At 37.7% G+C, this 144,179-nt stretch overlaps 3 protein-coding genes across 12 annotated transcripts in view; all 3 read right to left on the bottom strand.

Annotated features, from left to right (window-relative positions):
• HSD17B3 (hydroxysteroid 17-beta dehydrogenase 3) overlaps positions 1–54,755 on the bottom strand; it is a 62,921-nt gene extending 8,166 nt beyond the window's left edge. For 2 of the 3 annotated variants that reach the window (XM_027874995.1, XM_027874997.1), the window contains exons 1-9: positions 54,564–54,755; positions 49,930–49,976; positions 28,966–29,041; positions 22,929–23,036; positions 21,683–21,750; positions 18,227–18,262; positions 13,157–13,191; positions 3,464–3,545; positions 1,460–1,525 (exon numbers count right to left, since the gene is read on the bottom strand). In XM_027874995.1, coding sequence (XP_027730796.1) covers positions 1,460–1,525; positions 3,464–3,545; positions 13,157–13,191; positions 18,227–18,262; positions 21,683–21,750; positions 22,929–23,036; positions 28,966–29,041; positions 49,930–49,976; positions 54,564–54,717 — 672 coding nt within the window. In that variant the 5' untranslated portion in view covers positions 54,718–54,755. The remainder of the gene's footprint in view (positions 1–1,459; positions 1,526–3,463; positions 3,546–13,156; positions 13,192–18,226; positions 18,263–21,682; positions 21,751–22,928; positions 23,037–28,965; positions 29,042–49,929; positions 49,977–54,563) is intronic. The other variant, XM_027874996.1, reaches the window with a different exon arrangement.
• Positions 54,756–63,715: 8,960 nt separating this feature from the next.
• On the bottom strand, positions 63,716–113,630 carry SLC35D2 (solute carrier family 35 member D2). 8 transcript variants are annotated; one of them, XM_027874298.1, is made up of 12 exons: positions 113,140–113,630; positions 102,382–102,415; positions 99,196–99,282; positions 97,350–97,417; positions 86,796–86,867; positions 85,761–85,829; positions 82,704–82,806; positions 78,489–78,581; positions 72,412–72,479; positions 68,998–69,076; positions 65,697–65,779; positions 63,716–64,593 (listed from the first exon to the last, which is right to left on the bottom strand). In XM_027874298.1, the coding sequence occupies exons 1-12, from the start codon at positions 113,295–113,297 to the stop codon at positions 64,476–64,478; spliced, it is 1,032 nt and encodes a 343-aa protein (XP_027730099.1). In that variant the 5' UTR covers positions 113,298–113,630; the 3' UTR covers positions 63,716–64,475. The 8 variants fall into 8 exon arrangements, with proteins under 8 accessions (XP_027730099.1, XP_027730100.1, XP_027730107.1 ...); XM_027874299.1 differs by having other exon boundaries at positions 113,145–113,630; XM_027874306.1 differs by lacking the exon at positions 113,140–113,630 and adding an exon at positions 110,673–110,732.
• Positions 113,631–117,606: 3,976 nt separating this feature from the next.
• On the bottom strand, positions 117,607–143,057 carry ZNF367 (zinc finger protein 367). Its single transcript, XM_027874829.1, has 5 exons — positions 142,608–143,057; positions 129,909–130,059; positions 125,449–125,568; positions 124,663–124,801; positions 117,607–120,056 (listed from the first exon to the last, which is right to left on the bottom strand). Exons 1-5 carry the CDS (start codon positions 143,055–143,057, stop codon positions 119,834–119,836), a joined length of 1,083 nt encoding a protein of 360 aa, XP_027730630.1. The 3' UTR covers positions 117,607–119,833.
• Positions 143,058–144,179: the final 1,122 nt, after the last annotated feature.

The following is a 144,179-nucleotide window of genomic DNA, read 5'->3' as shown; positions in this document are numbered from 1 at the left end:
ATTGTTTGGGCTCTGATGGCTCAGAGTAAGTGTAAATAGCAATTGTTCCTGTTTTGGCCAGAAACCCTGAGGGTCTTCCCCTCCCATATCAATTTTTTTTTTTTGGCTAAGTAAAACAGGCCATTCTTTGCCTCATTTCTTACTTAGCCTTAACCGCTGAATGGGCATTGTCTCAGTCAAACTGAGACCTGGGAAAGACCTTAGCTTAAAAAGGCCAAGATCTCCCACTGCATCCTGGGCCATTTCCAGTCATCCTGATCTATATCTTTCCACTGGACCCAGATGACTCTGGAGGAGAAAGTGAGGCTGGTGACTTTGCACATCCCTCCCTCACTTAAATACAATTCACTTGCTTGTCATGACATTACCTTCCTGTCTTCATGGTCCTCTTTGAGAACAAAGGACAAACAACTATTTGACCTGACACTATGGCCTTCAGATCCTAGGCACTGTCATCTGATCTGCTAATGTCTCAGCCTCACCATCTGACTTTCAGCTTCACCCTTAGAATTTGTGGATCTTTCTATTTTCCTTGAAGTTGAATTCTCGTATATTTGTTATTTCTCCCAAATTGAACATAAGCTCTTTGAGAACAGGAACTATCTGACTTTTTCAGTTTGCATTCCCAGAATTAAGCACATTGTTCAGCACAAAGTAAGTATTTAAGTGCTTTTTCCTTCCTCCCTCCCTTTCTTCTTTCCTATGGGGACTACCCACAAGCCATCGTAACTCTGCCCTTTTCTCTCCCACCTCTTCACTACCACTCTCATTTGCCCCTATATCACCTATAAGAATATAATGAAGAATGTGATGCCTGAGAGTGATACAGAAAATGTTTTTCCAGTGGAACGGAGAATGTATAGGATGGTGTAATATGTTATTTTAATGGGCATCAATGTACCCCTCAACTATGATCAGCCCCATTATCCTCACTCCTACTTCCATTCTTTTGCCACTTTCTCCTAGGCCCTATGAGATGAGGAGAGCAACAGCAACAATAGTAGTGGCAGAAGTAAAGGCAGTGTCTAGCACAATCCTTTACACACAGTAGGTGCTTAATATTTGTTGAACTGAATTGAATTGGAGGCAATGTGATACTGCTGTACCACCTGGGAGCCAGAAGACCTGAGTCACTTAATACCCACATGATAAGGTCATACAGGCAAGTCACTTGAACCTGGAGACTCGGTTGCCTTATCTATAAAGTGAAAGTGTTGACTTAAGAGTCCATAGGGTCCCTTCTAGTTCCAAATCTGTGATTCTATGAAAAGTAGGGACTATCAAATTAACTGATAGAGGGACAATGTCTTTCCCCCTCAGTACCCTTCTCTGCACACTTATTCTTTAGTGAACCTGGAGCCAAATCACACGGAAATCTTGGATGTCACAAGATTAAAATGTTACACAAGGTTTAAAAACTCAAGCCCAAGATCCCTGAAGGTTGCACCGTTTACATTACCTGTATAACGATTCCTTTCTCCTTATACTCAACTTGTAGTGCTTTGGAAAATGTGCATACAAAGGCCTAGAAAGAAAAGGAATTAGTCATCAAAAAGTTTCTCTCCTACTAACCCCAGGATACACAATTACTGGAAGGGATACCAAAGGAGCTTCTCTTTTTCAGCCCTGAAAATTTCAATATCATCTTTCCTTTTTCTCTCTCCTTCATCCCCTACCTCCAATTCTGTCTATTTTACACCAACAAAAATCTCTCCTATCCCTCCCCTACTCTCTACTCAATACAAACTTTTTATCAGGCATTTAAGGTTCTCTAAAATCTAACAGCAACCTGCCTTTCCAATCTTATTTCATATCACTCTCCTTTATTACACTCTGTTCTCTATCCAAACAGTACTACTAATTACCCTCTGATCATATTCTGCCCTTTTCTGCTGTGTTCAGTCATTTCAGTTACGTCTGACTCTTTGTGACTCGATTTGGGGTTTTCTTGGCAAAGATCCTAGAGTGATTTGCCATCTTCTTCTCTAGCTCATTTTACAGGTGAGGAAATTGAGGCAAACAGGGTTAAGTGACTTGCCCAGGGTCATACAGCTAGTAAGTGTCTGAGGCCAGATTCAAGTCTTCCTGATTCCAAACCCAATGCTCTATTCACTGTGCCACCTAGTTACCCTCTGCCCTTTTCACTCCTATGTATGTGCATCTTATGCCTAGAGTACTCCCTCTTCATAGTAATGATAGCTAACATTTATATAGCACTTACTATTGCTAGGCACTGTGTTTTAACCCTTTACAATTTTTATCTCATTTGATCCTCACAATGACCTAGACAGGTAGGTGCTATTATTGTCACCTCCATTTCAGAGATGGGGCAGCTGGGGCAAATAGGGGTTAAGTGACTTGCACAGGGTCACACAGACACTAAGTATCTGAAGCCCAATTTGAACTCAGGTCTTCCTGACTCCAGGCTACCCACTGCACAACCTAGCTCATCCTTCAAAGCTCATGCCCTGTGTTATCTATATTATATAACATTTATTTGTACATATGTCATATATGCCCCCTGTTCCCTGACTCGTCCTAATAGGCTGTAAACTCCATGAAAGGAGGTTCTATGACATGTTTCATCTTTTTTATGTTAAGCGTATTACACATAGTAGGCACTCAATAAATTTTTGTTGAATGTCCAGTACATTGTATGTAGTAGGTATTTAATTTTTTAATTGAAATGAAAAGATAGCAATTTCCAATTATGAATGAGTGTTGATTTCCATAAAGATCTTTCTATTGCCTTGTACTGGAAAGAACTTTCCCATAATAATGAAATCATTCTTTTTAGTGGGGAAAAGTCAATGTATTTAATTTATATTCTTCTCTTGTATATCACTTATCTTCCTGAGTTCAAATTTTGTTTGCCTCTGTTTCCTCATCTGTAAAATGAGCTGGAGGAGATGGCCAACCACTCCAACCACAAAAAGTCAGACACAACTGAAATGACTAAACAACAATGACAAAAGTACTTTTTTCTCTGAATTTGTTTGATGTCTTTGTGGACATCCCTGCTAACCTCTTGCCCTTCATGGTTGGATGACCTCTTGGTGCCACATCACTGCTACTATATTGTAAGTTTCTTTATTAGTTTTTAAAGTTCTTGAGGTCAGCATCAATCTTTGTATTCCTCTCAGCATCTAGCATACAGCAGGCAATTAATAAATGTCCACTGATTTTAATTGGGGGGGGATCAGCTTCTTTCTTAGAAACCTCAGCATAAACTGCCTAGAACTCATCTCATCAACAAATCCCAACCCTAACCTTTAGCCTGAACCTTTTATGAACTCTTTCTACCCTGAATTACATTCTAAACTAGTTGAACCTATGAGAAATCATTTTAGAAAATCTCCTATAAATCAGATTGGAAAAAGGAAGGGGAGAACAAAATGGGGAAATATATGTGATACCATTCAACTTGATGGACACTGAGACATCAAATTGGGCTCTCACTCACTTTTGTAGATGAGTAAATGCTATATAATGGCCAAGGGAAACGACCTGCCCCTGAGGAGATATTCAGAACCAGTCCTTTCCGCCTGAAATCAAAATAAGCAAAGTTTCACACATACTTGTGACAAGATTCCATCATACACAGAAAAAAAAAAAGCAATAAATGAGTCTCGTGGGGATTGCCACACAACTCTCCATGTTCCCATTTGTATTAAGAGAATTGCTTCTAAATCTTATAAAATGGCTTTACCATCCCCCTTTATTAATTAGGATCCCCCAATAATGATTGTTGAACTTACAATAGCTACAATGTCATCTTTGGGGTTCTTGCTGTGGGATCAGGTCATAGAAGTAACCTTGATATAATAAAAGCCTTCACAATCCTTCTGGTAACTAATTCCGGATGGTTTCAGATGGATTCACAGTACTACCAGTGTTATACTAATATAGGTAATATTATAGAATGTCCCCAACTCTTCTCTTTGCCTCACTTTTAAAGTAGAAATTTCTTTTTAAAAATAAATCCTATGTGTTCTCTCAATTCAAGTCAATTAGGCAATTATTTATCAAGTGCCTAATATATACAAAGCACTATACTTGTGATACAAAGACAGAAATAAAAATAGTTCCTATCTTCATAGAGTACACATTCTAGAGAGGCAGCCTGGTAGAATGGAATTGAATGCTGGATTTGAAGTCAGGAGATCTAAGAATCCTCTCCCTCTTGAAATTATTTTGAGTTCATTTATTTGGATAAATGTATTCTCCTCCTCTGCCCCTAGCCCCAGGAGAATGTGAGCTCCTAAGGAGCTGGATATGGTTCACTGTTTTGTCTTTGTGTTTATCTTGCAGTGGAGGCTAAAAATGGTTTAACAAAAGCATAGCAAGATATCCACCTAAGCAAAGTTATCACAAGAGCCTTCAAGAATGAAAATGGTAGAAGGGCTACAAACCAGGGTAAAAATGGAGTTTTGCAAAAACCATACTAATAAACTGTTTTCTCCATCACAGTGAACCATCATGCTTGGACCACGGTTTCAGACATACTTCTCTGAAGCTTATAGAAACAGCAAAAGAGAACAAAAATGGGGAAAGTGGTCAGATTGGACCAAATATAGATAAAAAGTGATCCAGGTTAGAGGTAATAGAATTGTGATGATATTGAGGGACTAAGATACGGAACATACTAAAGGTGTAGGGTGGGAAATAGAAGAATTTATTAAATATTGGGAAAAGGTAACTAAAGTAACTAAGAGAACATCAGTTACTGCCAACCTACTCTACCATCTATTCAAAATTGTTGCAAGAGTCCTCTCTCCACAATCAAGGGCAAACAAGGTGAGAGTAGTGGCAGGGGAACAACAAATTTTTGCACTTGATATTCCATAATTGATCACATCTTTACCTTTTTGCAATTAACTGAGAGATGTAGAGAATTTAAGATTGGACTGACTGTTTGCTGATAAAAAAAAGCATTTGATTCAAGAGGCCAAAATATTGCCTTACAAACTCGTACAAGTAGGTGTCTCCCATACATTGCTGTAATACAAGATTTCTTAGAAGAAATAATAGAAAAAATCTTCTTCAATGTCTATGTCTCTCTAAACACAAATATCAGGTGACACATAAAAAAGAAAGATGTATGTTTCCCAAAGGTATTTTTTGTTATTGTTTTTATTGGAATATTTCACATGAAAAGCCCAAACTCAGGAGATGGTAGCTGGAATAGATCAAATGGTAGCATTTTAATACAATGGTATCACTATTTAGCCATACACAAGTTACATCCAACATCATCTGTTCATGGGAACACACAACAGCAATTGTACAACTGGTTAGGTTGTACAATTTGGAAGAAATCCAGCACGGAGCCCAGGTCAAAGAGGGAATCCGTGTGAATACCAAGATTCAACAAATTCTCCTGTTTGTGGATGACATTGTGCTAGTTGCATCAATCCCCAAAACATTGCAGAGTTTTCTGCAAGAGATCTGTAATTATTCAAAGGAGTCTGAGCTGTCAAATCACACAGGAAAAATCAAGTAGATGAAGAACATCTATTTTCCAGATTTTAACATATATTTAGGGATGAGCAATCCAGATAACTTATCCAACAGTTGTTTTTCTGGGACAGATAATGCTGATGGACAGTGAGCTGACCCAGAGTTGAATAGGAGGAGAACAGTAGGCTGGATTGCTTTCAGAAAATTTTGAAGCTTTTTTGAATCTCAGATTCCCATGAAAGCAAAGGCCAATCTTTTCAATACTAATATTTTGCAAGTGTATAATAATGGCAAAGAGATGTGATATATCACTGCCTCTGAAGAGTTAAAAATGACTATCCCACAGAACACAGTGGAAAGGTACATGCTATATATGTGGGCAGTCTACACATATAACCAACAAGGAACTCCATTGAAGAACAGGAGCAAAGAAACTATGCAAGAGAAAGATGGGCTGATTAAGGGATAGCAGGTAGACAGGAAGGGCGCTCTGCTGGTACCCTTTCAATATCAGAAGAAAACGAGCAAGGCATCTAGCATGTTGGGAGGATACCTTCTGGCAAACTTTTGGGAAAACACAGAAAAGAGTAGTATAGCATTGGTAGGCATGGATGGATTACAAACCACATCATTGAAGGACACTGCCAAATTGATGAGAAAATGGATCCATTGGAGCAATGAATATTGAATTTGTTTAAAGTCGTGACCAGCACATAGTAGATGCTTAATAAATGTTTATGGAATTGAATTTAATTAAATTCCAGGCTCTTCCATTTGCATGTTTATGTGACCTTGGGCAAATACATTCAGCTTTCTGAGCCTCAGTTGCTTCATCTATATAACGAAAGGTTTTATAAACAAAAGGACAGTTAAGGTCCTTTATGGCTCTTAATGATCATAAGCATGAAGTTATAAGTCCAAAATATTTTTTCCTGTGAAAAATAAGAAAATCTGCTATTTACTGACTGGAGACTGCCTGAGAGAAAATATATTAGTACAGACATTTTCAAATAGGTGCTAAATAATAATAGTTAACATTTATAAAATTTCTACTATGTGCTAGCCACTGTGCTAAATGCCTTACAATGATTATATTATTTGATGCTCACAACAACCCTAGGAGGTAGGTGCTATTATTATCCACATTTTACAGATAAAGAAACTGGTAGACAAAGGTAAGTGACTTACCCAGTTTCACACAGTTAGTATCTGAGGCAAGATTTTAATTTAGGTCTACATGGCTCTAAACCCAACACTCTAGAACTATCCACTATGGGGGGTGTGTGTGTGTGTGTGTGTGTGTGTGTGTGTGTGTGTGTGTATGCATACATGTCAATCTGTCTCTGTGTGTATATATGTATATATACATATGTTTTACATGTACTTTTCTGTTTATGTGTTGTCATCCCCATCCTACCCAGAACCTTATGGTCAGAGACTGTTTTAATTTTTGCCTCTGTATCTCCAGGGCTAGCCAGGCACATGCCTAATACATACTATTTTAAGTGATTTAAGTTGAAGCCAGGGACCCTTGAAAAATGTAATTCAGTTTGAATTAAAAGGGCCAGGCTGCCACTTTAGTATTTTGACTTATACAATACCCAAATCCATATGAAAAGTTGGCCAGAAGATTCTGGAAAGATGGTGGAGTAAGTCAGAAAATTCCAAGTTCTCCAGATTTCCCTCACAAACAAAATAAAATAGTACCTCCAGGTGAACATAGAGCAGTAAAAATAAATAAGAGTAGGGACGGAACAGTTGTCCTCCTGGGACAATCGGCAGAGATCTGAAGAGAAGTCCCAGGAGGAGGTTTGGTCCCTGTGTAGAACAAACACCTCAAGGTTAATTGCACTTAAACAACAAGCCACTAGTGCTGTGGTTATCTGGGTTGGGAGGCTGCCTCCCTGCCAGCCACAGGAACTTTTACCCCCCACCTCCCACCTAGGACAGTGAGGGGAGTGGGGCATCTGAGCCAGGGAAGATCTAGGGAGCCTCTGCTAATAAGGAATGCCAGACCCAGCTGTGCTGTGGAGACACAGCCTTGAGTGAGAAGGAACCAGTACATGCCCACGGAGTGCAGAAGCAGTGGGTCAGGGGTGCCACTGGTTATGGGCACTTACAGGAAGCTGAAGGTCTTGGTTTCAGTTCCAGGACAGAGGGGAGAACTGAAGGAGGATCAGAGGCCAGAGGCACCATCCCCCATACCCCAGGAATAGAGGTGACTACAAAAAATATGCTGCTACAAATAAAAAAAAAACGCACAGACAAAGGAGAAAGAATCCAACCGCAAAGAGTTACTATGAGAATAAAAAAGACCAGGGTTCATCTTCAGAGGGGGATATTGAAGCAAAGAAACCCTTTTCTACACCAAAGAGTAATGTCAAATGGCCACCTGCCTGAAAAGAATTCATCAAAGAACTTTAAAAAGACTTTAAAAATCAAATGAGAGAGATTGAGGGAAAACTAAAATAAATAGATTAAGAACAATCCAAGAAAATCAAGAAGATTATGAAAAGAAAGTCAACCAGCTGGAAAAGGACTTCCAAAATCTTAAGGAAGAAAATGACTCCTTGAAAATCAGGGCAAGGGGAAGACAGCAAAGTAATAAGAGACTAAGAAACAATAAAACAAAATATAAAGAATGAAAAAGTAGAAGAGAACGTGAAACATCTCATAAGAAAAACAACTGATCTGAAAAACACATCAGAAAGAGAAAACATAAGTTAGACTACCTGAAAGCTATGATAAAAAAAAGAATCTTGATATAATAATAAAAGAAATAAAGAAAATCATTCTGAAGCATTAGAACAAGAGGAGAAAGTAGAAATAGAAAAAATCCACTGATCACCACTAGAAAGAGATCGTATGAGGAAAACCCACAGGAATATCATAGTCAAATTCTGGAACCCCCCAACTCAAGGAGAAAATATTATGAGCAACAAGAAAAAATAATTTAAAAAGGTGGTGGCACAATCAGAACAACACAAGACCTAGCAGTGATGACACTAAAAGACTGCAGGTCTTAGAACATTATATACCAAAGAGTAAAAGAACTGGAGTTCCAGCCAAAAACATCACACAGAGCAAAGCTAAGCATAATCCTGAATGGGAAAAACCCCCAACATTTAATGAATTGTCAGACTTCCAGTATTCCAGTATTTTTATTAATTAATTAATTTTTAGTTTTCCACATTCACTTCCACAAGATTTTGAGTTCCAAATTTTCTCCCCATTTCTCCCCTTCCCCCTAAGATGGCATGGATTCTTAACACCCTTCTCTCAATCTGCCCTCCTTTCTATCACCCCTCTTCTCTTATCCTCTTCCCCTTCTATTTTCCTGTAGGGTAGGATAGATTTCTATACCCCATTGCCTACATATCTTATTTCCCAGTTACATGTAAAAACAATTTTTAACATTCATTTTTAAAACTTTGAGTTCCAAATTCTCTCTCTTCCTCCCTCCCCACCCACACTCATTGAGAAGGTAAGCAATTCAATATAGGTTATAGGTAGCCATGCAAAACACTTCCATGGTAGTCATATTGTGAAAGACTAACTATATTTCCCTCTATCCTATCCTGCCCCCCCATTTATTCTATTCTCTCTTTTGACCCTGTCCCTCCTCAGAAGTGTTTGCTTCTTATTACCCCCTCCCCCAACCTGTCTTCCCTTCTATCATCCCCCCTCTCTTATCCCCTTACCCCCTATTTTCCTGTAGGGCAAGATAGATTTCCATACCCAATTGAGTATGCATGTTATTCCTTCCTTAAACCAAATCCAATGAGAGTAAGATTCACTCATTCCTCCCTTTTCTTTTCCTCCACTGTAAAAGCTTTTTCTTGCCTCTTTTATGTGAGATAATTTACCCAATTATACCTCTCCCTTTCTCTTTCTCCCAATACAATTCTCTCTCTCACCCCTTAATTTTATTTTTTAGATATCATCCCTTCATATTCAACTCACCCTGGCCCTCTGTCCATATAAATATATATTCCCTCCAACTACCCTAATACAAAGAAAAGTCTCATGAATTACAAATATCATCTTTCCATATAGGAATGTAAACAGTTCAACTTTAATAAGTTCCTTATGATTTCTTTTTCTTGTTTACCTCTTCATGCTTCTCTGGAGTCTTGTATTTGAAAGTCAAATTTTCTATTCAGCTCTGGTCTTTTCATCAAGAATGCTTGAAAGTTCTCTATTTCACTGAATGTCCATTTTTCCCCTGAAGGATTAAACTCAGTTTTGCTGGGTAGGTGATTCTTGGTTTTAATCCTAGCTCTGGAACATCATATTCCAAGCCCTCTTATCTTTTAATGTAGAAACTGCTAAATCTTGTGTTATCCTGATTGTGATTCCACAATATTTGAATTGTTTCTTTCTGGCTGCTTGTGATATTTTCTCCTGGACCTGGGAACTCTGGAATTTGGCTATAATATTACTAGGAGTTTTCCTTTGGGGATCTCTTTCAGGAGGTGATTGATGGATGCTTCAATTTCTATTTTACCCTTTGGTTCTAGAATCTCAGGGTAGTTTTCCTTGATAATTTCTTGAAAGATGGTGTCTAGGTTCTTTTTTTGATCATGGCTTTCAGGTAGTCCAATAATTTTTAAATTATCTCTTTGGATCTATTTTCCATTTCAGTTGTCTTTCCAATGAGATATTTCCCATTGTCATCTATTTTTTTCATTCTTATGGTTTTGTTTTATAATTTCTTTATTTCTTATAGAGTCATTAGCTTCCATTTGCTCCATTCTAATTTTTAAGGAATTATTTTCTTCAGTGAGCTTTTGGACCTTTTGACCAGTTGGCCAATTCTGCTTTTTAAGGCATTCTTCTTCTCATTGGCTTTTTGGACCTCTTTTGCCATTTGGGTTAGTCTATTTTTTAAGGTGTTATTTTCTTCAGTATTTTTTTGGGTCTCCTTTAGCAAGCTGTTGACTTGTTTTTCATGATTTTCTTACATCACTCTCATTTCTCTTCTCAATTTTTCCTCTATTTCTCTTATTTGCTTTTCAAAATCCTTTTTGAGATCTTCCATGGCCTGAGACCAATTCATATTTTTCTTGAAGGCTTTGTATGTAGGAACTTTGATTTTGTTGTCTTCTTCTGGTTGTTATGTTTTGATCTTCTTTGTCCCAAAGAAAGATTCTGTAGTCTGAGTTTTTTCCACTGTTTGCTCATTTTCCCAGCCAATTACTTGACTTTTAACTCTTTGGTACGTTAGGGCTCTGCTTACAGTGTGGAGGATGTACTGCCCCAAGTTTCAGGGGTTTTGTGCAGCTGTTTTCAGAGATACTTTTAGGGACCTGTAAATTTTCATTTCTTCCAGGTGGTATGATCAAAGGAGAAGTTTTTACTCCTTTCCTGGCCTGTGCTCTGGTCTATAAGTGACCACAAACAGTCTTTTCTGCCTTGGCAGTGTGAAGAGGATTCCCTCTCCACTGCCACCACAAGCTTCCCCATATTAGCACTCCTCCTTGCCCCAGGACTACCACTGAGGACTGCAACCCAGATCCAAGCATGGGCAAAGCAAGAGAATCCTTCCTCAGCATCAGCAAAGAGATCCCTGCAATCCCCCTCTTATCAGTCACTCAATCCCCCCACCATCTAGGGGCTGAGAGCTCTGGAAGCAGCCACCCCTACAGCTACCTGGAGCTGTACCAGGGCTGGGGCCCAACCATGCTCCTGTCTCACCCAGGTCCAACAGACTTTTCCAACTGACCTTCTAAGTTGTCTTTTGCATTTATGGGTTGAAATGTCTGGAAACCTCCACAGCTCCCCATGACTCAGTCCCCTGAGGCATGCTCCAGGTTCGCTGGGGCCCTGTCTTTGCCTGTATGACCCACATTGAACTGTGACCTTCTCCCAGCCTGGCATAACAGACCTTTCCCATCAACCATCCAGGTTGTCTTGGGCTGGAAATGTGTTTCACTCTGTCTTTTTGTGGGTTCTGCTGCTCTGGAATTTGTTTAGAGCCATTTTTACAGATATTTGAAAGGGTCTGGGGAAGAGCTCAAGCAAGTCATTGCTTTCACTCTGCCATCTTGGCTCCACTCCCCTCCCATTTTGTTTAAAAAAAATACCTAAACTTAATAGAAGATTTGACATACAAGAGCCAAGAGAAATATAAGATATATACCAAAGACTAATTACAAAGGACTCAATAAGGACAGACTGTTTACCTTTTATATGAGGAAATATAAAACATTTGTCTAAGATTGTTATTAGTAATTGGGTAGTTCATAAGAAAAATTGGGGTAAATCTGAGTATGATATGATTTTTAAAAGAAAAATTGTTTAGGAACAGCTGAAGACAGTAATTATCTTATACAAAACCAACACAGAGGAATTAGATGGGGGAGGACGGCTGGTAGTTCTGGAAACCTACTTTCATCCAGAATGGGTTCAAGAGGGAATAATACATATATATCTAAAAGAGTATTACAGTCCTCTAAACTCAGAAAAAAAATAAAACACTAAGGGGATTGGGAGGGAGGAGAGGATAAAGGAAGGATCTTTAGAGGAAGGGGAGGGGGGTATAGAAAAGTGTTTAGATCAATGGGAATGGGAGGATGAGGGAGGGATCCTTGGAGAGGGGTAGGGTAAGTAATAGGAAGGCAAGGTAGCAGATAGAAGTAAAGTAGAGGAGTTAGGAGGGACAGGAAATAAGAGATACACACAAACATAAAATAAAGATCAGGAGTAGAATTTGTTAGGGAAAAAGGAGCAAGGGTGGTAATCATGATCTCAGAGAAAATTAGGGTTAAAATAGATTTAATCAAAAGAGTAAAATAGGAAAACTACACTATATGTCAGCCATATTCATCAACATTGTTTTGGACTATTTAAAATAACTAGACAGCATAAGGTGGGATTATTGCTGTGGTGTAAGAAATGATGAGCTGGTGGACTTGGGAAAATATGGAAAGACCTCAACTTATGAAGGAAGAGGTTATGCACTCTCAGAGAAACAGGACTAATAAGTATAGAAAGGACTTAGATGGATGCAGATATCTAAGTATATGTATGTGTAAGTAAGTATATGTATGTAAGGGCATATGAGTGTACGTATGTATGTATGTATATATTTATTTATATTATATATTCTCTCTCTATATATATACATTTGTGTGCATATGTCTATATATGTATGTGTGTGTATTTATATATCCACTATTAATTGTAGCCTTCTGGGAGGAGGGGGAGGAAGAGAGAAAAAAGAACAAAGTAAAAAGTGCACAACAGAGAACAAAAGAAAACTTACAAGGAAGCAAAGAAAAGATGGACAGCTCTCAATACAATGCATAGTATTTATTATATAGGCTTCCTTGAAATGAAAATTTATTGCTCTGTGTTTTGAATCTTCTCATGTTCTGTTTTGCATATGGCAATATTGTTTTTCTTTTCTTATTTTATATTTAAGTTTTAATATTTAAGTTGATAATAAAAAAAGAAAAAAGAAAAAAAGGAAAAGTTGAAAAAGAAAAACAGGGAGTTATGTCTATTTTTAAAAAAATCATTATGTCTGTCATTTGTTAAAACAGTACCAGCAGCAGGAATCAAATGTCTCAGGTATCAGTACCCTGGGAGATTAACCTTTAAAATTTCTCCAGTTGAAACCATAAATAACTGGGCAATCTGCCAGAAAATGGAACTTGGAACTTAGAAAGGGACTGGCTGGCTCAGGACTTACCTTATTTCCATGTCTCTCAGAATCAACCGAGTCATCTAAGAGAGATAACAGGAGTTAAGTACTGCCAAAGATATTTGAGGGTAGGGAGCAGGGAGAATTGGGAGTTGAGGGGAGGTCTTAATCCTTTCAACAAGACTGCAACAAGACTGATAAAGATTACAATAAAGTGAGAAAATTGTGAAAACACCAGAGTCTAGAGCCAAGAAAAGAATTTGTTCCCCAGGATAGAGAGATTTGGAGGAAGGAGGATTGGAAAGTATTCTCTCTACTTAAGGAGTTCTTAATATGCGGTCCAGAGACCCATTCTATGTGTAAATTTCAGAGGATCCATATGTTGGGTGAGAAAAAATTGTATATTTATATTCACTCACCTCTGGTTGAAATTCAGGAATTCTTTTTGTAATGTGATTTTTGGGGGGGGTGAAACATTATTCTGAGAAAGATTCACCAGACTGCCTAAGGGAGTCCACTTTTTTCTTTTTAAGAAAGCTGACTATTAAACCAGCCTAATCCTGGGTCCACAACACAAAATAAAAGGAAGAACCTCTGTTCTAGTTATATTCTCTCAGCCTCAGTTTTCTCATCTGTAAAATGAGGATAAAAATAGCCCCTACCTCTCAAGTTGTTGTGAGAATTTAAAAAAAAGATATAATATGTGTAAAGCATTTTGCAAACTTCAAAGTGCTGTACAAGTCCTAAGTATTTTAGTTTTATTTTATTAAATATTTTATGTATTTTAAATATAAATTAAATATTATTATTATTGAAAACTTTAAGTTATATATTTGCATACATGCTAGATTTACTATTATTATCCAAAAACTAGAGACAAGGCTAAGACAACCGTAGGATGGCAAAAACACTTCTAGACAGACCCAGCAGACTTGGATTCAAATCCCAGCTGCGACACTTACTCACTATGAGACAATTCGCACCTTTATTTAATCTCTCTCAGCTTCATTATTCCTCATCTGTAAAACAGGGTGATCTCTCATGGGATTATTGTAAGGAGGGAGGACTTTATAAACTCTAAGGCACTACATAAGCTTAAGATATTATTAAGATATTCTAGACTGTGTTAACAACTTGGCTTAATAGCTAAATCCATGATGAAGTATAAATGATAAATTTCAAATCCTTCCCTAATGCCATTTTTTGATGGGGGAGTAGGAGCGCTGAGTGCCTTGAAGGAAAAGGAAGGGACGAGAGAGAGGTTTCATGGAAAAGGGAAACGTGTACAGAAAGGAAAAACTGAGGTCATAAGAGCCATAAACTTTGTTTACTTCATAATTGCCTCTGGCTGGCTCGGCTTCATAAAGTGGCTGAATTTTGAGGTTTGTCCAGTTACCCACTAATGTCATTGGGTTTAGGCCAGGTCTACTCAATAAAATATAGAGCTCCTCCAAGATTGTTCTTTCATAGATGACAGGGAAGACTTATAGGTAATCCAAGATCATCACTCTGAAACCCCAGGGAGGCTTAATCATTCCTAAACTCCCTCTTCTACTCCCTTCATTTCATTAAAGGTACTTCGCTTACAATGAGACAAAAATTTGAATGACCCCAAAGGTTACCACACTAAATCTACCTGACTTTTCTGGTGGATGAAGAGAGTACAATGGACCTGTACTGTATTGTAGCACAATGTATTGAGTTCTGGGCCTGAAGTCAAGAAGACTCATCTTCCTGAATTCAAATCTGCCCTCAGACACTTACTAGCTATGTGATTTAACCCTGTTTGCCTCAGTTTGCTCATCTGTAAAATAAGCTAGAGGAGGAAATGGCGGACCACTTCAGTATCTTTGCTAAAAACAAAAAAAAAACAAATGAGGTCCTAAAGAGTGGGAAACAGGGCAGCTAGGTGGCACAGTGGATAGAGCACCAGCCCTGGAGTCAGGAGGACCTGAGTTCAAATTCGGACTCAGACACTTGACACTTACTAACTGTGTGACCTTGGGCAAGTCACTTAACCCCATTGCCTAGTCAAAAAAAAAAAAAGAGTGGGATACAACTGAAATGACTGAACAACAACATGTTTCCAGTTGAACCACAAGGTGATATATACAGTGGAAAGAGCTTTAGATTTCCAGTCAGAGAACCTGGATTCAAATATCAGCTCTGCTATTTACTGTCTGTGTAACTATGGTCTAGTCACGTCTCTCTGGGCCTGTTTCCTTCCCATGTTGGGCCTTTAGATGACCTCAAAGTCCTTTTTCATTCTAAATCCTATGATACTATTACCTTATTTTGGGTATCATCTCAAGGTTCCCAGTTTCTAGTCAATAGGTTTTTTTTTAAACCAGACATTCACAGGCTCAAAGGCCATTCTATCTTCTTTTCTTAGCTACCCTTTCAAAAATAGTCTTTCTTTTTTTAATTATTTGAATACCAAGTACACAGTAATTATATTCCCAAGGGTTTTGAGAAAGGATAGACAGTATTCAACATCCTCATATTTGAAAGGGAAACTGGTTCAAGATGAATGAGCAGAAATGATTTTAAGGAGGAAGAAACAGGGAGACTACCAAAAAAAAACCCAACATGGACACCCAGGAAATTCACTGGCTGAAGCCATAGAGGTAGCTGCAGAAGATAGTAGCAAAGAAAAGTAAATGAGCTTGAATACAAAGGACTAGCACAGTATATAAGAATTGCATCAAGAAGCTTAGCAGCTCAAGAGGTAGATGGTACAGTGGAGAGAGTGGATTTGGAGTCAGAAAGAACTGAGTTCAAATTCTGCCTGAGGTACTTATTACCTACGTGATCCTGGTCAAGATGCAGGACCTCTTAGCCTCAGTTTCTCATATGTAAAGTGAGAGTAATAATAGTACTTACATCAAAAAGCTTTCGTAAGCATCAAATGAGATAGTATGTGTAAAGTGTTTTGCAAACCTTAAAGCAGTATGTAAGTACTAGCTATTACTGTTATTGGGGCAATGAGGGGGATACTGCCTGGCCTGAAGTCAGGAAGACATGAGTTCAAGTCTATCCTCAGATACTTACTAGCTGTGTGACCCTGAACAAGGCACTCAACCCCGTTTGCCTCACTTTCTTCATCTGTAAAATGAGCTGGAAAAGCAAAAAACAAACCACTCCAGCATTTTGCCAAGAAAATCAGCAAATGGGGTCACAAAGAGTCAGACATGACTAAAACAACTGAACAACAACATTACTGTTATTGTTATTATTAGAACAAGCCAAGGCTGGATATAAAAGTTAAAACAACTACAACAACTAAAAGATGTTTTTAAAAATATGTATGTACCTGTGTATCTGTCTATATCCAATCTATGTACAGAAATATGCCACATAAGATACAGATATTGAGAGAAATGATTATCAATAAGCAAAGATTTGGGGAGATCCAGAGTTCCCCCTTTTTTCCATAGTCCTCATTTCAAAATTCAGTCTCTTGAAAGACATTGAATTAACTCTCTTCAATCTTGATTAAACCCCACTCAACCTTATCGAAAAAATCTCTAATCTAAGGTGAAATTCCACTCAATCAAGCTTGGGTGAAGAGAGATCCTTTTGTCCAGATTGCCCAAGGCTGGAGGTGGTCTGGGTATAGGGATAGTCTCTCTGTCCAAGAGTGACCTGATGTCACTCTGAGCCCCTCATCGGAGTGAGCTCACTTCTCTTGGTAATGCCCACTTCTTATTAATTGATAACCAATCAGAGTTGATTACCACACTCAGGAACACCCCTCTTCCAAGGGCATATAAGCCATGAGCCTGCTGCCATGAGGGTCTTTGATATTTGAAAGTGCCACTGACTTTTTTATTAAAATGCTAGCATTATTAATAAAATGGCTAATTACCCCAGAAATCATGTCTCAAACTTTTTAAATGCCACAATATAGATGATATACATATATGTATACATGGCCTCCTGGGTATTCTATGAACAAGAGCCGGGGTGGGAAACCTGTGACCTCAAAGCCCCATGTAGTCTTTTAAGTCCTTGGGTGTGCCCTTTTGAACTAGCCCAAGTTTTAGAGAACAAATCATTTTATTAAGGGGATTTGTTCTGTGAAGTTTGGACTCAGTCAAAGGGCTTCACTTAACGACCTAAAGGGCCACATGTGACCTCGAGGCCACAGGTTCCCCACCCCTGATACAAGACACTCCATTTCTGGGCTCTGGGAATTTTCTCTGGCTGTCCCTCATACCTGGCACACTCTCTCCCTCCTCCCTTCCCACTACTGACCTCCCTGACTTTCTTTAAGGCCCAACTAAAGTTCTACCTTCTACAGGAAGCTTTCCCCAATCCATCTTAATTCCAGTGCCTTCCTTCTGTTAGTTATTTCCTATTTATCCTATCTATAGCTTGCTTTGTGTATATTTGTTTGCATGTTTTCTCCCCCATAAGAGTGTAAGCTCCTTGAGGGCAGAGACAATATTTTGTCTCTTTTTGTATCCTCAGCACTTAGCATAGTTCCTGGAACATAGTAGGTGCTTAATAAATGTTTATTAATTGACATAGATGGAGATGGAGATGGAGACATATACATAGACAGAGATGGAGATCAAGATGAAGACAGAGAGATATATGAAGCAAGAAGATCAAGGAAGCGGCAAAACAACATTTTGAGGTGGATGTGATAAAGGTTCTACACTGAAAGAGAAAGAGAAGGCCAACCATGCTAGATTCCATAGACAGAATAGCTATAGTATAGATAAAAATGCAGTCTATGCCCTCAGAAGTTCACAGAAGACAAAAATGTAACCCATGGCCTCATATATCTAGAATCTAGTGATGTCTGGACAGGAAGCTCTTCACTGGTGATAAATTTTCTCCCACTGTAACTCCCCATAACCATCTACAAAGATACAGAGACTTCAATATGAATAACTGTAGGGAGTACCCATACCAAGGAAATAGTGGCTTCTAGAAGTATGTCTATCTCTTATCTCTCTCTCTCTCTACTAGATAGTAAGCTCCCTGACTGAGTCTTAGCTCATTCTTCCCCACCCACCCCCGACTCCAGGACCCAGTTCAGTGCATTTCATACATTAGATGTATAATAAATACTTACTCTAATGATGAATGAATATATCTGGCACCTACCTTGACTACAGAAGAGATGTTACAGTGGATCAGGTTCTGTAATAAACAACGATTAATTCTCACACTCATTTAAGAAAATGACTTTGACAGCATGGCTTATACTGAGGAAGAGGATTGTGGACAAAAAAAAAAATCAGGTAGGATCTGAGCTGTTCCTGAGCCCCATTGCAAATAGGCATTTCCACCTTCTTTTTCTGTGCTTGCTTTCCCTCTATCAGTTTCCCATCCTTGTTTTAGCACTAAGCTATCTCATGTGGTAAACATTAACTGGAAAATCAGCTTGGACAGTGGAGATAGCATTAGACCTCGAGTCAGGAAGACCTGAGTTGAAATATAGCCTCAAACCTTTACTAATTGTGTGACTTTGTGCAAGTCACTTGAATTCTCTGTACCTCAGTTTCCTCATTTATGAAATGACGATTCTAATAATAGCACCTATCTCCCAAGATTATTGTGAGGATCAAATGAGATAATGCTAATAAAGAACTTCGTGAATCTTAAATTTTTGTATAAATGCAAGCTATTATTATTATCGTTGTTATTTTAAAAGGCTTCTATTACACTAGAAAGAAAAAGGTCAATTTAAAACAAAGATTCTTTAGCCTGCAAAAGAGAGAAGCAAGAAGGTAGCATGGTACAGTGGAAAGAATATTGAATTTTGAGATAAAATGTTTGGTTCCAAATCTCAATACTGCTCTTGTGTGGTACTAGGAAAATCACAACTTCTCTGAGCCTCCATTTTTTCGTCTGTAAAATGAGGCCCCTCCCCTAAAGTTATGATCCCTTTCTCAAATTCAATAAATCAGTCAAACTGGACTAATAGCCATTCCCAGAACTCAATATTCCTTCTTTCTTTCACCTCTGTGAGATCTTCACTGTATCTGGAATGTAATCCTTCTTCATCTTCACCTCTCAAAAATCTTTGATCTCCTTCAAGACTCAGTTTAGGTGCCATATCTTCCACTATGTCTTTCCTGATTGCCCCTCTCCCCACTTGTTAATACTCTCTCCAGGCTTGGCTTTCTTTGGCCTCTTCTTACTGGTGTACATCTTGTAAACCACCAGAAGAATGTGAGTTTCTAGATTGTTTGATTTCTGTCTTTGTATCTCCAGAAACCAGAACAGTGTTATACATAATAGATGTTGAATCCATCTTTGTTGAATTAAATTGGAGGACATTTGAGAAATGGTGATGTGTGTCTTAGACTCAGCCCTAGAGCTATATATCTGACCCTCAGCAATTGAGCTCAGTTCACACCCCTAAACAAATGGTATAGCATGGCATTGGAATATGGCACTTAGGCTCCAAGCTAAGCACTCTTTCCTTGATATCACTTTGCTCATCCAGTGAAGAAAAAGGAACTTTTAGCCTGGGTTAGGCAACAAGGGTTTTATCCTTCCTTAGACAATAAAAGCTAAGACAGGATCCTCAGAAGGTCACTGTTATCTGTACAGAATTCCATACCTACAATTTTGAATTACTTCTATAAGAATACAATAGTACATTAAATAATATTATCAGGCAGTGAGTTCCATATGGGGAAAAATATTATAAATAGGAAATGGATACTGTGGCAGGATATGATTGTATTGTATTAGTGACATGATTTGTGAAGTTTCATTGGCCAGGATGCCATTCTACATTATAAATCTATGTCTTATCTGGGAAAAGAGAGGAAGCCAAGCAGTTAGCCTGCTTTCTTTTATATATTAGTATCCATTGCTATGGATTCCTTCATCAGATTACCAGATTCTCACTTCAGATAGTTGATAGCTGAGCCTTGAAGTTTTTTATTTGTGGAAAGGAAAGGAAAGGAAAGGAAAAGGCTAATAATATAGGTTCCCATACTAGTGTAAAGTTGGGGGTTGATTCAATTAATCAATCAAACCAATGATTGGTTTTTTTCAATCTGATTTTCCTGAAGGTTAGGACTTTTAATGTCACAAAGTATATTCGATCAATCAAAATCTACACATATTTTATTATTAAGGACCAGAGAAAAGGAGGATTTTCTTCCCAAGTACAATTTAGAATTATATCACTAAGTAATAAAATAACTACAATATTTACATAACTAAGTTTTGCATAGCACCAATCCATCGAATCAAACCAGTTGTACCCTGTGGGTTTTATATAAACTAGCATACAAGTTAGGATTCTAGTGACAAGCCAAGAGAGAGCAATTTCAGCCAAGCCCTTGAAAGAGAATCACTTGGGAGGCAGAGGGACCAGAGAACAGCCCCTTGACCAAAAGTTATTGCCTTATGAACTTTGGTGGCTCAGAGGACTGTGATTTCTCATCCACATCCTAGCAGTGTCCCTGGGACAGCAATGACTGGCCACAGTGTCTGCATTGGGAGCTAAGGATAAGCTAGATATACTGAAGAAATGGCAGCTTGAAGACACTATAAGAATCCCAACATAAAGAAACACCATACCTATGCGGAACTTCACAAAAGGAGAAAAGGATTTCCAGCAACTAGGAGTTATGAGTTATCTCTTTTGCTAAGTATGTTCTATGCTTAAGCCCATATTCCATTGCATTCCATATGCACTATGTATCTGTGCCCCTGGGTTTGTGTGGGGGCTTTTTTGGGGGGGGAGGGGGAGGGTTATCAGCTGTTCTTACTGGTAAATCCTGGTTTTAAGTAGCAGCTAAAATCCTACCTTTCCCAATCCCTCTTAATTCTAGTACCTTCCCCCTGCTGATTATTTCCTATTTATCCTGTATAGAGCATGTTTGTATATAGTTGTTTGCTTGTTGTCTCTTCCATTAGATCTTGATCTCCTCAAGGGCTGGGACTGGTCTTTTGCCTTTCTTTGTATCCCCAGACATGTACCTGGCACATTGTAGGTGCTTCATAAATGTGTATTGACTTACTGACTAAAATCTAATTAAGTCTGACTGACTGATATCAGCTGATAATCAAAGTGGGGGAGGGACACAGTAGTCGGGGCTTGAGAGCTATAGTACTAGAAAATCACCCTCAACTGTTTTGAGTCACTAGACCTACAGGAAGACATGTAATAGCCTCACTCTGGAGACCCAACCTGCTAGCGGAGGTTAGCAGAGTGAGTCCAAAGACTGTGCTATATTGAGAAGGAAAGGCATTGTTAGACTACCACAGTATGGAATCCTGGACTCCAGGAGGAAATCCTGGACTCCTGGACTGTAGTGCCACAGTATGGAATCCTGGACTCCTGGATAACCTGGGGCATGGGGCGGGGGGAGGGGAGGTCGTGAAGAGGGAGCAGCAAAAATAGGGAGAGGTCATCAAAGACACACTTCACTTAGCTTACAGTTTGGACTATGGCCAACCCAGATGTGACCCAACTCCCCCACCCCTCAGGCCTTAGGTTGTTGACCCCTGTGATTATCTAGCAGGTAGACCCCAGGGTTCAGTTGTTGCTAGGTAAGATGAACAATATATAAATAAGAAAGCAAACCTACTAACCTGTACTTCCTCTGGTGCACTGAGGAAATGGAATGGAATATAGTTATGGAGCATTCCAACGTTGTTGACTGAGAAAACAGAAGAATTTAAAGCATGTCAAAAGGTACCTGTGATATAGAAAACAGATTCACAATAATCTGATTTTCCTCAAAGTTAGGACTTTTAGGCCCCAAAAAGTATAATTGATCAATCAAAATCTACATATACTTGACTATTAAGAACCAGAGAATAGAGGGATTTTCTTCCCAACTACAATTTAGATTTATATCACTGAGTAGTAAAATAACATTTTTTGTTATCTAAAATATCTAAAATTTTGTTATTTAAAAATGCAAGTTTAAGTTTTGCAAAACACTTTCCTTACAACCCTGTTGTGTGGTAGTATAGGTATTATTATGCCAATTTTATAGGTGAGGAAACTGAAACTCAGAGTTTAAGTGCCATGCCCATGGTCACAAAGAGTAAATGTAGGATTCCAAGTCCAAAGTATATGGATCAGGGTAAATGTTAACATCTTGTCCTGTCCCTCCCATACCTTTTAAAAAATAATAATATAGTATAACATTTTTTAAAAATAGTAAACCCTCAATTACCCATATGTAATTACCCACATGTAATAATCTACAGAAGATTCTCAGCAACTTTTTTATGCCCAAACTAGCTTCTGTTTGCCAACCCAAATTATTGAGCAACAACTTCCTCTGATAATTGAAATGTGATAACTGAATGAAAATTCATTTGAAGGTTACCTTAAACAGAATATAATTAGGATGGAAAATCTTATGAGGGCAGGTGGGGAAGGAGAAGCAGCATAGAGTGTATTCCCAAAATAATTATATTTGGCACAAGCTGTGGCGTAATGGAGAAAAATGCTGAATACCAGGGTTTGAGTTTCAATGCTGCCATTTCCTAGCCTCAGTGAACCACTAGGAATCTGTTTCCTTATCTGTAAAATGTACACTACCCTCTCACAGCGCTGTTGTAAAGATCAAACAAAATAATACATGTAAAATGCATTGTGAAACAAAGCACTTATACAAATATAAACTATTATTCAGATAGTTGAAATTACTGTTCCCTTCCATTTGCGAGAACAATTAAAAATTGAATATAATTTAAAATATAGCTATGCATTCATTTTGAACTGACCTCATTTAGTAAATGAAGCTGTAAACATCAGTCAGATAATTATTAAGTCAAACTTCCACTGTTATCAAGGCAAATTTTGCATTCCTAATGAACTTACCTAAAATTCCAATTTCTAATCCTTGAAGGTTCTCTTTGATGTTCTCATATATGTCATCTTTGGTAAAGTCTGCTTGTATGATCTTTACATGACTACCTGTTGTCTCCTCTGCAAAGATGAGAATAAAAAGTGTACAAAAGAAGACCCTCATTTTCTCCATTGGTAATATGGGGCCTCCATTTTTTTTTCAAATAATTCCCAAAGAAGACACTTAGAAGGAGAATTCCACTACTGGAATCTATAAATTTTCTCTTTATTAAGACATAAAACATAAATTCCATTAGTATATAAAATAAATTACTGCAAATAACAAGACTTGCTCAAGATCTGTCATGGAGAACATGACAAAGTTCCTTTGATCAGTTACTATGGTACCACTTTACACATTCTGCCTACCTTCAATCCACATTCTGTTGTCTTGGGGGCAGAGCCAAGGTCGCAGCTGCCTATGGTGCATAGTACATGGGGATGTGATTATGCATGTGTGTATGTGTGTATACATATATACATACCCATATATACATGTACACATATTGTTAATGTCAAAAATATTACAAATATTTTGTAATATGATAAACAATGTGATAGTCAATCAGTCAATGTTGTTGTTTGTCCTTTGTTTTCAATGGGGACCAATGACATCAGGGCTAATGTCTTGACTTGCAAGTGAACTGGATATAAGTGAGGCAGAATTGTGCAAAGTTGTCAGCCTCATTCTTCCAGAGTTATTGAAGTCACCAGTAAATAAGCATTTATTGTGCACCTACCATCTGCCAGATGAATATGCTAAGCACTCTATACTTCAGAATTCTGTCAGCAGGAAAAGAATATTATCGGGCATCAGGCTCAAACGTCACTGTTTCTTGTGGAGAAAGCCATAACTATTGATCTTCTTCAGCTAATACTTGACTTTTGGGCACTGCTATCTCACCTTTTGGATTTTGTAGCAGTTATTATTACACTGTATGAAGGGCACTTCAGTCTGAAGACAATTTAAACTTATTTAAACTGATCAGATGGACTTTATAATCAAAGTATATTCTCCATTGAACATCAGACTGCAAAGCACTTTAACTTGATGATCCAATGAATGACTGCAACCAATGTTGCAGGGTGATCAGTTGCTAGCAAGTTTGTAATTAAAACCATATATAAGTAGTTTCAGTTTTGGGGTGCTGTTATTGCTATGCCTCAATATAAGCATATTACCCTCCTTGGAGGGCAAAATTGAGTTCATATTTTCACTTGATTGGAAGAGAGAAGATTCAGGGAATAGATAGTTTCACAGAGTTTTATAATCTTTCCTGGGGTTTTTAATTCCCAGCTCTGTTGGGGAAGAATTTTGGAACCACTGTTTCTTGATTCTCAAATAGATTACCTAAAATCATGGGGGGTAACATGGGTTTGTACACAATTTTCATGATTGCACAGGAACACACGCAATATTCATGCATTAAAAAATGGGTATTAAAGGTCACTCAGTCTCTCTGTTCTGAGGTTGGTGCAGACAATTTCTCTCTTTTTTTGTGATTATATTTTTAATAGTATTTTATTTTCCCCCCAATTACATGTCAAGATAATTTTTAGCATTCCTTTTTATAAGATTTTGAGTTCCAAATTTTTCTCTTTTCCTCCCCCCTCCCTTCTTCCAAAAACAGTAGGCAGTTTGATATAGGCTACACATGTACTATCATTATAAAACATATTTTCATATTAGTCACAATTCTGAAAGAAGCAGATCAAAAGAAAAAAAAACATGAAAAAGAATAAAGTAAGTGAAAAAAGTATGCTTTGATTTGCATTCAGAGTCCATCAGTTCTTTATCTGGATATGGATAGAGTTTTCCTTCATGAGTCCTTTGTACTTGTGTTAGATTATTGTGCTGCTAAGAGCTGAATCATTCATAGTTGATTATCACACAATGTTGCTGATACTGTGTACAATGTTTTACTGGTTCTGCTCATTTTACTTTGCATCAGTTTGTACAAGACTTCCCAGGTTTTTTTCTGAAATCTGCCTGTTTATCACATCCTATCACATAATAGTATTCCATTACATTTACATACCATAGCTTGTTCAGTCATTACCCAATTGATGGGCATCCCCTCAATTTCCAATATTTTGCCACCATGAAAAGGGCTTCTATAAATGTATTTCCACATGTAGGTCATTTTCCCTTTTTATGATCTCTTTGGGATACAGACCTAGTAATGGTATTGCTGTATCAAAGGGTATGCACAGTTTGGTTTCCCTTTGGGCATAGTTCCAAATTGCTCTCCAGAATGGTTGGATCAGTTCACAACTCTACCAACAATGCATTAGTATCCCAATTTCCCATATGCTCTCCAATATTTATCATTTTCCTTTTTTGTCATATTAGCCAATTTGATAAGTGTGAGGTGGTACCTCAGAATTGTTTTAATGTGCTTTTCTCTAATCAAATGTGATTTAAAGCACTTCTTCATATGCCTATACATAGCTTTTATGTCTTCATCTGAAAGCTGCCTATTCATATCCTTTGACAATTTATCAATTGGGGAATAGCTTTGTTTTCTTATAAATTGGACTCTCTATATTTGAGAAATGAGGCCTTTGTCCATGACACTTGCTGTAAAGAATGTTTCCCAGCTTTCTGCTTTTCTTCTAATCTTGGTTGCATTGGTTTTGTTTGTGCAAAAGCTTTTTATTTTAATATAATCAAAATTATCTATTCGACAATTCATAATGCTCTCTATCTATTGTTTGCTCATGAACCTGGAACTCATTTAACTTCTTCTTTAAGAATTTGGATGCTATACGACTTGGTTCATGTATGTTTAGTAATGATATTACTTCATTGTCTATGGTACCTTTTAGCAACATGTAGTTTCCTTCCTTACCTCTTTTAATTTTGTCTATTTTGTGCTTTCTCTTTGTCTGAGATCAAGATTGCTATCCCTGCTTTCTTTTTTTTTTTTGCATCAGCTGAAGCATAATAGATTCTGCTCTAGCCCCTTATCTTTACTCTGTGTTTGTCTCTCTGCTTCAAGTGTGTTTCTTGTAAACAACATATTGTAGGATTCTGGTTTTTGATTCACTCTGCTATCTGCTTCTGTTTTATGGGAAAGTTCATCCCATTCACATTTACAGTTATGATTACTAACTATATATTTCCCTCCATCCCATTTTTCTTCCTGTTTGTCCTCTCTCTCCTTTGACACTTTCCCTCTTCACCAGTATTTTGCTTCTGTCTACTCTCTCCTCCAGTCTGCCCTCTCTTCTGTCCATCTCTCCCCCCTCCCCCCACTTTACTTAATCTCTTCCCCTCCTACTTTCCTATCAGGTAAGATAGATTTCAATATTCAACTTATTGTTTATATTATACCCTCTTTGAGCCAATACTGATGACAATAAGGTTCAAGTGATGCATATCTCCCACCCTCCTATTTATCTCTCTACTCTAATAGGTTTTTCAAGCCTCTTCATGTGAAATAATTTATCCCATTCTATGTCTCCCTTCTGCACCCATTTTACTCCTCTTTCTCATCCCTTAATTATTTTTTATATTATTCCTTCAAATTCACCTTATACCTGTATTCTCTGTCTATGTATATGCCTTCTAGCTGTGCTATTACTGGTACAATTTTTAAGAATTCCAGGTATCATCTTACCAGGTAGGAATGTAGGTTGAACCCCTTCTGTTTTATTTTCCCTTTTTATCTATTTATGCTTCTCTAGGGTCTTGATACTGGAGGTCAAATTTTTTATTCAATTCTTGTCTCCTTATGAAAGCTTGAAATTCTTCTATTTCATTGAATGACCATTTTTTCCCTTGATGTATTATGCTTAATTTAGCTGGGTAAGTGATTCTTGGTTGTAGTCCTAGCTCCTTTGCCTTCTGAAATATCATGTTCTGTGATCTCTGATCCTGCTAAGTCCTGTGTAATCTTGATGGTGACTCCCCGATATTTGAATTGTTTCCTTCTGGCCATTTATAATATTTTTTTTCTTGACCTGATGGTTCTGAAATTTGGGCTATAATGTTCCTTGGGATTTTTATTTTGGGATCTCTTTTCTGAGGTCATGGGTGACTTCTTTTGATGCCTATTTTGCCTTCTGGTTTCAGGACATCAGGGCAGTTTTCCTTGATAATTTCTTGAAAGATGCTGTCCAGGTCCTCCTTTTGATTATGGCTTTCAAGCAGTTCAATGATTCTGACATTGTCTCTCCTGGATCTGTTTTCCAGGTCAATTGTTTTTTCCAATGAGATATTTTACATTTTCTTCTATTTTTTCATTCTTTTGAATTTTTTGATTGATTCTTGATGTCTCATGGAGTCATTTAAATTTATATTTTAAATTCTAACTTTTAAGAAGTTGTTTTCCTCAGTTAGCTTTTGTACTTCCATTTCCATTTGGCCAATCCTACTTTATAAGTAGCTATTTTCTTTTTCCAAGCTCTTGACTCTTTTTTCATAATTCTCTTGCATCACTCATTTCTTTTCTCGATTTTTCTTCCACCTTTCTCAAATGATTTTTAAGCTCCTTTTTGAGCTCTTCCATGACTTCTTTCTGGGCTTGAGACCACTTCCTGTTTTTCTTTGGGTTTTTGCCCATAGGTGTTTTGACATTGCTGTCCTCTTCTGAGTTTATGTCTTGGTCTTCCCTGTCACCACAATAACTTTCTGTGGTCAGATTCTTTTTTTGTTGCTTTTTGCTCATCTCTTTTGGCCTTTTTCCTTTCTTTTAAATTTGAGCTCTGCTTCCCGCGCGGAAGGGACACTGTCTCAGGCTTCTTATGCCAGGGGCTGCATGCCCTGGCTACTTACCTAGTGTTGCCCTGAGGCCCACAGGAGACCCTTGTGCCTGGTGCTGCCCTGAGGTGGTAGGATGGGGGGTGGCTGGTGCTGCTGGAGGCTGTAGGGGTCTGGCAACTTACCTGGTGCTAAGCTGGGATCCTAGTGCTGGTATCTGGTGTGTACTGAGGCTGGTGGGGTGTTTCTGTGTTTCCCAGGGCTATATCGGAGCATACAGTGGTCTGACTGCTGGTGGCTACCTGTTTGCCCAGGGCTTTGCTGAAGCAAGTGGAGGTCTGGTTGCTAACAGTTGCTTATTTGCCTAGGGCTATGCTGAAGCACATTTGCAGTGGGGGTGGGGGCTGGGGCTGGGACTGCCTGTTTGCTTAGGCATCTGTAGGGTTGGCTCTACCTATTTGCCCAGGGGTATTTTGAAACAGGTGGCAGTTCCAGCTGCTGGAGGCTGTCTGCTTGTCACAGGGCTATGCTGAAGCACTTGGGGGCTTTCAGAGCTGGAGTCTACCTATTCACCTGACTATACTGAGTCATATGGAGGGTCCTGGTATTGTTTGACTGCTCAGGATCTCCTGCTAGTTTGCTGAGGTGGGGCTTCATGCTGACTTGCTAGGATGCCTCCTATCCTGAACTACGTTCCCATTTTACCTGAGGGAGACAGACCTGTCTTACTGATCTTCCAAGTTTCTTGAGCTAAAAGATTGTTTCACCCCACCTTTTGGCTGGTTCTATTGTTTTGTTTGTTTTGGGATGCTATTTTATGGTTTTTTGGAAGTGAGTATGGGAGGGCTATGGGCATTTCTTGCTTACTCCACCATCTTAGCTACTGGAAGTTATCTACGGTGCAGACAATTTTAATGGAGAGTTTTAGTGCTTTAATTGTAAAGGTATTCCTTGTTCATTTATCTTTTAGTGATGTAGGGGAGACATAAGGATTGCTCAAATCCTGACATCATCGATACTTGTTACTCACTCCTTATGTCTAGCCAGAGAATAAAGGCAGGTTTACCAGCCAAGACTATGGGTAGGTAGCTGGGAGGACAGAAAGGAAAGGCACGGAGAAAGAGTAAAATAAGATTTACCTTCCCACAGACATGCCACACCTCAGAGGCATCACTTTAGAGACCCTTTTTCTACCAAAAATGTATCAAGGCTACCATAGCAGGTAACAGGCTGAAGGCAGAAAGGATGAGCAGCCTTGTTCTACAATTCTCAAAACAGTTCTTTTCATTACTAGGAATCACTTACCAATCCCTTTTGCAACTGCCTGGAGTTTTTCAAGTGTCCTGCTGATCATCACAATATTTAGTCCACGTTTTGCTAGCTAGAGAGGTTTAAAAAACTTGAGATTATCAATAGGAACAGCTTCTTGTTTTAACAGATAAGTGCAGAGCTTTGCTGCAGCACAATTATAGCAATCGCTATCGAGTCCTGGCTTAAGCCTGCTATTAGACTGTGGAGATTCCCAGAGTCAGACAAGTCAGATAGCTGGACATGGAAGAAGAAAGGGGCAAAGCAGCCACAAATACATGAAAGGCTCTAAGTGAATGATAGGACATTTTCCTGGCAGTAAATGAGTTAACATGTCTACAACACTTTGCAAAACTAAAGTTCTATATAAATGTTAGCTATTATCTCCATCATCATCATCATCATCATGTGGAATCTAGCTCCTATCTGTTTATGAGAGAATGTAGCATGAGTGAATGTGTGGAAGCAGAGGGCATAATGATTTAACTCAAGTAAATGCAACTAATGTGTCTATCATCCACTATAAGAGTCAATGAGATGCATAAATGTGAGTGAGATATGTTAGTGTATATTGGTGAGTGAGCAGGCATGTTATTCAGGTTGGGATCCCTGAGCAATTTAAGGGTATGTTTCAGGAACTTAGTAGGGATCCTGGAGTGAAATATGCCCCCTGAGCAAAGCTCCATTTAGGGGGCAAGGGGTAATTGCGTAGGAAGGCAGTCAGAGAGTTCAGAGTGGGGTCCTAACGATCCACACAAAACAACTCAAAATCTTTTAAACTGTTGTAATGGAACCCTGAAAGAGATAATTAAATTATTAATCTAGTTTTGAACTCCAGTAGTCTCTTCCTAGAAAAGAAGGCACTCAGAGTGGTATAAGAGAGCTCAAGGCCAAAGATTGAGAACAAGAGAGGCAGAGAGAGACAGACAGAGACAGAGAAGGAAAGAGGCAGAGAGAGAGAGACAAAGAAAGAAATAGAGACAGAGACAAAGGAGAGAAATAGAGAGAGAAAGAGAAAGCCAGAGAAGAAGAAAAAAGAGGTCTGTGTCATCTGTATCTCATAACCAGACTGTTACATTTGTTCCTCCCATGTGACTTTGAGACTAGACATGAGTTAACTCACTACATAAAATAAAATGGCAAAATCAAAGTCCTGAAATGCTGATACTCATAGGGTCATAGGTTTAGAGATGGAAGGTATCTTAAAGATTACCTAGTCCAATTTCTTCATTTTACAGATAAAAAAAAAACTGAGCCCCGTGGATGGTAAAGGAATTGTCCAATGTCACAAATGTAGTGAGTGGCCAAACCAAGATTCAGTCTGAAGTTCTCTGACTCCACATCTTTCTACTGCACAAACCTAGCTACCAACCAAAACATGTTACTGTTATGTACAATTTCACTTGAGTGGACAAATGCAAAAATTCTATAACTGGATTCTTCTGAAGATTTTCTTCGTTTACTTAAGTGGGAGTAACCATAGAGAGGTACTGCCATCTCCTAAATAATGTTGTTTTTGATATCTCCAGATTTAGCTCTTTCTCCTCCTCAAATTATCATGTATATGCATGTTACATCCTCTCAGAAGACTATAAGCTCCTTGAGGGCAAGAACTATTTCCCGCTTTGTTAGTCCCAACGCCATTCACAGTGCCTTGCACATGCTGTTGTTGTCATTTAGCCATTTTTCAGTCGTGTCTAACGCTTCATAACCCCTTTTAGGGATTTTCTTGGCAAAGATACTGGAGTGGTTTGCCATTTCCTTTTCCAGCTCATTTTACAGATGAGGAACTGAGACAAGCAGGGTTATGACTTGCCCACAGCCCACAGATACCACAGTACGTATCTGAGGCTCCATTATAACTCATGAAGATGAGTCTTCCTGATTCCAAACCCAGTGCTCTTTCCATTGCACCACGTAGAAAGTAATAAATAAGTATTTGCAGGATTGGATTGAAAATATAAGTCTAAGAAGCAACTTGCAAATAAAAGCTAACTGCAAATAATTGTACTTTAAGTCAGAAACAAATCTTAGAGTATATTTTATTTTTAAAAAATTAATATTGCTCATATATCTCTTTCCCACTTTACCCATTCACATAAACAACAATCATTTTTTTTAATAGCCTCATTTTTGATTGGCAAGGAACTGTATCTACAACAAGGGTGAAATATTTCCATAAATTGGGTGGTCTTTTTTCCATTTCTATTACTAAAGTTTAGTTTTTGGAATGAAGAAATTCATGAACACTATTTTGAAACTTTTCTGTAGTTTTAAAACATATTTTAAATGTTCAGAGCAGGGCAAAAACATCAGAGGTGGGAGGGGGCACTTGCTCTTAAGAAATAGGCTGACCTGACCAGGCTGGTGTTAAAACTACAAAGCTTATCAAAGAGTGGTTCAGTACTAATTGAGTATTGTTTTTTCCTCTCAAAAGATGAGAAGATAACTGATTGAGTAAAGGAATTTGATTACTACCTTATGATTAGAAGGAAATTATTCATGGCGTTGAACAATACACAGAAGAGGAAAGAAAGTGACATCATCTTTCTCTTCTATTTGAGAACTGAAAGAAAGACAGTCAAGTAATAGGAAGTATAGGGGAAAGTGGTTTGGAACCTCTCATGTGATTATCAAGGCATTTCTCTTTTATGGGAGGGAGCCTAACCAATTAGTGAGAGTTAAACTTTTGAGAGAGGAAGTCATCCTAGCAACAATTCTCAATTAATGTAGCCAGTTGAATAAAAGGCCATGACGACTTTTAATGCCTAAATTGCATTAAAAGTTCCTAGGCTTTGCAAGGGCCAATATTTAAAAGCATAGTAATTTAGAGAAAGCAAAAGTTTCCAAGGGAGGAAAAAAATAAAACAAAGATTTTCTTAAATAACAATTCATAGTATTGGAGTTAATGGCAAAGATTTCAGCATATAAACCATAGATGTTTGAATTCCTTTAAATCTTGCTCTGTATTATATCTTGCATTAACTATATTTATAATGATAATTAATATTTCATTAAGTAATTTTTTTTATGTTTATGAATGTGTTTTTTTTTAACAAGCATAAGGCTAAATCATGTTTCTATACTACTGGTTATGTATCCCAACTGTGTATACTTTACTGCTAGACCTATGCAAATAATCCCAAAGGACTTCCTGTTGGCAGCTGCCTTGATTATAGGAATGTGGACGATAGATTCAGACCTGGATGAGATCTCAGGGGCCATAAAGCCAAACCCCTCCATTTTACAGATGAGGAAATTAAGGCACAGAATGATATCATCTAGAAGAAACTAAATGACTTTATAGGGCTGGTTTTAAAATCCAAGTGTATTTGTGGAACAAGACTGCCACAATTGATTTAACAAGTTGCTGTGCTAAAAGTGTAGCTACAGAACTTCAGGCAGGGAGGAGGTGGCCATGTATCTCTATATAAATAGTCTAATTACCTGCTTTGGCATCTGTGATTTCTTGTTCCCACACTGCTCCCAATCTTCTCAATACAATTAGCTTTTCTGGAACCTTTTTCTGCATAAAACTTGAAGCTTGTGAAGATGAGAAGGGAATACAGATTCATGGGTTTGCCTTCTGCATGTGATTTCTTCTCCATGTTTTACCCTTGTGTGGACAGTTGCAAGGGAGACCTCTTAAGTTTGTTTCCACAAGTGTATTTGGTAGCAACAAGAAGTAGAAAGAAGATTGGTATATGTGTCTTTGAAGTGATCACAAGTCAACCAATGTGCTAGTTGAATATGACAAGGGTAGAAGCAGAGGCAGTGGTTAGAGCAAGGGTAGCCTTTGGGTATGACCTGATAGGCAGGATTATGTGACTTGTCCAGGGTCACACAGCTATTAAGTGTGTGAGGCCAGATTTGAAGTCAGGAATATTAGTCTTCCTGACTCCAGGTCCAGCACTCTATTCCCTTCACCACTTAGCTGCCCTAGAACTTAAACATGCAACACTATATTGTTTCCTCAACAGTTCATCCTCTTAGAGTTGCCAAATTGGTATTCCTAAAGCACAGGCCTGGCTCAGTCAATGACTGAAGGAGATGGCTCCCTACTGCTTCTAAGATAATAAAGATATAAATGTGTAAAGATAATGAGATATAAATTCCTCTGTCTGGTATTTCAAGTCATTCATAGTCTGGCTGTGACCTCTTTTCCCAGATTAAATTGACATTAGTCTCCTCACATGCTTTATGTTAACAAGCATTCACCTTGCCCCACATACTGTGCTAAGTGCTGGGTATACAAAGAAAAGCAAGTGCAGTCCCTGAACTCAAGGAGCTTATCTTCTCATGGGGACACAACACGCAAACAACTGTGAATGTATAGTATGACATAAATACAGAGTAAATTGGAGCTAATCTCAGAGGGAAGGCCCTGGCATTGAGGGGGACTAGGACAGGCCTCTAGCAGAAGGTGGGGTTTGAGCTGAGACTTGAAGGAGTCACGTAAGACCAGATTCTTCAGCCAAATTGATCTACCTGGAGTCCAAAACATGACACCCCATCTTCCCCATATCTTCTCTATCTTCTCACATTTGGAATTCATTTTCTGTTCACCACCATCTCTTGGGTGCTAAGTCTCTTCCCAGCCCAGTTCAGGTGCCACTTTCCACTTAAGACCTCTGTGGGTCCACCTAGTTGTTAATGCTCCCCCGCCTCTCAATTGCTTCATAAATAGTTTGTATTGACCTATCTGTCTACTCTAGCAGAATAGAAACTGCTTGTGGGAAGGAACTGTTGTACTTTTGGCTGTGTATTCCCAATTCCTGATACAGTACTTGGCACATAGTATCTACTTTATAAAAGCTCATTGAATGAGTGAACAAAAGAATCTCAACACATACAAATATATCTCAATATGAGGTCATCTGGATACAAAGAGGCAACAAGTGAGGCAGTGGAAAGAATGCTGGGCATGGACAAGAAGACACCGGTTCAAATCCAGCCTCAGACACTTAACTAGTTGTATAACCTTGGGCAAGTCACTTAACCTGTTTGCTTGTTTCTTTAATTGTAAAATGGGAATAATAATAGTACCTACTTCCTAGGGTTGTTGTGGGATTAGAGAAAACACTTATAAAGTGATCAGGGTGTAGCTAGCAAACCATAGGTGCCATATAAAGCATAGAGCTAACTATTTCAGTCCATCACTTGAGAAGATTCAATGGCTCTCTACTGCTTCTAAGATAATAAATATATAAAGATAATAAGATATAAATTCCTCTGCTTGGCATTCCAAGTCTTTCATATTCTGCCTCTGACCTACGTCCCAGATTAAATTGATATTAGTCTCCTCATACACTTTATATCAACAAGCACTGCAGTCCCTGAACTCAAGGAACTGATATTCTAATGGAGGACACAACATACAAACAACTAGAAATATAAAGTACAATATACATTCAAGATAAATTGGAAGAGTCAAGGAGATACCCTGTTTTCCAGAGCCAAGACCCACAAGCAAGCTGTGCCCTGAGTCTGGCATGACAGCAATCCTTTGTGTTCACCCTCTGGATGATCTCACCCTCTGATAAAATCACATAATTATTGTATTGCTTTAACCAGCACCAAGTGTTCTCTGAGCTTGGACAAGCACTGTACATACTCGGATAAGTTCTGTTCATGAAGCCCTGCCATGAATCAAAATTGTCAAATTCTTGCGGTTACCCTCTTATTGTCAGGGCTACAGCTTACTGTGCAATCATTGATGTAAGTATTGAGATCTCCCCACACTGCCTAGGGATCCACGCCATTTCTCTCACCTTGAAATTAAACTTCTGTTTGATTCCTGACTCTCTTGTCTCTAGCCTGCTCTGTTCAGCTCTGGCCATCCACAGGTTAGAGGCCGGCCCAGTCAGGTTGACAGAGATAACCACAGAAGTAAGGCACTGACATTGAAGGGGACTAAGAAAGGCCTCTAGCCGAAGGTGGGATTTGAGCAGAGACTTGAAGGAAGCCTCAACTGTAAAATGGGGACAATAATAGCATCTACCTCCCAGGATTGTTGTGAAGATTAAATGAGACAATACTTGTAAAGTGCTTAGCCTGTGTGGAGCACATAGCAGGTACTATGTAAAAGTGAGCTAACATTGTTATTGAAAGACAACTTGGGGCAGCTAGGTGGTGAAGTGGATAGAGCTCCCGCCTTGGAGTCAGGAGGACCTGAGTTCAAATTCGGCCTCAGGCACTTGCCAGTTGCCACTTATTAGCTGTGAGACCCCGGGCAAATCACTTAACCTGATTGCCTCGACAAAAAGTTAAAAAAAAAAAAAAAAAGGCAACTAGAGTGCTGGGCCTGGAGTCAGGAAGATCTGAGTTCAAATATGGCCTAAGACACTTATTCACTGTGGGATCCTGGACAAGTCACTTAATTTCTGTTTGTCTTCATCTGCTGAAGAAGGAAATGATAAACCACTCCAGTATCTTTGCCAAGAAGAACCCATAATAGGTTCACGAAGAGTCTAGGTAAGAGGGGATGAGGGCCTAAACTACAATACTGGTCATTCAAGTAGAGAGGAGGTGGGTTGAAAAAATAATCTGACACTGTGCTATACATGACATGAACTATCTCCTTTGATCCTCACATCAACTCATTGAAAAAGGTGCTGTTATTCCCATTTTACAAATGAAGAAACTGAGGCTCCAAGAGGTACAGTGTCTTCTTACCAAGGGTTCCACAGATAATAAGTGTCAATGGTGAGATCTGAATTCAGGTCTTCCTACTCCAGGTCCCATGCTTTTATCAGCTCTGAGGAGGCAGAACCTACATATCTTAGCAATTGATTAGATATGGAGTAGAGGGAAGGAGAGGGAAAGACCTAGGATGACTGTGAGGTTGTAAATGGTACTCTGGTTAACTGAGTCTGCTCTGAAAAGGACACCAGTAGGGCTGCTTTGTGACTTAGTGACTCCCCCCACATCAATACAAGGGATGAGCCAGTTATCCAAGGACAGGGCCAGGGTATACTGGAGTGGATTCAAGGCACTCCAGGTCAGGACTAGGCTTACTGGGTTCAGAACAAGCTGCAAAGCAACAAACCAGTAAATCCAGAAGATTATCTAATTAATGAATTAATTATCAAATGCTTTCCACTGAGGACAGGACAAGAGAATATAGCATAGCAGGAATGATTAAGTTTAATTATTAGGGAAAACTTCCTTGAAGAAGCACAAGACTGATCTGTCACTGAATCCTGTTGACTCCTACTTTATGACATCTCTTCCATCCACCAAAATCTCTGCGCCTTTTGTCTCCAGGAGTTGGCAAATTACTTATCCAAGAGACAAATCTGGCTGGGCTTCCTGTTTTTATAAGATCAATTGGAGGGCTAAGAATGGTTTTTCTTAGCTGGCAGTGTCTAGGGGCTAAATAAAAATGAAAAACCGTGGTTAGCTCTGAGAGCCATAGCCAAACAGGTAGAAAGAGGGATTAGGTCCTCAGGCTCTAGTTAAATGACCCCTGATCATGCTCCTTCGTGGTCTTTGTAGAATCAAAGATCTAGAGCTGGAAAAGGCCTCAGAGGACACTTAATCGACTTTCTCCATTCTACAAATGAGTAAACTGAGGCTCAAGGAGGTGAATTGACTTGCTCAAGGAGTACTTTGTGATAGTTGCGCAATTATCATTCTATTGGCGTTACACAGCACACAGAAAGTACATAGCAGAGGCAAGATTTGAACGTAGGTCCTCTGATGACAGAATCAATATCTTTCCAATGTACTCTTACTCTACTTCCTTTTAGTATTTTTCCTTTCTAATCTAGCCTTCACACTAGTACCAAATTAATTGAACTCTTATTCTGATCATGTTACTCCAGTGTTCAAAACTTTTCAATGGTTTCCTATCACCTACAAAATAAAAGCCAAATTGCTTATCCTGGCATTCAAAGCCTTTTACTGCTTCCCACAGGTACTCTTCACTCCCCAAGTTTACCCATTCTTCTTGCCTTTATTTACTGCTTCCTTCACTTGGAACCCCCTTCTTATTGACTATTAACATCCTACTTATCCTTTAAAACCCAGATCAAATGCCAGGTCCTTTGTGAAAGTCTTCTTTGTAACTTCCCCACCAGACTGATTCCTTCAGCTGATTCCATAGCACTTCGCATTCCTTTTACACACTTGTCATTCTAATTTAGATTACATTCATCTATGTACATGTCCTTTAACCCAAACTAGCTAGATTATAAACTCTTGGAGGACAAGGATCTAGCATCTACCCAGGTATTAGCACAGATGTAAGTGCTTAATCAATATTTATTGAATGAGTGAATAAATAAATGACTATAATGCAAGGGAAGGAAGTTGGGGCGGGGAGAATTGGCAGGGCTCAAAAAAGAGGGAGAGAGAAAGAGGGAGAGAGACAAACAGAGACAAAGACAAAGGGAGCCAGAGAGGAATGGAGCTTTTTCTCCTTATTTCCTCTTGTAGCCTAGGAGGCGGTGGGGGGGCGTGCTTCAACAAAAATCCATCATCCATGACAATCAATGGAAAGAGGCCATTGTATATGCTCCATGGCATCATCCTTCACATAAGACAAGGGTAGATGTATTTTTTCTGGGCTAGTCTGGATGCTGTATAGCCCAGACCTAGGGGAATAAATTGGATAACCTTTTGAGTCTATAATATGACAGCCCAAACCAGAGTATTTTCACATCTTCAACACTGGACAAGCATATACTGAGACAGCAGTGCCCCAATTTATGAAAACACAGTACATGAAAATCTAAATTAAAAAAATAATAAATTGAAGGATATTTTACACCATCGAAGGATTCATTTTCCAGGTTCTTGTAAATAACCTGCTCTCCTGTGGTGTTTAAAACATGAAATTATTTATAGATATGGATTCACAATTTTTTGGAGTATATCTATTATCTAAAACAAGATGAACATAAGCAAGCCTCTCAGAGGCTACAAAGGATGACTATTTAATAGCAAATTGCCTAGACAATCTTAGAATAAACCAGGCTGCTGAGATTGCAGATAGCAAGGGTAAGGTCTCGAAGTTGGCTCCCGGCTGCAGCTGTCTATCCTAAATTTTCCTTAGAACAAAACACTAAGCCTGTTCAGTCTCAAAGCTGACTCCCGGCAAAGATGTCCCAAAGCCCTATCTATGTATATTGAAAACCTTTCCCCCACCCTTGAGACTCTCAGAAACCATGGAAAGAATGTCTGAGAAATCAGAACTTTTGTTTCCCAATTCACTTCATCAAACTCCGAATGGGGAAATTGTCCATTAAAGGCATTGTGGGCAGCCATTTGCGTTCTCAACACAAAAGATGCTCTTAGCAAAGTAGGCTTCCTAAGCTGCTCTTTACTAACTGTTCAGCTATTCCCTAGGGCCCCAGCAAACACTTAGACACTCTAAAGTTTTGAAAGCTCATTTTAAGGGCTGCATGTGAAGTAGTCAGAGGGAACAGAAGGAAAACTCCCCATCCTCAAAACAAAGAGAACTCTGATTGTCTGGGGGATGGCATTGTTCCCTTTGTCTACCCAAAATAGGACTCCTGTCTATTTCAGGGATGGTCAGGGAGACTGCTCCCTATACACTGGATTTTTCCAGACCTTTTTTTTTTTTTAGAAAATCAAGATTTTTAAGCAGGCTGACATCCCAGATTTCATTCTTGTATGACAATCTAAAACATGAGTAATCATTATTATGATGAATAACCTTTTTGTAGTGTGTGTGTGTGTGTGTGTGTGTGTGTGTTTTCAATTCTGTCTATTCCCTGCACTGTAGGTTATTGCCTCTGGGGTCTATGTAAATGAATAGAGATCATTTATGCTAATACATAATGGGTGATGGGGAAGGAAGAAAAGAGGGGGCTGCCACTAGTCGGCAATGGTTGAAAAGAAAAAGTTTGAATTTAGGTATGCATGTGTGAGTAGAGGAGGAGAAAGAGACATTAGATTCTGGAAATTAAATTCTGGAAATTAGATGGACCTTTGTTGTTGTTATTCAGTCATTTCAGTCATGTACGACTCTTTTTGACCCAATTTGGGGTTTTCTTGGCAAAGTTATGGGAGTGGTTTGCCATTTCCTTCTCCAGCTCACTTTACAGATAAGGAAACCAAGACAAACAAGATTAAGTGACTTGCCCATGGTCACACAGCCAAAAAGCATCTGAGATTGGATTTGAACTCATAAAGATGAGTCTTTCTGATTCCAAACTCAGTGCTCCATCCACTGTAAAACCTAGTTGCCCTAAGGCTGGACCTTGAGAGTGATTTTATACACCCTAGTGATGGGGTTGGAATCTGAGCCCCAGAAAGGAAAAACTCTGGCCCCAGAACATTTCCCACCCTTGGGAATTCTATTACCTCATGGACTCTTGTACTTTCCCACATGGCCAAATCTCTGGCATTCCCCTGAGACTATGGTCCCATCAACTGGTCTTTCATTGTGACTATACCCAATCTTCCCTCCACTGTCTTGCCTCCCTACAGCCTCAGGCCATTTCCCACCCTTGGTCCCACCTAGGCTCCATTTCCCACCCTTGGGAATTCTATTACCTCATGGACTACTTGGCCACTCTCCCAAGGTCTTTCTGTATATAAGGTCCATCTTGTCTCCATTAAGATGCTCAGATTCTTAAAATCTAGCCAAGGCTTAGATTCTTATAATCTAGTCACTGCTTACCCATGTTCAGACTCCTTAAGAGTCTGCCCAAAATGATGGATGTTCTAATAAACCTTGTCTTTGGCTGAAAGAAGGCTTGGGTCGAATTCTTTCGGGCAGGATCCGTGTGTTGTGATTTTGGGCTTCAGCTCCAGAGGAGAGGGTAAAGCTGGCGACATTGCACAGCCCTGCCTCACTTAAATCCAATTCACTTGCATGTCATGGCATCACCTTCCTGATGTCATGGTCCTCTTTAAGAACAAATGACAAACAACAACAGCAGCTACAATGTTTATGTGTAGATTTTTGTCTTTGTGTCCTTATTACAATTCCTGGCAGTTGAAAGGCATTTATTTAATAAGTATTTATTTGATTGAATTGGAAAATGCCAATGTTATTCTATTCAAAAATCTTTGGTGACTCTCTAACCACCTCTTGGATAAAATTAAAACTCTTTAGCCTGGCATTCTGGGCCTTCCTCAATCTGATGCCACTCTACCTTTCCACTCTTTTGTCACTCACCTTCACATCTGCCACATTCCAGCCAAACTCAGCAACTCCCTGGTCCCTGAACACATGTGCTCCCACATTCACTTTGTCTTATTTTTTTCTGTCACAACAACCCAGAGGACAGACTTACCAGCCCTTCTTCACTACTGGTCTAGCCAGTGATCAAGAAGCATCCTGACTTTACAGCCCTGGGAGCAAACAACTAGAGCAAACAGCTGTTTGCAAGCTGCATTATCCACAGGCAGCTGTCTCTCTTGTTTAAGAGTTCTTCATCCTAACTGTGTGCTCCTAAATCTTCTCCCAACTAATTACTTTAGAGCATATTTGTATTTTCTTTGCTAATGGCTTTTTAGGTGGCTGGCCAAATGATACTTTCAGGTCTGAGCTCATTCTTTTTAAGGATTTTATCCATGTGAACTTAAAAATGGATCAACTTAATCCCTTACAGGGATAAATAGAAGGTTTTGAATTCAGGTGCTGGTGGTACTCGCTGGGAATGGTGAAAGGGAAATCTTCAGCTAGAACAGTCAGGCAGCTGTAGATTTCATTATTGCACACTCCCCTCTTCTGATATATCTCACAATTGTAAACTTATTTAAGGTTTACAAAATGTTGTCAGTCCTTTCTGACTCTTAAGACCCCATTTGGGGTTTTCTTGGCAAAGATATTGGAATGGTTTGCCATTTCCTTTTCCATCTCATTTTAAAGATGAAGAAACTGAGGCAAACAGGGTTAAGTGACTTGCTCAGGGTCTTGTAGTAAGCATCTGAGACCAGATTTGAACTCATAAAGATGAGTCTTCCTGACTCCAAGCCCAGCACTCTATCCACTTCACTACCTAACTGCCCAACCCCATTTTATAGTTATGGAAATGAGCTGAGAGATTAAATGACTTGTTTGTAATCATATAGCTAAGAAATGTCAGGGCTAGGTCCAGAACCCAAGTCTTCTAGTCACCAAGTCCAATGCCTTTTCCATTGGTATGCTGCTTCTGAGGTATGTTTGAGCCTATCAACAATACAAGCCGTAATCTCAGACTAAGATACCTATTTACTATGATAAAGACACAAGGAAGAAACCTCAGAGCCCCAACACTGACCTTGGACACTATAGCCAATTTCCTCCCTGCGCAACCCGCTTACCCTTTCACTCTGTAGTTTCTCAGAATTAAGCTGAGGGGACTTTTGGGAGCCAAGATATCAGAGTAAGCAATAAATCACTGTAGCTCTCCCATATTCACCTCCAAACAACCAAACAACCATAAAATAGAACCCCAGAACAAATCCTGTAACAGCGGAGTCCACAGAAAGACAAGAAGATTGGTTTTTTAGCCTGGGAGACTTGGAGGATCAGCAAGAAATGTTGGGTAAAAGGGGAGCATATTCCAGGAAAGGAAGCACTGCAGCTAGTCAGTAGCAAGCCCCACCTCAGCAAACCAGTGGGAGATCCTAAGCCCCAGTGCAGTGGAGCAGGCAAACATCCCCCCTCCACTACCAACCCGCCATGTGCCTTAGCACAGACAAGGGAACCAGCAGACCACAGCTCTGAGAACCACCACAAGCTTGTGGCATTCTCCAGCAGCAGGACCTCCCCATGTTTCAATGCAGCCCAGGGCAAACAGGCATCCTTTAGGGGCCAGACCTCCATGTGCTTCAGTGTAGCCCCAGGGAAATGCAGAAAAACTCCACTGGACCTAAGCACATGCCAGACACCACCATTAGAACCCAGCTCAGCACCAGGTAAGCTGCCAGACCCCTATAGCCTCCAGCAGCACCCCCACCCCACCCTCACAGTGCAGTAGCAGACACAAGGGTCCCCTGTGGGCCTCAGGGCAAAATAGTGCAGCACTACCAGGTAAACAGTCATGGGCAACCCTTGGCACAAGAAGCCCCTTCCACCCTGGGAGCAGAGCTCAAATTTAAAAGAAAGTGAAAAGGCCAAGAAAGATGGGGGTGGGGGATTAGCAGGGGAAAGAAAGAATCTGACTGTAGAAAGTTATCATGGTGACAGGGAAGACCAAACACAAACTCAGAAGAGGACAACAATGTTAAAACACCTATGGGCAAAATCCCAAAGAAAAACAGGAAGTGGTCCCAAGCCTAGAAAGAACTCATAGCAGAGCTCAAAAAGGAGCTTGAAAATCATACAAGAGAGATAGAAGAAAAATGAAGGAAAGAAATGAGAGTGATGCAAGAGAATTATGAAAGAAGAGTCAATAGCTTAGAAAACTGCTTAAAAAGTAGAATTGGCCAGATGGAAAAGGAGATACAAAAATCCACTGAAGAAAACAATTCCTTAAAGAGAACAATTAGCCAAATAGAAAAGAAAGTAGAAGTTAAAATTGGGCAAGTGGAAGCTAATGACTCTACGAGATATCATGAATCAATTAAAAAATTCAAAAGAATGAAAAAATGGAAGAAAATGTAAAATACCTCATGGGAAAAACAACTGACCTGGAAAATAGATCCAGGAAAGACAATATCAGAATCATTGGACTACTTGAAGACCATAATCAAAATGAGGACCTGGACAGCATCTTTCAAGAAATTATCAAGGAAACCTGCCTTGATGACCTGGAACCAAAGGGCAGAATAGGTATTGAAAAAATCCACTGATCACCTCAGGAAAGAGATCCCAAAATAAAAACCCCAAGGAACATTATAGCCAAATTTTAGAACCATCGAGCCAAGGGGGAAATATTGCAAATGGCCAAAAAGAAACAATTCAAATATCAAGGAATCACAATCAGGATCACACAGGACTTAGCAGCTGCAACATTAAAGGACTGGAGGTCATGGAACATGATATTGCAGAGGGCAAAGTAGCTAGGACCATAACCAAGAATCACCTGGCAAAATTCAGCATAATACATCAAGGGAAAAAATGATTTTTCAATAAAATAGAAGGATTTCAAGCCTTCATAAAGAGAGACCGGAACTAAACCAAAAATTTGACCTCCAATATCAAGACCCAAGAGAAGCATAAACAGGCAAGAAGGGAAAAGAAAACAGAAGGGATTCAATAGAATTAAACTATTTACATCCCTACATGGGAAGATGATACTTGTAACTCTTAAAAATTGTATCACTAACAGTACAGATAGAAGGAATAAACATAGACAGACGGTATGGGTATAAGGTACATTTGAGGGAATGACATAAAAATAATTAAGGGATGAGAAAGAGGAATAAAATGGGTACAGAAAGAAGGGTGAATTATCTCACATGAAGAGGAAAGACCTATTACAGTGGAGGGGAAGATGGCGGAGGAGGGCGATGGGCATTGCTTGAACCTTACTGTCATCAGTATTAGCTCAAAGAGGAAATAATATACACAATCAGATCAATAAAGAAATCTTTTACCTAACAGGGAAGTAGGAGGAGAGGAGATTAAATAAAGGAGGGGAGGGACTGACCAAAGAGGGGGCAGATCAAGGGAGATGATAGACAGAAGCAAAATATTGGTGACATGGGAAAGGGTGAAAGGAGACAAAGGACAAACAGGAGGAAGAATAGGATGGAGGGAAATACATAGGTAGTAATCATAATGGTGAATGTGAATGGGATAAACTCTCCCATAAAATGGAAATCCACTTAGCAGAGTGGATCAAAAAAATATTATCCTACAATATGTTGCTTACAAGAAATACATTTGAAGCAGAGAGACACACACAGAGTAATGGAAAACCTGAAAAGACTTGTACAAACTAATGCAAAGTGAAATGAGCAGAACCAGGAAAATACCATACACAATATCAGCAACATCATGTGATGATCAACTATGATTGACTCAGTTTTTCTCAGCAACACAATGATCCAAGACAAGTACAAAAGACTCATGAAGGAAAATGCTATCCATATCCAGGCGAAGAACTGATGGACTCAGAATGCAAATTGAAGCATATTTTTTTCACTTACTTTATTATTTCTCATGGTTTTTTTTAACTTTTCATCTGTTTCTTCTTCCACAACCGTGATGAATATGGAAATGTTTTACATGATAGCATATGGATAAACTATATCAAACTGCCTACTGTTTTCAGAATAGTAGAAGGAGAAAAATGTAAAACTTGGAATCTTATAAAAATGAATGCTAAAAATTTTTGATTTGTAATTGTGGGAAAAAATAAAGTATTATTTAAAGTAAAAAAAAAGAATTAAGCTGAGTGGAAATATGGTATATGAGAAAGAGCGTTGGATTTGAATCATTGTTCCACTACTGGCTATTTATAGAACCTTGGGTAAGTAGTTTTATGTTCCACTCTGGGCCTCAGTATCTTCACTTATAATAATGAAGGTTTTGAAGTAGGGTTTTCTAAAGTCCCTTCTAAAGCTATGTCATGTGACCTATGACCTCATATATGCTATCCTGATCATTGATAAAGTAGCTCCGTTCTCCCTGGGTCCCCTAATAACCCTGGTTAAATGCATTCAAGAGTTCTGGCACCTGTGCAATTAGCCTCCAACTTGGCCTACCTGTTTCTCAAAACTAGTGAAGCAAGAAGGTAACCTGGCTCCTTTCCTGAATGCTGAGCAAGACGCCATACATATTCTACATGAGGTGACTAGGTGGTATAGTGAATAGCATGCTAGATCTTAAATCAGCAAATACTATACTGTAAGTTAGCCTCTATGCCTCACAATGCCTCATTTTCTTTATTATAAAATACCATTTTTTTCCTTTTTTAAAAATAAAATTGCATTGAAATTTTTTGATTTCATATTGTCTAAATATCCCCCTATACCCCTCTACCTTGCCCCTCTCAAAGGGTCATCCTTTATGAGAATTTTTTTTTGAAAGAAGAAGAAAAAAACAAAACAAAACTGATTGATACATCAAAAAATGAATCATAGATTATATGCAATGTTACACACTTGTGGACTCCAAAACTCTACAAAATTTGAAGGTCAGTCAGAATGAAGTTCTTAATGAGAACTTTAAAGATTAGCATTCTCTGGTGTTAATTAATAAGGCCTTTACCTTGTCAGAGATCTTTTTTTTCTCTTGTGGAATCATCTATAATTACTTTTCATATAGTGCACATTTTTTCTTCTGTGAGTTAGGACTGAAGGAAATGTCTAATACACCATCTTCTTGGTGATGTGACTTTGGACATTCTTTTGAAAAGTTAAATTGTAATACCTATCTGATTCTTTTTGAGAAATGAAAACCAAACACTCCTTGTGGTAAAACAATAGAGAATTTGGGAGAAATGTTAAGGGAAAGTAGATAGGGAATAATTTAATCCATGAGATTTCTCATTAGTTTAAATTCACTTTTGGTGAATAGAGCAAGGAGAAGCTATATGAGGGCAAATAGGTCAGGTAAGGGTCTTAAGTTCATGATACAAGAGGAATGGTTAAAGAATTGGGGAGTGTTAGGCCTAGGAGGACACAACAGTTGTCTTCAAATAGAAACCTCTATTACTTCCACAACTCTGTTTTCTCACACACACACACACCCAAGCTGACTTTCAAATTCTTCATTTATGCTACAGGAATATATTAGGTTATAAGTTCCTCGAGGGCAGGGACTTTCACTTGTCTTTGTATCTCCAAAGTACTGTAAAGCACAGTGCCTGACAGAAATTAAGTGCTTAATCGTAACTGGTATACTTTCCTGGATTATTAACCAGGCATAGAGTAATTTTGGTCTGTTTTGGAGGCTTTTCTGTTCTCCGAAATAATACAACTGGACAGTTTCCAATTCTCATTCACTGGGTCTCATTTTTTTTTTTTTACCAGTAATTAGTGATTTTTCCCAAGTTCAAAATTTGCCTCAGACATTTAATAGTCATGTGATCTTGTGCAAGTTACTTAACCTCTCAACCTTACTTTCTCCATCTGTAAAATGGGGATGATACCTACTTCATAGGGGTACTGTGAGGATCAAATGAGATGTGTTAAGGGCTTTGCAAACCTTAAAGCCTAACGCAAATACTAGCTATTATAATTTAGCCTCTATATACAGGTACTTAAAATATTGCCTACTGTGTCTCAAGAATGACTGAGGTTTTGAGCCCAGGTGACTGAAAAATAGTGCTAACATCACCAGAAATAGGGAAGTTATGAAAAAGTTTTAGAGTGAAGATGACTTCAGTTTTGCATTTGCTGAGTCTTGGGTTGGCACAAATGGGTGGAGACAATTAAGCTTGGAGGATGTATGAACTATATAGAGATGTGCATTGCAGTCATGGGAGTAGCTAATGTCACCAAGTGAAAGAGTTTAGAAAGAGATGGAAAAGGAGATTTTTTTGCCTTGGTTTAGGATTCTGTTCAAATGGTTTGCCAAGCACTTTGCATATATTTAAGCTTCAGTCAGTATTACAGGTATCCTCCCCACCCCCAATAACAGCCTCTTTCCCCCACTTTCAGGATTCATTCCATTGCTATCCCTCCCTTTTTTTCTATTGTGAACTTAATCAAAAAACCTCCCAAAGCAAAACCTTTCTTTTTCTTATTTTAAGAAAAGTCATAGCAATAGATTAGGACACATTTCTAGAGGACAAAAAATAATATACGAATTTGAAGATGGCAGAATGAACAAGGATAAATAAGTTACCCCCAATAAAGACAAAAACTCCACACCAAGCGAGATTTTCTTATGTAAACAGAAAAAAGCCGAGCATAGTGACTGAAAGACATGGAGCCTCCTTCTGCTTTATTCTTTTTTTTTCCTTCTGCTTTATTCTTGGGGAGCACAGGTCTGCCCACAGGATTTGCCTAGCCCAAGGTTAATTCAGTCCAAGAATGGAGAGAACATAATGTACAATGGAGCGTACTCTGTATTGATTTAACGTCTTGATCAAAAGCCATTATCATTGCTAAGGGAAGCTCTAAGGAAATATAACTTGAGAGAATAATGTTGCCTTCGGTGAGGTTTTAAGTAGCTTTAGTGAAATATTTAGTCGATAAATGGACTTAGAGATAATCGTTCCCTACAATAACTATTCTCTCTGTCAAGGCTGATTTCCCAAGTGTAATTCAAAGAGAAATTATTATCCAATATCTGATAACTAACACTGCTATGCAAAAGTTACTGATTGCTGTGATGCAATGGTTGAAGGCAACCAAGCTAAATTTTGGGGCAACTTAAAATTGACAAAAAAAAAAAAATAGAAACATACTTTAAAAAAATTCTTAAGGTCATTAGAAGGCTACCTGACAGTCATGTTTATTAGCATGGCCAAACACCATATGCCCTGTTCAGTTCAGCAAGCATGTGTTAAGTTTGTTTAATATGCAAGGTCCTGAGAGGGGTACAAAGGCAAAAAAAAAAAGTTACTGCCCTCAATGAGCTTACATTCCATTGGGTAGTCTTTTTCAGAAGAGTAAAGGCTGTCTTTTACCTTTCTTTATATCCCCAGCTCTAAAGTGAAGTGCCTGGAACATAGTGCTCTCTTAGCAAATGTTTTTGACTGTCTGACTAACTTATTGACTGAAGGCTCCTCTTGCCCTGGCTGAGGAATACAAGTAGGGAGGAAGGGAGAGGGGTAGGTAAAAAAAGACTAGCTCCATGGTCAAGGAAAAACAGCAATCTCAAAACTTAATCTACTCCCAGAATCCCAAAATCATGGAACCCTAATATCCCTGAATTAGAAAAGGCCTCAGAAATAATTCTTTCCTCAAAGAGAATGGCAGTGAAAGGGAGCTGTCAGTTTCTCAAAATCTTAATTGGGGGAAGGGTGGATTGTCAGGGACAGAGGAAAAGGAAGAAAAAGGATGGGGGAGGGGGAGTACATGAATGAAACAAGATAAGGTTCTGGCAATAGCAGTTCTCAGAGTGTGGTCCTTGGGACCCAAGACCCTTTCCAGGAGTTCTCAAGGTCAAAATTATTCTCAAAAATAGTAAGACATTATTTGCCTATTAAAATACTCCTCCCTTTTCCAAATGTATATATGTGTGAGTCCAGATTTTCTTTATATTCTTCAACCAAAACAATCCATCACAACAGATTGAATGCAGAAGTAGATATGGGAATCCAGCTGTCTTCTATTAAGTCAGGCATTAAAGAAATTTGCAAAAACATTAAAGAAATGCCATTATTCTCTATTTTTTTTCTCAGAAAATATAGTTATTTTTTCATAAAATTATGTTAATAGGGAATGGGTTTAATTAATTAATAAATATTTTAAAATATTGACAGTTTTAATTTCTAATATGGTAAATAGCAATAGATATAACCGTTTTAAATAAAAGTTCTTTGGAGTCCTCAATAATTTTTAAGAGTATAAAAGGATCCTGAGACCAAAAACTTTGAGAACCCCTGGTGTAGTAAATAGCATTCTGGACATGAATTCAGAAGGGCTTAGGTTCAAATCCCCTCTTATTTTTAATCCTGTCTTACTTCAATAGGCTCATCTAAGGTGGACAAGGCAAATATCTTTCACTAATACCAAAGACTGGAAAGAGTCAAGCTGGTGTCAGTTGTAGCCATGGGAAACCTGGGACCTCTTGATAGTGGGGTCTAGACAACTATAGTAACAGATGACTTCCAAGGTCTAGGGCCCTATAGTAAGGTAGAATTCCCTGGCTTTAGTCTTGGTTACAATCTTGAAAAGCAATGTGGTGTAATGGAAAGAGGAAGAGCTCTAGAGTCAGAGAAGCTGTATTTGAAAACTTTGTAACTTTGAGTAAATCACTTCACCTTCCTAGGCCTCAGTTTCCTCATCTACAAAATAAAGGGGTTGAATTAGATGGGTTCTAAGGTTCCCCTCCAGCTCTAAATCATAGGATGTTCCTTTTATAGACTATGAGAATGAGTATCAGCTGAAAATATTAGAGCCACTACTTAATGTTGTTGTGATCTAATGGATTATTGAATGGTTTACTATGTGCCCAACAGTGTTATTTTGTATAAATCTCTTTGTATTGGTATTCCTCTCAAACCACATTTAATATGCTTTGGAATCAATTACAACACATGGCACTGGGGGAAGGAAGGAAGGAAGGAAGGAGGAAAGAAGAAATGGAGGGAGGGAGGAAGAAAGAAGGAAGGAAGGGAGGGAGGGAGGAAAGGAGGAAAGGAAAGAAGAAGGAAGGAATGGAGAGAGGAAGGGAGGGAGAGAGGAAGAAAGGAAGGAAGGAAGAGAGGAAAGAAGAAAGGGAGGAAGGAGGGAAGAAAGAAGGAAGGGAGGGAGAAAGGAAAGGAGGAAAGGAAAGAGGAAGGAAGGAATGGAGAGAAGAAGGAAGGAAGGGAGAGAGGAAGAAAGGAAGGAAGGAGGGAAGGAAGAAAGGAAGAAAGGAAAGAAGGAAGGAAGGGAAAGAGGGAAAGAAGGAAGATGGGAAGGAAGGAAGAGAGGGAAGAAGAAATGGAGGGAGGGAGGAAGGAAGAAAAAAGGAAGAGAGGGAGAGAGAAAGAAAAGGAGGAAAGGAAAGAGGAAGGAATGAATGGAGAGAGGAAGGAAGGAGGGAAGAAAGAAAGGAAAGAAGAGAGGAAGGAAGGAAGGGAGATAGGAAGAAAGGAAGGAAGGAAAGAAGGAAGGAAGGAAATAAGGAAGGAAGGAAAGAAGAGAGGAAGGAAGGAAGGGAGATAGGAAGAAAGGAAGGAAGGAAAGAAGGAAGGAAGGAAGGAAAGAAGGAAGGAAGGAAAGAAGGAAGGAAGGAAAGAAGGAAGGAAGGAAAGAAGGAAATTCTCCTAACCCTTGAAATTGTCTGTAAGCAATGGATTTTGCTGAGTGACATGTAGAGCTAGCTCCTAACTAGGCATTCGGGTCTGCACGATAATGATAACAATAAGTCCTAAATGGAAGGAGAGTGCTGAATAGAAGCAATCTTCAGGAATATGCTAGTCTAGTACACAGATGTTCCTGGTAATTTACCTCATAAGAGTATGCTTTCCCAATTCCATCTCCAGCACCTGTGATCACTGAAAAAGGAGAAAATAGTTTAGAGCATTTTAAACCTCATTTCACATCCAAATTTTTTATTCTGCCTCTCCAGAACTTTCTTCATCTCTATTTCCATTCTACATTTGATAATCCATAGCTCTCCCTACACTGCAGCTGCCTCTCTCTATGAACTATGTGATTAACATTAATAGCCATCTCACCTCCCCTTACAAAAAGGTTAAAAATGTTGGGGGAGATGGAGACATTCCAAAAAGAGGCCATCTCAGGCTCAAGGAACATTCTATTCAGACCAGGGACTCAACAGTGATAAAAATTTGGACCGAAGAGCCTGCACTCCCTCAAGGGCAATGGGTTTTCATTATCTCTATTGGTTCACACTGTAGTGTCATTTTTTAAGAACAATTGAGCCATTCATTGGTTTGCAAAATAGTTTTCCTTTTCACAGGCCCTGTTAATAATCTAGTACAAAGAATAGATGGAGAAGGGAATTTCAGTATATTGACAGACAGTAACAGGATACTAGGATCATAGATTTAGAGCCAGAAGGGATTTAGAGGTCCACTCAATCCACTCCTCTCATTTTACAGATGAGAAAATTAAGGCCCAGAGAGGAGAAGTGACTTTGTACAAAGTTACACAGTTCATTAGTGGCAAAAATCATTACTGCATTTGAACTCAGTTTCTCTGACTCCACATCCAATTTCTTTCCACTGAACCACTCTGCTTCCCTAGAAATATAACAGCCAAGAGGGGAAAGGAGTCGGGGAAAGGGGAAAAAGGAAAGGGAACAAACATTCATTAAGTACCTACTATGTGCCAGTCATTGTGCTGAGCACTTTACAAATATTATCTCATTTGATCCTCATAATAACCCTGGGGAGGTAGTTGCTATTATGATCCCCATTTTACAGCTGAGGAAACTGAGGCAGACAGGAATTAAATGCCTTGCATTCACACAGCTAGTAATTTTCTGAAGCCAATTTTGAACTCAGGTCTTCCTGACTCCAAGCCCAGTGTTCTATTCACTGTGTCACCTAGCTGCCCAGGGTTACACAGCTAGTAAATATCTGAGACAGGATTTAAACACTGATCTTCCAGATCCAAGTCCATTTTATAGGTGAGAAAACTGTGGCTCAGAGAGTTTAACTGTGACTTGTCCATGGTCACACAACTAATAAGTATCAAAGGTAAAATCCAAACACAAGCTCCTCTTAACTCCAGGTCCAGGACTCTGATTATCTTAATATCACAATATTGCGATAATCATCAGATTCTTATTTATTTGCTTAAACGTGTTGACTAGATTGTCTATCACTTACAGCCTATATGAGAAGAGATCGACTTATCCCACATTTAGAATGGCATTTCCTTTTCTTAGAGTGATTCTATAATCTTTCCTAAATCAAGGTTATATGACAAAAACAAAACCTTAATACCAACAAGTGTTCTGCAAAGCTCTCTACCTGCATAATCCAGGGATATAACATCTTCAACATACAATTTGGCCATTTCATCCACTATAAATTAATGTTATAGTATCTTTTTGATGACACTCATTTTAAACTTGCTTCCCATCCATTTCCATTTAAATTTTTTTCTCTTCTCAAACACTAAACAAGGAAACAAGTGAAGATGATGCTTTGGAAGTACAATTTTGCTGCTTTTTGCCCTATTATTTTCTTTCAGATTCTTAGGCTATCCCTACTCCCTTAATTCCAAGTAATGTATGAACCAATGGTTTTGAGTTTCTAGTCCTGTGTGGGTGTGTATAGTTTAATACTTCATTCAAAACTTAAAGGATCAATGATTTCTTGGCTGTGGGTACTTCCCTCCCCCCCCATGAAGATCACCCTTGCTCTCTACATCTTCCCCCCCACCATATACAAATACCAGATGCCTTAGCAGAGACAGGCACTCTCAGTGACTTAAAAAATCACACCCTACTGACCACTCTACTCTCCTTAGAGGTGTCCAACCAGAGGCTGAACAGACACTGGTTAGGCACATTATGGTGGGAATTCCTTTCATGTATGTGTTGGGTTAGTTTCTGATGTACCTTCTAACTCTGGAATTCTGGGATTCATCATGGTATAGAGCTCTCCAAGCAAAGAGACCTGGTAATGATTTATGAATCTGTTATTTAAGATTCAACTTGGCTACATTCAGAGAGACTCTTAACCAGGAGAGGTTCCAAGATAATGAATGTAGATAATACTAACCAGGATAACGAGCATTAAAGACTACTCTTTGAGCCAAGCCATCCATCAAATTGCACTATTTTCTAAATTTTCAGGCAGGGAGTGAGTGTGTGTATTGTACGTATGTGTGAGTGTGTATATATCTATATATCTTACTTATTTTTACCGGCACCTATGATTTCATTGGCATAGAAAACTGGTGAAGAAACTTCCTCTGTCAATGCAGATCAGCTCAGATTTAGTTTTAGACAGTTGCCTGAGGCACTGGGTCAAAAAGCCAATACCTGTCAATGACAGCACTAAGTCATCCTGACTTTGAGGCTAGCTCTTAACCATTATGTCATAGCACCTCTCATGTGTGCATGTTTTGTGTGTATACACAGATACACACATGTGTGTACACAAATATACACACAGAGACATGAGAGGTAGCATGGTATAAGTGGATAGAGAGCTGTCATTAAAAGCCCCAAACAAGTCCTGACTCTGTCTTGTCCTGTCTGTGTCTTTTATCAAATCACTTAAACTCTTTTTGCTCTAGACTGTAGTGCTGTCAAACAACTAAAAAAATGGGGTCCACTAATTGGTACATAAGGATTCCTGTGGGCTGCATATTGGCATTTTAAAAATGTCTAGATTTTGTTGTATTGAAATATCTATATTTTATTGTATTTTTATTTCATTTGTTAAATATTTCCCAATCACATTTTTATCTGGTTCAGGCTGCACTTGGGAAGGTTGTGAGCAGCCTTCTTGATACCATTGGTCTAGGCAACCAACTCTCTAAAACTACAAATTACAGAGAATATGCCAACCTAGATTGGTAGAGGGGGTTTCCTCATTTGAGAATTCTGCATTCCAATTAAATCATAGGCCAGTCAGTCTCTTTATACAGCTAGAGATATTCATGTGTGTATTTCATTTTGTATCTTAATTCTACACTATGACTTTTCAGAAGAGATAGAATACCATAAAATGGTGTATATTATCTTGGTAGGGGAAGGGGTTTGGATACTGGAAATCAACCAGTTAGCCTAAAAAGAATATAATCTTGGCCTAATGTGGATAAGGAATAAATCCAGAAAAAGCAGTGATTCGATTATATTAACTAGCAATAATAGTCTATTAGCTCATTTTTTCCAACAATGTTTCCATGAAATGTCATCCTCCTTGCTAAGGCTGCGTAGAATTACTCTTAATTCATATATTATGGATTGTTTCTACAAGTTTCTATTTATCTTAGTCACTGGCTTTGCTTGGTACCTAGCTGCAGGGGCCAGCCCTTGCCTAGCCTACATCATCACATTGGAGAAAAGTCTTGGGAAGTGTTATTCAAAATACATGACTCTTTTAATATAATCTCAGCCATGTAGTTAGAGTTTTACTATGTCCTGGTAGCATCTGATCAACATTTTGTACAAGAAATAAACTACATGACTAGAGAGAATTGCTAGCCCTAATATCTTAATTTTCAGAGCTGGAGATTGACTGACTAGTCTCGTTCATAAATAGGATGAAAAGAGACAAGTTGACTTAAGAGTATCTATTTCCAAAAATTTAGAGTTAAGGCACCTTATAATTTTTTATCTTTCTTATAAAATCAGAATCTTAAAGCTGATTGAGAAGAACCTTAGAGATCAACTAGTCCAATCCCCTCAATTTTATAGTTGTGAAACTAAGGCCCAGAGATGGAAAATCACTTGCCTGAAATCATACTACAAGTTGGTGATGGACAAGATGGTGAAGGACTATCCCTTGTTGTCTTAAATCTCAAACCACTGTTCTTTTCATAACACTACCCTGAATTTTATTCTATAGTATAATGGAATAAATATCAAAATACCTGGATTCAAGTACTAGCTATGTCACTTTCTAGCTATGTGACCTGAAGAAAGTAATTTCATCTCAGTTTCCTCATCAGTAAAATGAAAGGATTGGATTCAAACGTCCTAATATCATTAGGGAAAACTAGGGACTTATTGGATAGAGCCCTGGACTAGAATCAGAGAGGCCTGAGTTCAAATTAGCTGTGTGACCATGGACAAGTTACTTAGTTACCTCTTACTTAGTCATCTCATCTGTAAAATTTGTATAATAGCACCTACCTCCCAGGATTGTTATGAGAATAAAATGAAATCTTTGGAAGGTATTTTGCACATAGTAGGTGCTTAATAAATGCTTGTAAAAATCGAAAGTAAAAATCTGAGGTGTCCTGCAGCTCCAATGTTCTAGAATCTTTTCTATCTTCTTTTTCTTTCTCTACCCTCTACTTTAAGCCATACCTTCCTTAAAAATGAAAACAACCTGAGTTACATGCTCTGTTCTTAATAACCTCACCTAACTCTTGAGATTAAAATGGAAAGAATACAAGTAATAGCTAACATTGAAAAACATGAACTCTTTTACCTGCCCATTCTCCCATCGATCGAAAAAAAGACTTTGGCAATGGATTCCATAAACGCAGGAGAAAATATTTGCAGAACTTCACACACTTCAGCAAATAGTTCAGACACGCCAGTGCCCCTACAAGGATAAAGAGTTGATCCTGAATTTCACCCATGGCCAACTTGGATTGTGAACCTTGATGAAATTCTAACACTGACTGCCACGGAGCTGACTTTGAGGTTAATGCCAAAAAAAAAAAAAAAAAGGTGTCCAATGAAAACTAAGGTCAGATGAGTACCTCCCACTGGCCCATAAAAGATCAAATTAAAATAGCCTCTTCACATTTAACTAAGATTCACAGACTACTGGAGTGTCCAGAAGATTTTTTAAGGGATTATGGGTAGGGCAAAATAGAAGAAATGGGAGCCTGATCATGGATAAAATGGTGGCCTGTGATTTGTCTCCCAGAAATGGGAAACTGCAAAGTACAAATAAAGAAGTACCTTGCAATAGGACAGAGAGAGCCTGGCTATCATGAGGCTCTGATTAGGATGTAGCAATTCATTTTTTACTCAAGGGGAATGAATGCTATGTGAAAGGAGGGTAAAAATGATGTTGAATAGAATTCAGTGAGCTAAAGTTCCTAGGAACCACCCTCATACACACACACACATACACACACACACACACACACACACACACACATTTTATTAGAAAAGGGAAGAGAAAAGGGAAGAAGTGTTAGCATTGAAATTTAATTTACATTTATAAGCTGATATGGAGATTTCCCTAAGTAAACTTAAGAGAATGTTCTCATCCAATAAGTTTCCAGGAGAAGAGATTATAGGATCAGTAAAGGACTTTTTTATAACTGGAAGGGGCAAGAAAAGAGAGGAAGATAGACCCAAAACATTACAGTTAAATGCAATAGTTTGTATGATCTCAAGGTCAGCAAGATGTCTACGATCCCATTCACAATACCCACAACAATACTATCTGCTTCTCAATATCACAATGTCTCCACGCCTTGCTCCTTCTTTAAACTCTACTTCTTTAAAGGAAATAAATGACTACATTTGGAAAGTAACCAAATAGTGATCATTAGAACCAACAAGAGCACAAAAATGATGTTTTACCAAACAAAATTCATGTCCTTTGATGCTGTTGAGTCATTTTCAATTGTGCCCAACTCTTTGTGATCCCCATTTGGGGTTTTCATGGCAAAGATACTAGAGTGGTTTGGCATTTTCTTCTCCAGCTCATTTTATAAATGAGGAAATGAGGCAAACAGGATAAAGTGACTTGCCCAGGATCACACAACTGGTAAGTATCTGAGGCCAGATTTGAACTCATGAAGATGAGTCTTCCTGACTTCCTGCCTTGCACTCTATCTACTGCTGCCTTCATATCCTTTGGTGATGGTTATTCAATGGGTATTTAAATGGAATCTTGTAGATCTGCCATACCTGGATTTCAACATGGCATCTGACAATCACTCATGAACAAGTTGAAGAGATGTAGGCTAGGTGATTATACAGTTAGGAAGAGATGTAATTGTTTGGATAACCATGCTCAGAGTTTTCATTAGTGAATTGATATCAACCAGAAGATCTCTAATGATACACCCCAGGATTCGAACATTGGCCCTATTCTCTTCAATATTTTTATGACTTGGATGAAGACGGTGATGACCTGCTTACCAAATTTGTGGATGATATGAAGCTGGAAGGGACAGCTAACACACTGGATGACATGTTTAGAATCCAAAAAATCTCTTGGGCTGAAATGAGCCAAATCTAACATGACAAAATTTAATCATGATAAATGTAAATGCCTTCATTGTAGTTTCAAAAAATTATCTGGTCAAGCACAGCATAAGAGGATGGAAAGGGAACAAGCAATGATTTAGTGCCTGCTATGTTCCAGGCACTGTGCTAAGTGCTTTACAGATATGATCTGATTTGATCCTCACAACAATCCTGGGAAGTATTATAACCTCCACTTTATAATTGAGGAAACTGAGGCAGACAGAGGTTAAATTACTTGCCCAGGGTCACACAGCTAGTAAGTTTTTGAAGTTTTGAATTGAGATCTTCCTGGCTCCAGGCCCAGTGTTTTTTCCACTGTGTCACTTGGGAAACATCTGTAAAATTAGGATGCTATTAATAGGGGCTACCTCACAGAGTTGCTGTAAAGGTCAAATAAATTGATAAATATATAATAGGCTTTGCAAGTCTTCTTCAGTCATTTCAGTTGTGTCTGACTCTTTGTGACCCCATTTGGGGTTTTCTTGACAAAGATACTAGACTGGTTTGCCATTTCCTTTTACAGATCATTTTACAGATGAGGAAACTGAGGCCTAAAGAGGTAAAGTGATGTGTCCATAGACACAGAGATGGTAAGTTTCTGAGGCTAGATTTGATCTCAGGTCCTGATTCCAGGCCTGCCACGTTATCCACTGTGCCATCTAGTTGCCTTGGCAAGCAGTAACACGCTATATTAATGTCTACTGTTGTTATTATGATTATTATACACAGAATGGTGATCAGGCTCAAAAACATGATCAATGGGGAACATATGTTGAAATAATTGGACACAGTGTAGAGAAGAAAAGTCTTGGTGAGGATAGAATAGGTTTAAAAGTATTTGAAGGTCCTTTATACAGAAGAGAGATTAAACTTATTCTGTGTTGCTCCAGGGGACAGAACTAAGACCTACATGTGGAAGTTACAGGAAAGCAAATTTTGATTTGTTATTCATTTATGTTTAGTGACCTGAAACTGGAATTAGCTCTCACATAAGGTAATGAGCTCCCTAGCACTAGAAGTATTTTACAGAATTACAGAATGTCAGAGTTGAAACAGACTTCAGAGGACATCTAGCCCAACCTACACCTGAACTAGAATCCCCTGTACAACATACCCAATAAGCAATCTACCAGTCTTTGATTGAAGGTTTTAAGAGCAGGGGAACCTGCTACCTCTGCCACCTGACATATTCAGCTTGGGGATAGTTCTAATTGTCAGAAAGGTTTTCCTTGCATCCACCTATTGCACCCAATTAAGATCAGAGCTGGTGGCATAGTAGAGGTAGCTAGTCGTGGAGTGGATAGAGCACTGGCTCTACAATCAGGAAGACTTAAGCTCAAATCAGTCAGACATTTATTAGCTATGTGACCCTATGCAAGTCACTTAACCTCTGTTTGCCTCAGTTTCTTCAACTGCGAAATAGCACTTACCTCACGTGGTTGTTGGGATCAAATAAGACATTTGTAAATGTGCCTGACACATAGCAGGCACTATATAAATGCTTATTCCCTTACCTCTCCCTTCCTCCAACTGACAGCTTTTAAAGTATTTGAAGACAGTTGTCATGTTTCCCCCCACTAACCTTCTCTTTTCCAAATGAAACATCTCAAATTCCTTCAACAGTTTTTCCATGTAGGATGAATTTGGAGCCCTTATCCAACATGATAGACCTTATCTAGATTATCTAGAATACTAGTCTTTACTAAAATGTGATACTAAGAAATGAATGCAATCTGACAGATAGAATCTGAACAGGGAAGATTATCACCTCCCTGATCCTCAATACTATGTCTCTGTCTAAGACTGAATTAGCCTTATTTCACTTCTGATTCATATTGACCTTGCAATCCATTGAAATCTCCAGATCTTTTTCAGGTGAACTATTTTCCATGACTCTGACATCTTGTAGTTTTGAAATTGATGGTGGAAACTGTAAAGAAAAATAACTTTGAAAGACTTAGGAACAGTGTTCCCTGCAATAACCAACCTTGACTCCAAAAGACTGATGACAAAGAAGTCTACCTACCTCCTGACAGAGAGAATGGAATCAAAGTGCAGAATGCAGTATATTTTTAGACACAGCCAATGTGGTCACATATTTATTTGTCTAGGCATGTTTGTAATAAGGATTCTATTTACTTTTTTTTTCAGTTTGGGTGTGGGGAGTTAGGGAAGGGTTAGTGATAGTTAGTGATAGAGTTGCTAAATAAAAAAAGAAGAAAAGAAATAAAACTGGCTCATTTAAGGATTCTTTTAAAAATACACAGAAGAAAACTAGAGATCAGAAGGAAATACAAGTCAGCAGGATGGCTATGGAAGGGCCATACTTTTGCTTATTACCTACTGTGTGTTGTTTTGGCCATTTTAATCTTGAAAATTAGGAAAAGTCATCATGAACAGGTAGGTGCCATTTAAAAACAAGATGTGTATAACAGAATTGTCATGTTGATGAATCACATAGTACACAGAGGGGAGTTAAATGTAAAAAGACTGGGAAGGCAGAAAGGGATTAAGTTTTGAAAGGCTTTAAAAGCCATATTTGATCTGGCAACAGTAAGGTAATTTGCTAAGTAGGGAGGTAACTGGTCAGACCCATACTTTAGGAAAATCCCCTTGGTAGCTAAATGAAGAATGGGTTGGAACTGGAAAAGATTTGTAGCAGGGAGACTAACCTCCCACATTACAAAAGTCTAGGCATGACTATATGAAGTGATGAAGGCCTGCACCAAGGTGGTGAGTGTGGGGGCAGAGGGAAGGGGACATATTGTGAAGGTCAAAACCAGACTTGACAACAAATTAGTTACCTGGAGTGAGGGCAAGTAAGGAGTCAAGGATGACAACAAGGATGGTGACTTGTTGAGATTACTGAAAGGCGGTGTGTTGTAGTGAAAATACGGAGAAACCTACACCCAGGAGACTTCAATTCAAAGCTGTATTCTGATACTTACCAGGTTAGGCACTTTATCTCTTTAAGTCTAAGGAATTTACTTTGTAAACTTTAGAGTATTATAGAAATGTAAGCTAATATGCAATGAGGCTGACATAGAGATATAACACATATACACATGTATGTAATACTGTAAATGTGCATACACATACACACATGTAGTAAGTCCTCCTAAGGTACTCAAGTGACTCTTAAGCAGCGCCTACCTTCTCACATTCATCTTGTATAGGATGGGAACAAGTCAGAAGTACATTGTAGGAGGAAAGAATTGAGCTTCTTTGTGCTGGGTCGGGGTGGGGATGGGTTTGCTGTCCACTAGAAGCATAGCAGCAAATTACGTTGAACTGGTGCATGAAATCTGACCCGAGATAAATGACCATAAGGAATACCGGAGCTGACTTCCTGAAAGCAACCATGTTACGCAAAGATATGGAGCTAAGTTAGAAGTGATAGGAACATACAACAAACTGAGTCAGGTCATCCAACTGTAATTTGTAATTTTTGTTCACTCATTTCTGACTCTCTGTGACCCCATTTGGGGTTTTCTTGGCAGAGACCCTACAGTGGTTTGCCATTTCCTTCTCTAGCTCATTTTACCCTGAGACAAACGGGGTCAAGTGATTTACCCAGGGTCATACGGGTAGTAAGTGTCTGAGGTCAGATTTGAACTCAGGTCTTCTGACTATAAATAAGTCTAGGACTATGAGTTCAAGAAGATACTGCTGAATCTTGGTGGAGGAGAGTTCACTAGAAAGGAGCTATTTCTATGGTCTTTTCTGGGCTCTAATTGTATCTAATGAACATAATTTGTTTCCTAGCTTGTTAGTGTCAGGGCCTGTAGGAGAGTTTGGAGTATGAGACAAGATAAGCTGTACTGGGAGCAATATCCTAAGCCTCACCATCTCCCTTTCCCTCACTCCCACCTTCACCCCACTCCCCCATGCAAATCATGTTTGTTTCTTCTTAAAAGGTAGTAGATTTATCTTGAAGATTTAAGTGGTTCAGAGAACTATAGCTCAGGGACATCATTTCCTGATCACCCAGGTACAAGGAAGCCAGGACATGGGGCAAGGTGGAGCTCCTCCCCTTAGCATACAACCACAGACCAGCTGCTTGAACAACACTAGGACATGATGTTCAACTGAATCAATGCTTTCCCGCTGGATGAGCATCCGTTCCTTGTTCTGAATATTCTTTTCTTGCTACGGCTAAGTAAATTCCATTTTTGCTAACTGTTAAATAGATTATGACTGTCTCATTTCATTCCAATTCCAGAATACCAGGGGACCAATTTTAGACCCAGTCCATAACATAAGCCAAATTCTGATATTCCCCCAAGGACATACCAAGTTTTAACCCATTCTATGTGTGCTAATAGTGAAGGTTGCATTGTTGTTGTTGTTGTTGTTCAGTCATTTCAGTCATGTCTGACTCTTTGTGATCCCATTTGGGGTTTTCTTGGCACCGATACTGGAGTGGTTTGTCAGTTCCTTCTCCAGCTCATTTTACAGATGAGGAAACTGAGGCAAACAGGGTTAAGTGACTTGCCCAGGGTCACACAGATAGTAACTGTCTGAGGTTAGATTTGAACTCTGGAAGATTAGTCTTCCTGACTCCAAGTCTGGCATTTTATCAACTGAGCACCTAACTGTCTACGCAGTATGATAAAAATGCCCTGAATAGGATTTACATATAAGCAAAGAGATTGCATTAAATTACTTCTCAAGAGTCTTCCAACTTATAGATTCTAGTACTGCTTCTAAGTGACCTTGAAAATCCTGGATCTCACACGGGCATTGCTAACTCATTCAATGACTCAATAAAATTGCAGGTACAATTGAACTAGGTGAGGAACATTGAAAAGAAACACAGAGCTAGAAGGGATCTTAGAAATCATCCATTTCAACCCTCTCATTTGACAGATGAGGCTCACAGGGGCCCAAAATTACACATAGGTAGCAAGTGGCAGAGATCTGATTTCATATTTATAGCCTTCTAATTTAGATTGTGTTGCCCCAAAAATAGCCAATACAGCCTTACAGTAAATCTGAACTCTCTTCCCCTAAAAATTTGATTAAGACAATCCATGTGCCCCATCTGTAAAATAGGGATAATAATAACAACTATCTGACAAGGTTGTTGTGAAAATCAAATGAGATAACATATGAAAAGTGCTACCCCAAAGGGTTATATAAATACTAGCTCCTATGATGGTGATAATAAATATGTAATTGAAATGAATCTGCAAAATTAAAATAATTACATTTGCAATACCTACCTCATAGGGTAGATGCAGGATTATCAATATAACTTAATTGAAAGAAATAATCTAGGAAATGTGTGATCAGAAAAGGAGGTGGGCCAATCAGGATGAGATGTAAGGAATAGCTAGGTAACCTGAGTGCTGAGCCAGCACCTATAGAATGTTGTAATGGTCTTTGCAAGCCTTAAAACATTAGATACATACTAATATTGTTATGAGGAGGATGTTAAAAGATCAAAATGAAGTCTCTTAGTGTCTTAGGCAGGTTTTAATGTCTTTTCCTAGGTTGCATAGTATCTCTTTATAGACTTCTGTTCCCCTTTAAGCTAATCATCAAGGAAAGCCTTAACCTGAATTTAGCGATATAAAAATGGATGGAGGTCAGGAAGTGGAGCAGGTTGTCCCTGCACACACAGCAGCACAAAGCCTCCAGTGATACCTAGTTTGACTTTACCTAAAACGACCACACATTTCCTCTTTTTGATAGTGATAGAAAAGGATTCAGATTTTGGACTCTGTTCACATCTATTTGTTCATATTCCCTGCACTTAGCACAGTGCCTGCGAACATAACAGGTGCTTAATAAATGGTTGTTGACTCACTGCAGCTATTCTAACAATCTGTTTTCTCTAAGCTAATTTCTCAAGACTCGGGATGTATATGCAAATATACATGGATACCCAGAAGGGAAAATAAAGAGGAAGAAATCCACAAAGTTAACAAACTGCATCATTTTTTATTAGAAGAAATATAATAATGTTCAGAAAATATATGCCAAATATCAAATAAGCCAAAATTCATTGTCAAGTCAATCAGTAGTGGTTTTTAGTAGGAAAAAGGATCATTTTACTTGTTCAGTCATGTCTGACTCTCTGTGACCCAATTTGGGGGGTTTTTCTTGGCAAAGATACTGGAGTGGTTTGCCATTTCCTTCTCCTGATCATTTTATAGATGAGGAAACTGAGGCGAACAGAATTAGCCAACTTGTCCAGGGTCACACAGCTAGTAAGTATCTGAGGCTGGATTTGAACTCATAAAGTTGAGTCTTCCTGATTCCAGGCTCAGTGCTCTATTCATGGCACCACCACAGCATTACTTTAATCAAACTAAATCCCCCATACTTTCTTCTCCAAACCCTCAGATTTCCCCTCCACTCCTCTACAGCAATCTTCACACCCTCTCTCAAAAGCAAGTAGCCCCCCACCCACCCACCCACACACACGATCCAGTCTTTACAAAACATGCTGGAATTCCAAGGGTCAGACATCATTCTGCTGAGATGCTCTGAAACTTGGTACTTTGCCTCCACCAACTGGACAAGTCAATGGTACCAAATAGAACTTTGGCTAAGTGGGAGATAGTTATGATGCTCTTGGGGTGACCTCTGCTGGCCAATGTATAGAAGTAAAGAAAAATAACCCTCTTCCTGAGTTGGCTGCCAAATAAGAGAAATTTTTTAAAAATAGCCATTGGGATCATTAAAAGTAGACAAAGAATTTTAATTTATAAAGTCCTCATGTTATAAGAACTTTGGAATGCAAAAATCACCCTGAATATCTTAAGAAATTTAATTTAAAATATTTTTATAGGATCAGAGAAGTCCCAGAATGTTAGCTTTACTGGGACACCTAAAAGACCATTTAGTCCAAGGGTTCTTAACCTGTTTTGTGTCATGGACACCACTGACAGTCTAGTGAAGCCTAAAGGCCACTTCTCAGAGCAATATTTTTAAGTGCATAAAATGAAATACATAGGATTACAAAGGAAAACCATTATATTGAAATACAATTATCAAAATATTAAAAACAAACAAGTTCCTGGAACCCTGGTGAAGAACCATTGATCTTCTCAAACCTATTTCCCCCCTCCTCTTTCCCTCTCTTCCTCTCCTCCTTTCATCTCTGAAACTGAGGCCCAAAGAGGCTGTGATTTTTTCAAGATCACATAGCTAGTCAGAGGTTATCACTCAGGTCTTCTAATTTGCAAATCTTTCAATAGGCTACTCTTCATTTGAATATTTATAGCACAGTCAGGAAAATCCAAAAGGATGCATATATTTGGTAAAAATCAAAATATTCTTAATTTTTAAAATACTTTGGGAAGACCTTGGAGGAGATAAGCAGAGAAATAATAAGCTACTAAATCTGACAGTTCAAGCCCTGCATTTTTTTTTTTGGAGTCATTTTCTAATTTTTTTTTTAAACCCTGGAAAATGAGACATACAGAGTATTTCCCACCATATGTGGCTATTAGGCTATGCTCCCTTTTTGTTTCTCTGCAATAGTATCATGATAGGCAGCATTAAAATCTTTCTTTTCTTTATATTTTAAAGAAAAGGAACACATCCGGCCAGATAGGCTCACACATACACACAAAATCAAAGTAAAATTTATTGAACTCTGACAGGTAATTTATTTGCTAATTTTGGTGATCACTCTTTGAAAACATTTCTGTTAAAACAGATTTCTCTTCATGAGCACCTTCTCAGGGATCCTTGAAATAGAAGGCAAGTTGTCTGGTACAAAACCATTACTATCACAGAAGTCTTTTTTTTTTCTTAATCTGATCTTGGGTGAAGTACAACCCACTATTCAAACAGGCAATGATGGCAATGACGCTGATGTCTTTACTAAAGATCAAAAGTTTCAGAATGAAGAAAACCTTTCAGGAAAGAAAAGACATCAAGTCTAGAAACCTACAAATTTTCTTTTAGAAATACCCTCCCTTTGAAACCAAAAATCTGCTTTATGTTCATTATTTTGCAAAAAAATTGGCTTTTATACAGTTTTTTCACACAATGGTAGGTGAGGTAGACTTTCTTTTCATTCAATAAAACATTCTGTCACATGCTTAACATGTAAAGGTTTATTTCCCACTTGTGTGAATTTCTATTCGCTGCTCTCCCTGTCAATCCATCAGATAACAGCAGAGTCTAGCTTTGTATCAGTAGGTATATTTTCTTCATCCACTCGTTGTTTAGGATGCTCTAGGCCTTGTAATGTTAAAAATGTATACATCACTCCTCCTCCCATACTAAAAAGAAAGGAAAAAAAGACGAATAAATGCCTGGACAAATGTAATCAGAGTCAACCAAAATCCTGAAAATTTGTATACGTGCAATCAACTCAATGTTTCCAGAGCTTAACAATTTGGTTTGTGGATCATTGCAGTTTTTTTTTCTCTCCTCAAGAATCCTTTTCAAAATTTCACTGTATATTTACACTTTACTAAGAAAAAGATGCTATTTTAGGGCAAAGGTCATTACGCCACTATCTGAAATAGCAAAGTATTTTCCCTAATCAAGTAACAGCCACATAAGGGACAAGGCTTGGATTTGTGATTTCATTTGATATTGGGTACTTCCAGATGAAGGAACACTTTCAGCCAAGAAGGGGTCAGCACCTTTTCTCCATCTTACAGCCTTAAGAGAGTTGCTTAAGAGTCCAGAGAGGTTAAGTGGTTCATCAAAGGTGGGATATCAATACAAGTTTTTGTAGCTCCAAGGCCTATCCATTCTGCCTCAGCATTTTATATTTATATGACATTTAATATGTTTTATAGCTACAAAGCAGCTGCCTCAGTGGCATGCCCAAAGTCACAGGGTCCATATGTGGCAGAAATGAGATTTGATCCCAGATTTTGTAAGACTAAATTCAGCGTTCTTTCCATTATGCCATACTGTCTCTTATTGGCAGGGTGTAAATTCAAAGACCTCAATCACCTACTTAAAAAGGAGGAGGCATACACAAAAATTAGATGGCTTGCCCATACTATTACTTGCAAAGAGAAGAGGAGAAGGAAACTCAGACCCCAACTCCTCAGTTTCAGATAGACGCTATTCTCCAACTGAAACACACATAAGGCTATAAAGGAAAGATCAGAGGAGCAGATTACTGTACATGCTTTATAACTACCAGTAGAATGTAAACTGAGTGCAAGAATTGTGTTGCTTTTAGTATTGCTATCCTCAGTGCCTAGCACTGTGCCTATAGTAAGTATAACTTGGCAAATGCTTGTTCATTCATTCATTCACACCTCATTCATGAGTATCATATTTCTACTTATCCCTGCTAGTCATTTCTTCTGCTCTACTCATATACTTTTACCAATATAAGTCCACTTAATATTATACTCACCAAATATTTAGTCCTATAAAGTTTAACACAGAGAAAATGTAGTCTCCACCAAATAACATTCCAATGTAAGCAATGGATATATTCTGAAAGCAAGAGAGAGAATTGGTGTACATTAATAATGGAAATACTCACTTGCTAGGAAACAATGAATTTAAGAAAAGGTAAAAATTCATTTCTGGTGAATCCTGAAATCAAAAATACTTTGGTTATCTTTATACTATCATTTATGGTTTAATTACATTCAAAAAACATATATTAAGCATGCAAGGCACTAGACTAGGCAGTGGGGATAGAAGACAAAACAAAAAATAATGTCTGTCCTCAAGGAGCTTACATTATACTGGCAAACCAAGAAAGGAAAAAACTAAGCACTTTATTGCCAACTGGGAAAGAAATTAGTTGATAATGATGAATATTACTGAGGCGGGGCTAGAGAGGACTAAAGGATCTCACAGATGATGGCTTAAATCTTCTCAGTGAAGGAAAATGCAACGTCATCTGTTGAAAGTATAGGGGATGCTATTACATCTATAACCCAAAGAAGACAAAGAAAGAGGGAAAAGACTCATGTGTATAAAAATGTTATTTATATAATATGTATTTAAATATATATTACATATAACATATATATTTAAAACACACACACATAAATATATCAGCTCTTGTGGTGGTGGCAAACAAATGGAATCTCAGAAGGTAACCATCAATTGAGGAATGGCTGAATGAGTTACAACATATGTATGTGATAGAATACTATTATGCTATAAGAAATGACAAAGGATAAATGATAAATGAGGATTCTGGAAAGGCTTGCATGAATTGATGAAGAGTGAGGTAAGCAGAAACAGGAGACTAACACTTCACACCTTGTATCAAGATAAGCTCCAAATGGATATGTGATCTACATATAAAAGGTCACATCATAGACAAATTTAAGCAAGATGGGGGAGGGTGGGAGAATTATGTATCAGATCTATGGATTGAAGAAAAGTTTATGATCAAGGAAAAGATAGAGAGGATCACAGAAGATGAAATGGATAGTTTTAATTATATAAAATTTAAAGTTTTTCTACAAATAAATCCAATAAAGCTTAGATTAAAATGGAAATAAATAATTGGGAAAATCTTTTCAGCAAATTACTTTTATTAAGGTGTCATTTCTGAAGTATATAAGGAACTGATTCAAATTTATAAGAATAAGAGCCATTCTTCAATGAATAAATGGTCTAAGAATATGAACAAGCAGTATCTCAAGGATAACAAGCAGTTATCTATAACCATATGAAAAAAATCTCCATATCACTACTAGAGAAATTCAAATTAATTTTGAGATTCTATCTCATAAGCATCAAATTTGTAAAAATGCAAAAAAAAGGGCGGGGGAATGATAAATGTTGGAAAGGCTATGAAAAAACAGGAACATTGATATACTGTTAATGGACCTGTGAATGGGTACAACCATTTTAGAAAGCAATTTGTAATTACATGCAAAAAGGTTACTAATAGCACATATCCTTTGTCCCATATATACCACACTAGGCTTATACACAAAGAAATAGGAAAAAGTCTTCTATTTACAAAAATATTTAGAGCAGCAACTTTTGTGGTAACAAAAAACTAAGGGGATATCCAACATTTGAGGAACGGTCAAATAAATTGTGGCATATGAATGTGAGGAGGAGGAGGAGGAGGAGGAGGAGAAGGAGGAGGAGAATTAAGGAAGGAGGTGATTTGAAAGATACATGGAAAGATTTAGATGAGCTGATACAGAAAGAAGTGGAACCAAAATAACAACTTATCCTGAAATAACAAATATTATAAAATATTTTAAAGTTATAAAAAGAACATTGTGAAGCTTTTAGTAAACTGATGAAGAATTAAATGAGCAGAATCAGGAGAACAATTTGTATAACACTGTAAAGACAAACAAGTTTGAAAGCTGTAAGAAGTATGATCAACATGAAGGCAATCCATGAATCCAGAGGATCAATGATGAAACATATCATTCATCTCCTGACAAGGAAATGACAGATTTAGAATGTAGAATGAGACTTAGACAGATATAGATACAGACACAGATAGAAATACAGATACAGATGTAGAAATAGACATAGATATATTGAAAATACAGCCAATGTGGAAATTTGTTTTACTTGACTAGGCATACTTGTAAAAGGAATTTCTTTTTCTTTTTTAGCATGGTAGAGGATGTAAGAGAAAGAAAATAGTTTGCTGTTATTTAAAAAAAATTTTTTTAAACTAGAGAGGTTGTAGAATGCTACAGATGTGGAATGTTGCATACCCTTTCAGATGAGATCACTGTATTTGGTAGGAACACTGTATCACTAGTGGTTGGATCACTGTATCACTAGTTTTGCTTAATTGTTTTTCTTTGTTACAAGAGAGCTCTCACAGAGTGAGGATAATCTGGAAATGTTTGTAATGTAAATAAAAAAAGCAATGAAACTTTTTAAATGAGGAATAAGGGAGGTGTTTAAGAGTTTTCCTAGAACCCCACCAAAAAAAAAAAAGGTATGAAGTTTTTTAATCAGCTTGAGAGGCTTAAGGAGCCTTGACCTTTAGATAAAAGCAAATGACAGCAGCCAAGAAACATCTAGTTAAAGTGTGAATCAGACCCTACTTCTTGGGTCTGTTGTTTTTTTTCTTTCTTTCTTTTTTTTTTTTAAGGAAACCTGCAGTATCTGTAGGTTCCACAAGAAGCACACATGTGTGCACATGCGTACACACACATGCACGCACGCATACACACACACACACACACACGAGTGACACAAATAGTAATCTCAGATGACTTGTTTTTGTTTGTTTGCTTGATTTTTCTTATAAGCCCTAGCAGCACAACTCAATTGATTCTCTCATTCAATTGCTAGATTTCCTGTGAGGTGTCAGTTACCTTCATTCCAATAGACACTTACTTCCCTGTAATCCTCTCAAGCTGATTAAGGAACTTGTTCACATTTTGTTTGGGGGGTTATAGGAAAATTGCTCAACACCTCCTTTATCAACACACATTAACAATTCTCTTCCCTATCCCATTCTCCATCCCATTCAACCCTTCTTGGTAAAGACCAACCTAGCCCAGTGGTGTTAAGTTTAAGAAGTGAGACTATACCGCCCAACCCAAATGGATAAAGCCAAAACTTTATTAGCCCACTGTAACAATTTCTAGAAACAGTAGTTTTAATTTCAGTCTCTAGCTCAAAATTCCTAGGGTCACCACCAAAAATGCTAATCTATTTAATTCTTCATTCCAAGATTTCTCTTTAGTACTTCCACTTACCTTCACAGCACCCACCACTGTAGTTGTTAGGGCAGAATTGTAGTAGCTACAGAGCACTGTAGAATACATCAACAGAAACCTGAAGCAAGAAAAAGTAAGTTTATGCCTTGTGCTCAATGACAAGAATATATTCAGCAATGACTGACCTCTTTATCAGTGCTCTGGAATAAAGAAGCACATACCATGAGACGTTTAAGATTCATTTCTAAAAATAGCCTGTTAATTCTGAATTACGCAAGGATAATTAGCCTGTTGTGGATTATCTATATCCTCTCTCTTTTGAAAATTTTGCCTATTTCTAAACCTACACTTTCCATTGGCCCCTCCACTGACAGGAGAAAAGGGATTTTTTCAAAAGATAGAGATGAACCTAAAAATCACTTAAAGCAGATTGAGGGGGGAGTGATTTTGTTCCCTAAAAAGGTGACTCCTTTTGTTTATTGGGGATGCAGAGAAGGTGGGGAAGACTAAGCTAAAAACTAATGGCTAAGATGGGATCTTCATATTATTAGTGGATTTATTTTGTCTACAACAGTCTTGTGCCCTATTACTACAGATAATACAGAACTGGCTACATTTTCGTTATCCTATGAAACATTGGACTTCACAGTACCATCCCTGCATAGAACAAAGACATCAGCCTATACTCCAAACTGACAGATGAAATAGAACTACAATCCCAGACCTCATTGGCCCCTAGTTGGAATGTATGAGGCACTTGTTTGGAGCTAGGACACAGAGACATAAGAAGAATCCATCATCACAATGAACTGGAAAATGTCTACTTGTCAGTTGTTCTAGCAAGAAAAATGGTTTTGGACAAATAGATCTAGGATAGGAAGCTTTAAAAAACAAAATGTCCTATCAAGATAAAAAACAGGTTCTTCCAGACATTCTTAGAAGGGATAAATATATTCCCATAACAAATAAATTATTTAGGTAGGCCAGGTCTTTTGATTCCAAAACCAGTGCTCTTTCCAGAAAACAAAAACATGAAAAAACATATTATACACTGACAAGAAGTATCATAGTGCAACCTATGCCCACACACATCTATTTTAACTAGTGTTATTTTCCCCTTGGACCTAAAGTGATGATGATACAGATAGAAAGAGACTCCTGGCACTGCAGTTGTGATGATTGCTCTTCCCTCTGTCTCAGTGTTGGAGAGAGGGAGCACATCAAGGACTGGGGGGAAGCCAGGTGACAGGATAGATGGGGCACAATCTAAACACTTGCATCTGAGTTTAGCTGCCTTTCACTTCTTCCACTGTTCTTGTGTTTCTCTGACTTGTTAATTACCAGACAGGGTAGAGGGAAGGGGCAGCCACTATTGTGGTCTGAGAATTCTGGGTTTTCATTAGGTGACAGGGACAGTAGGAGACCTGCAATTTGGAGGCAATCTAGGTCAATTCTGAGCTCCTACGTTGGCACCTACTGTGTCTCCCATCATCCTGTGAATAGGAGGGAAAGACTGCTTCTCTTACTATTCTTCCCCTGGTTTCCCCTGGTTTAGTTCCTCATCTAGAATTGAAGTCCCAAATACCACCTAGCTTTTCCATGATCCCTGGGCATGTGTAGTACATAAATTTCCATGGCCACCCCTGAAGAACTGAAAGGGGAAAGTGAGAAGAAGTATGGGCAGGTGGATGGCTCCACATAGTTGCATTTAACTTTTCCCTTCCATGTTCTCTATGTTCAATAAATTATTTGATCATAAATATGTTGAATATCTGAGTCCCATGAATGGGAGAAAGGGTGTAGCCAGAAAGAAGAAAAGTAGGGCAGGGGGTTCTAGATCTGTGGTATTTTTGGCACTTTGGATAATAATGCTTTTCATCTCTAGATATCTCTGAACCTGGCTAGTACAACCACTTGAAGCAAAGGGCTCACTGATGATGGGGAAACAGCCTAGATATTTACAAGCAGAAAATACTTTGGTGGCCAATTGCAGCCTTTATAAAGATTATCTTATGTATGCATTGGAGAGGAAGTGGGTTGGCTAGTGGACTGGTGGCTCAGGGAGAGGACTATCTTGTAAGCAACTCACATTCTCTGACTGAATAATTAAAGCAGTGACACATTACCATCCTGTACACTTAAAGACAGACTATTTGAACTACTTAGACCACAGACTGCCACAAGGATCACAGGTATTGCATACAATATACAAAGGAGGGAGGAGAGAAAGGGGGATTTTACTTAACTGAGAAAAAAACAAAAGAAGAATTAGATAACTAAAATGAAGAAAGACTAAATCATTAATAAATTAAAACTAGGGAAAGGGGTGACAAATGGGAGGTAAAGTATGAGGGTGGGGGGAAGAGAATCTATGAAAATAATGTTGTCAAAGTATGTTAAGCAAACATGACTGGTGGTATGTGATATAGTCTTTAAAGACAAAAAGGAATCAAAAATCCCAATAAAAAAAAGACAACTGGAGGAAAATAGAAACTTAACTCTCATAACTTTAGATGTGAATGGATTAATCAGTCCAACAAAATTAAAGAGTGTGATAGAGGAAATGAGAAAATCATATATGTGTAGGATCATGAGCTGAAAGGGGCATTAGAGATCATCATTAAGATCTCTACTGAAAATTTCTAGTATATATACTTTTGGAACACTGTGCTGACTGAATCTCTATTAACTGTCCTAACAGCAGCAATATCTTGTTCACGTTAGAATGTAAGCTCCTTGAAACAGAGATCTTTTTTTGCTTTTTATTTATATCATCAACACTTAGAACAGTGCTTGACACATAGTAAGTGCTTAATAAATGCTTATTGGTTGATTGATTAAATGAACGAGCACTGAATAAGGTATCAGGAAACCTTATCTCTGTCACTAACAAGTTGTATGACCTTTGGGTTAATCACTTTATCTCTCTGGGCCTCAGTTTCCTCATCTACATTTTAAAGGATTTGGGCTAGATAATCTCTAAGATTCTCTCCAATTCAAAATTATATACTTTTAAATGAAGGAACAGAAGATTAAGTGATTTATCCAAGGTTATATTGAAAGTCCTTAGCAATCAAGAACAGAAGTCAGGTGTCATGTCCTACAATCTGTGGCTCTATCAGATCATACAGTGGCATGGGTTAAGACTCAATAGACTAACCAAACACCAAAATTCCATTCATTTAATCTCTCTTACAACCACAATCACACCTAAACTCATTTTTTTCTACACATCTAAATTTCAGAAATTCTCCTGGTCTTCACAAGCTAAAATTTTTACTAAATGTTTTCTCTTAAGACTATTCATAAAGATAGAAATTATTAGCTGTGTCTGCTTATTTCTCACACCTATCACACTCTGAATGATGAACTTTCCTGAATGGCCTTGTATTCTCCTTTGATTAAGGTGAAGGACTACAATAATACCATGTGAAGTCCTCTTTGGCTTCTTACCCCAGCAAACAGGAAAGAAGAAACTGCATGATAAATAAAATGTTCCTCCACTGGCTGAACTCAGTAGCCTAATGTTTAGAAAGGAGATAAAGTGATGATTAGATGAATATGATGCCATATAGTCACATGGATTATATTTAAAAGGGGCAGCTATCATAAGAAACTCATACAACGTAATTATAAAATAATCTAAAACACATAGATGCATATATTCAGAATTATGGACATATAATAGAACCTTAATTTTTACTCCACTGACTGGGAAAGTGTAAGCAATGAATAACTGACTTGAAAACTGATAGGAAAAACTGAAAAGTAGTCTGTCAGAAGTTAGGTTTACAAACATTTTACATTATATGCCACAATAAGCTCCACATGACCTACACATAAAAGGTCCTATTATTTCAAAAATTTGAGGAAAAGGGAAGCAGATATTTTTCACAACTAGAGCTGGGACTTTTTGTGGTAGTGGCAAAGAAATGGAAAATGAGGGGATGACCATCAATTGAGGAATGGCTGAACAAGTTGCGGTATACAATTGTGATGGAATACTACTATGCTATAAGAAATGATGAGCAGGCAGGATTTCAGAAAAACCTGGTAAGACTTACATGAACTGATGCTGAGTAAAGTGAGCAGAACCAGAATATTGTACACAGTAACAGCAACATTGTGCAATGATCAACTATGATAGACTTAGCTCTTCTCAGCATAACAATGATCCAAGACAATTCCAAAAGACTCATGATGTAAATACTATCCACATCCAGAGAGAGAACCATGGAGTTTGAATGCAGACTGAAGCATACTATTTCCACTGGGGATTTTGTTGTCATTGTTGTTTTTCCCTTTGGTTCTGTTTCTTCTTTCACAACATGACTAATGTGGAAATATGTTTAACGTGATCATACCTATATAACCTTGATATAGGTTTGCCATTGTTTGCCATTTGGGGAGGGGGAAGGGAAGGAAGGAAGGAGGGAGAAAAATTTGGAATTCAAATTCTTATAAAAATGAATGTTGAAAACCATCTTTACATGTAATTGGAAAAAATACAATTCTATTTAAGAAAAATAAAATAAAAGGAATAGCAAGTTGTACACTAAAAAAAATGATAGCTGGGGCAGGGCTAACTTTGACCTTAAAATGATTTATGATTTATGATTAAAAATAATCATAAAAGACAAAAATGGATTACTTCTACATAAACAAAATATCTACATAAACAAAACAAATTCAGTTGGACTGGAAGGAAATAATTAATTGGGAACAACATTCACAGCAAATTTCTCTGATAAAGGTCTAATACTCAAGATTTATAAACAATTGATATGAATATATAAAAACAAAAGCCATTCTCCTATATATAAGTGGTCAAAAGATATGAATGGGCAATTTTCAGATGCAGAAATATAAACTATTAAGAAGGAAACAAAAGAATATTTCAAACAACTAATAAGAAAATGCAAATTAAAATTGCTCTGAATTTCTACCTCATATCCATCAGATTGTCAAAGGTGACAAAAGAGGAAAATAAAAATTGATAGAAGGTTTATGGGATGACAGGCACACAAATGCACTGTTGGTAGAGTTGTGAATTGGTTCCATTCTGCAGAATGAAACTATTCTCCAAAACAAATTAGAACTATACCTACAGCATTACTAAATTGTACATACTTTTTGACCCCAGGATAACACCATTAGGTATATACCCGTAGAAGGTCAGGGACAGAAAGGGAGGATCCAAATGTATAAAATATTTATAGCAACACTTTTTAATGTAGCAGAGAACTAGAAACAAAATAGGTGCTTATCAAACGTGAAATGACTGAACAAATTGTAGTATATGAATGGAATGGAATTTTATTATATCTTAAGAAATTATGAACATGACATATTTATATAAATGCAGAAAGATTGTATGAGCTGATACAGAGTAAAATCAGAAGCAAGAGAATTATGCAACACCCAATTCTAATTTTTAAAGGAATTATTTTCTTCAGTGAGCTTTTGTACTTCCTTTTCTACTTGGTCTACTTTTTAAGGGGTTCTCTTCAGTGGATTTTTGTGCCTCCATTACCATTTGGATTATTCTTTGTTTAAGGGATTATTTTCTTCAGTACTTTTTGTGTCTCCTCTTTACCAAGCTGTTGACTCTTTTTTCATGATTTTCTTGCATCACTCTCATTTCTTTTCCCAATTTTTTCTTTACTTCTCTTATTTTATTTTTAAAATCCTTTTTGAGCTCTTCTAGGAATTCCTTTTCAGCCTGAGACCCATTCACATTTTTCTTTGAGGGTTTGAATGAAGCTGTTTTGACTCGGTCATCTTCTGAGTTTATTTTGATTTTACCTGTTACCATAGTAATTTTCTAGGGTCAGGATCTTTTGTTGTTGTTGTTGTCGTTTGCCCATTTTTCCAGCCTATTTCTTGACTTTTAAGTTTATGCTAAAGTTGAGCTTTGTTACAAGGGTGGAGGGGGCACTGTCCCAAGATTCAGGTTTTTTGTGTTGCTGCTTTCAGAGCTAGTTCTGGGGGTTTGTAAGTTTTTAGTTCTTTCAAGTTGATCTAAGGAGAGATGTAGTCAGTGCTCTCCTGACCTGTGCTCTGGTCTGTGAGCAACCACAAGCACTCTTTTCCACCCTGGAACTGTGACCAGGGTCCCCACTCCCCTGTAGCCATACATTCTAGTGAGCTAGTGCTCTTCCTCAGTCTGGGACTAGGACACAGATCTCTTATGGGCAATGCAACAGAGTCCTACACCAGTGCCTGCAAAGGGTTCCTAGTAATCTCTTTCTGACCAGCAGTTCGACCCCTTTACCATCTGTGGGTTAAGAGCTCCTAAAACTGCAGCTGACAATTCAGTCACCCCCACAGCCTGCTATTGGCTTACTCGGGTGTGGCCTACCCTGAGCTACACTCCATTCTCACTCCAGTGAGACACACCTTTCCTGCAGAGCTTCTAAGTTATCTTGGGCTGGAAAATTGTTTCACCCCATCCTTTTGGTTCTTCTGCTTCAGAATTTATTCTGAGGCATTATTTTAAAGTTGTTTGGAGGGGAATTTGGGAGTGCTCAGGTGAATCCCTACCTTTACTCCACCCTAAGTTAAATTTTAAAGTATGTTGTGCATACATCCCTATCCCATACCTAGCTTGTTATTAAACATTTACCAGCACACCCTGGTAATAAATTATACCAGCAAACTTTTTTGAAAGACTTGCCTACACTTTCTCCCCCCTCAAATCCCTTCTTAAATCCTTTTCAATCTGCTTTCTCAATTTATCATTCAACTGACACTGATGTCTCCAAATTTCCCCTAATTGTCCAATCTAAAGATCTTCTATTAATTGAAGTATTTCTGGACCTCTCTTTATCATTTGAGCCTGTTTTTTAAATTTATTTTATTCTTAATTTCTAGAATAAAACAAGTTTTTCCATAATAAAGTATAATAAAAAAAAGATTGCACATGAAACTGCAAATCTACTATGTTCAACTTGCTATTCCTTTTAAATACACAACCAAGTTATCATGTAATTTTTTTTTCCTTCCCTCCACCACCACCCGCCACCAGAGATGGCCACCATTACACACAAATAGGTGTGTGTGAATATGTGTATGTGTGTGTGTGTACATATAAGTGTCTATGTATGTATTACATATGTGTGTGTGTGTGTGTGTGTAAAATTATTTTATACATACTTTTATTTATCAGTTCTTTCTCTGGATGCAGATAGCATCTTTATTCATATGTCTTTATAGTTTATTTGGGTATTTATAATAGGCAAAATAATTTATTCATTCAAAGTCCTTCTTAAAACAATATTATTATTACTGTACACAATGTTCTCTTGATTCTGCTAATTTTGCTCTTCATTATTTCATGCAAATCTTTCCATGTTTTTCTTTTATTATAGGTTACCATAGCAATGGTGGCAGGTCAGAAATTATATAGGGTAAAAGAGCATAGTTGGGTCTGGGGCAAGTGAGATATAGTGAGGACTCCCCAAGCAGCTAGGTGGCACAGTGGATAGAAAGCTGGGACTGGAGTCTGGAAGACCCAAATTCACATCCAGCCTCAGACATTTACTAGCTGTGTGACCCTGGGCAGGTCATTTGGCATGTTTGTCTCAGTTTCCTCAACTGTAAAATGGGGATAACTGCATGTACCTTACAGGGGTGTTGTGAGGATCAAATTGGATATTTGTAAAGCACTCAGCACATCCCTTGGCACATAGTAGCTATATAAATGTTCAATTCCTTCCTCAATCCCCTCCAATCAGGACATCCCATCTCATGGTCCCTAAGCTCCTACAGGGAATGGCCTCTGGAGGGCCAATCAGAAAGTGTAGCAGCAGTGGCAAAAAAAAAATCAAAAAATAGTTGGTGCCCTTGGGTTTATCATTGCCTATGCTTTGAGTTTTTCAATTATTTCTGGGTCTTGTGAAGTTTATCCACTTTATTAATCAACTTTTATACTTTTTTAAAATAATACCAAAATGTTTCAGTCCCACTTTATAGTTTAGTTGGAGATGTGGCACTGCTGGGCCCCCTTCCTTCTCAATTTCGTTGATGATTTACCTTAAGCATCTTGACCTTTTGTTCTTCCAAATGAATTTTTATTACTTCATCTAGTTCTATAAAGTACAGCTTTCACAGTTTGATTGTTAAGGCAATGAATAAATTAATTAATTTAGGTAATATCGTCACTTTTATTACACCAGCATAGCCCAATTTTGAGTAATCAATAACTCTCCAATTATTTATGCCTCATTTAAGTGTTCTATAGTTGTATTCATATACTTCCTTACAGTCATCTGTAAAGTAAAGGAATTGAACTCGATGGCCTTTAAAGTCCATTCTAGAACTAAATCTATGATACTATAATAATTTCTGGGCATATCTTGGTAGGTGGATTCCCAGATGTTTTATACATTCTGTAGTTATTCTGAGGGGAATTTTTCTGTTCTATGTATTCCTACTCAGATTTGCTGGCAATATACAGAAAGACTGATGATTTTGTGGGTTTATTTCATACACTACTATTTAAATGAAATTATTAATTATGCAAATTATTTAGTTGAATCTTTAAAGTTTTCTTTTTTTTTGGTTAGGCAATTGGGGTTAAGTGACTTAAGGTTTTCTAAGTAAATCATCATAATTTCTACAAATAACAATAATTTTGTTTCTTCTTTTTTCAATACTTATTCCCTCAATTTCTGTCTCAGTCAACAAGCATTTTAAAGCACTTACGTGTCAGGCACTGTGCTAAGTGTTGTGAATACAAAGAAAAGACAAAACTACAGTCCCTGTACTCAAGGAGCTCACATTTAAATGGAGGAAACAACATGCAAAGAATTGTATGTACAAGATATATACAATGTAAATGGAAGAAATGATACCAGAGAAGACACAGGAGAGGCTTCCTGCAAAAAGTGCCATTTGAGCTGTTCCAAAGGAAGCCAGGAAAACCAGAAGGCAGAGATAAGGAAGAAGCCACTCTGTGTAAAGAATTTTATAAATGTCAAAGTGTTGCATAAAGGTGAGTCTTTGTTGTTGTAATTGTTGTTTCTGTTATTATTATTCAAAAAGGAGAGAAGCAGTTTGGTATAGCAGATAGAATGTGGGATTTGGAGTCAGAAATACCTGGGTTCAAATACCACCTCTAGCATGCAATAGTTGTGTGACTGTGGACATTCATTTTACCTCTCACCATGATTAAGTTATAAACAGGTTGTGATCTGTGTTAGTGGAAGAAATTCTCACACACAAGAAATCATGAATCCTTGATGGGTCAAGGTATTTAAAAAGGAATGAGAGGATAGTATGATGTATGGCTAGGGATAGATGTTTCAAAGAAATAATTCAAACAGCAAATAATCATTATCAATTAAACACTTAGATTATTTAGACATGTGTATCTTTTATTTGTACATGATACTAATAAAGTCTGCTAATTTAACAACATTTAAGTGAATATCATAAAATTAAATATTCAAAAATAAAGTTGCTCAGCTGAGCTAAACTTATTTGCTCCAAGTGATGCTATGACTTGTAATCAGTAACAATCTGCTTACCTGTTGAAGGTCTCCAGTGAAAATACTAATAACAAATGTTGGAATGATCATAAAACAGGCATTATAGAAAAGCACTCCATATTTTCCTAGCTCCTATGAACAAGAAAAAACACCTGTTCAATTCTAGAAGCATCCTACTACAAGACTCCACAGACTTATCATTTACAAGTTATTTATTCAAAGATATAATGCACATCCACTTCACAATAACTGTTTTCCTTCTATAATTTAAAGACCTGACATTTCTATCATAATATGACTGATTTTCAAGCATATTATAATTTCAAAATAAGCATGCTTCAAAATATCAAAATAAACATCATTTTAAATATAATTTCAAAATAAAATCTACTTCAAGATTTCATAGGAAAAGATTGTTGGGGTAATGAAGGAGACAAAAAAAGAGACCTCTTGTTTAGTTAAGAGAAGGAAACTATGATGATTTGGAGTTTAGATTAGTGAAGAATGTCAGAGATTGAATTTGGGAGGTACAACTTGGAAGAAAATAGGGAAAATTTAAAGAACCATCCCCGGGTTCAGATACTGGTCCAGATTCTATTTTTGGTGTTCTGTGAAAGGGTGAAAGAGAAAGAGCAGGTAGAAGGATTAAGGACTAAGAACCTGAAAAGGAAGACTCGGGAAGGAGAAGACAGTTGACAAGGCAAGGCAAATAAGAAGAGATTAGCGGAACATTTGGAAGGTTAGGCAAGTTGACAGAGTTAGTTGGAGAGAGGGGCTAGTTGAAGCCAAGAAGATTAGTGCAAAGCAAAATAGGAGGGTGGTGGTGGCTATGGAGTTGTTGCAACCAAATAAAAGAAATTGAGTGAATTGTCAAGTTATTAAGAGGTGATACCTAGTTGTTAAATAATAACAATAATAATGATAATGATAATCAGGTGCTTAAGGTGTAAACATCCAGAAATATTTTTTAAAGGCTGAAAATCTCAAGAAGCATGAAGAGTAGGGGATGTAGTGTAATAGCTTGCATTGAGTTTGTGACGTTTGTATTTCTGCGATAGACAGGTGCATATTATCTGTATTCTGCAGGTCGATCTCCTTCCTGGAGGGGAGGGGGGAGAAACACTGAAGGAATGCCTCTCCACCGTCAACACTTAAGATCATTATTGACAATGAAACATTTTTAAAGGAAAGAGAAGCAAATCTTCAATGGGGGGGGAATGGGAATCTGAGGTAGAAGAGGAAACATGACTAATTAGGAGTTTGGAGAGTAAAAGATCTTGGATTTACACAGAGAAGAAAGGATGGGCAAAGGACGGCTACACAGTGAGAACTCAAAAACAGATTTGAGACTCTTTTTGAAGAAGAGGGGATAGGATATCTCCTCAGAGAGAAGAAAGCAACTGCTGCTTCCCCAAAGTATGATATAGTAAAACCACAGAACCTATCACCTGATAGCAGCAATAGGAATGTTTATTTTCTTCTCAGAGCATATATCTTAGACCTAACAGACAATCTCCCAATACTGCTCGTTTCTTGTAATTAACATGGACAAGAATGATTCCACAAGCTAGATGGAACTTTTTCTAGAAAGTATTGCTAGAGAATACAGAATCTTGGGGGAGAATGAAGACCATCAAGGTGCAGGTTCCATTGACTTTCTTTTTTTTTCTTTTTGGTGAGGCAATTGGAGTTAAGTGACTTGCCCAGGATCACACAGCTAGTAAGTGTCGAGTGTCTGAGGCCAGATTTGAACTCAGGTCCTCTAGACACCAAGGCTGGAGCTCTATCCACTGTGCCACTTAGCTGCCCTTCCATTTACTTTGTATCAAGAACAGAATACCTAAGAATTTCTTGACTCATAATAATAATAATTCCTTCATTAAAAAGGTGGAGAAGCCAACAAAGGGAAGTTCTGTTCTAGATATGACTTCTCACTGACATGAAGAAAAATGGTTGGGAAAACGGGTGGAAATGAAGGAAACTTTAGGGAGAAATGACCATTCCTTCCTTTAGTTTGAAATAAAGGGAAAAAAAATCAAGGCACTGTCTGACATGTACTCTTGATTTTGGGAAAGCAGATTTCAAGAGTTCAGGGAAGAATAAATAGTCTTGCACACTAAAATTCTAAAGGGGAAGAAAGACTGAGAGGAATAAAAGAATCTTAAGAATGAAATTATTGGGGCATCTAGGTGGCACAGTGGATAGAGCTCTATCCCTAGAGTCCTAGGGTCAGGCCTAGAGTCCCTAGAGTCAGGAGGACCTGAATTCAAATCCAGTCTCAGACCAGACACTTGACACTTACTAGCTATGTGACCCTACGCAAGTCACTTAGCCTCAATTGCCTGCCCCCCACCCAAAAAAAAGAATGAAATAATGAAGACAAAAAGAAACCGTTCCAATAAGAGAAAATGGAATCTTCTGGGAAAAAAAAATCAGTGTAGAAGCACAGGAAACTAACTAACCAGTTTAAAAGTTTAAAAAGAAATGTACAGAAGATAGAAGAAAGGCCAAGTGAATGGATGTGATAACATGGCACAGTAGTGTAAAAATAGTATCAGGAATGCTAAAGCTCAATAAGAGATGAGGTGTGCAAGGGAAGCTAAAGGCAATAAAAAAGTTTGGGGTTTTTTTAAGTTATGTCTTTGAGGTACTCCCCCAAACTTCCACTCAAACTGAATTCCCAGATGGGTGACTACTACCTCAGATTCTAGGAGTAACCCTACAGATTACTTCTACTGCAATTGTAGCTCTCAAGCCTCCACCAACATGCTGCCCATTAACAATCAGCCAGTAGTCTCAATTTGCACTTAACAAAAGTATTTACTCAAATGATATAACATAACAATTGGTTCAAAACATTGCTCCCCCCAAAAAAAATCCTGGGGATACCAATAAGTAGTCTGTGGTGGTGAGATTGGTTGCAAAAGAAGTAAAATAGGTAATGAGGCACACGTGGGGAAAACATGTAGCCAATACAACTCACAACTCTGCAACTTTAGCCCTTTAATGTCTTTTCTATCTCCAGACAGTCCTCACAAAATTCACTGTGAGAAGGGGCATTGGTAATGAACAGGTCACACTGCTCTTAGGACCTACCTACTAGGGTTGTTTTGAAGATCAAATGAAATAATATTTGTAAAATACTTAGCACAGTACCAAGCACAGTAGATGGAGCTACATAAATGCTTATTCCCTTCCCCTCTCCCTACCCTCTGCTAGATTTTAAACTACTGGCCAGTGGACTTGACTTTAATACCTGAAAAAATTATAGAACAGTTTTATAACTTTCTGGGCACAGTTTCAAATTGTTTTCTAGATAATATGCTGTATGATATGATGAGCAGGTTGATTTTAGAAAAACATGGAAAGACTTGCATGAAATAAATGAAGACTAAAATGATCAGAACTGAGAGAATGTTGTATATGGTAACAGCAATATTGTTTGAGGAATAGCTGCGAATGACGCACAAATCAACTACAAAGGACCTATGAAAGAAGATTCTATACACTTCCAGAGAAAGAACTGGTAAAAAGAAGTATGTACAGCATGGTTTACAGATAGATAGAAATAGAGATATATCTATATGTATGTTGAGATAGATACAGATATATTGGTGTCAAATGGTGGCCTTCTCTAGTTTGGGTGGGGAGGGAGGGAAGGAGATAGTTCAGAACTTAAAATGTAACAAAAAAAACCATTAAATTTAAAAAAGAATTATTAGAATCCATAAAAACAATGTTTTAAAAACCCTGGACAATATATTTCAATAAATCTTTAATAAAAAAACAAATTGTTTTCTAGAGTAGATGGAACAACTCACAGTATGCCTATTTTCCCATAGTCCCTCCAACATTTGTCATTTTCCTTTGTTGTCATCTTTGCCTATGGTCACAGAGCTAATATTAAATGAGATTCAAATCCAAGCGTCCTGACTTCAAGTGCAATACTTTCTACTAAGTTGTAGTATTTCTCATTTATCACTTTCTACAAAATGTCCTCAAGGAACATACAACCTAGTAGGGGAAGTAAGCTATGTGTACAAATACAAAATGAAATAAAAGTAATTGTGTGATATAAATATAATGCTATGACTATAATTAGAAAACCCAATTAGAAAACCCATGCAAATAGTAATGATATCATCATAATAAGCATAATATGCAAGCTTTCAAATATTGCCTCCATTATTCATATAATTTCAGCTACTAAGTTATGACACATAAGATCTGTGTGAACTAAGGTCAGGTTATTACCTTTGGATCCATTTTCTGCTTGGTGTAAACTCCATTTGCGGCTGTGAAGATATCATTAAGGAATACCAAAATGTAGCCTTCCAAATTAAAACTCAGATCAGAGCTGGTAGAGGAACAAAAGGAGATTAATATTATTTTTAAAACCTTAAACTATTGCCCCTAAGCCCATTTTAAAAGGTTTTATGTTTTCTCTAATGGTCAACAATCAGTGTTTCCTATTTTTCTTTGTTTTAGTGCACAGTATGCTACTAACATCTTTTCATTTTATCTACAACTAGAAACTCAAGTCCAAAAATCAAACTCAGATTAAATAGAAGAATAAAAATTAGCCAAAAATAGATTAAAAGGAAATTAACTGTCTTCACTTAAATGCTTACCTATAATTTGGTGACTAAAACAATTTCAAATGGGAGTGAATTGTCCAATTATATATAAGTTTTGTATAATTTCATTAGCAAAATCATCCTTAGGTTACTAGTAACTAGAAAGTTTTGCTTCCTTCTCAACCCACTATGGAAACCAGATAACAACTCAGAGAAGGAAATGGACTCTAACTCTCAAGATTTTGTGAGTACCAGAATCAGCACTGGTCACCCCACCAACTGATACTAAAGTAGACACATATGATCAGCCTATAAAACATTCCTATCATCTACTTTCTTTCAAAGGCATTAAGTGTGTACATTTTTTCACATTTAAGGCAGCTTTTAATATCCATTTTAGCCAGATTTCAGCTTTATAAAAATGTATATTGTAAAGAGAATGAATAATGTGGCTTGTTCTGTCATGAAATCCACCAGCAATGATGGTTAGTGAGCCAGAATCATAAAACTTAATAGAATTCTATACTAATAAGACCTAACAAGATGACAAGCACTTCATTGAGAATCATACAAAGTTAGAGCTAGAAGTTACTTTAAAGATTATTTAGTCTAATTCCCTCAGTTAGTATCTAAGGAAACTGAAGTCTAGAGAAATTTATTGACTTGCCCAAGGTCAAAAGTGTCACAGAAAGACTTAGAACCCAGGTCTCCTGAATACTAGGTCATTGTTGCTTCCACTACATCAAATCAGATTTTGATTTTACCATTTTGTTGCTCAATCATTCAGTAGTGTCTGATTCTTCATGACCCCATGAACCATACTTGTCCATGAGATTTTCTTGGCAAAGATACTGGAGTGGTTTGCCATTTCCTTCTCCAGTGGATTAAGGCAAACAGAGGTTAAGTGAATTGCCTAAAGTCAAACAACTACTTAATTGTCCAAGGTCAGATTTGAACCCAGTTCTTCTTGACTCCAGACCCAACGCCCTATCCACTGAGCCATCTACCTGCCTCAATGCTTTTATGACAGGCACTGACAATAATTTGGTCTTATAAAAAAAGGATATTTCTGGACATTTACATCAACCTAGATTTGGAGAAATAATTTTAAATTTTCTGTTTGGGAGTTCTGTGTAAACAACAGCAAATACTGATTGCCTAAAATTAGAAAACCTCTCAATTTTCTGCAAACCATTTTTCATGTGGAAGGAGAAAAAGCTTACTGTATTTGCTGAAAGCTGCAACAAGTGTTTTTACTTGTGACAGCATAAAAGTTCAGGGTTCCAGAAAAAGACAAAAGCAGTATGAAAATTCTAACATCCTTTGGGGTGCCTGCCCCTATTTTCATCAAGACACTGTTGTTATCAAATAACGAGTAGAATGTCATGAGGCGGCAACTGAAGTATGTTCCTATCTTCACCACCTCCTACTACCCTCCCCCCATAAACATGCTTTTTTTTAAGTGCTTCAGTTACTTTTCCCAAACCCAATTTTCCAGCTCCCCTATGGAAAAGCTTAGGCATGATTTTTTTCAAGTATACATCAATGCTATTTTGAGGACAAGAGTGGGGGGAATGGACTATTTTCATTGTACTCAATATCTGAGTATGGCTTCTACCATGACACAACTCAATGTATTAAGTACTAAGATGCCAGGCCTGGAAAAAAATTTTGAATTTGCTTCAAAATATGAGCAAGCATGAGATTTATTGTTATTGTTCAGTAGTCTCTGACTTTTCATGACCCCATTTGGAGTTTTCTCGGCAAAGATACTAGGGTAGCTTGCCATTTCCTTCTCCAGCTCATTTAACAGACGAAAAAATGAAGTTAAGTGACTTTCTCAGGGTTACATAGCTAGTAAGTGTCTGAGGCCAGATATGAATTCACAAAGATGAGTCTTTCTGACTCCAAATCTGGCAGTCTATCCACTTTACCACCTACATGCCCTAAGCATGAGGTAAACACAGAATGAAAGAATGTGGGAGCTGAAAGTGACTATATTATTTAATCTAAACTCCTCATTCTACCCATGGGGAAATCAAGGCCCAGAAAGGTTATTTGATTTGTCTATGTCCACACAGCTAATTGCAGAACCAGGACTAGAACCCAGATAATGAACTGAATTCTCCTACTACCTTGGTAGCCACTCTTTGAAAATTGTAATCTGCTGGGAAGATTATTTACCCAAACCAACAGCTTTTTTCCTCCTACTTTGCCATTATGTATTCCTATTTCTCAATTCAGTGGATTCTGTAGATGCCTGTTTAGCTGAAGTATTTCTATTGTAAATTATCCTCCTTTAGGTAACTATAAGATGTTAATATTTTTCCATACCCAGGAAGGCATTTATTCAATTATGGAAGCTAACTTGACCTGAATGATGCTTGTAACAGCCTGCTTTTTTTCTCTTGCTTCAACAACCATAGGCCCCAATTTCAGTATTAAGGAAAATATTGACCTCAGTAAGCATCCTGATACAGGTTACCCTAATTTGAGGTTTCTGTTCCCCTTTTTACATGAGTAGAATAGTATTTATGGTTCTGAAACACACTGAGCAGTTTTGTAGCAGATGATTCTCAAACTAGTCAGCTACTCTAAAACATCTGAATAATTTTATCTGTCAATCATAAAAGTTCTTTATTCCACAACCAGACATACAGCTGAATTTAAGACTGTCCTTCAATATCAAAGGGAAGAAATGATATTACTGAATGAGAACAATTGAAAGTCTTACCCAGCGGCTATAAAAGCCCCAAGAATGATGGCAAAGACACTAACTATGATGTTCAATGAGTACTGTTTTCTGTAAAATAAAAGAAAAAAAAAAGAAATATGGATCACTTTTAGAAGACAGATGAAATGCCTAAAAAGAAAATGCCAAACATAGAAGGCTGGATGATTGATAATTCCTACCAGACCAAACAAACCCACCTTTTACTATATGCAGCCTTCTGAATAGCAAGGAAAATCTTTGTTCATACTGGACAGATTTTGTAATAGAGCCTAACACTGGTGTGTCCAGGTGGCATATATCTAATATAAATGCTCAAAAGAAAGTACTACTATTTCAGTTCTGCTGAATAGTAGAAATAAAAAAAAAAATACCAACATCAAAAAGTGCTTGCTCCAAAGTAATCTACATAGCCAAAATCAAGAAATATATGTTGGGTGCTACCTGACTATAACATTATAAACTTAATTGTAATTAATTATTTTAGCCTTACTTTGGGATCAACACAGCATGAGCCCCCTGCCATTGAGGAATTGATTTGTATTCTGATAGGCTTAAATGACTGACTTGCTGAATTCTTCCCCTAGCAATGCCAGTTATTCTTGAAGTCTAGGTTTTAAAGTTTTGTGAATAAATTGATGTTTCCCTCAATTAGCATATTCAGAGGAACAGTATTGATTCTACTTGATAAAAAACAATAATAACAGCATCACCTTACCCTCTTTTGCATTGGGAGGGACTAAGAGTACAGAATATTTGTCATTTACAGTTACCATATTGGTTGGCTGTGTTGACTGGCTTTTTTTACTTTTTTTTTGCTGTTGTTACAGCAGATAGCTTGCTAGGTAGTAGAGAGGGAGGGGTATATCCAGAAACAAAGGTGATGTAAAATCAAAAACTATCAATAAGATAAGTTTTCAAAAACATATACATACGTGTGTGTGTGTGTGTGTGTGTGTGTGTGTGTGTGTGTGTAACTTTATGGAGGTGCTAGGAGAGTGGAGAAGAAAAGGAGAAAAGAAATAATACAAAAATCACCTGAGTATGATAACTTCCAGGAACAATGTAAGTGGAATGGTAAACTTCCTGAGAACTGTAAACATAGGCAAGCTGTGAGAGAAGATCCAAGTACGTCATTAGATACAAAGCATTTGTATTTGTTTTACATCTAATTTCACTAATCACAGTAAAATCAATGGATGAACTGCAAGGAATTAGCAACTTTCATTTTTAATCCTACCCTTAATATTTATGAACCTTTTGTCACGTTCTCATCTTCATTAGAGACTAAGCACAATATTTGAACAGAGATTCTTACATTACAATTCAATGTAGTGGAACCTCAGGACAGATGATAAATTTCTCTAAAAATGGACAGGAAAAGCTGATGACCAGATCAGATTAGGCCAAAGTACCAAAGGAAAGACCTACCAGTTTTTCCTGAATAGGAGTGAATGTGTACTATGAATGGCAATGAAATTAAGATTCTATTTACATAGACCTTAAGTCGTTAACAGAAATTAGCTCATTTCAATTTCAGTTTGGCAAACATGTATTAAGCACTTACAATATGCAAAGTACTATGTATGCACTTTTATTTTATGAAAGCAAAGGTGCAGAAAGGTTATCAAATAGGTGAAAAATAATTTTTAAACATTCTCTTTTAAAAGTCAATGATTTAGGAGGCCAACCATGGTTATTGATTTCTTTCCTGTCAACAAAGTATTTGCAATATTTTTTTAAAAAGCAATAACTAAGAATGCAAAAAAAATTAAGCCTCTAAAAAGTTTTATTCTTTTTATAAAGAATTGTGAATTCCTTTAAAATATTTTCTATATTATACCAAAATACAATTTTTTAAATATTCTCATTCTTAAGGAATGAGATTTCAAATTTTAAAATTTGTTAGCAAAGCACCAAGTCTCTGTCATACTGCTGAAATCAGATCAACATTATCACTGGGCACACAGACTCAGGTTTGACTCCAGAGATAGACAAGACTCAATTATTTGTACTGTCTCTATCACAAGGGTCATGGACAGTCAAGAAAAATTTTTATTTGGTTTTAGAATGTATTAGATTATACATTTTTCCTACAACAGCTTTAACTTTTGATTATGTTGTGTTTAGCATATTGAATTTCCTAGGTATAATTGGGGTGGTAAGGGCTGGGGACAAGCAAAAGAGATAAGGAAGAGGGGAAGAGAATACTAGGCACTGTGCTAAGAGCTTTACAAATATTATTTCATTTAATCCTCACAATAACCCTGCAATTATTCTTGCTGTTATTAAATATATGCTGTTATTATCCCCGCTTTATGGTTGAGGAAACTAAGGCAAACAGAGGTTAAGAGGCTTGCCCAGGATCACACAATCAGTAGGTGTCTGAGGCCAGGTTTGAAATCAGGTCTTCCTCACTCCAGGCACAGTACTCTATCCACTGCGCCACCTAGAAATAAGTTGAGTGACTAGGAAAACAGTTTTAGAATCAAAATTCTACCATGTCCACAAATCAGAAAATTCATACTTTTTCCACTCATTATTGCTTTTTAGTAAAGGATGATGCTAAACCTCATTTCTTTTTTTTTTCTGCCCAAAGAAGATACAGCCTTTGAATGCTCAGGATTTTGCTTTCTAGAGACCTGCTTTAAGAAAGACTCTGACAAAGTATTGGTCTTACTTTTTTAAAATCCTTTGGAGAACTCGTACAAATAGATGAGACCAAGAACTCTATAACAATGGACATATTATGAATAAATAATTAAGAACAAAAGGTAGGAACAAATGTTCTCAAAAGAATTGTAAACAATTAACAACCATATGAAACCTGGTTCCAAATCACTAATAAAAAAAATAGCAAATCAAAACAACTTTGAGTTTTCCCCTAACACCCAGAAAAACTGTCAAAGTTGACAAGTTAAAAATGATCATTTGGAGACAGTTTATCAGAAAACAGATGCAGTAATACATTTTTGGTGAAGTTGTATATTGGTTCAAGTGTTCTGGCAAGTAAACTGGAATTATGAAAATATAGTGATGGGGGCAGCTAGGTGGCACAGCGGATAAAGCTTTGGCCTTGGAGTCAGGAGGACCTGAGCTCAAATTCAGCCTCAGACACATGACACTTACTAGCTGTGTGACCCTGGGCAAGTCACTTAACTCCAAATGCCTCACAAAAAAAGCAAAAAGAAAATATAGTGATGAAAATAGCCATTTACTTTGACACATAATTTCTACTACTAGGCCTATACCTTAAGGAAGTCAATGATAAAAACAAAGTCCTATGTGCACTAAAATATTCATAACAGCATGTTTTGTTATAACAGAGAACTAGAAATAAAGTGTATATTCATTTACTGGGGAAATGAACAAATCTTGATATATCAATGTAATCACTGTCATTTATTAACAAAGAACCCAAAGAATTTTGAGAAGCATGGAAGTGCATATATAAAGGGAATTATATAAACATATATAGAGTGAAATAAGCAGAACCAGGAAAACAATATACACAATGATCACAACAGTGAAAATGGAAAGAATAGTAGGAACAACAGAACTAAAAACCAATTACAATGAGCAAGCATGGTCCAGAAAAAGAAATGAAAAAATGCACCTTTTTCTATTCTTTGAAGAGGTGGAGAACTCTAAGTATGGAATACCACATACACTTACCTGGCAAGTATGTTACTTAGCTTTGATTAACTACATTTCCTTCTTTTTTAAAAAAAAATTTATCTTATGAAGGATGGCTTCCTGGAAAGGATATATGGAGAAATAAAGATGATATAAAAACATCAATCAGAGATGGAGTCAAGATGGCAGAGTAGCAGGGGAAAGTATATCTGCTTTCTCCCCCACAACTCCTTCACAAAGACCTAGAGTATATACCAAACTAAGTCCTGATTAGGAAATCCAACAGGGGAAAAATCATAGAAAGTAATTTATCCAACCAAAGAGAGACAGACTTAGAGGTCTAAAAATATAGGGAAGGAGCTTAGCCAGAAGTGGCCACATGGTCTACTACAATGTACATCATGCAAGAAGTGGTCCCAAATCCAAAACTTGGGTAGGGGTCAGGAATTGGCGCCTACTGGCAGTTTTGTTGCTCATCAGACAGTTCTAGGTTACAGATCCAGAGCAGAATGAAAACTTTGTACCTAAGGATGATGCTCCAAAGAGATAAGAAGTAATAGGCTCTAGACTATGCAGTGAGCAAGAATCAAGTTTAGAAGCAAGCAACAGTTGAGTGTCTCTGACCTCAGGAATGGGATTAGAGAGGGCAAGAATCCTGGACCACAGGGAAGCCTGAAGTTCTATCATGCTGAACCAGCAGAGCTTTTCAGCTGGCTGACTATGCCTGAGTCCAGCAACAATCTACTGAAACTCCAATCTGAGCAAGCCCAAAGGCATGTTGCTCAGACACAGGAACTTGCAGACAAGGAGGAAATAATCAAACTTTGTCCTGGATCAGACTACTTTGGGAGTACTGAATGCTTGCAAGTCCCCAGTCTGACTGGTCCCTGAGAACCTGGAATAATAACACTCAATACTCCGAAGAAAGCAGTGAAAGGATTAACCCAAACATTCTTCCAGCCAGTAGTAAACGGATCCAGGTCCTAATATAAAAGGATGAAGTCAAGAAGTAAGTTGGAAAAATAAACAGATTTTTTTAAAAACCACCATTAAAAAGGTTGTATGGTGACAAGGACACTCAAGAAACAAATCCAGAAGAAAAGAATGATTCTAAAATGTCAATAAACAAAACCTCAAAGAAAAATTCAACTTGGGTAAAAGTTCAATGAGAATTCCTGGAAGAGAAGCAGCAAAACATTTTTAATGAGTTTAAAGTGTTTCTTATAAGTGAAATGAAAGCACTAGAAGGGGGAAATGGAAAAGAAATTAGAACTATAGAAGAAACAACTGAAAAAGGGACTGACAACTTGGCACAAGAAATGTAAAACCTTACCCAAGTAACAAACTCACTGAAAATTAGAATGGATCAAATGAAACTACTCCATGAGACAACAAGAAATGTTAAAACAAAGTCAAAGACTAAAAAAAAAAGCAAAAAAGAAAAGAAAATATAAGACATCTAATAAGAAAAACTGACCTGAAAAACAGTTCAAATAGAAAGAATTTAAGAATTACAGGACAAGCTCAAAAGAATTGCCACAAAAAAAAAAGAGCCTGGGGGCATCATATTTCAAAAACTCTTACAAGAAAACTGCCTAGATCTCATAGAACCAGAGGACAAAGTAGAAATAGAAATAATCTACCAGTCTTCCTCCTGAGAGTAATCTCAGAATGAAATCTCTTAAGAACTGTATTTCTGTACTCAACTCTGTGTATGTATTTTTCCTTCTTTTGAACAATTTAGTAGAGTATGAGGTTCAAATGTCATCAACTCTCTTGTATAGACTTCTACTTGCACATCCTGATTGTGTGATTCCCAAGAACATTACAACCAAAATCCACAGCTTCCAGATCAAAGAAAAAAAAAATTGTAAGCAGCCAGAAAAAAAAAAATTCAAGTACTGAGAAGCCACAGTTGGTATCACACATTATTTAACAGCCACCGCTGTAAAGGAATGGAGATATTTCCAAAAGGAAAAGGATATGGAATTATATTCAAGAATAAGTTACCCAGTAAAACTTTGAATAAGCCTGCAAGGGGAAGAAGTGACTTCTAAAGAAAGAGAACTTTCAAGTTTTCCTGATAAAAAAGTCCAGAGCTGAGTAGAAATTCTGAAGTACAAACCAGAGTTAAGAGAAACATAAAAAGGTAATCATGAGGAACTAAAAAAGGTTAAACCACTTCCATTCTAATATGAGGAGATGATACATTTCTCCTCAGAGTACTATCATCCTCAGGGGTCACAGAGGCAATCTAATTTATACAGAGGTCCTGAAAGTGATTCTGTTATGTTTTGGTGATCTTAAAAATGAAAAAGGAAGGCAAGAAGAATATGCTAGAGGATAGGGAAAAAAGAAAAAGGATGGGGAAAATTATCTTGAATAGTCAGTGTATACAAGTAGAAGTCTACAAACAAGGAGAAAGAAGAGCTGATTACACCTGAACCTCACAAACTGTTCAAAAGAGGGAAAAATACATTGACAGAGTTGGGTACAGAAATACATTTCACTCAACAAGGAAATCAGGAGGAAGAGAAAGGTGAATAAGAAAATTAAGAGAGGGGTTAATCCTAAGCAAAACAAACTCTAAGAAAGGATGTTAAAAAAAATTACAGCAGTTCTTTTGTGTGGTGGCAAAGAGTTGGAAACTGAAGAGGTACCCACAAATTGAGGAATGGCTGAACAAGTTACAGCATATAAATGTGATATAATACTATTATGTGGTAAGAAATGAAGGGGATGGTTTCAGAGACATCTGGAAAGTCTTGGTCTTCCATAAATGAGGCTGCCTCCCTACCTCTTACAGATGGGACACTCTGTGATTTGCAACACATAGCCATGAATCCCACCACCCCTTTACTACCTTTCATGTGGACAGCTCATCCTTGGAAATTCATTTTTGAATAGTTATCTTTTTTCCTGTTGCTTTCTTGACTGTTATTAGGATTTTTTGTTTTATTATTTTTAAAGGTTATTTTCATCTTTTGTTGGGTATTGTTAGTAATGATTTTGAACTTCTGTTGATGCTATCTGGCAGGAATTTTGTCCCATTCATTTTTATTGTACTTTTATTTCTCAATTATTTAATTTTAAATATTTTGAATTTTAATATTTTAATGTCCCATCCTAATATCTAAAAGCCTGTTTTACTTTTTGCCTTATTTCATATTTTGTACTTTTTCTTTTGCTTCCAATTAAATTTTTATGTCTCCACTCCAAAAATTTTATTTTTTTTTCTTTACTATGAGCAGGGTATTATTACTACAGCTCCTTTTGAATACATTTGCCATTTTTGTTTTTATTTTGGGAATGCACACATTTTGCATACTTTTTGTTGATCTACTGTATTTCCACGATAGCCATTTATTTCAGGAAGGTTCTACTTCATTACTAATTTCATTTTCAATCTTGTTGGGTGTTGTTCCTAGCCTCTTAGGGACAATCATTTTTCCCATAACCTATGTGAAACTGACATAAAAAATATCATGTGTTCCTGATGCTACTACTATTAATGTATGGACTACATTAATGAGGCCTCAGGTTTATGTGGCTATAAACATAAGCAAGTGTTTTGATTTACAACATAATGTGTGCATATTTATTTGCTATATTTGGATATTGTGTTGCTAAGATCGTGGGGTTTTTTTGTTTGGAGGTTTGGGGACAGGGGGTGTTGTATCAACTGAATGGTACAGCTACTTCAATTTTGACACTATGAACTTGACTAAGTGCCAAGAGACTTTCCAAGCATACCTTCCTCACTCTTTTGGTCACTCATCACCTCCAATCCCACAACTTTTAGATCAATATTTGAGTGCTTCTATATCCGTTAGTCATTCTCTGTACCTTCTTTATTCCATTTTTTGGATCCTTAATGTTCTACATTTCTTTCTTCACATTTTCTTTATCATTTATTCTTTCTACCATCACCATTTTCACATCTAGAGAAGCAGTCTGACAGTGAGTAGTGCACTGATCTTGGGCTCAGGAGACCTGGTTCAAATCCTGCCTCAAACATTTAGTAACTGTGGAAGAATGAGAAAATCACATAACTTCTCAGCCCCTCAGCTTCCTCATTTTATACTCCCAACCTTACAAATTTCCTGGGAAGACAGTGCTTGTTACTAAATCATAGATCAAGAGTTGTTAGGGAGGTCAGAGGTCATCTAGTCCAATCCCTCTCTTGTCCAAAGTCACACCATATCAGAGGCAGGGTTTGATCCAAGGTCCTTTGTCTCCAGAGTCAGTTCTCTTTCTACTATATAAGCAAGTTAATAATATGTCTGTCAGTTCTATCATTAGAACACTAAATGATGGTCTCTAATACACAAATATAAATAAAAACTTTAGACACTTCTAGCACAAAACTGATAATGACCATTTAGCTTTATTTTTTTTCTCTAAATAACACAGCTGACATTTAGCACAACTGACAAAATCTTCTCGTATATATGAAACGGGGTAAGGTGAGGGGGGGTGGGGAGGACAAATAGGAAGCGAAGTTTCATGTTCACATAAATAAACCTGCCTGTCATAAGTTCTCTGACTTCATTCTCTATCTGTTATTTCACCCACACCTGTCACTTTAGCTTCTGCAGATTTCAAACAGAGCTTAACTAAATAGTGTTTTTTATTAAATTAAAATTGGGATGGTAAAAAGAAAAAAAGTAATTCATGTAAATCAGGCTGAAAGTGGATCCTTAATGTCTTAAAATGCGGAATGTTAATTTCTCTATATTCAATGCAAAAGAAACAATATTGGAGAAAAGATAAAATATCTTGGAGTCAGAAAGACCTGAGTTCAAGTCCTACCACTGACAATTCCTAATTCTGTGACAATAGGTAACCCCTCTACCATGCCCCAGACAGTTTTTAAGACTATAACTTATAGTTTCTTATCTTTTTCAGTAGAGGAAGTTAATATATTGGGGGGGCAGAGCCAAGATGGCGGAGGGAAAGCAGTGACTTCCTTGAGCTCTCCCCCAAACCCCTCCAAATACCTATAAAAATGGCTCTAAACAAATTCTAAAGCAGCAGAACCCACAAAAAGACAGAGTGAAACAAATTTCCAGCCAAAGACAGCCTGGATTGTTGATCAGAAAGGTATGTCGCGCCAGGTGGGGAGAGGAGCGCAGTTCGGCATGAGCACACAGGCTGCAGTAAATCTGGAGCAGGCCTCAGAGGACTGAATTGCAGGCAGCTGTGGCAGTTTCCAGACTTCTCAACCCATGAATGCCAAAGACAACTTGGAAGCTCAGTGGGAAAAGTCTGTGACTACGGTGAGAGAGGATCTAAGTCTCGGTCACAAGTCTCGAGTGCCTGGGGCCACGGCTGTTTCCTGAGCTTCCAGCCCACAGATTGAGGGGGAATCAAGTGGCTGATCAGAGGGGGATTGCAGGGTTCTCTTTGCCAGTGCTGAGGCAGGAATCTCTTGCTTTACCGGTGCTTGGATCTGGGTCATAGTTCTGAGGGGCGGTCCTGGAGCGAGGAGAAACATTGGTGTGGTGGAACTTGTTGTGTCAGTGGAGAGAAAACACCTCGCCCCTTATCATAGCACCTTGGAAGAACTGAAAATTTTCAGATCCCTAGAAATATCTCTGAAAACAGCTGTACAAATCCCCAAAGCTTGGGACACTACATTCTCCACATTGGAAGCAGAGTCTTACCTTAACAAAGAGTTTAAAACTCAAGTAATTGGCCGGGATCATGAGTAAGCAACACAAAAAAAGTCAAACCATATTATCTTACTTTGGTGACAAAGAAGATCAAAACCTACAACCAGAAGACAACAAAGCCAAAGCTCCTACATCCAAAGCCTCCAAGAAAAATATGAATCAGTCCCAGGCCTTGGAAGAGCTCAAAAGGAATTTTGAGAAGCAAATGAGAGAAGTAGAGGAAAAACTGAGAGTGACACAAGAAAATCATGAAAAACAAGTAAACAGATTACTAAAGGAGACCCAAAAAAATACTGAAGAAAATAACACCTTAAAAAATAGCCTAACCCAAACGGCAAAAGAGGTCCAAAAAGCCAATGAGGAGAAGAATGCCCTAAAAAGCAAAATTGGCCAAATGGAAAAGGAAGTCCAAAAGCTTACTGAAGAAAATACTTCCTTAAAAATTAGAATAGAGCAATTGGCAGCTACTGACTTTATGAGAAATCAAGACACTGTAAAACAAGTCCAAAAGAATGAAAAATTAAAAAATAATATGAAATATCTCATTAGAAAAACAACTGACCTGGAAAATAGATCCAGGAGAAAGAATTTAAAAATCATTGGACTATCTGAAAGCCATGATCAAAGAAAGAGCCTAGACATCATCTTTCAAGAAATTATCCAGGAAAACTGTCCTGATATTGTAGAACCAGAGGGCAAAATAGAAATTGAAAGAATCCACAGATCTCCTCCTAAAAGAGGTCCCCAAAGGAAAACTCCTAGGAATATTGTGGCCAAATTCCAGAGTTCCCAGGTCAAGGAGAAAATATTACAAGCAGCCAGAAAGAAACAATTCAAGTATTGTGGAAACACAATCAGGATAACACAAAATTTAGCTGCTTCTACATTAAGGTACTGCAGGGCATGGAATATAATATTCCGGAGGGCAAAGGAGACAGGATTACAACCAAGAATCACCTACCCAGCAAAACTGATTATAATCCTGCAAGGGAAAAAATGGTCATTCAGTGAAATAGAGGACTTTCAAGCATTCTTGATGAAAAAACCAGAGCTGAATAGAAAATTTGATTTTGAAATATAAGACTCAAGTGGAACATGAAGAGGTAAACAGGAAAGAGAAAATCATAAGAGACTTATTAAGGTTGAACTGTTTACATTCCTGCATGGAAAGATGATATTTGTAACTCATGAAACCTTTGTCAGTATTAGGGTAGCTGGAGGGGAAAAAATTATATGTATGTATATATAGACATAGATAGATAGATAGATAGATGGCACAGGATGAGTTGAAAATGAAGGGGTCATATCTGGAGAATAAAATTAAGGGGTGAGAGAGGATTATACTAGGAGAAGGAGAAAAGGAGAGGTAGAATGGGGTAAATTATCTCACAAAAAAATACAGAAAAGAAAAGGCTGTTACAGTGGAGGGGAAACGGGGGAAGGTGAGAGGGAATGAGTGAATCTTATTCTCATCGGATTTTGCTTAAGGAGGGAATAACATACACACTCAATTGGGTATGGAAATCTGTCTTACCCTACAGGAAAATAGGGGGGAAGGGGAAAAGATAGTAGGGGGATGATAGAGAGGAGGGCAGATTGGGAAAGGGGGTGATCTGAAGCAAATACTTCTGAGGAGGGACAGGGTCAAAAGAAAGAGTAGAATAAATGGGGGGTGGGATAGGATTAAGGGAAATGGAGTTAGTTTTTCACAGCATGTCTACTATGGAAGTGTTTTGCATAACTGCACATATATAACACATATTTAGTTGCTTGCCTTATCAGTGAGGGTGGGTGGGGAGGGAGGAAGGGAGAAAATTTGGAACCCAAAGTTTTAAAAACACATTTTTTAAAAAAAAATGTTTTCACATGCAACTGGGAGATAGGAAATACAAGAAATGGGGTACAGAAATCCATCCTGCCCTACAGGAAAATTGAAGTGGAAGGGGATTAGAGAAGCGGGGGAGAGATAGAAGGGAAGGCAGACTTGGGGAAGGGGTATTCAGAATGCATGCCATCTTGGGGTGGGGGGAGGGGCGAGATGGGGTAAAAATTTGGAACTCAAAATCTTGTGGAAGTAAATGTTGAAAACAAAAAAAAAATTAAAATTACAAAAAAAAAGGAAGTTAATATATTACACATTTCCTAAACCAATGAAAGCATAAACCTCCCTCCCCAAATGCAACTCAAATAGAACTGTGCTTGGATTATTTCTTCTCTATACCTAAAAAAGCAATCTTAAATACATTTAGCATATCTTAACTACATTTAATCTTAATTGTACCTTAGTTTACTTGTGCTTGACAATCCACTTATGTGATTTCCAACATAAAGGAGAGGCAGAGGAAACAGCTGCAATTTTAAAAAATGAAAATGTAGTAGTTATTATAGATCAAAATTATAGATTTTTTTAAAAATATAAATTTGATTGCATGACACACATCACCAGTGGAAAAGGCATTTTAAGTTGCTTTCTAGGAATGATAATAGATTTGCATTGATCCATCTTATACTCCTTCCCAACGTTTGCTGTGCAGTCAAGGATATGCATATCTAAAATTTTTGGCTAGGGTTAAAATTGTAACCAGTTGGGGAAAAAAATTAACTACAAATTGAAACCATATTCTTGGTTGCCTCAACATAGTGTCTAATCAACTGAGTCACCCAAACTGTAACTCAGTTAAATAGTAGTAGTAGTAGTAGTAGTAGTAGTAGTAGTAGTAGTAGTAGTAGTAGTAATAGTAGTAACTGACATTATACAGTATATTCTACATGTCATGGGGCAATTTTAAGCTATTAAGCTGCTTTAAAACATTTAGGATACCAGGCATGGGACTTTAAAGTTTTCAAAGACCCTTATATACATTATCTCATTCGAGTCTTACAACAACCCTCTGAGCTAGGGCCTACGGGTATGATTATCTTCATTCTACAGATAAAGAGACTAGGGCTTAGAAAGTTCCAGTGGCTTGCCCACAGTCACATACCTTGTAAGTGCAAGAATTGCCTTGCCAACAGCTAGTAGGTGTTAGAAGCAGAACTGTTCTTGAATAATAACAATAATCACCAGAGCACATCACTAGACTTACTTCTAAATGCTGAGTGATTACAACAGAGAGTGGCAATTTTGTGTAAAAGATTTGCCTTTAAGGGTTTGAGTCTTAAAAGAAATTAGAGCTAAGAATTCTACCATAATCAGCAGTCTAGTTATCATTATACAAATCAATTAACTACAGTACCATCTGGATTCCAACTACAAAGGCGTTCCAGTCTCACCCCTAGGTACAACAGCTAGAAGAAGTGGAGTACTGAGATTGAATACACATAAGCTGAAGGAGATTCAGGCATGTTATCATGAACTCTATCTAAAGTACTTTCTCTTTTAATCAAACAAAAAGAAAACTCACATTCTATGGGGCAGAGGAAAACAGACAATTTTTTAATGAAAGAATGTACAGATTTGTTGATAAAATGCAGATTAGATATTTGAATCTGTCACATTAATAGGAACATAACAATACAAAGTGGACAATGCATATCAGTGGAAATCAAAATCAGTCCACAATGGCAAATAAAAAACAATCTACTGTTTCCTTCAAAATACTTTGGATGGATTGTTTATTTACATGCTGAGTTCCAGATTTCCCCACTCCATTTGCCACAGTGATACAAATTTGAACTAAAATAGGTCTAGACCTCAGGAATCTGCTTTCACCATCACATAACATAATGGGTCTATCTGCTTTTGCTTGTGTCTGACCTCAAAGATCTACAGAACTCCCATGTGAGTGAGGTGGTCCACTGGAAGAGCTGGAAGGGGAACTAAGGGATTAGGGATAGAATAAGGAAAAGGCAAGACCTATGATTTCATTGATATAAGGAACACTCAAATGAGGAAATTCCCTCTACCAATGCAAGCTAACTACAACACTACAACTTGAAGTCTTAGGAAGTTGCCTCCTGCACTCAGAGATTAAGTAATTTGGCAGGTCTTCCCAGCTCTGAAGTTGTTTTCTAGTCACTATACGCTCTTCTTCCTTCCCCTCCTGCTCCCTTCCTCTCATTCACTTCATATTCTCTGACATTTTCACATGCTTTCCACAACAATTATAAGTACTTTTATTACATACCTTCACAGGGATGGTTTTGTTAAAATCAGGAAATTGAATAATTTTATTTAGCTTAGATACATATAGTATTACTATAGTGGTTGCCATCTAAAGAGAGAGAAATACCAGTAAAACGCGTGGAAGCAGTATTAAGCATTAAAAATCATTAAAAGCAAAGTAATAATAATAAACAAACATTGTAATAATTCTGAGATGCAGAAAAGTAATGAATTAATTTTTGAGTTTTTTTGTTCTTCTGGTCATTCCAGGTACATTATTTCGATAAGGCATTTGATATAACAAAAATATTTTTTAAAAGCTTATCTTTTATTTCAAGCACTTTGTTTTACACTAGAAGGCATGGATTTTGTCTTTAAGAGGGATAATCTAGCTACATTAGTGCACCCAGGGAGGTGATGTTTAAAAGGCTTACTCATTAATAAACAGAAAATTCAAATACTTTTTTTTTAAATACCAAAAATTTCCCTCCAAATATTTCTCCTACTGTGCCCTTGTGCTAGCCCAAATAGACTTGTTTTCAGATCCAGTGTGCACAAAGCTTAAAAGAACTGTGACACATTGGTATGATACAGGCCATCACCAATAACAACGGATGCTTATGTAGCACTGTAAAATTTATCACTTGACCTCTTCCTTCCCTGGCTCACCCCTTTTTTGCAGAGTTGAGAGAGTATGAAAGTAGAACACTGCATATAATGTCACGTTAATTTGATATGTTGGGTAGGTTTGAGAAACATCTCCCCCTTCCTTTTTTTATTCCCTGTCATAAGGAATTATTCTTGGTAAGAGGAAAAAGGAAGACATATGGCGAGAAAAGTATGTGGTGTAAAAACAAAAAAAAATCAATAAAATGTATTTTTTAAAAATTAATAAGTGATATCCTAATAATTAGCTACCTTGTGAGATAGGTCTTAGAACTAGAAGAGGCTTTGGAGATAATTATAATAAAGGATATTTATGGCATTCTAAGGTTTATAATATGCTTTGCTTTATAGAAAAATTATTTCATTTTGATGTTCACAAGAACCTTGTGAAACAAATGCTACAGATAATATCCATATTTTACAGATAAGAAAACTGAGAGTGAAAGAGATGAAAAGCCTTGCTTAGGGTCATAGCTAGTAAGCATCTAAAGTGGGATGTTAAACTAGGTCTGCCTGACTCCAAAACCACCACCTTCTATATTCATTGTGTCTCAAGACAGGTTGTACATGGAAAATGACATCCCTATGAAAGGAAAAGAAATATGTATATATTTTTCTTTTTAAAGAAATCTCTTTGAATGAATGAAAGAAAGAAAATTATTTATTAAGTGCTATTATATGCCATGTGTTGTAGCAATGGTATGGCTAGAAAACAGGAGGTGAAATAAGGCAGCATTTTGTTCTATGGAATCAGATGCTTTTTAAAATAATGAACAAAGGAAAAGCACAGTAGGATCCTATATTCTCTATATCTTTCAATCAATTGTGTGAGGATAAAGATATGGTCTACTGTGGAATGTCACTTGTGAAAGTCTGCCTGCTCCTATTAATACCCTCACAGAGGATGCCCCTGATACATACACATATGATGGATTGGAGTGTAAGGATTCAAAGTAAAGAGGCTAATGAGGTGATAATTGTAATAGTCCCTGCAAGAGGTGATGAGAACTTGAATCAGAGTAGTGATTGTGTGAATGGAGAGAAGGGGACATATGTGAAAGATGTTATAAAATTTTAAAGTAAAAGATCTGGCAGCTAATTGGATATGAAGGGTGATTCTGAGTGAGGACTTGAGGATAACAGGGAGGTTGCAAACCTGGGTAAGCGGAAGAATGGTAGAGGTAATAAGGAAATTCAGAAGGATGGTGGGTTTTAGTGATGTGCTTTCTGTACTTAGCTCTACTGGTCCTTGGAACACAAACTCAGACTATGGTCAGGGTTATATGAAATAAAGCATAAGATATATTTTAGAGGTAGATGTTATTGTTACCACAATACTAGACTTGGAGTATGAAAGACTGGATCTAAATGCTGTGTCTGATACTAGTTGTGTGACCATGGGCAAGACACAATTTCTCTGAGCCTCAGTTTCCTCATTAGGAAAATGAGAACAATAATACCTAACCTACCTCAAGTTTGATATGAAGCCCAAAAGATATAATGTATGTTAAACATGTCAAAAACTTTAAAAGACTATCTAAAATCTTATGATTATTTTGCTTTGAAAGTGAATTGAAAGAAATTAAGAAAAACAGATGCTTTATTCATTTTTATCATTATTTTCATTATTGTCTCCATTACTAACACAATTCTAGGACATAATCAGGTTTTGTCTAAGCCACATTTTCAGGGAAAAGTACAATCCAGTATTCAGCACAATACAATAAATTACAACTGTTTTATCTGTGTATAACCAGTTTATGGATGTTTTTGTGTCAGCTAGTACAGAAAATGAGTAGTCGAACTCAGACCTGCTTAATGTGCAATCTTGAGATTTAAATTCAGGGAAAAGTGAAAAGAGGGAACTTTACTGGGATAACAAATTTTATCTGAGATTCAACATAAGAAAGTTTATCTTAATGTTTTTATAACAAATTCTATTTTAAAGATTCTTATTTAGACAATTGCATTTTTATTATTCATATTAAGTTCTTCATAAAGAGACAGTATAGTATAGTGCACAGAGAGATGGCCTCAGTGTCAGGAAGACCTAGGTTCAAGCCCTTCTTCTGATGCGTGTAACCCTGGACAAGTCATTTAACTTCTTATTGTCTCAGGTGATTTTCTAAGAAGGTCAGTTATAAAGAAGACACCGCTCTGCATTTATAGAGGAAGTTCCTCACCAGGAGTTATTAAATCACAGAGTCTACTCCAAAAAAAAAATAAAGGTTTATGGTAATATATGAATGGTAGAATTTAAGAATATTGAATAGTCTTGGTATTGAAGGTAATGTAAAAATTAGAATTCTAATTCATTCATTAGGATTTTTTTAAGAGAATGGTTCCTCTGCCTAATATTTATTCTATGATTTTATCTCAGAATTTTAGGGCTAGAAAGCACTTAAAAACCATCTATTCCTAACACTTCATTTCAAAATGCACTCTAAAATCAGATCACGTTTTCTATTATTCATAAACAAAACCATTTAAGATTTTGTCAGCAATACTACCAATAGGTAAGAAATTGGTTTGTTTCACTTACCTGTCCAATTCCAAGAACTAAGGGTGATGGGAAACTACAAAGAACACAGAACAATAAATACACTTAGTAGATCATAAAAAGTTGATGAAATAACAAAATATGCATAATGAAAAAATTGTGAATGTAGCTGGATACTTTTCAGTCAATGTAAATGCAAATATTAAATTTAGGGGCATTGGTTCATTTTCCTAACTGAGAAGACTAATACATTCAATCTATTAATGGTATTTATACAAGTCTCAATATTTGGCCAGATAATTTGATTACTTATAAAATTATATTTTCTTTTCTCCAAATTGCTCTTGCTCAAAAAAGTTTCATAAAGTCACTTATTCTCAGATTTGTAAGAGATCTCAAAGGCTAGCTAATCCAGCCCAAACAGAAACAAATATCACTGGAAAACCACTTGTGAAAAGTATCGGTGGTGGGGTGTCCTTTTAGGTAAAGGTTAGTATACATAACTGACGAGGTCTCATCCAAATGGAAAACTGTGATTCTATGATACTCAATGGGTAAAAATAATAATAAATAGTAATAATAATAATAATAACAATAATAATAATAGCTAGCACTTGTATAGGGCTCTAAAGTTTGTAAAACACTTTACAAATATTATCTCATTTGATCCTCACAACCACCTTGCGAGGTAGGTGATATTATCATTCCCATTTTACAGAAGAGGAAACTGAGGGAGATGGTAGTCAAATGACTTACCCAGGGTCACACAGCTAATATCTGAGGCCAGATTTTAGCTCAGGTCTTCCTGACTCCAAGGTCAGTGTTCTATCCACTGCTCTACCTAGCTACCTCATTAAATATAATACTACAGATGTGGTCTGACCAGGGCAGACTATTTCCAGTCCTAGATGGAATACCTCTCCCAATGCAGGTTAAAACTTCATTAGCACATTGTTTACTCATATTGAATTTTCAATTTACCAAAACTCCTAGATCTTTTTTCTAAAAAGATGAACTGCTATCTAATCATATTCTTTCCATCTTGTACTTGCACAAAGCTGACTTTAAAAAAAACACAAAGATAAAACATCACATTTATCCTTATTAAATTTTTATTCTGTTACATCTAGCCCAACATTCTAACCTGTTAAAAAAAAACTTTTGTGTTCCTGATTCTGTCATCCAGTGTATTAGTTACCCCTCCCAACTTTGCATGCTCTGCAAATGCAATATATTCATGCCTTTAACCAAGTCATTAATACCCATAGGTAACTGTGACTTCACCAATCTGAGTATCCTCTCCAATAATCACGGTGTCTGGCACATAATAAGAGCTTAATAATTGCTTTAATATATATTCATTCAGTGATGTGGCCTTCAAAGTAGTCATGTGTGCCCAATTTGTACAGCTCTTATCCATGTCCTCCCATAAATTTGTGACAGTAGGTCTACCCAACATGTTGAAAGCTTTCCTTATACTCCCTCTTCACATTTTGAGAATGCCAAGAGTATGTAAGCTGTCAGTTTACTTTCATTAATTCTCACTGGGTTTTTTTCCTGGTTGTACCTTTCTTTTAAAATATCTCCTACATCATTCCTCCTGCGCAAGTTCTTACTTGTGATATGCTATTAATTCTTTGGAAATTGTAGCATTCCATGAATCAGACATATAACATGATTAGAACACCATTGGAATTAAAAAGATGGACCTTTATTTCAAAGATAAGGTTGGGATCATTCATTTCCCCCAAACAGTCTAGTCTATAATCTTCCTCTTGTTCAATTCTGAGCTCATCTTACTGTCCATTCGCAATTTCTGTCCATGATATGTCTGCTGTTGGATGTATAGGTTAGGTTGTTCACTCAATTACATATGATAATCCTGAATAGTCATCCTTTATCTACTTGTTTTTATTCCTGTGTGGATAGTTAGACCAAATTCTCTTGCGTGGTGATGGATCTCATTTAAGAAGACTGGAAATGCTCCATGGTTTGATGCTATCAGCATAATTTCATCTGCAAATACAGGCATCTGGAGGATCTCACCATCTCTAAAATATCCTTCTTCAACTTGGACTCTGCATTGAATTTCCTGAATAATTGTGGCAAATATCTTTTGGTGAACATCCATCTCTCTGGAGGCCTTGTTTAATATTAATAATCAGAGGATCAAATAAAATTCTCTATCATTAGATCTTCCAGGTATTTTATATGACATATATTCATGGGACACCACTTGTTGGAGAACCTTAAAAGAAGTATTTTACTCTACTTTTTATAGTTAACAAACAATAAGTACAGTGGGGATCTTGTATTCTTCAAAGCTTTCATGAATTGTGGAATGGTCACCATGCAAAAGTCGACATGTTCCCTTTCCATAATTTCACGTAGGATGCCCTTAATTCACGTGTAGCTTATTTTCATTTTTTTTTTTTTGCATAGAATGGAAAACAAGCAAATGGGTCAGTAGTGACTGATATTCCCTCAGTTCCATTTTTTTTTTTTTTGTAATATGGTCTAAGATTTCTCCCCACATCTTTGGTATCCTTCTTTCTTTTATATCATAGCAATCAATCCCTCCATGCTCTCAAAATTGTGCTGCCTTAAGTTGGAACCACCTATGTATATTTGGTTTAATTTAGCTTCTTTTACCATCAATTCTTTATTCAGTGCTATTCCCACTTCTGCAGGCAGCATATCTGTAGCTGTGATGTTCAAGTTCAAATGTAGCAACTCTATTTGACAGCGAAAAGAATTTGTTATAAAAATCTTTGTAGAGGCTTGACACTTTCATCTGATTCATAGTCTCTTGACAAACTTTCTTTCAACCTGCTTTTCCCTTCACTGCTTCTGCTTCTTTTATGTTGCAATATTGTTCATAATCTTCCACTGTTCTCCATCAAATTTTACAAAGGTTTCATTTTTAAATCATTGCTCCTTTTGGAGATCTCTCCAGTTAGTAAAAACAAGTGTTTTCTGGTATTTTTTGACCCCTACTTTGGCAATTGATTTTTATGTGTTAAATTTCTCCATGAAATTGCTATGTACAATGGCTCAAAGCCTAGGCATTTTGTTGTTAATCACATTTTCACGTGGACAGCATGAGTTTCAAACCAAGAATTTATAGCCACCCCACTATCCTTTTTTGTTGCTTTTGCTTATCCCCTCCTGTTCATTTGTGTGGGAAGAGGCTCTTTGGAGTGAATTATATTTCAGAATTCTTATGGAATTCTAGTAGAGACCCCCTAAAATAGATTTCATGGACATGGGATCCCTATAATAAATTAAGCAGGAATTATAAGAAATTACGAACCCTAAATTAGACAGTTGTCTAGGATAGACAACTAAGATTTGGCCCTAGACACAGATAGTTAAAACAAACAAACAAACAAAAAACACCTTAATCTTAGCATAGGAACATTCTACCTGACTCATTTTGGGCATGGTAGCCCCAGGTATGATCTTAAAGAGTACCAACCTGCCCTTATTAGAAAGAGGTTTTCTTGGCATTGTGCTTTAGTAAACAGAAGTTGAGATGGCTACCAGGGGGCCCTGAAGAGATGAGGCTTAGAGGTAATAGCAGAAAGAAGCTCCAGGAGCATGCACCCAGTGGAGATGCCCAGCAATCCAACAGCAGCCAGGAGACTATACATCTAGCAGAAAGCAGTGTGATGAAATCACCAAAGAACGTGTCCTGTGGTCTCAGAGCTGGTGTTGCTCTGGTCACATATATTCCCTGCTTGTGCCTCCCCACTTCCAACAAAGCATATTCCCTATGCAAGGCCAGTGTTCCTTAAGATGGTATGTATATTTGTGGGAGAGTATGTCCCAAGTTTATGATATGTTTTTTGCTATCTTCCTCCTTGATCACTTTTGCACTAAAGTAACTGACAAAGAAAGCACATGCTTATTTAATTTGGAAGATCCTATCAAGTTCTTCACACAACTACTCCACTTCTTTATCTTCCGCCATAAATGTTCATGCATAAGCTACAAATATTTTTGTTACAGTACTATTACAAATATTGGTCATGTTACAATATGACCAAATGATCCACGTTATGTTTATTATTGCTCTTGGACACTTGATAAGCCAGCCTTGCCAAGAAGAACCTGGGAGCCACCCTTCCATTTAACAGCTTCCTTTTGTCTCCTGGTTTTGTGTATTGTAAGAATGTCAAGATTTATATGATTCAGTTCCTCCCAGCAACATGTTCATTCATTGTTCACTGAACAAGGACCTTACATTTAGTGTGGCAACACTAATTTTTAATATGTTACATAACACAGGGCCAACACAGGATCCTTGGGTACTCTCCTAGACAACTCCATTCAAGATGATATAAAAGTAGTAGTAACTACTCTTTGGAACAGTCATTCAACCAAGTCCAAATCCATCTAACTGTACTATCATTTATCTAATGTATCCCAATCTTTTCTATAAGAACAGCATGAGAAATGTAATGGAATACTTTTACACCATAAGAATTGGTGAAAGGGAAGGTTTCAGAAGAACCTAGAAAGATATTTGTGAACGGATGCAAAGTGAAATGAGAACAGGAGAACAACTTATGCTATAACAACGTTGTAAAAACAAATAATTCTTAAAGACTTAAAAATTCTGGTCAACACAATGATCAACCCTGATTCCAGAGGACAGATGATGAATAATGTTATCCATCTCCTCTTGAAAATGATGAACTTAAAATGTAAAGTAATATATACATTTTTATACAAGGTCATAAAAGGTTCCTATTTTTTCCCTGACTATGAATATCTATTACATGGGTTTTGTATTTCTTCTTTCCCCCAAGGAGAGGCATAGTGGGAAAGAGAAAAAATAAATGCCTGTAAATTGAAAAAATAAAATTTAATTTAGAAAAAGAACAGCAAGGAATTTTTTTCAAATGCTTTAAGGTCTAGCTATACTAGATCTGTGTTGTCTTGATCTACCACCCAAATAACAATGTGAAAAATGAAGTGAGCTTAATCTGACTTAGTTTAATGAAGCCATTGTGATCACTTTTTTCTCACATATTTCCTAAATTTCACCTTAATTGTACATTCTAGAATTTTGCCTGGAATCACTGCCCTACAGTTTGCAAATTCTATTGTCTTTCTTTTCTACAAACTGGGACAATATTTGCCTTTCTTCAATCCTCTAATAACTTTCTTGCCTTCCATGATCTTTCCAAGATAGTGGACTACAGCTCAAATTGTAAATCTTTAAAATAGTCTAAGACTAGTAGTGTCCATGTATCTTTCCCTTGAAAGTGCCAAATTACTAAACCAACTCTCAATATACAATTCAAAATCATAACATATTTACAATAAAACTATTGATTTAAAGTCATTTTTAAATATCATTCATCTGGGCCTAGTAAGATTATAAATTCAGCAAAGGTATAGACCTGCATTGGAAGAAGTTTCCTCATTGGGGAACACCTTATTCCAATGAAATCACAGAACCAGTCCCTGTCCCTTTCCCTACATAATTCCTTTAAATCAGTTTTTTTAAAAAATGAGGTAGGAAGGCCTGGGTTCAAATCCCAACTTCTAATCTTATCACTTTACTAAAAGTGCTTTCTCCAAGGTTACTAATGATCTCAACTGCCAAATCTGATGCCCTTTTCTCAGTCATACTTCTTGACCTCTCTGAAGCCACTGACACTGTTGACCACTTTCCCCTCCTTATTACTCTCTCTCCTCTAGGTGTTAGTGACTCTATTCTCTCTCAGTCCTTCTTCCTGTGTGACTACTCCTTGGTTTCTAGCTCTAATCTCCCTCTTGATTTCTAGCTCCAAATCACAAAAATTCCTATTAAACATTTCCAGTTGAATGTCCTATAAGCATCTCAAACTTCCAACTTTATTGCATATTACTCCCCTTTCATATAAGCAGTCCAGTGAAACCGGCCTTACTGTTCCTTATATAACATTCCATCTCCATCTCTGTGCCTTCCCACTGACTGTCCTCCATGCCTGGAAAGCACCTTCTCCTCACCTCCATCTTTTAGAATCCCTAATTTCTTTTGAGACTTAGCCCAAGTACCACTTTCTACCTGAAGCTTTTCCATCGCCATATCCATTTGTGAGTTCTCCCACAAATTATCTAGTAGCTGTTTTGTTTACATCTTTGTATGCACACAATGTCTCCTCCAGCTACACTGTAATCTCCTTAAGGTCAGGGACTGTTTCATTTTTATCTCTGTATCCCAAAAGCCTAGTATAATGTCTGACACATTACAGTAAGGATTTAATAAATGCTTACTGATTTATTGTTTCTGACAAATAATGACTGTTTTACCTTGAGAAAGTCACTTATCTTCTCAATACCTAGAACCTAGACAACTCTGAGTCAGCAAAGCAGGTACCAATCCAAACTAATATGAATTCCTTTCCCATATTATTCCAGAAAGAACAATGTGGATGAGAACTGAGAGAAGTCCACTGGGTTTAGCAACAAAGGAATCACTAGCAACTTTGATGGGAACAATTTTCAGTAGTGTGGTGGAATTAAGAGAACCTGATAATATAAGCAGAACCACATCTTTTCAACTCCTTTTTTTCTATTTGAAAGCAAATGAACTAAACCTAATAAACCAGAAAAGCCACCCACAAACTTTCTACCTTAATCTATACCAAAATGCCATAAAGAGAGAACAAGGAGAAGAATGCTTTTCTTGGATTGGGTTTCCATGATCCCTGTAAATGGTAAATAGTTTAGAACGGCCATTCTATCCTATAACGTAGTTCTGTTGAACACAATAGGAAACTAAAATTTCTCAAGCAGCTAAGATGAGGATCATATTTCTGTAAATAAGCTTTCCTTTATAATTTATTATAACCCAATTACTCCATGAAAAGAAAATGTGGTTCCAAAGAAACTTAACCCTCTCTGACAAGACAAAGCATGATTAAAGTATCTTACCCATGTTACACAACTATATGATATACCAACATATCATATATTTTGATATATTATATGGAAATTCTAATTTTATTTCCATTAGTTTATTTTCTTGCACAGTACTAGCTCCTACAATTTCAAGGACAGTCATACTCCTTTAACTCACAGAATTCCTTCATACTTAGACATCTAAGGTACTCTCCTTATTGAAACCTATGATTCTATGTACACATGACCAGCTTTTGCCTTCAGAACATAATTAGTATTTATTAACTTTGTAATGCCTACTGCAAAAAGTATGCTGTGCATGAGAAGACATTGCCAATTTATTTGACCAAACGAGAAGAGACTACAGAAGATGTTCACAAAGGAACAAGCCTTCCCTTCCCAGCCTCTACTTTGTACCATCCCTAGCTTCCTTCGAAGCACAAATCAGGTGCAATCTCCTACACGAGGCCTTTCTTGATCCCCTCCTACTTGATTCCCTACTCCTTCTGAACCTAGAAATTTCATTCCACTCAGGGAAAACACAAATGAAGTACACACAGAATAATAGAGAGTGAGTCCCTTGAGGGCAGATACTTTTTGGTTTTTAATTTGCCCCCACGGTGTCTTCCACAGTGATGGAACAAAATTACCAATAGCTTCTAAATGGACTCATGTTATTTTGGTTACTAGTACTTTTCCCCCCATGAATTTGCTTTTTATAGTCCAGGCTTGAGTGTGAATTAGCTTATATTTTTCCTAAAGGCATATCTTAACTCTTCAATGCATATCAGCAGAGAACTATGTGGCACATGCTACCTTTGCACTAAGAATCATGGAATCTAGAAGTGGAAGACACCATAGAGAGTGTATGTTTATTCCAACTCCCTCACTTTACAAATAAGGGAAATTGAGGCCTAGAAGGCCTGAGACTTGCCTAAAGTCACAAACATAAGATCTTAGACTCCACTTGTACCCAGAGGATTCCCGGATTCAAAGCTTATATTATTCCACTATGCAACACTTCATTTTGTCCTATTACCCCATGGGGATGCTCCCTTAAGACCCTCTAACATTGGAAGTTTTTAACGTGTGTGTGTGCTCGAGCTCCCACCCTAGATCCCTTTGGCAGCTTGATGAAGCCTATTGGGCCCCTTCTCAGAATAATGTTTTTAAATGTATGACATAAAATGCATAGGATTACAAAGGAAATCAATTATATTGAAATAAGGATTTTTTTTTCCTATCCAAGTTCCCAGACACCTCCAGTTGACAATTCCAGTACAGATAATTCCAAGGCAGAAGCTTTCAAACTTTGCCCAGTGTATATGTGATAGGAGAAGAAAAGGTTCATTAAAATGTTGGCATTCTAAACCAAAAGAAAGACTGGTTTCCTTAATTTTGTCCCCCACAGAACCCAGTTTGTGGCAGAAACTCACACTGTCGATGGCCCTCCAGGGGTTCTGTTGGAAACTATAGTTCATTGATTCTACTTGGCCTCTTCTGTGGCTACACAAAGGAAGAAAATCATTTGGTTTAATATGCTGATGCTAGGTAACAATATCAGAATAAATTAGAAATCACAAAAGGGTAGGAAAATTGAAGAAAAAATTTCTCAAAAACTTTTTGACCCTAAGATCAAGAATTGGCAAATTTGTTTGGATCACACTATTCAAAAAAAAAAGACTGCCATGTGCCAAAGTTTGCCTTTCTCAAGATTTCTATGAATATGCTGATAACTTCAGAAAAGTAAATTCATATTGTTTTCCCTAGCTTTAAGGAAAACCAAATTCTGCTTTTAGGGTTCATATTTATGTGGAGATTAAGTACTTCAGCTATTATTTCCATTTCACAATCTCAGAGAGACTGAGACTGAGAAAACAGTCTCAGAGAGGTTAAGTGACTGGCCTATAGTCACATAACTAGTGTGAGAGAAAGGACTTGAATCCAGATTTTCCTGACTCCAAATCTACCAACTCTATATACTACACCAACAGAATATAAATTATTATTCCACAAAAGTTACATTTGAGGATTATATAACTAGTGAGGATTCAAAGTACAAAAGCATGTGTGATTGCAATCCTGTGAAATGCCCAATTAGCACCTTTTAAATGTAAATGTAACTGGATGAATTTTCTCCATACAAATTTTTAGGACACACCTACTATATAAAGGGACCAACTACAAGTGATATTGATTGCATTCGCTAAGTAAGCAAGCAGTTATTTTGCCAGGTTGGAAAATTTTTCATTTCTTTTTTTTTTTAATTGAAAATAGGCAGAGATTTTAGTCTGAGTAATCTTGTAAAGTACCTAGTATAATGCCAGGCATACAGAGGCACTGAACAAATAATTTAGAATGTCAAGGATTTGCCCTCAACTATTTTCAACAATAGAAATCCCTTAAAGCCAAAGAAAGCGAGCAAAGGTTTCTATCAGTCTCTTTTGCTCCCTGGTATTACACTTTCTCCACCCCCACCCCTCAGATCTACTCTAAAATCTAGCCAAAAGAACTTTTTAAAACCTAGTAAGAAAGTCAGTATTCAATCACTGGGAAATGACTGGACAAATTGTGGTACATGAATGTAATTGAATATTATTGTGCGGGAAGGAAAAAAGCATTTATTAAGCACTCGCTATGTGCCAAGGCAATGTGCTAAGCAGGCCAAAACTGTAGGCGACTCACTTAACTTCTCAGATCCCTCAGGCTAATATTCAAGAAAATAAATTGCAAAAGAGGTTCTGGTCTGTATGTATAGAGGTAATTTTCTCACCAGGAAAAGGATCCTCACAAAGTTGAAAGTGCAGATAAATTATTCTACAATCATTTATTTAGTGCCTACTTCATTCCAGGTGCATTCTAGGCAATGATCGGTATCTCTCCCTCTCCATTCCCCTCCTCCTCCTCCCAAGGAAAAAATAAAGACATAAAGAATTTGTTAGAACATAAGACTTGTATAAACTGATACTGAATGAAAGTTATGCTGAACCAGAAATATATACCCAAAGATTACAGAAATGCAAATGGAAACACCAAAAGGCAGCCTTTAAGGTCATAGTTTTAGAGCTGGGAAGGATCTCAAAGGTCATCCATGTAGTCCAACCACCTGATTTTATGGATGAGGGAACTGAATCATAGAGAAGTTAATAAATAACTTACCCAAGGTCAGTCAAGTGGTAGAGCTAAAATTTGAACTCTGGTCGTCTGACTCCAAAAGCTCACTCTCTACATTGAGTCACATTAAGCCTGTTACTGAAGAGGCCAATCTCGGTCGGAGAGAACTGATGATGAACTACACCTTTCCTGGGATGGTAGGCTACGGTTGGGAAATGTGGGATGGAGTGTACAGTCTGTATCTGTACAGAAGCTGAGACTATTGTTAGTTTTGTTTATTTTTTCTCCAATGGGGGTGGGACTGAGGGGAGGAGAAGGCTACGAGGAAAGGACTGACGTAAAAACAAAAGGTAATATTAAAACTTAAAAAAAAAAAAAAAAAGATCTAGCTAACAGCCAGCCCATCACTTCCACGGATGGGGTGCCAGACAGACAGCTTCGACACTCGAAGGGGGTGTCCTTGGCCAGCGGCAATTCAATTTCTCGTGAGTGGAAACTGTGGAGATTCATCGAAGACTGCCTGCACCACTGCCCCCGCCTGGCACACCTGCCAGCTTCCCTCTGGTTACCATGACAACACCAGAAGAAGGGCGTGGGGAGTGAGAAGGTCGGAAGTTTAGTCTAAGGTTCTGGAGCGTCCCAAACAGATAAGGGAAGTAGGATGGGGAAGCGTAGTAAGTAAGCCAGCGGGAAAGCAGACTGCCGATCCGGGATCCCTCGGGTGCCCCTGAAGCCCCGAGCCTGTGGACACGGCTCACGACCGCACGCTCCCACCGCCTCCAGACTCACCTTACCTGTAAGTGGTCAGCACCGTCTTGTTTACCAGAACGATGAAAAAAGAGCAGGTCCCGTAGAAGAGGGCGGACAGTAGCTTGACCAGCTGCGAGTGCACGGCGGAGGTAGACTCCCCCTCCTCCGCCTTGGAGGCTAAAGGCATCTTTCTTCATGGGCCCCAACGCTTGCCAGCTGAACTGAGACGGGAGAGCGCAGAGCAGCCCTGCCCTAGCCTGCTCCCGGGACTCGGCCACATGCCCGAGGCGGCAGCAGGCGGCCAAGGTGAACCGACCCAGCCAGGAATCCCAGAGCGAGGGAGCGAGAGCAACCGGACCTCCAGTTCCGTCTCCGCCTCCTATCTGCGAAGGGGGGTGTTACGAGCAAAACAGGAAGAGGGACACAGAGAGAGGACTGGAGTTCCTCTCCCTTTCTGCCCGCAGCAGCAGCAGCAGCAGCAGCAGCAGCACCAGATTCCTGCCTGCTCAACCGCCCAGGAATGAGAAGGGTGGTCTTGCCTTACATTCCCAGCTACCAGGTTGAATTCCTGTCCCTTCAAAACGCCCCTCTTCTACCACCTTCCAATCCAGAATCTCCAGCTTCCCTCCGAAGTGGAGTGAGGTGGGGTAGCTTGGGGTGGGGCAGGTGGTATAAGGGTGCCACCTCCGAGGCCAGAGCCCCTCCTCACCCCGCCCCTGGCGTGAGGGGGGGGTGGAGTCAGTTTTTAGAAGCAAAACCTAGAAACCGAGTGAGTGTCCAATGGTTGGGGAGTGGCTGAACAAATTGTGGCACATGAATGTAATGAAACATTAAGGGTGGACTATAAGCCTGGGCAAGTCACTTCATCTCAGTGCGCCCACTGAAAAGATGCATCCTGTCCTTTTCTATATCTCACTATGTAAACTATAGCTGGGGGGTTCAGCTCTGACGCCACGGTGAGCCCAAATTCGTTCTAGGTCTGGGACAGGAGTGGGGAACCTTCGGCCCTTAATAAAAGGCTTTGTTCTGTAAAACTTGGACTCAGTAGAAAGGCCACACTTAAGGACCTGGAGGGCCACAATGTGGCCTCGAGGCCCCAGGTTCCCCACCCCTGTTCTAGGAGAAGGATGTCCCTCGAGAAGGGAGGTTAGACGTCCTGAGGGATTCTCTCTGATTCCTTAGGCCCCCCTCCCAATCCTGAGTGAAACTGCGAAGAAACTCTTTTAAAACAAAGTTTAGCTTTGGCTCATATCTAGGTTCTCCTAAAAAAAAAAGAGAGAGAGATTAACAGGATCCCTTCTGGAAAACGTACTCAATTTTCAAAATAAGTATCAGGTAAAGGTTATTTCCTTCACCATAAAAGAAATCCTTAAAACACAAAAGACTCAAACTTACAGAGCAGATATTTAAAAGACGAAACAATAATCCATCACACCTATTATACTCTCCCAGAAAGGTAAAGACAGCTTTGTGTGATTGTTAAATAAATATGTCACTTTGACCCTAGATCTGTACTATTTGAGCACCCCACAAGGTCTAGATCTCCTGATCAGTCAGGGTATAGTTTGGGCTTTCTTAGTCTTTCAGGTTCAGTTTGATCCTGCCAATGGTGACCTCCTTGGAATAGTAATGTAGTTGCAGAAGCATCTCCCTATGGGCAGCTGCACCTCCTTATGAGTGGCTGCCACTTACTCTGGTGGGTAGCATCTCCCAAATTCACAAGGCATTCACCTAAGCTACAAAGTCTATTCTCAGCATCGAAAATGGCAGACCAGTACTCAGGGAAGAAACACAACATCAGAAGAAGATATCCAGAGACTTGGGCTCAGCTAGGAAAGCACATATTCTCATTCAATGTGCTTGTAAGCTGCCACTGATGCTGAGATATGGGAGTGGAGAGGCAGAGGCAGAGGGAGATTGCCCTTCCTCCTTTCTGAAAGCCAGGGGAGAACTGTCAAAGAAAAGGAAGGAGAGAAGAAGAGAGGGAGGGAGGGAGGGAGGAAGGAAGGAAGGAAGAAAGGAAGGAAGGAAGGAAGAAAGGAAGGAAGGCCTTTACAGCTATTCTTATAGCCTGCTGAGAAGGGCAGTTTTCATTTTCAGCACAACCCCAATCTGAGGGAAGAATGAATGATATTGTTTTTGGGTTATGATTTGGTGGAATGTTCTATTCCTGATGGATAAAACACAAATTTTGGTTCTTCTCCAGTGCTACCTTTTTTTTTTCTAAAAGCTTGGAAAACTGAAGCAGTTATCCATACATTTCTCCACACCAAAAAGGGAAAGGGTCCTAATTACTCAGGTAAGTTAAGGAAAAACTGGTTCTTATAAAAACTTGGACCATCATTTTTGAGACATTTTGGTTTAATGACTTAAATGTCATCCTTGACTCCTCACTCTCACTTACCGCCATTTTCAATCTGGTGCAAAGTCTCCTCAATTTTACTCTCATAGTATCTCTTATATGTTCTTCTCTGACACTGACCCAATCTGCTGCAAGCCTTTATCACTTCATGCCTAGGCTATTGCAACAGCCTATTAGTTGGTCTGCCTGCCTCAAGTCTCTCCCCAATTCAGTTCATCCTCCACTCAGCTGTCAAATCAGGTCTTCCTATAATACAGATCTATGTCACTCTGCTATTCAATATTCATGTGGCTCCCTATCACTTCCAGGATCAAATATAAAATTCTTTGGTGGCCGAAGCCCTTCATAACTTGGGCCACTCCTACCTTTACAGCTTTCTAACATCTTACTCTCCTCCATGTATTATTCAAAGTGATTCTGGCCTTGTTGTAATTCCTTGAATGTGACAACCTATTTCCTGACTCTAGGAATTTTCACTTGGAATTACTGGGAAATTTTCACTAGGAATTCCAAGCCTAGAACTCTCTCCCTCCTCATCTCTACTTTCTGGCTTCCTTCAAGTCTCAGCTAAAATTCCACCTTCTACAAGCCTTTCCCTGGCCAAGTAAGCCATGATATATGAAGGTAATGGAAAACTATTGTTCTGGAAGAAATGTTGAAAAGTATGGTTTCAGAAAAAAATGGGAAGGACTGTATGAACTGATGCAAGGTGAAGTAAATAGAAACAGAACAATTTATACAATAACAGTATTGTAAAAATAAACAAATTTGAAATACTTGGGAACTCTGATCAACACAATGACCAACCACAAATCCAAAGGACTTGTGGAAGGGAGAGAATTCAAAACTGAAAACTGAATTTAAAAAGCTTTTGCCAATCCCCCTTAATGCTTATGCCTTCCCTCTTGATTACCTCCATTTTATCCTATATGTATCTTGCTCACACATAGCTTGCACTTTGTCTCTTTCATTAGACTGTGGGCTGCTTGAAAGCAGGTTCATTCACCTTTCCTTGTATTTCCCAGCCCTCTTCAGCCTGGCATATAATAGCTCCTTAATAAATGATTGGTTAACTCAAGTACCAGTGCCATCTCTGACACATCTAGGATATGTGACCCTGGGCCAGTCTCTTAATATCTCAGTGCCTGGGTAACTAAGACTCTGTTGCTGATCTGTATTGGTAGAGGCAATTTCTCCTCCAGGAGTCCCTTATACTGAGGGAAAAAAAAACTTGAGGAAATCTCAAGTTGGGACACCCTACTACCTCCAAAAAAGACATTGATTAGGCTTGTGGCAACCTATCACTTTAATATTGGGGTTGGAGGGGGAGCTTTTAAAATTGTAAACTTAATGATACCTCTTCTTTCAAATTATGGCAGTATGTCTACATTTTAAATGCTTTATGTTATCCTTGCTTCTGCTCATCTAGGGAAGAGGTGTGGGTCAGTGGAAAGAATGCTGGACCTAAGAGTCAAGGAGAGCCCTTGGTTCAAATCCCATCTTGATACTTATTAGATGTGTGATGGTAGACAAATTGCTTAATCTCTCTGAACTCCAATTTCCTCGTCTGTAAAATGGGGTAACACCTACAATATTTATCATACAGAGTTGTTGTGATGATCAAATGAGATTAGGTACATGAAATACTTTAAAATCTTAAAGCTCTCTGTAAAGATCAGCTATAATTTATGGATGACCAAGAAGAAAAATAAGATAAAAGGAAAATTAAATAAACAATCTGTAAACTTTTGAGAGGGCCAAAAAAGGGTAAAAACCCTGTGTATTTTTCTCGTCTTTTCTAAAAGTATACAGTTGAGTAGTTTCAAACTTTTATCCATTTGGCTTTCTAAATCAACTTTATCAATACTTTCAAGCATTGGGAGAATAGTTGTAACATAGTAAACAAAATTTAGTTTAACAGTTTTAATAATGAACCATAGAGGAAAACCTACCTAGTAAAAACTAGATAAGAATGGCCATATACTTTAAATTTAAAGTGAAAATGAATTTTTATTCAAACATCTATTAAAATTACAGCATATTTTTATGCTGTTAACTCATGCTAAAATAAACCTTGCCATGTGAAGCATAAAAAAACTTCAAAATTTTTTTAATGTAAACCACATTTTAAAACAAAAAGCAGACTTAATACGCTTCCAATTTTAGACCTCAATTTAATATTGTGCCAAAGAATATAGCTTATATCAAAAAAGGAAGATTTTAATGTTACTGTAGTCAAGTGCTTAAAATAATTTATTAAATTGTTCCAATTATACAATTAAAATATGGTTGCCAATAAACTATTCAAATTAGCAAGAACTGATTGGAGAAACTATAGAACAAAAAAGTTTAATTTTCAAGACTTTAAATGTTATTTCCTATGCAATGTCAGATACCGGCACTAGGGCTTAAATTGTTATTACCCATGCTTTGCCAGATAAATGTAGAATAGCTTAAATGTCCCAAGATAAACAAGAGTGTTGCTCTTCAGTTCTTTTAAAACTAATTCTCAGTTGGCCAATTTTAATTGTTTACTTTGAGGGGGAAATTCCAGAGGTAACATTTGAGACAACAATCTTCATGACTTCGATGATACAGCCTCTCTTACTACTGCTTAGATTAAGTGCTCCAACAAGTTAAAATTCTATGTACCAGATTACAAACAAAATTCTCATACTTTTACAAATATAAATTCTCTATTACAAAAAACCCCACAACCTCAAGATTGGCAATCTACTGTACAGAGGAATTACATTTTCAAAGTATGTCCTCATCATAAACATTATTCCCTAGTATCATAACTCCTTTCGTATTCTTTAGCTACGTGTCTTGACAATTAAATGCATCCCCTTCCCCATGGCCACATGTCAGGATGTCTATGTACTGCAACACACTGGGATTTTTGGAAAAAGAAGCCTAAAATGTTTAAACTAGAGTTGCAAGATATCATTTCAATTAAGAAAAAAAAAGCTGAAATAGCCCAACTTTATCTATTATTCTGATGCTTACTCTGTTAACCAATTAAAGCAATCTACAAATTATGGTGCTATGCTTGTTAGTCACTGCTTAAAACAAAAGCCAAAATGATGAAACTTAACACAAGAGATGGACTGCTTAGCTTTTGTCTTTTCTCTTCATGCTTAAGTACATTAAATGATGTTTCATAGCCTAATCTATTTGGGGAAATGGCATAAAACCACTACATAATTTTAATACACTTGCAGTAGTGATTATCTCCAGAAGCCTACTTATTTGAGTAATTAATATTTTCAGTGTTTAACTGGTAGCTAAATTTAGTGAACACAAGATAACTTGGCATGTTATTCTGAAGTAAAGCAATAAGGTGACTTGATGCACTGAAAATGTAAATATGGAGGCTTCTATTCACTAATATCTCTAAATAAGCCATACAGTTAACATTTAGTGTTTGCTAACAGATCTAAAATAGTTCACTATAAATCAAAATAACCCTGTAAATATTCCCTTTTATTAACAAAAGCCAAGTGCCAAATCTCATTACAGGGCCTGTAATATGAAAAAATATTACCAATTATTATCACATCACCTAGACTTTGCAAGGCTAATCATTCAATTTTAGCAAATGAGAATCTGGTAATGTGCAAAAGTTCCCAATGTCACAAGTACTTTTCAGGCCTAGAAATTTGACTTGAGTTCTAAAGCCCCAGACAAATAGAGTCAGACTGATTTTGTTTTTACAGTAAAGATCCTGAACTGTTAATCCCATCCCCTCAAATAACTAGCTGTTTCCTAGCACATAAATTAGAACACTTTTTTTCAAAATGGCCCAATTTTCTGCCCCCCATTAGGCACACTATCTTTCAATTAAAATATATTTCTTACATGTATGTAAGTATAAATATGCACATATATGTACATATATGTGCATATATTAGTACTCTCTTGCCTGTTTTACTGTTTACAGTATTTTAAAAATACTAATATACATTTTTAATGTTTTGATAAATAATATATTTTGACATTCTTTGGCTATGAGTACCATTCTGTTTTTCAGACAAGTGTCATACTTGAAAAGTGCTTTTTGTGAGAACTGCTTCAAATGAATGCATTAAACTTGCAAAATCTAGCTTCCCACACTATGTAGTTTTTAATACTGCACTGTGCAGTCCCATATTTACAAAATACTTTAAAACTTTACATCTAATCATTTCCATACAAAAAAAGTGCAATTCTCTCTCACCCCATGTTCTGGGGCAATAACATTCTTCATAAATTTCTACAGAATAGCAGCCTATGATAAGCAAATTAAGGTGCTTAGCTTATGCCCAAGGATCTACTTGTTAAGTAAGCTGGGCAGTACATTTTGTACATTGAAAGATTGAAGTTCTCATGCTACTGACGAAGCGGTGCTCCAGTCAGGTTTGCAAGCTCTATGAGAGCAAGAGCTCCATGCAGACGTTCCCGCTGCTCTTGAAGGAGTCGGCGAGCCCCATTTTTCTCATCATCTTCTTCATCAGACTGAATGTATTCCAAAGGATCTTGCTGTTCTTGATCTGCTTTCTGAATGGGCTTTCCTTTCAAGGTTGGGGTGCGCTGTTCTCTTGTTTCCCAATACCTTAAAAAATGAGGATACATTGATTTCATAGTACCCCTTCAAGTTGTATTATTTACTTTAAACATACTTAAATTACCAATCAATATTCACTCATTCCACACATTTGATGCCTACCACAAGCAAAGCATGGCTCTAGGCACTCTCACACAGGGACTGGCTTTTTTTTTTAATCTCTCTTGTATCCCTAGTACTTAGCCCAGTGCTTGATAATAGGCACTAATGTTTATTGACTGACATATAAGTTACAGTACCTTTGTCCACTAGGTTTCAGTCTATGTTCTGAGTAACAAAATATGACATATGCACAAATAAATAAATATATTATAAATGCTATGAGTGAATTTAGTGTTATGTGTTTAATGGAAAGAACTCCTGGATGAGATGATTCACCCATAAACTCCATTTATTAAATGGCTATTAGGTGTAAAGTCACTGTTATCCCTCTGGGATATAAAGAGTTAATTAAGATATGGTGTCTATACTCCAGAAGCTTAAAATGTAGCTGCATAAGGCAGGTATCATGGAAGTGGCATATCAGCTACATTTGAAGGATAACCAGGATATTGATCAGCAAAGGTTAGTAAAAATTTTTAATAAGGCTGTATTTAGAAGACAGGGAGCAGATCAATCTGACTAAAGCAGAGGGTATTATAGGGAATTAGTGGATAACACTGAAAAGGTTGATCTTAATATCTTGCAGCTAGAAGCAGTTTAAGAGATCTAGTTCACCTCATTTACAGTTGAGGAAACTCAGCTCTCCAGAGGGATAAAATGGCTTGCCTAACAATTGCCTAACTGGGACTAGAACCCAGTCTCCTAATTCCTACTTCAGTTATCTTGACCAGTTAAGTCTAGACTAGAGACAAAATTGTCATCATTGTAGAGAACTCTAAATATCAAGCTATGGAGTTTGAACTACATTCAGTAAGCAATGAAGAGACCATGAAGGTTTCTGAGGTGTGTGGCACAATCAAAGCAATGTTATATGAAATGTTTGATGTGTAAATGCATATTTTTTGATCTGGTCCTGTGAGTCCTTTAAAAAATTCCATTCTGCATTCTGCATATGAGCACCAGCTCTATAATGTAGAATCTTAGAGTTGGGATACTGAAAGGTTAAATCAATTTCCAGGGTCATACAGCCAATATGGAATAAGAAGAACTTGAACCCATGCCTTCTTTACTAGAGGCAAGTTCTTCAATATGGCACATTGCCTCTCTTCAAAAAAGTTTAGGGTCTCCTAAAAAACAATGGTACCCTGTCCCCTTGCTCATTTTGAGTATTTCTGTTATATAATGTTCTCAGGCCTGCTAATTGCTCAGGAAGGAGGAAAAAAATCAAATTTTAAAAAACAAGTTTTGTATTTCTATTCCTCACACCAATCTTAAGAAATAAGCATATGAAGACTACACTGACATTGGCGAATGTGTAATCCCTGCCCAGGGGAAGCCAAGGCTGGTGGATCTTATGGGTTCATGACATCTGAGGCACAGTAGCTAAAGCCAATCAGGCATCCAGACTAAGTCTGACACCAATATAATAAACCCCTGGTAGTAGAGAAGGTGGGCACCAAAGTGCCTAAAGAGGGACAAACTGACCCAGGTCTGAAAGGGGTCAAAGTTCCTGTGCCAATTAGTAGTGAGATTGGGTCTATGAGTGACTGCTGAACTTCCAACTTGGGCAAGATAGGGAGACCAAGTCTCCAAAAAACCCCACCAAAACTCTAATGAAATAAAAGGTTAAACTGCTATCAGACTAGAATGATGAGCCAAATCATGTAAGATAAAATGGAGATAACTACAAAGTCCTACAGAAAAGATCAACTTTTCAAGTACAGTTATCCCTTCCACTTGGCGACTTTCCCCATCATAGTTTTGATAAAACAAGGGTCAGGATAAGAAATTAAATGGGAATTTTTGGGGAGTTTTGTGGAAGCTGCAGACAACACTCGAAGTTCAGCAGAAGACACAGAAGAAGTTTAGAAACTCAGAAATGCATAAAATATATGTATAGTATATATAATATGAACATATTTTATCTTTTAATACCATAATAATTCAAAGTTTTTCTCTGGAACCATGGAAGGGCCAAAATTTTTACATGGATTTTCCAGATTGTGGAAGTGCCATGCTCCTAATCCCTGACATGTAGAAGGGATAACTGTATCAGGCAGAGAGGAAAGGCAGTTAGGTATCAAAGTGGATAGAGCACTGGCCCTGGAGTCAGGAGGATCTGAGTTCAAATCCAGCCTTAGACACTTAGCTATATGACCCCAGGAAAGTCACTTAACCCCAACTGCCTCCAAAAGCAAAAAAAAAAAAAAAAAAAAAAGCAGAGGTGGGTTAGAAAAAATGAAAAAAAAAATCACAGGAATATCAGAGTGCTTCAGGTTCAATGTATCAAGGGGGCAATTTGGTAGTCAACAAAAGTTTGTGTAACCTTGGTTGGACAAAGAAAAACACATTGATCATACTGACAATCCTGCTATACTTTTCTAGTCATACCATACATACAATACAACATTTGATTCTGTTCACTGTGTTTTGAAAAGCATCTAGGATGACGACCAGGATGATTAGAAATCTCAAGATCATGTTTTATCCTCATGTTCCTAATACTGGTTAATGGAACAAAGGATGTTTAAACTAAAAAAGATGAGGTGGGGAAAGAGAAAATGTCTGCAAATATTTTAAAGTTTGTATTGTGGGAGAGTTATTAGACTTGTTCTTATTGGAACCATAAAGCAGTAGTAGGAACAGTGAGTAGAAGGTAATCAAAAGTAGAATAAGCTGCCTCAGGAAGGATTTTCTTCCTCCTGATGGTCTTAAAGTAAAAGCTAAAAGACCACTTCTTAGAGATGTTACAAAGGGAATTCTTGGAAGGTATGACTTGGACAAAATGACCACTGGGGTCCCTTTCAACTCTTTAATTCAAAAGAGATGACAGAATGCAATGAACTTACCATTCATTTCTCAAACTTTCTATTACCTTGAAATTTCTGATAACAAAGCATAACAATTTGAAAAGTCAACATAAGATTCTTAAAGGTAAAAGTTATTGATGAGTTAGTGATATGAAAGGTACACAGCTAATATCTAAAGATAATACCTTAAGAGCAACTACCATAGCACTCTACCATAAAACATCAATTAATGACACCATCAGAAACATGTGACTTTTTTTAGATGTTCTAAATGAAAAGGTACATACATTTGGATCCCAAAATGTTGTTTATAATATTTAATTTGCCAGAGAATCAGAAGAGTTTCTCCCTTACAAGGGAGGATATTGATCTTATAATAGCATGTAAGCATCAGAGTATTTTTGCTATAAATTTAGTTCTGATAATGTGTGGTTGAAGTTTAATGTTAGTTAGATATCAGAGGGAAAAATATGTTATCATTACTGTAGAAAGAGAACTATATCTGGAGTCACAGGACCTAAGTTTGAATCCTGTATCTGCCACTTATCTTGCTCTGAGACTTACTTTTCTCAGCTATAAAACTGGGGGTGGAGGAGGGATGGGTGGGATTAGATAACTTCTAATGTCTTTTCCAGCACCAGAGTTATGTTCTGATGAACATTTATGCTATTTAAAATCCTACATAAAAAAAACTTTTCATATGATGTTAATAACTGATTATATTTCAGTTAACTTAAATGGCATTCAGAATCTTACTCAAGTATATTTACCCAACTAGAAGATGAAGCCTTACATGTCAGTATTTTTGTATCTCATTTATTATTTTGAATCTTATAAACTTTAATGTCCAACAGTAATATGATACATTAAACTTGCTTTACAATTATCTAACTTATATAAAAAGAATTTTGAAGCATAAAATTTCATAACTTTTTAGTCATTTCCTCCAAGATGCCATCAGGTATCTCTGTCCATTACCATAAATTTGAAGTTGGTATGTACTTTGTTCTTTCAGTTCTGTTTTTCTTATTTTACATTATTTCATAAAGATCCTTTGGAGATCATATTTGTCTTACTTATATAATTTAATTAAAGTGTTACATTATATTAATGTATAACAATTTATTTAATCATTTGCCCTATTGGTGGGCATTTAATTAGCTTCAGTTTTCTGCAATTACAAATAATGCTGTTAATAAACATCTTTAAATAGTTCTTTTTCAGTAACATATTTAGAATATATTTCCAAGAATAGAATTGTGCAATATCTAGCACATATTGCTATTTTTCAAATATATGTAGATGCTTTCGCAACTGATAAAATACAAATTCATTTAAGCATTACTTAATTCATAGGAATCTTTTGTTGTCATGTATTTTCTCAATCAATGGATTATCATGTATTATTATTGTTTTTATTATCATGTAAGATGTTCTGTGAAATTTTTTGACATATACAAAAAAGTTGTGAATCATTGTTCTAAAGCATGAATTTTGCCACTGATTTTTAAATATCAAAATATTTCTTGTGACTTTTAGAATCTTGTTTCAGCAGACCCCCTCCACCCAATAGTCTACCTCTTTTCATCATAAATTGAAATTCTACACTTTTGCCTCCGGCTTTTGTTCTTTAACTATACAGCTTATTGTAAACTGTGTACACTGAATTTTAGATAACTTACTTTGCTAGCCACTCAGCCACAGCCTTGTTGTCAGCAGTCTGATTTTTACTTAGTCCATCAGTTGGTTCTTCTCTCTTCAGCCTTGCATAAGGATGTTTAGGACAGTGGCGATTTGCATGTGTAAATCGACTTAAGCATCCTTAAAATACAAGTTTGAGGGAAAAGTTATCAGAACCAGAGTTATATAAATAAAAACTCTAAGGAATGATAAGAAAAAGAAATATCTTAACACCCTGTTTTTGTCAGAATTTTCCTATATCAGGTAATATAGAATTTAGTAATAAAAAGAACACTGAACTTGTCATCAGGAAGACCTAGTTTCAAATCCAGCCAACACTTACAGCTTGTATAATATGGAAAAGTTATTTAACCCAGTTTCCTTACCTGTAAAATGTAGATAATAAAACTTATACTATATAACTCACGAGGTTGTTGTACAGATCATAATAAATAACACTTACATGAAAAGTGCTTTGAAAATTTAATGTTCTATTTAAATATCAGCTACAATTATTCTTCTAATCACCTACAATTGAATATAGCACCACCACTTTAAAAAATAGGAATAAGCTTAATTTTAAATATTTTAAAACCAAACATTCCACAGAAAACATGCAAGTAGCAAAGCAATGAAAGCAAGATGTCTTTGATAAAGCTAACTCTAAAGACTACAAAAAAGTACATTCTTTTAAGTGAGAAATGTTTTAAACCTTAACTCACATTGCATATAATCATACCCACCCGTATGAACATTCTACCAGTTTAAGATCTAAGAACATAACATACCATTTTCAGAACAAACAAAAGGCTTTTCTCCTGTGTGGAGACGTTGATGTGTTTTGAGCTGTCCACTTTGAACAAAGGCTTTCCCACAGTCTGGGTAGTCACACAAATAAGGCCTTTCACCTACAAAACAAAGAGAACTTTTAAACAAATAATTGCATCCAGGATAAATAAGTATAAACAATAACAACCATGACTCTTCTCAGCCTAAAATGGACACCAGAAACAGAAGTACAAAGGATTCACTTTAGTAATGTCAGGTAGCTACCTATGAACACAGCAATGTTTTTATTAGGGCTTAATCTTCAAATCACCAAGACTCAAAATCTTGAGACATCTTTTCTTTATACTCCATTCCCTATATCTGTCCGTCATCACATTCTATTGAGTCTTCCTAATGCATTTTTTCTCTATCCATCCCTTCTCTATCCACATTGCCATCACCCTTGTCTAAATCCTCGTTATCTCATTACAGCAATGCCTTTATTTCTGTGCCTCCCTTTACTCTCTTCTCAAACTCATCTTGTATAACCATGCCAGGAAAATGTTCCTACACCACCAATCTTATATGCCCTGAATATCCAAACCTACTCTTTTTCCTGAGTTCTAATCCCACACATCTCCAACTGCCTATTGGACATTACCATCTGGATATCCCATAGGCATCTGAAACTTTCCAACACAAAAGTAATTCTTGTTCATCCTCTCCCTCCCACCCCCTGACCCCGACACTGAGCTTGCCCTTCCTCCAAAAAAGAGGTTTGTTTTCTACTGAGGGTATCATCATCTCAAAACCTTAAAGTCATCTTTAATTCTTTTCTCTCCTTCAAATCTTCTATCCAATCAGTTGTGATTCTACCACCCCACCTCACATCTCTCACCTTCTCTCCACTAACAACTTGTATCACACAAGTTAATACTTTCACTGTTTTCAGTTATTTAATGTCTTAGTCTTACCTCCTTAACTATATAGTAAACCTTTGAAGGCAAAGACACTATCATTTACTTCTTTTTTTTATTGCCCACAGCATTTACAATTGTTGTTACATAGTAGATAGTCCATAAATACTTAGTATTTGAGTGTACTAATATAATTCCAAAAAGAGTAATGTGTAGATGGAATAGTGTAACAAATAAAACATTGGTACTTTCACTCTGTTTCATTGGACAGATGCGGTTTTTTTTTGAATCTTAAGTTGTCATTAATACCTCTAAAAAACTTTAAAGAGTAAATTCTTTTTCCTAGAGATGGTACATATTAATAATGATAATCAGGTTATATGGAGATGTTCAAATTATCTAAAGAACAACCTCTTTATAAATCAGTCTCATCTATTTAACAAAACACATTCTCCAAGAGAAAAGTGTGGACTCAGGCTCCATTACTTCACTTTCTACTAGCTATGTGACTGAGCAAGTTCCTTTACTTATCTAAGCTTTCCCCATCTATAAAATTAAAATAGTAATATTTGTACTACCTATTTCATAGAATTATTATGTAAAAAAATGCTTTGTAAGTTGTAAATGTAAATATGATTATCAGAAAAAATGAACTTAGCTTACTTTGATTTGTTATATGTGCCTCAAAAACAATGACTATTCATTTTAAAATATGATATGACTGGCCTTTTAATTAGTGTTTTGGGGCAGCTAGGTGGTAGAGTACCAGCCCTGGGGTCAGGAGGACCTGAGTTCAAATCTGGTCTCATACCAGACACTTGACACTTAACTAGCTGTGTGACCCTGGGCAAGTCACTTAACCCCAATTGCCTTGCCCCCCCCCCAAAAAAAATCAGTGATGTTTTACTGGAAAGTACTTGTATTGAATCCTTCAAGAAGCTGGTTTGGCTAAAACCACTTACAATTCCTGGCCTCAAGAAACTTTCCTTCTATTAAGGAAAAAAAGATGTACAATATAAGAAGATACAAAAGATATGCAAACACTAATAGCTAACATTTATACGGGGCTTTAAGGTTTGCAAAGTACTTTACATATATTATCTAATATAAGCCCCTACCCCTATGTAGGTTCCATTATTATCCCTGTTTTATAGATGATGAAATTGAGGCCAAAAGAAGGCATAAGTAATAAAACCAAAGTCTTATAACTAGAAAGTGTCTGAGATAGGACTTGAACCCAAGTCTTCCTGACTGCAAATCCAGCATTCTATCCACTACCCCATACTAGCTCTAAATAAATGATTTGATGGAGGAGGCACTAGCAGCCAGTGGTAAACAGGAAAGATGTCATGTAGAAGGTAGCATTGGTGCTAAGCTTTAAAGGAAGCTAGGGATTCTAAGAAATAGAGGTAAAAGAAGGAAATAATAGATGATAACCTATGCAAAAACAGAGAGAGAATGTCCTAAGTAAGGAAGAGTAAGAAGGCCAGTTTGGCTGACCTATTGAGCACATGAAGGGAATTAATGTATAGTAAGGCTGGAAAGGTAAGCTGAAGCCAGGTTGTAAAAAGTTTTACATGACAAACCAAAGAGTCTATATTCAATCCCAGAGGTAATAGGAAGCCATTGTAATTTTACTGAGGGCAGCAACATGTTCAGACTTGTATTTTAGGAATGTTATTTTGGCAGTTCTGTGGAAGATGGCCTAGAAGGAGAGATTTGAAAAATAGAAGATAATTGAAATAATCCAGGTGAGAGGTGATGAGGCCCTGAACTAGGATGGTGGCCATGTGAGTAGACAGAAGAGGATGGATACAAAAGAAGTAGAAGTGGAATCAATAAAATCGTACCTGAGATGACAAAAAATAAGAAGTCCAAGATGACTCTACTGTCACAAATCTGCATGACTAGAATGATGGTGACTGACAAAAATAGGGGAATTGGAGCAAGAGGTAGGTTTGGGGGAGAATATATGGATATGTGAAACTTGAGAAGCTTATTGGACATCCAATTTGAAAGGTCTAATAGGCAATTGCTGAAAAGAGACTATATAACTCAAAAAAGAAACTGGAGTTTAACATATACATCTGGGAGTTTAATATAAACATCTGCTTAGAGATTATAGTTGATTCATAGGAATTGATAAGTTCAACAAGATAAGAGAAAGTATAGAGAGAAAAGAGGGTCCACAACTCTTCAAGGTACAACCACTGTTAGAGGGTAAGGTATGAACGACAACCCAATAATGAAGACAGAGAACAAAGAGTAAGAAAGGTATGAGAAGAGCCAAGAGACTGCAACATGACAAAAACCCAAAGAGACTCTTCAGGAGAACAGGGTGGTCAAAAGCTGCCAAGAAGTTGAGTAGGATGAGTATTTAGAAAAGGTCATTAGGTTTGGCAACTAAAAGTTCACTGGTATGTTTGAAATGTGCAGTTTCAGTTAAGCAATAAAGTCAGAAATCAGAACAGAAGCATTTGAGATATCAGTGAGTGGCAGAGTAGAAATTATAACTTCTATTTTTAAAAAAAATTTTATGTCCTGGATTAGAGATAACTAAGTATATTCAAGTAATATTTTTAATTTTGACCTGCAACTGAGAAATAAGATATACAGGCAAAGGAGTATAGAAATCTATCCTGCCCTACAGGAAAATAGAAGGGGAAGGGGATAAGAGAAGGGGACAGGGTGATAGAAGAGAGGGCAAAATGGAGGAAGGGGTACATAGAATGCACACCATCTTGGGGGGAGGAAAGAGATGGGGAAAAAATTTGGAACTCAAAATCTTGTGGAAGTGAATGTTGAAAACTAAAAATAAATAAATTAACAATAGAATAAAAAAATACTTTTTAATTTTGAACCTACAAATTGACCTACAGCAAATGAATCCTTTATTGGGGCACTGGTAGATCTTTTTTTTTTTTTGGTAGAAATAACATGTTTTCAGAAAGCCTGTCCAAATTGTCATCCATTTTCATATTTTGTTTACAAATAAATAATTCACTGCAACAAGTACAAACAGATGAATTTAACAGAGTATTGCAATATATGTAGTTTGAGTTACATAACAGTTTAGTAACAATATGTCTGTACAAATATCTATCGAATGACCCTGAATTAACAATGTAAGTCATATATTTCCATCCTCCTCCTACCTCCACAAGTAAGTCTTTCTCTACTCCCATACTTGTAAAAGCTTTGCATTTTTTGGTCTGGATATATGGTTTTGTTGGTGAAGGGAACTTCCTGTACAGATTGGCAACAACTTCTCTATAATTTATAAATCTTAAAATGAATTGCCAAGGGGAAATGAGAGATTATACCACTTACCCATGGTCATATAGCTAATATGTATCACAGATAAGACCTGAATTCAGGTCTTCCAGGCTGGCCGTCTAGTCATTGTGAAGATACTGCCCTTCACTTAGTAAACCAATATACTAGAATGGTAATAAATACAGGAAAGATGTATTTTTCAATTAAAAAGTATATTCTTATGGCTAAAAATTTTTTAAGGATTTCAGGTAAAGTATATTTACTGCTCTACAAACTGCTCTACATACCAGTATGAGTCCTTTTGTGTGCCTGTAGAGACTTTTCCCTCGGAAATACTCTATTACAGATGTTACAACGGATTCTGCTAGAAGAATGTTCTCCCTCATTTATTAAATCCCGGACAGTATCTGCTCTGGGTCGACCACGTCTGATCCCATCCTGCATTTAGAAGGGGGAATAAAAAAAATTCTGTTAAACATCGTTATTTTATGCAACTTATATAGAAATGCTTAGCATAAAGCCAATATTCCTCCCCATCTCCCACAAAAGAAACAGCACAAGGCATTAAATGGTTATACGTAATGCTGCAATTTCATAAAACAATATCAACAAATATTTAGCTCAAATACCAAGTTTGGTTAAAGCTCAAAGCTACTAAAAATCAGTTAACAGGTATCATGCATGATCCACAGTTAACTTATGGAATATATCATTTTGGGGGGCAGCTATGTGGTGCAGTAGATACAGCACCAGCCCTAGAGTCAGGAGGAGCTGAGTTCAAATCCAGCCTCAGACATTCGACACGTGCTAGCTATGTGACTCTGGGCAAGTCATTTAACCCCAATTGCTTTGCGAGAGAGAGAGAGAGAGAGAGAGAGAGAGAGAGAGAGAGAGAGAGAGAATATATCATTTTCCTATGAGAAAGGATTTTGGAATAAAATTTTCTTTCCAATGGATTTCAATTATCTATTTAATCCTAGAACAAATTGATTGTATATTTGATTACTGATTGATTCTATCCACAACAATCCACAAAAAGCTTTTAAAAGTCTAGATGAGCATCTTTTTTCTCACTCACTCAACCCCTCCCCCACCCATTAAGGCAAGCAATAAATCACCTATGCATGTGAAATCATACAAAACATACTTCTATATTAGCCATGTTGCAACAAAAAAAGAGTAAGAAAAATTTAAAAAGTGAAAAGATTCAGTTTGCACTCAGTTCATTAGTTTTCTGGAGGTGAACAGTATTTTTCCTAATGATTCCTTTGGAATTGCCTTCGATCACTATACTGATCAGAATAGCTAAGCCCTTCATAATTGATCATCATTACAATACTGCTGTTACTGTGTACAGTGCTTCCTGGTTTTTCTCACTTCATTCTATATCTATTCATATAAGTCTTCCCAGGTTTTTCTGAAATGATACCTCCCAACATTTTTTTTATAGCAAAGTAGCATACCATCACAATCATAGATCACAACTTGTTCAGCCATTCCCCAACTGACAAACATGCTTTCAATTTCCAATTCTATGCCACAAAAAAAAAAAGAGAGCTGCTACAAATATTTTTGTACATATACGCCTTTTCCTTTTCCTTTGGTCTCTTTGGAATCCAGACCTAATAGCAGTATTTCTGGGTCCAAAGACATGCACAGTTTCATAGTCCCTTCAGTATAGTTCCAAATTGTTCTCTGGAATGGTTGGACTAGTTCACAATGACATCAAAAATGTATTAGTGTCCCTATTTTTCCACATCCCTTCCAACATTTTTCATTTTCCTTTTCTATCATATTAGCCACTCTGATAGGTTTGGATTTTAATTTCTTTCAATTTGCAGAATTGTTTTAATTTGTATTTGTGATTTAGAGCTTTTTTTTTTCATGAGTACAGATAGCTTTGATTTCTTCTGCTGAAAATTGCCTGGTCATATCCTTTAACCATTTATCATTTGGGGGGTGGCTCTTATTTTTATAAATTTGGCTCAGTTCCCTATATATTTGAGAGGTGTTTTATCAGAGGCCTTTATCAGAGAAACTTAATGTAAAAGTTTTCCTCTTTCCTGTTTTCCTTCTAATTTTGGCTTCATTGGTTTTACTTGTGCAAAAATGTTAATTCCATGTAATCAAAATTATCCATTATATTTGCCGTGATCATCTCTTTGGTTTGGTCACAAATCCCTCCATAGATCTGACAGGCTGAAGTTTTCATGTTCCCCCACTTTGTTTATGCTATCACCCTATATATCTAATGTACCCACTGTGACCTTATCTTGGCATACCATGTGAAATGTTTGTCTATGCCTACTTTCTGCCAAATTTCTTTCCAGTTTTCCCAGCACTTTTTGTCAAATGGGGAGTTCTTACCCCAAAAGTTTGGATCTTTGGGATTATCAAACACTAGATTACTATGGCATTGACTATTGTACACTGTGTGCCTAATCTATTCCACTGATCTACTACTTTATTTCTTGGCCAGGACCAGAGTGTGTTTTGATGATTACTACTTTGTAATATAGATTGAAATCTGATTTTGTTAGACTTCTTTCCTTCACATTTTTTCATTGATTCTCTTGATATTCTGACTTCTTGTTATTCCAGATGAATCGTTATTTTTTCAAGATGTGCAAAATAATTCTTTGGTAGTTTTATTGGTATGGCACTGAATAAGTAAATTAATTTTGGTAGAGTTGTCATTTTTATTATATTGGCTCAGCCTACTCACGAGCAATTAACATTTCAACAATTGTTTAGATCTGTCTTTATTTGTGTGAAGTGTTTTGTAATAGTGCTCATCTAGTCCCTGCATTTGTCCCGGCAGGTAGACTCCCCAAGAATTTTATATTGTCTGTAGTTATTTTAAATGGTATTTCTCTTTCTATCTGTTCCTGCTGGATTGTGTTGGTAATACAGAGATGCTGATGGTTTATGTGGCTTTATTTTATATCCTGCAACTGTGGTAAAGTTCATTGTTTCAGTTATTTTTAGTTGATTCCCTAGGATTCTGTAAGTATGCACAATCATATCATCTGAAAAATGAGTTTTTTGTTTTTTCGTTGCTTATTCTTGTTCTATTTCTTTTTCTTGTCTCATTCCTATAACTAGCATTTCTAGTACAGTACTGAATAATAGGAGTGATACTGGACATCCTTGCTTCATCCCTAATCTTATTGGGAAGGCTTCTAGCTTATCTGCATTACAGATAATACTTGCTGATAGTTTTAAATAGATACCACTTATTTTAAGAAAAGCTCCATGTGTTCCTTTGCTTTTTAGTATTTTTAATAGGAATGGGTGCTATATTTTGTCAAGAGTTTTCTGCATCTATTGGGGTAATAGTGATTTTTGTTGGTTTTGTTATTACTGTTATTGTCAATTATGATTATACTTTACCTAATATTGAACCAGTCCTGCATTCCTGGTATAAATCCCACTTGGTCACAGTGTATGATCTTTGTGATATATTGCTGTAATCTCCTTGCTAATATTTTATTTGGATTTTTGTATCAATATCAATCAATATTTTGTATCAATTAGGGAAATTGGCCTACTTTTATTTCTGTTCTCCCTGCTTTAACCAATATTTGTGTCATAGAAGGAACTTGGTCGGATTCCTTCTTTACCTATTTTTCCAAATAGTTTATATAGTATTAGAATTAAACATTCTTTAAATGTTTGGTAGAATTTACTAGTAAATCCATCTGGTCCTGGGGATTTTTCTTAGGAAATTCATTATGGCTTGTTCAATTTCTTTTTCTAAGATAGGGTTATTAAAGTGTTCTATTTCTTCTCCTGTTAATCTGGATAATTTTTATTTTTGTAAATATTCATCCATTTCACTCAGATTGTCACTTTTACTGGTATATAAATGGGCAAAATAATTCCTAATAATCTCTTTAATTTTATTTTCATTGGTGGTGCATTCTCCTTTTTTCATTTTCAATACTGCTAACTTGGTATTTTTTCTTTTTTTAAATCAAATTCACTAATCTTTTATCTATTTCATTAGTTTACAAAACCAGCTCCTAGTTATATTTATTAGTTCAACCTTTTTTTTTTTGCTTTCAATTTTATTCATCTCTCCTTTGATTTTCAGGATTCCATTGTGTGTTTAATTGGGGATTTTTAATTTGTTCTTCTTCTAGGGTTTTTTTTTAACTGCATTCCCAATTCATTGATCTGCTCTTTTTCATTGATATAAGCATTGAGAGATTTAAATTTTCCCTAAGCACTGCTTTGGCTGCATCCCACAAATTTTGGTATGTTGCCTCACTGTTGTCATTATTTTTAATGAAATTGTTGCTTGTATGAGTTGTTCTTTGACTTACTCATTCTTTAGAATTAGATTATTTAGTTTCCAATTTTTTTTAATCTGTGCTTCCAAGGCCTTTTATTTAATGTAATTTTTGTTGCATTAGAGTCCCAAAGGGGTACATTTAATATTCCTACTTTTTTGCATTTGTTTGTGAGGTTTTTAAAGCCTTAATACAACTTTTGTGAAGGTACCATATACAGCTGAAAAAAAGGTATATTTCTTTCTACTCCCATTTAATTTTCTCCAGAAGTCTGCCTCTAACTTTTCTAAAATTCTACTTATCTCCTTAATTTTGTCATCATTTATTTTGTGGTTGGATTTATATAATTCTGAAAGGGGAAAGTTGAGGTCTCCACTAGTATAGTTTTATTATCTATTTCCTCTTGTAACTCATTCGACTTTTCCTTTAAGAATTTAGGTGCTATGCCATTTGGTGCATATATATTTAGTGTTTATACTACTTCATTGTCTATGGTACCTTTTGGCAAAATATAGTTTCCTTTATTATCTCTCTTAATTTGGTCCATTTTTGCTTTTGCTTTGTCTGAAATCATGATTGCTACCCCTGACTTTTTTACCTCAGCTAAAGCATAACAGTCTGCTCTAGTCCCTTATTTTAAGTGTGTCTATCTTTCTATTTCAAGTGTGTTTCTTGTAAATAACATATTGTTGGATTCTGGTTTCTATTCCATTCTGCTATCTGCTTCCATCTTATGGGTGAGTTAATCCCATTCAGATTCAGAGTTATGATTACTATGTATTTCCCTCCTCCTATTTTCTTTTATTTATCCTTCCTATCTTTTTTTTAACCATGTCCCTCCTCAAAAATCTATATTGCTTCTGATCGCTGCCTCTTTTAGTCTGCCTTCCTGTTTATCACCCCACACCTGAAAGTGTACCTATATTCTTCCTCTTTGAATCAACTCTAATCTGAGGTTCAAACATTAACCACCATTTCCCCCTCTATTGTAAAAGTCCTTCCTCTTTTATGTGAGATAATTTCCCTTGTTTTCTCTATCCCTTCCCCCTTCTCCCAGTGCATCCCTCTTTCTCACCCCTTCATTTTTTTTTAGATAATTCCAATATACTCAACTCAATCCTGTGCCCTGTCTCTATGTAGACTCCTTCTACCTGACTTAATAATGATAAAGTTTTTAGGAGTTATGTGTATCATCTTCCCATATAAGAATGTGAATAGTTTGACCTCATTAAGTCCCTTATGATTTCTTGGCCATATTTACCTTTTTATGCTTGAGTCTTGTGTTTGAATGTCAAATTTTCTATTCATTCTATCTAGTGTTTTTATGAGGAATGCTTTAAAGCCCCCTATTTCATTAAATATACATTTCCCCTCCTGCCTCCCCCCACCAAGATAGATTATACTCAGTTTTCTAGGTAGGTTATCCTTGGTTGCAATCCTAGCTCATTTGCCCTCTGGAATGTCATATTCCAAGCTCTGTGATACTTTAACATGCAAGCTACTAAATCTTACATGTCTTGACTGTGACTCCACAATATTTGAATGGTTTCTTTCTGACAATAGTTTCTCCTTGGCCTGAGAGCTCTGAAATTTGACTATAATATTACTGAGAGTTTTCATTTTGAGATCTCTTTCAGGTTTTGATTGGTGGGTTCTTTTAATTTCTATGTTACTCTCTGGTCCTATGATAATGAGGCAATTTTCCTTTATAATTTCTTGAAATGTAATGTCTAGGCTCTTTTTTTTATCATGACTTTCAGGTAGTCCAATAATTGTTAAATTATCTCTCCTTAAGAGTGTAATGTCTTTTTGACCGGATGTCCAATTCCCTTTCTGCCACTGGGCTGAGAGCTCCCAAAGGCCTCCAAGGTCCACTGCTGGTGTTACCACTGAACACAGCCAGCCCAGTATCACAGAGCTTTCCTGACAATCTTCTAAGCTATCTTGAACTAGAAAAATGTCTCATGTTGACCTTTTGTTGGCTATGGTGTACCAAAATTCAATTTGACACATTATTTTTAAGTTGTTTGGATGAGAATGTTAGAAGAGTTCAGCTGGGTTGCTGCCTCTTGAGTAAGTTCATTTTTAAAATCCAAATAATTGCTAAGAATGGGAGGAGTCAAGATCTTATGTAGCCCTTCAATTAAATCAGTGTTGAGCAAAAATTGGTAAAACTGTGGCACCTGAAATGATTATTATTGCCCATCTCCAACTCCCTATCATATTAGCTTTTTTCCTCCTCTTCCCTCCCTCACAAACATACCTTAGACCTGCCCATGACAATCAGTGGTATCCATTGACTGGATTTTGCATCTCTGCATGCTAAAGAAATTGCTGGTCCCTGTTCTAAGCAGAGGAGTGTCCAGACAACACAAACATTGAAGCAACAGCAAATACTGAACTCTGACAAGATGTTTAACTATGTTAGTTCTGTTTAAAACCTTTGTTATAGAAAAACACAGAATCAGGGATTCACAAAATTAATTCTTTGTGGGAAGGAATAACAAAAAGGATTTGAAATCAAGATAGGATCAGTTCAAAATATAAAAACAATATTGGATAAATCTATGTACCCCTATACTGAAAAAGGCATTTCTTTTGTGGGATTAGACACTAACCTTTAGAGTAATAATAGTACTAAAAAATTACAGTTTCCATAATAATTCATTGGACAAGGGGCAACTAGGTGGCACAGTAGATAAAGCTCCAGCCTTGGAGTCAGGAGGATTTGATTTCAAATCTGGCCTAAAACACTTGACTTACTAGCTGTGTGATGCTGGGCAAGTCACTTAACCCTGATTGTCTCACCAAAAAGCCAAAAAAAAATTAATTAATTGGATAAGAATTCTTTTTTAGCTTTGATACAATTTGAAATGCCCTTGATTTTTTCAACAGCCTATCATATGAAATTTTGCAATAACAAAGTGTAAATTTTCCAGTAATTTGATAATGTTAAATAGAATCTAATACTTATTTGTATAAGCAATCTTAAAAATCAAATTTTGAAATTACTTAGCAATTTAAAAATATCTATCTTGTCCAGTTGCAGGTATATGTGTGCATGTGTAGTAAAAATTCTTATCAGGAGTGTAGATTTAAGGTCCAGAGGAATTTCAAAATAACACTTCTCAAAATTCCCTTCCAAAGTAAGAAAGGTATATTCTTACAGCAGGGAAAGTGAGCCAAAAAGCAAGTCATGCTTTCCTGTTAAAGCAAATAAGGAGAAATAAACATGAAACATTTTCAATTTGCTGTATCAAAAACTAAGCACAGTATCACTTAACTGTGAACTTTTTCTTTTTATCTAGAATAAAAATGCTGACAATTACATAGTATCAAATCCTACAACCAAGTTCATTATAGCAACCCTGGGCTCTCCAAAGCAATGTCAGCTAAGTACAAGTTCTGACAGTTCCTAACAAGATGTAAAGACTTTGAATATGGGCCCAGTGATGGACCACATAGATCTCATTTTGGACTTCCCCTCAAAAAGTTTAAAAGACATTTAATTTCACTAAGTTGGCTGAAATTTGAGGAATTTTCCCTCTAGTAGGTCTGCAATCTATGTTACTGAAAGGTCCATCAATCAAAGGTCCACTAATCAAATCACAGACCCTTCAAATGCTGAAGTATGAATAAGAAACCAAGATTTTATGCCACTACCCTCTATAAGGAGTGGCAGGAAGGAGAAAGCTAGATCAAGAGAGATAGAAAGACAAAGACATTAGGAAAGGGAGGAAATCAGTCTTACTGTTTTTTCTACAGAAAAGGGAGTTGTCTATAGGTTAACTGTGGGTACAACCACATCCTGAGTTTTGCTAGAGGTTTTGGTCTTTTTTTTTTTTTAACCAGCACCAAGAGCCACCACCATCCATATCAAATAACATAGAAACCTCTCCCTGCTTCCACCCCAGTCAAACCTGGATTCTCATATTTATTTTGTTTTGTTGGAGAGAGGAGTCTGGGGGATTATGGGGAGGTGGATCATCACAGAATGACTGTCAGATCTTAGCTGGCCAATCAAACCTACTATATGCTGAAGCTGATTTTAACTAGACTTCAATATGATTAAAGCAACTGACTGAATTATGAATAAGTAGGTTTTACTCAACTATAGTGTTTATATACCCTGAATAAAAGCATTTGACCCAAAAGAATGTAATCAGTTTGCATATTCTACCAACAATTCAAGAGTACAGTTGTTAAACTGAACTTCCACAAAGATTTTCCAATCTCTCCAAATAGCTTTCCTGAACTTAAAATTTTTTGTCACTTCTACCACTCAAATTTTTTAATTATATGCTGCCTTTCAATTCTCAATTCAACAAATACTGAGCACTTACTGTGCAAAGCCTTTATCTATTTTTATCTATTATGCTGCTGTTCCTCACGTGCATGTACTTATCTCTGTTAAGACAGTATTCTTCTGTGAAGTGTTATACCCCAACAGTGCTATGTTCATAAAATACTATGTTGGTTGAATAAATACACATGAAGATATATGAAATAACACATATCCTTAAAAAGCAAAGCACAACACACAAGAACTTCAATTAACAACATTAAACTATATTAATATTAAGCGAGCTTTTAAAAACTGGAAATCACCAATGGAAAAGTTCAAATGGATTTCCACCTGTTACTAGATTCATTCACCCTACCTTTTGGTTTGCTTTTACTTACTCTGGAGGTATAATTAATACTCCCCAAAAAAACTCCACTGCTATGCTTATCCTAAATCTCAAATTATCTTTATGCTTGAAACAAGTCATTCCTATGCTGAAAAAAGCAGGTATTACCACCGAGATAGAACTTAACCAATTAAACAGTAATATTTTAAAAATATGGGCAGGAGTAGACAGTTATGAGGATCTTTATTACATCTGCAACAAGGTGGTATAACAAATCTCAGGGATTGGGTGAGGGGTGAAGAGGAAGAATAATGGCCATCAGTGCAACTTCCATTGCTTGCTCCAACTATCTGGATACCAAAGCAGACTGGGCTGCAATGGCAAGAGTTTAAGCTGTGGGAATTGATTTTCTGCCACTAGTAATGTTTACAGTAATGCAAATAGTTAATGCTACAGTCATGGTCTCATCTGAATTCTGATAATAAGTGAATAAATGTTGATAAAAAGTGACTGGAAAACCAAAACAAATTGTTACCTGGTAAAGAAGACCAAAGCTAAGAGAGGGAAGCAGATCTGTTTCATAACTGAAGAGGGGTTAAGATAGTGTAGTCCTTTGATTTTTGGAACACCCACGTCCTTCAAGAGGCCTTTCTCGATACCCTTCCCCTCCCTTGTTAATGTCATCCTTCCCCTCCCCCCATCACTGTATATTTTGTATGTGTTCTGTTTATTTATCGATGAAAATGTTGTATATCCCTCTAGTAGTATAAGTGCCTTAGGGACAGGGGCTGTCCTTTTTGTATCCATATCTCCAGCACCTTGCACAGTGCCTGACACAGGGCAGGAACTTAATAAAGCCTAGTTGGCTGATTTTGTTGACTTTTTTTTGTTTCATATTATACTTGAAGTGGTTTAAAGAGAAGTGAGTTTAGCTGGAAGCTTTCATATCACCAGGACATCATCTTTAACCCCAAGGAGGTCAGAGAGAGAGGGAAAGTTCCTATATAATTAACTTTATTATAGATACCTATAGAAGCACTTTTTGGATCAAAGAACTAGAAACAAAGTGGGTGCATATCCTTTGAGAAATGGTTGAACAAATTGTCATATATGAATGTACAGAATATTACTGTGCCTTAAGAATACAGAGAAACTTGGGAACACATAGCGAAATGAGCAAAATAAGGAGGAATACTTAACACAATAACCACGATAATGTAAAGGAAAATAATATTGTAGGACATCAGGTATCTTATCAATGCTGTAACCAATGCTGACTTCAGAGAACTGATGAAGGTAGTTTGCTTTTCTTGTCTCAACAGGGAAATGGTGGACTATAGGTAAGGAATGGTGAACTATAAGAACAGAATGAAGTGTGAGTATTTAGGCATAGCCTGTATCCTGGTGTTTTATTTAACTGCACTCAGTTGCTATGGTGGATTGGGTCATTTCGAAACAACATCAGAGAAAAAAAGAAAAAAAAAGGCACTGTTAAAACATTATTTTTAGAAGGGAGGTTTTATAGGTGTTTTGGGGATAATCATCTTCCTTTTCTCAGCAAACAAACCTTTAAAAAAGTAATATTTTAAGCACAGTCATCTAAAGGTGTTTAAAGTACTTGAACTGTGTTGTTGTCACAGTTTACCAGCAAAATTGCTTTTACATCAGCCTTTATGAAGACTTCAGTCTTGTGTTCTTTGAGGTAGTAGCCTTATTACTGGAGATCTCCAAGTATAGGATAGATAGATGATTTGTAATTCTTTTTTTTTTCCAGGTAGAGGTTAGACTAGAAGACCTCTTAGGTCCCTACTAATGCTGAATTTTATTATTCTAAAGGATGTGTACTTTTGTAAATAAGTTTGTAAAGGTATCTGTTGATGGTTGTCTGCTGACAAAACAAACTGTTATCAGTTGTTTTTAAAGTACAGGTACTGTTTTTCAGACACAATATCCACTATCTTTCAGAGTTCTCTCACTTTATCTACATGACACCACTGATTCACACCTTTTAAAATCACCTTTTCCATAATACTGAGCTTTCCTAATTTCTCCCATCTACCTCTACATTTATTTGCTTCCCCTTCTTCACTCTAAAAGTTGCCTCCTCTTCATAATCTATGCTTGCATATTGGAAGTCTATTACCTCAATGCTGAAGTCGAACAAATTACCATCTCCAGCTCTGATCTCCCTGTAGGTTTCCAAACTTTCTTCCGGGCACCTCCACCTACATGCCCAACTAACACCACAAATTTACTATGTCCCTAAACCAACCCAATGCCTCCCTAAAAATCTTCTTTGGTCACCATACCACAACTCATGAAGCCACCCAGACTTGAAATTTTTGACTTTTTCCCTTGCCTATAACATCCAATCAGTTCATTAAAAAGCTGTCCTATACATTTCTGCAATCTTTCTCCAACCCTTCCTATCTCCTTTCCACTCCCATTGCATGCCATCTGAGTTTAGATACTCATCACTTGTTACCTCAACTGCTGATATTACCCTCCTTGCCTCCAAACCTTCACGGTGCTGCCAGAGTAATGTCTCTCTAACAGTTCTAAGTCGTGTTATTTTCCTGATTGAATCCCTCCGAATGGCTCCCCAGATGTTATCAGATAAAGCCTTAACTGCTTAGCCTGGCATTTAATGCCTTTCATGTTTAGCCCTAATATACTGTTTCGGCCTAATCTTCCTATTAGTCTCCTTCATAAGCCATACCTTTTCAGGCAGCCTGGCAGGATACCCATTCCCATGCCCCAGGCTTTTTTCCTTGTTATCCCCTTGCTCAGAGTACCATTTAAAAAAAAAAAAAACTCTACCCATTTTTAAAAACAGCTAAATATTATCCCATCCTGAAGCATTTCAGAACATCCTTTCCTTCCTCCACCACCATACCCGAGTCATTTCTTCTGCCTTTGAATTCCCGTCGAATCTGGTGCCCTTTGTTGCACTTCTTTATTACAGACGGTGTAAACTTTGTTTCCTACAGCTTCTAGTGTTTAACAAAGGGCTTAACACGTAGACAAGACTCTTAACAATTTATTTATTGAATAAAGAGCAACTAGTAAATCTAAAATAACTGTTACATTCTGAAAAAACATGTTGCGTTTTAAAACGTGCTACTCTTGCACATCCCAGGCAGCGCGGCCGCCGGGGCGCTCCCGTTACTTTCATTTCCCTTCTTAACTCTAAGCCCCAAAGACGCCGCCGTCTTTGTGGGATAAAGGCCGCGGGCCTAGGGCCAAGACGACTCGCGGCCCCAGTAGCGGCCAAGACCCGGGGAGACCGAGGCGTGACCGACGCGGGCTCCGCTCCCTGCGCTTTCCTCCCAAGGGGCCTTCCCCGCCTCTCGGTCCCGGACCATCCGCAGGATCGGCTTGGACTGAACCGGCGTCTCATCGATCCCGGCACAACCGGTGAGAGGGCCGATTTCTTACCTCTTCTCTGCCGGCCTCGGTCAGGAAGGAAGGCACCGAGGGCGGCCCTAGAGGGAGGGCCTGACCCTCCTGCAGCCCCGCCCGCCCCGCCCGGTCCCCACAGCTTGCTGTCCCCTCCGCTGCCGCGGCCTCCGCCCCAGCGCCCGTTTCTCGCCCCGCCCCCGCGCCTGACCACCCCCCCCGCCCCGCCCCCACAGCCGCCGGCTCCCCAGAGGTTGGGGGCGCGTGACGGCCAGACCCGTTTTTTGGCGCGCGACTGTGACGTCGGCGATCCTGACAGCCGCCTCCGCAGCTGCCGCCGGCCCAGGAAGCAACCCCAGCATTTTAAAATCCTCCCCGCCCCGCCCTGTTCCATTCCCGCGGTCTTGGGTGCTGGGAGGAGACTCAGACCCGCTCCACCCGGCCTTCCGCCTCCCCAACAGAGGTGTCAGGCTGGGCGAGCCTGGGGTGAGGACGGCTCTCACGCCGCGCCCGGTCCTGATCCTCCGTCCAGTTTTCCGTAGCCCCGTCCGCTCCTGCCCTACACAGGCATCAGTTGCCCGTTAACGGGTCCGAAGCTGCCCCCGTTCGTTCCTCCTCCCGACACACCCCCTCCTTCCTCCAGGGTCTCGGGGACACTCACCCTCAGGTGGCTGCTGTCCGGGCTGCCCGCCTCCTCCTCCTCTTCTCCTCCGGAGATTGCCGTGGCCACCACGGTGGAGGCCGGTACCCCCCGGCCCCGGAGCGGCTGCTGGGTGCTGACGGAGGAAGAGGCGGGGGAGGTGGCCACGACCGAGGCCCCGCAGCAGCCGCCCCCGCCGGGCCCCCCGGGGCTCAGCGTCACATTGTGCGCGTTTTCGCCCCAGCGCCAAGGGTACACCATGAAGTCACTGAAGCCCGGGCTGGTTGGGATGAGCGGCGGCGGTGGCTCCTGCTCACTGCTGCGCTTGGGCTTGATCGGAGTCGTCTTGATGACCGACACCAGGACCCGTTTGGGGGAATCATGGCAAAAGATGACTGGCGGTGGCGGCGGCTGCTGCTGGAGCAGCGGAGACTGGTTCTCCGCCATACCTGCCTCGATCCCCCGAATCATCCCCTCCTCTCCAACCAGCCCCCCAAGTCCCCCGCGACGCGCACACACGCCCGCCCCGGGTCCCTCTCGGTCGCTGAACTTCACAGACTTAGAGGTGACTGCGGAGCCACAATCGCACGGTCCTTCCTTCCCGGCTAAGTAGAGCCACGGGAAGGCTCGGGGGTGTCTGCGGCAACCGGTCACCGCTCCAGCCCCAGCAGCGCTTTCCCCGATGAATCTGACACTAGAACAGCCGCAGACTCATCGCAGGAGAGGAGAAAGTGACGGCGGCGGCCGTGGCGACGATTCCCGGGATCCCTCCGGTAGCTGTCGGGGGTGGGGGTTGGGGGGGCAGATTTCACCGATCAGGAGGTTCGGGATCTTGGAAGAAGCCGAGGCAGAAGAGGGACTCCTGCCAGGATTGACCTTCTTCTCCCAGATATCCCCCGCAACAGCGGGGTGGAAGGGAAGCCCAGTCAGCGCAGACTTCTCACGCCGCCCGAAGCGACAATAAAGTCAAACTCCCAAGCCCGGAAAATAACAACCTGCTGCTACCACCGATGTCCCAGCTCCGGCTTTTCCCGCGTTACATTTCGCGCCTGGGCGGAACCAATCACCGTAAGGCTCCAGGACCCAATCGGCTCTCGACTGAGTGACAGGCCCTTCCAGCCAATAGACAATCCCCGGAGCTCTCCCGGTGGAGCGGGGCGAAGATAGAGGAGGGCCTGGGGGAGCGCGCGCGATTGGTCTGTGCTTTGCTATTGGCTGCTGCTCTTAATTTTGTCCTCTGCCTCGGGCCAACAAGGTTCGAAACTTTGGGGGAGCGCGCGGCCCTCAAAGACCCGCCCCTACGGAAGCCCCACCCTCTCCTTTCCTCCGGTGCTGTTTGTCTAGTTTTGGGCCGCGCGAGCGGAGAGGGGCTGGGCCAGGAGCAAGGTAGTGATTGGTTAACTCTGATGGCAAAAGGTGGAGTCCGAGTGGAAAGAGCGAGGCGGTTGTACCCGGTTAGCTCTAACCCGCGCGCCGAGGACCCCGCCCAGTCTACAGCTAGCTGCTGTTGTGCGAGCCGTTCCCGCGCGAACGGTCTGCGTCACGTGCTCTATTTAAAGGGACAGAGGCAATAATGGTGGTGGAATCCTTCTT

This window comes from Vombatus ursinus, unplaced genomic scaffold (assembly GCF_900497805.2).
Source record: "Vombatus ursinus unplaced genomic scaffold, bare-nosed wombat genome assembly UNPS02014807.1, whole genome shotgun sequence".
Taxonomy (NCBI): Eukaryota; Metazoa; Chordata; class Mammalia; order Diprotodontia; family Vombatidae; genus Vombatus; species Vombatus ursinus.
Note: the sequence above shows the minus strand (reverse complement) of the source record. Positions and strands in the feature narration are given on the sequence as shown.

Coding starts and splice junctions, on each gene's coding strand:
- SLC35D2 (XM_027874298.1), bottom strand. CDS start 113,297: ATGAAGAAAGATGCCTTTAGCCTCCAAGGCGGAGGAGGGGGAGTCTAC. Junction 97,418..99,195: donor ACAAAACCATCCCTGTGAAG/GTATGTAATAAA, acceptor TTAAAATTGCAG/CTGTTTCCTCTGCCTCTCCT. Junction 64,594..65,696: donor TTTATAGGACTAAATATTTG/GTGAGTATAATA, acceptor CTTTCTTTTTAG/TATGGGAGGAGGAGTGATGT.
- ZNF367 (XM_027874829.1), bottom strand. CDS start 143,057: ATGATTCGGGGGATCGAGGCAGGTATGGCGGAGAACCAGTCTCCGCTG. Junction 130,060..142,607: donor CGGACAGCAGCCACCTGAGG/GTGAGTGTCCCC, acceptor TTCTAAATGCAG/GATGGGATCAGACGTGGTCG. Junction 124,802..125,448: donor TTTTGTTTGTTCTGAAAATG/GTATGTTATGTT, acceptor TTGTATTTTAAG/GATGCTTAAGTCGATTTACA.